Here is a 144,179-nt window from a genome sequence, read left to right on the forward strand (position 1 = left end):
CCTGCGCTGTGCAGAAGCCTTTCCTAGTTGAAGGCATAGCAAAGCTGTGCAGGTGTTACTTTCAGCTTGAACACATCTGATACCTGGTGACCAATTTGAGGGCACTTGAGGACTTCCAATTTGAGTGTAAGAACCTCATTTTGCCACATGCAGATGTTGGTATGTCATGTGACACTTCAGGGGTTGTGTTGTGTGACTCAAATACTGTTTACATGTATGATCAGTGCAAACACTCGGAGCAATATTTTTGCTGGCTTTGTGCATGATCTTTGTTTTTTTGTTTTGTTCCCCCCCCCCCCCCCCCCAACATATGACCACATTGCTTGACTGTCTGTTCTCATTTCAGGAAGGAAAGTCTATATACGTTGTTATTCTTGATGTGAACCTTTCTTTTCCTTAAATTGTTCCTTGTGCTCTAGTTTTGGCATTCAGCGCAAGTCTGGCAAAGCAGGTTAGTAGCTGAATGTCATACAGCTCACTGAGCTACTCAAGCCAATGCTTTTTGTTTGTGCACACCGCATGCTTACAAGGTAGGAGAGAACACATTCATTGTTCCTGGTGTGCTGATGTCTGCTGCTTCCATTTGTGAAGATGTTTTGAGTTACATGGTGCAAGTGCAGTTAGGAAGACTGCACTCATTGAAATGTTTCCTCGTGGCTATGGCAGTCACTCACCCAGAGTTTCTGTCCCTTGTCATAGTTACTTGTGATAAGTAATGCATGTCTTGGGTGTGGATTGTACCAGCTGTTTGTGCACTAATGTATGTGTGTGTTCGTGCACTAAAGGCATATGTTTTGGCAAGGATCGTAACAGTGGGTACAGTTTGCCTGATACCCATATGGTACAGGCAGTGCCTCTTTTAGTTCAGTGCAAGCCACATTGGTCGCTTTGGATTGAGACTTGTTGCAATACGGCTTGACATTATGGAGCTTGATGAGTAGCCATGGCTTGTCATAGTGCAAGCTGCTGGCATGGGTGGTGAATGCTCCACTATAAAGTACCACCCCGTAAAGAAACAGAGAGGAAGTATTTGTTCTCCCATTGCTGGTGGTATTTCACTAGCAAACCTAACGGACAGCACTGGGAACGAGACGGAACACGAAGAACGAAAAAGAAACAGACACTGCACCTGTGTCTGTGTTTCTTCTTCGTTCTTCGTGTGTCGTCTCGTTCCAAGTGCTGTTCGTTAGGTATGCAATACCAACTAGCCCGACACCTCGCTCTCGTGAACTTCACTAGCAATTGGGTTCTCTCCCCTTGTGCTGAGCAGGCACAAAGGCTGGTGAACCAGAGAGCAGAAGAAAGAGTATCAGAAGAGGGGTTCGATTTGGCTAAACTGACAGATCTGGCTGACATCGAAACCAAGGAAATGGTACAACAAATAACTTAGCTGATAAGTTTTAATTTTCTGGTTTGAGTTTGAGATCTGCAGAAATCTGTCGCACGTGTAGGCACTATCAGGTGAAAAAGAGGTAGCAGTTAATATTTTTTAAAATTTATTATTAGTTATCAATACTTTGGTGGATGTTTGAACTAGGAAGATTATCTCTGTGGTATGTGTCTTAACTGCACAAGCAGTGTCAGAGCATTTCTGTGCGTTTAGCTCAGAAATGAACTAATTTGCGATTCATGTATGGAGATAGTGAACCTGTATGGAATGCAGCAACATTTGTAAGTAGAGCTGTGGCTGTGTTAGCTTTCATGCCTCATGTTTTTAAGGCTCTTCATAAGCTGCACAAAGTGACCTTACATGACACGTCTGCTGTCAGAAATGGTCAGCCCCAAGAACTGATCTTTCTTCCAAGATCCTTTAGCAAACTTCACACCTTGTGTGAATGTGTATATTTTTTTTTCTACATCTATAGCACAGAGGTGAAAAATTTTTTAAATGATTCAATTTTGTACGAGGTAACTTAACATGCAGCTGCCTTTGAGGGCAGTATTGAGCTGTGCGCTTTTGATAGTGCATGCTTTCCTTTTTTATGCTGTGAAAAATGAAACAACAAATTCATTTCTGTTCAATAAGCACCTAGGATGTAAATAAATTATTTGATGATGATTCCATTGTCTGTTTTCTCTCATGTTATTCAGCCTTGATCATATAAAGCTTGAGTGATTACTGAACTGCCATAGTGATTCTGAAATGTGTGATGCTGTAGCAGTGGCATTGTGCTGTTGAGCATACGTTGTGAGCGTAGGCCAGGGTAATATTACAAGACTATTCCAATTTGGTTCCTTCGGTTTTTGCCACTGGTAGGGCAAGTCTTCAGGCTGCATCATTTGCTTTTGAGCCCTGTGGTCTAATGACTGCCACATCCAGAATGCAGGCACAGATTTAGAACAGTACAGCATGATCTCCTTGCAACACTGCAGAAAAGCAAAGCATCTGTACCAAGCACTTTTATCTCCTTTGGTAATCGTAGCTTCCTATATTATCTATATCCGGTCATGGGCACCACAATCAAAAAATGCCGAATGTTGCATTCAGTGCCGCTGCAGAAAAAGGAATAGTACTGCATTGGTATACTTGCGCTGCAGCTAGGTAGCAGCCACTAGTGTGCACTGGAGAAACTACATGCACGCTGAAATTTCGTGACGTATGTCGGCAATACAACGCTGCAACACTCAAATATGCCCGCTTCGCTTAGTTCAATGCCTAATTGTAAGCTAATATGAGGTTTCTTGACGCACAGATATGCGTCGTCTGCTCGAGCAACGATGCAGACTGCACCGCTGGAGACTCTAGTGGTAGGTTGCCATGTTTGACAAAGAACCATCACCAAGAACGATCCCTGGTTGCTTAATTGGCTACTCAACTGACAGAGGTCTAATCATATGCAGGACCGACTCGCATTCTCTTCAACTGCAACCGCTGATTAGTTTGATCCGCTGTCTTGAATATTTTGTGCGTTTGGCTGCAGCAGGATGAGCATAATTATGCACTCACTGGAAAACAGTGCTTTAGACGTTGCTGCAAGGAGAAGGCATCACTGTGCAGCACTCCTGAAGCCAGAATTCAAAGCACAGGGCTATAAACATGCGTGCCTCAAACCTAAAAAAATTTATTCAAAACATTCAAACATGATATACGCATCAAGTGGTTGTGCCAAGTGCCACATAGAAGAAAATCCCTTCAATACTGGGGCTGCTCCTTGTGGTTGCGGCGCATAGATAGCTAACTAAATGAGCCTTGCGGCGCTTTTGGACAGGCTCTTCCAACAAGCGTTGGGTGGCCCTGAGTAGTTGGGTGGGAGGTCGGGTTGTGGTGCCATTTCACGTTGAGTGACAAAACTAGGTGCACGTTACTACGAATAAATGAGTGAGGCACTTCTCCACAATGAGGCGCGCGTCATAGGGCAATAATGACAAGTTCAGATTGCCACATAGGGAGAAGTGCGGTGCATGAAACGGGAGTCGTGCGATGCGAGCGCCTCATTGCTGAAAATTACTTCATTGTGGCAGAAACCTAATTTTTGGCGTACCTCTCAAAGTGGAGCTCGCAACCAGAAGTTTTAGGTAACAATATTGAATGGCCGTGCCCAAGTGAATGACTGGTTGTGGAAAATATAGGAGGCTGTGGGCAAATGATTCATTGGCAACCACGAAAGCCTTACCTTTTGATATAATATAGCCTACAGAATGAATACTGGAAGTGATCTAATGCATACCTGGCATTTTGGAAGCTTACTTTCAAGCTGAGTGTGACACTGAGTGTGACACTGAGTGTGACATTAACTTCGACTGCTGCCGGGATTGGAGAACCAATTTCATACTCTAGTGCAGAGGTGTAAGGCAGTCTAGTGCAGAATAAAAGTATTGTTAAATGGGGGCAATAAAGTATGCCTACAAGCTAGGGTGACTATGTTTAGTTTCACACTAAGCAAGTTGCACGGCTTCTGATGTGCTCTCTGTGAGAGACAGCATGTGAGTGCCCCAATCACTTTCTTGCTTCCAGAGTTCCCTTGCAGAGAGCTGTGTTTATCAGCCATATTACCGGCACACCTGCCTACATTGTGCAAATAGGTCAGATAATTTCATCCCTGTGAGTCGTTGCTGCCATATTAATTGATTCGACAGTAATTATATCCTTTGAGTAGTTTTGATAATTTGGCACCGATCCATGATGCATACAGAGTCCCGAGATTGCTTTTATGCTTTGTGAGAGTAGGCTACACATCTTGCTTGCTTCAAGAGGCATCATGGTATCATCATCTGAAAATTGTTATTGAAGGAAGTTAAGGAATATATGTTCTAAAGAGCGTGGCAGTGTTTTCGATTAATGCCCAGGTGACGTGCGGTAAGATGGCGGAGTTTTTATCACTAAAAAACAGTGCACTCTCGACGGGACACAGGGAGTAAGACAACACCCAGCGGTTCTGTGTCTTCTGGTCTTACTCCCTGTGTCCTGTTGAAAGTGCGCTCTTTTTTTAGTGATTACGTACCAACTGGCCCGGCTACTCTCCGTCATGGAGTTTTTATGCCATTGGTAACTACTTGCTGGAACTTTTTTGTTGTAAAACTACAGCCTTTTTGCACACATAATGAGAAGGTTTTGCTAGTTTTTGAGTTCACAAAACATTACTTTGAAAGGCAAAAGAGCATGCCTCATGAGAAAGGTTATGTTACTTTTTGAGTTCAAAAAACATTCATTCATTGCAAAACATGAAAATGAAGTGAGGGGGGCTGAGTTTTGAATGCTTCAAGCAGCTATGAGATTAGGGACGGGGGAGAGGAATAGTCAGTAATGACGGCTATATATTGTCTGACACATTTTTGGTTAGGGAGAAGGTCAGTTCGGTTTAGCCCTGTCCGACTCTTCGTGACCCTATGGACAATATGACACCACGCTTTCCGGTCTCTCACTATCTTCCTAACATCACATAACTTCATCTGCAGCGCCTCGAGGATGCCATCTAACCATCGCGTTCGCTGCCTACCCCTTCTCCGGTGACCCTCAACCTTTCCCAATATCAAATCTTTCTCTAGCGACTCCTCTCTTCTCATCAGATGACCAAAGTAGCTGAGCTTTAACTTTAGAATTTGACCCTCCAATGAGCAGTCAGAGTTTATGGTCGACAATATCGACTGATTTGATCTTCTGGCCGTCCAAGGAACTCTCAAGAGTCTCCGCCAGCACCGCATTTCAAACGCGTCAATTCTTCGGCGGTCAGCCTTCTTCACAGCCCAACTCTCGCATCCATACATCACAACTGGAAGGACCATAGCACGAGTTATACGGAAAGGGAGAAAGTACCTAAGCAGAAATTACAAGAATGGTTTGCATTTTCTGTGCAGGTCTGATCTACCTATTAGTCTGTTAAGAGTTAAGGTCGCTCTAAAAGAGGAACAGCAGTATAATTTCCTCTGATACGGACAGTTGCTATGGTTGTCGGTTAAAAGAACATCACACTCTGCTCAGTTTTGCATGGTGCATAAAGAATTTCTAATCATAATTAACTTGGTAGTTCTGCTGATTGACGACTCACCACCATACATTAGGCTTCACCATTAGCTCTATATATCCCCAGTGAAGGCTGCCCATTTATATACAGTAAATCTAGATGTATCTACTTGTGTTGTTGCAATGTTCCCAAAGCTGCAGTATCAAATGGAGACCTCTACCATGGTTATATATATGGCATTTCTACCTCCCTGGTAAAAAAATTATCAATGGGTCCAAATGGGACCACCAGTCAGATTGAATTGGTTTTCCAAATCCCAAATGGTTTGCCCAATGGGTATCTGTCAGCCCAAATGGTTTCTTCATCTCCAACGAATTGGGCGCCCAATTAGTTTCTGACATTCCAATTGCGGAAGTCCAACTTAGATCCCAGTTGGGAGTGAAGAAACCAATTGGCCTCCCTGATTTGGGGTGAAGAAAAGCTAGGAAGAAAATGGCCTATCAAATGTATCATTTTATGCGTTTCTTATTACGCAGTTTGTTACTACAGCAGAAACCCTCTACAAAATTATTTATTTATTTATTTGTGCATACTATCACTCCAACGTGGAGATAGGAGTGGACAACACATCAGCCTGTGACAAACACAGACCAGCAGGTACAAAGATGCAGTAAATACAGTAGAATCAACAAATCAGTGTCAGTAAAATGCAGTCATAAATTACAGGTAATAAAAAATTTACTTGTAATAAAAGATACCCTTTGTATAATAGATTGCTTTAAATATTTAGCAAGATGGATGGAAAATTGTTCTTGAGATTGTGCATTTACAACTTGGTTTTGGAGCCCATTCCATTCAAACGCTGCTACAGGAAAAAAGGAACATTTGAAGCAGTCGTTGCAACATCTCTGTATTTGGACATGTCTACTATTTTTATTATGGCATATGAGTGTTCCTGTTTATGAATTGTTTTTTCCTCACATGAACTAAACTATTAATAACACAATAAAAAATACTTGGTCTTTTTTCTTTTCACCTCTGGGAAAGGAAAGGCAAATCGGCTTTCATATAAAGGGGGGTCACGGAAACCAACCTTCGGTATCGAGAAAAAATTAAGCGTAAGGCCCACCTTTGCACCTGCTCAAGTTTAGATATCGGCTTTTTGTGGTATGGGGTCCCAATATTTCACATGCATACTCAAATTAGGGTCGCACGAGCATCAATATTGTACAATGTTGGTTTTATGTCTGTGGAAGCCTGTTTTTGGGATGCGTCTGATGTAACCTAGTCTTTTGTTCCCCTTCCTGATAACATTATCGATATGTTTTGTCCAGCTAAGGTTTGAAGTCGTGTCGAGGTATTTGTATTCACCTACACGAAAAGGGGAACTACCTTGCAAACTATATGCACAGTCAAGCAGGTCAGCCTTATTAGTAATTGTCATGCAGGCTATCTTTTGCAGGTTCAAGGTCATCTGCCATTCTGTACACCAGTTTTCTATGAAATAAAAAATCATTTAACTGAACTTTGTCACGGATTTGATTTCGCTATGAATGATACAGTTGTCTGCAAATAGCTTTACTTTTACTTGTGAATCTTGAATCGGGTCATTGCAATATATTAAAAATAAAAGGGGCCCAAGAACTGATTCCTGGGGCACGCTGGACTTAACTTCACAAAAACCTGACCTCTTGCCTCCAACGCGAACATACTGCTTGCAATCGCTGAGAAAGTCCTCCACCTTCTGAACAATGCATTTATTTCCATGAATAGCTTTTAACTTAAAATTTTTTTGTGACTAACCTTATCAAAAGCTTTTTTAAGTCTAAAAATAAGATATCTATCTGACCTCTGCCATCAAATACTATACAAAAATCATGCGCACATTCGATTAGTTGCGTCGGTATTTCATCCGGACCTGCAGCCTTTGACGTGTTCAGCTTCAGTAGTGAAGCCACTATTCCCTCATATATGTCAATTGCAGCTCGTCCAGTTCCAGTAAATTATTATGCGGCGTGAACTGTGTCGGCTTTCCACCATCCAAAGTAAAAACATTTGCAAAAAAGGTGTTAAAAGCCTTCAAAATTTAAATCTCTTTTTTAGTTACGCTCTGGGGTGTGTTTATTCTTTTTATTGTTGTCTTTTTTGCCGACAGGTGTCTCCAAAAGTTGTGGGCCGGGAGATTCACGAAGATATTTATTCATTGTATACATCTATGACCTTTTTGGGTCCCGATAATCATTCATTTCAGCTTTTTACTTAATGTCAACAAGTCATTTGGTAACATATGTGGTTCATTGAGCGCCGTTTCCTAGCTTTACGAGATTTGGATGCTTAATTTTCTCTTTAGCTGAAATCACTCAAACTGGCAAAAATCTACTGTCAAGGTTTCAGGTTTGTAAAACGAAAAGCACTCCAAGTTATATTCCATTCATACCTGATCCCCTCTTTATGCATTTTTGTTTTCAGTATTACTTATCAGATTTTATTTTATGTTTACATCTTGTGGGAGTATCACAGTTAGCATATTAGTGCAATAAATATGTGCACGAGTACAGCGAAAGTTTGATATCAGTGTCAATGCCAAAGCTTTATATGAACACTGCACTGTCTTCCGGTGTGTCTGTGCCATTTAAGAGGCAATAGTAATAAAATGCTCGCGACACAGTCAATTAAGCGCGGCCATACAAACGCGCGACGCCGCACCTCCAGTTCAACTGCTACCACTGCCTCGTGCTTCGCGCTGTGAACGTTTGGGCGTTTCTTCCCTGCTTCTCGCTGCACTTTTACTTTCTCAGCGGACCGCGCAGCCTCCTGTCTACGCTCGTAACCAGTCAGACGCGCGTCTTCTTGTTTCTCCCTTTCCTCGTCCCTTTCAAAATGCTCCCTTAATTGTCCGCACGAGGCAGCGCGCTGGTGGCTGGGCGTGCATTTTCTTTTCTTCTTTCGTACAGTCGCAACTAGACACCGTAGTCGCAACAACAACTATATTCCGTGGTAAATATATACGTCGCGGCGGCCCGACACACTTCCCTGCAACCGTTTTTTATGAAAAATACCTTCATTACATAGAAACAGTAAAAAATGCGGTATAGAGACTGTGAAAGACGAATTGGGAGTATGGGACTTCAGTTTCACTTTATACTATATCTGAGTTTACTATATTGTATTTGTCAACAACCAAACATGCTTTTAGTTCTGCTATTAGAATTTAAGCTAGTTTATAGGGTCCAGGACCGGTCGAAATAGCAAAAAATTAACCGTGCAGACTCACATAAGATAGCTGTAAGATTCGCTTTGAGAGGAGATATGTAGACACTATACCTGTTTTAAACAGCCCGCCATATTTTAGTGGTGGCGCTTCCGAATGCAGCTCTCGCAGCTTCACGAACACAGCGAGAGTGCACGAATTTTTTGCACTACAGGGTTTTATGCTTTTCGTTAACGCGCTCCGCGGCAGCGTTGCCGACTGAATTCGCCACAAAATCCCTGCTTTAGCCAAAAAGTACCTACAAGTCCCCACCTTTGTTTTAGCCTGTCCCTAAGTCGCGAGGCGTAAAGCTGACGGAGATATATATTTACCGAATAAAACTAAGTACATACGTTGTCGCTAACAGCGGTTATCTGCAGTATGTTGTTCAATATCGCGCCAGACTGCTTTTACCGCGTAACCACGCACAAAGATGTGTTTGTGCAGAAGACTTGCAACATAACTGGACAGGCCATAATTTAACATTTCATTTGTTTTCTGATTACATGGTTATACAGTTTCAGCGGTACAGAAAAGCTATTCGAAAACCCTCAAACCGAAATTACTGAGGGGTCCTGTCCAACACTGGAACCACTGGAACGTTGAAACCCATATTTTATGAAAATTTAGTCTTCCGACTCAAACCATATCACTCAAACAGCAAGCAAGCACTATACCAAGCAATGACCAAGCCGTCTGGACCAAGCAACCCCTACTGTAATCGCATGTTACGCAGGTGTGAAGTGTGTTAGCTGTTTGCCGCTGTCTGTTTTGCGACGCTGTGTTAAACGGCTGCTGCAGCGGTCAGTGTTTCTATAACCGCTTTGGAAGCGGTCACAGTAGCAAGCATGCAGGGACAAGGCACGGAAGGGATACTAGGGACCGCGTACTAGTCCGCGCATTCCCCAAAGAGTACCCACATGCATGCTCTAGTCTAGTCCAAGAAAAGTTCGCGCATGATGTGCTGTGATGTGTGTGTTTTCTTGCACACTACATCCGTTGTAATGCGAAGATGTGATAGAAGCCTGCCTTATGAAACCACCGAACCTAGACTACTACCTGCGTGCAGTGACCTAGCTAGGCTATCCTCCTTGACTGTAACCTGTTACTGCTGCTACTACCCAATGCGCCGCCTACGATTTTTTGAGGCAGTTCTCCAGCCGATCCCAGTTTCGTGCATGTTATGTGTTTTCACGCAAATCTTTTCTTGACTGCTTTATTTTTGTTTATTTTGTGAATGAAATTTCGAAACGGGAATTAGTAAATTGTGGGCAAACAGAACAGAGGAAATACCGCGTGTGGCGCTAGTAGCGTACCCGCGGTAAGGCCAAGGTAAGGGTAAGGCACCGGTAATAAAACTACAGTAATAAAACATCAGCTGGTCCGGCGGTCCTGCGTGCGCACGTGTGCGATCTCATTGCATTGGGTGACTGGATTTTGGCCGATCTACCAGCCGCTGAGTACCGTACCCGTGCTGTACTATATTTGTTATGCATAATTATGCATGTGTATGTTCTACGTTGATTGCTGACTTCAGGACGAAGGTATTACCAGGTATTACTACTCGCCAAAAGCAGCGATGGAAACGGGGATGGATGAACGCACAACCACTGTGAACGACTGTCTTGATTGCGAAGTTGGGTCTGTTATTGAGCCAAGTGCCATCGTGAACGGTGACGGTAGTGGTTCGTCTAAAAAAGAGTTTAACTCTATGACAATAGCTGAGCTCGAGGCTGTGTTAAACGACCCGCATTCCACGGTCTCGAAACGCTACCGGAAGCGAGTGTTGCGAAGAATTGAGTGGCTCAAGCGGAAACCGGAGAGAAGGTGAAGTGGCGCTGATGTTTCCATTGTTTGATCGTTCAGGATCGTCATGTGCACTTGCGGGTTATCTTGTGACATGTTCAGAATTTTAGCCGCTTTGACTCTGAGGTTGAGAACTGTCAAACACGCATGTTCTACCCAGGTCAGGCGCTGTCCAGTCTCATCAACTCTTTTATATATATATTTTTTTATGCGTCGGCAGTTTTTAAATTCGGAAGGAAAAGCAGGCAAGGTCGGCATTAAGGGATCTTTTGTAGTCTGCTTGCGTCCTGCCCCCCTCCCCCCCTTTTTACACACAATTTTTTTTTTATATATATCTGGTGCTTTGATTGTGTCAACTTTTAATCACCTTTGGAGAGGCAGGTACACAAGTGCTCCTGATTAAACTGCTGACCAGTCTCCTCTCAAATTTCATACAGTGGGACATTTGACAGTGAGCTTTGCTTGCTAACATTGTTTTTTTTTTTTTTTTTTTTTTTTTGAGGCATGCCTGTTTATTCAACACAAATTACAGTTGCTTGTGGTGGTGTTGAAACACTGAAATTAGTATTATAGAGAGTGATGGCACTATCTGCCATAATGCCTAGTGCAAGCAGAAACCGAATGGCACTGGGAAATTCACATTCCTAACCCAGTGATAAGTATCGCTGCTTTTTAAAATCTATTTTGGATGAAGGAAATGAGTACCAAACCAAAAATGGTGCTAAACAAAACAAACTACCAAATGTTTTTCTTGAAGGGAGCTGGAGTACTAAAAAGCAAGCAGTTCAATCCGAGTAGTTTAGACCTGCCTCTGGCAGTGGTGTTAGCTGCAGTATGAACAGGGCATCGGCAGTAAATCCAGTCCTGTAAAGTGGGCTGCACCTAGTTTGTTTCTACTGTACACTGTCACCTCAGAGGACAGTTGTTTACGACCATAGTGCTGGCACTGGTGATTTGAGTGCACTGGTCTGAGAGTTTTTGCAACAGATCATACAATCTGCCTTTTTCACACGGCCGGTCTGCGCATGCGGTACCCCTCCTCTGGTTGAAAAGCCCAACCACACATGCACAGTTCTTGGCCTCTGTGATCGGCATAGCTGGAGCTGATCGCGGAGGCCATGCAGAGATTTTTTACATGCGTATACAACAGATGGCGGCAGCATTCAAGTGCACACATCGCCATTTCACTACCTGCTGCGTTTCCCAAGGACGTTTTCAACCAATAGCAGACGGAATTTCAACCACTTCCCAGAGAGTGCCACATCTTGTGAAAAAGGTGGATTGATTTGGGAGCAAATGTGTGTAACTGACACCTCACACTTTCACTTAGTTTTCAAAAGTTGCTTGGCGCACTTTATTTCTGGTATGTTATCAAATCACCTTTATCAAAATGCCTAAGGGTTGCCGAGAAGATGGAAACCTTAAGGAAAGTGGCCACCTGTGGTGGCTCAGCGGTTAAGGTGCTTGACTGGTGAGCCGGGGGACCGGGTTTCGATGCCAGCAGTGGTGGCCATGCTTTGATGGAGGTGAAATGCAAGGCAGCCGTGTAGTGTGTGACATAGGCACACATTAAAGAACTTCATGTAGCCGAAATTATCCGGATCCCTCTACTACAGCGTCCCTCATTGAGTCACATTGGGGACTGTCAAATCCCATAAAGCCAAACCAAACTTCTAGAAACAACTAAACATAAATATTCATAAGATCAGTATGGATAAGTTTGGCATTAAGCATAGTGGACACCTACAAAATTTTGAAAAAAAAAAAAGAAAAGCAAAACAGCAATTAGTATTACTACAAAACATGTCATGCTATTGTCAGATATCTGGCAACATGTTAAGCCATAAACAGGCCACATGGCATACCTAAAGCGCACCTGAAATGCTACTTGCGGTAATATCTTAAAGGTATACTGAACAAATTTCCAAGAATATTGAGAAAGCACCACAATTGCATTCTTAAAACACGATTACACTAGTACAGACACATAATTCGGGTTAGTTTTGAGTGGATGGCTGTATTTTTGACGTTTTCTGAGTGCCCACCGGGTCGGAAACAATGCGCTCCTGACTGTGAGCCAGCGTATGTGACATCACATTTACCCTCAGCAACGTCACGGCTTTCGTGGGCCCGCCGCCACCGCCCCCACACCTGAGCTGGTTGGCTGGCTACACGCAGTGTCGGTTCCCCCGCGTCGCGCCGTGCACAATGCTGCGGAGGGTGGGATGCTATAGACAAGGGAGGTCGAGGGGGACGTGTAGGGAGGGCAATTGCTTGCACATTGGGAGGGAAGGATGAGCTGTGTCCAGCGTGGTTTAAAGCTGTGCACTGTGTCCGCTGTCCCGTTAGGGCATGTTGCATTTTTAAAAAAATAAAACACGTCCGTCCGCGCATTTCGTGAATCTTGAGTGCCACGGGGGAAGGGAAAAATCAGCTGGTGCGATCACTCATGATGGGGGCTTGAGGGAGGCAGGTAAAAGTGTCGTTATCCGGTTTTGTCAAAGCTTTCGCAGGAGGCCGCTAGGTGTGGCGATTTGAGAAATGTTCACTAAAATACTAACTTTCCGCTCATTTCTGTTCTTAAAGTGTGTTGTTTTGGTTACTCAATGCAATAGCTACCATCTGCGCTAGAAAACTCAGCGGCAATTTTTTTATTCAGTATACATTTAATGCAAGAAAGACATAGAGGTGGCCCTTATCAGTATTCGAGTCAGATTTAAAAGTTTTGCGTGGAGCGTATAATTTACAAAATTTTGAAAAGTGCTCCTGGTGGCTGCTCGTGACCGATTGGGGCGACAGCCCCACGCACACTGCGCGCAAAGCTCCTGTGTGACGTCACATCGGCTTGCTGGGCGCGCCCGCTCATCAAATTCTCCCAAGTTACGCTGGCAGGACAGGACATGATAAGACGCCGTCGACTTGTTTGCTTTTTTTTTTTCGTGCACCAGTGTGGGCAGAGTTGAAGGGGGAGAGGAGGAGCATCTTTTGATCACCCACACCTTCAATGCTAATGAAGGTAGTTGAAAAATTTTTATGTTGCGCTGACTATTGATTGAATACCTCTTTTTTTTGTGCACATTTTCTTGTTTTTGTATATAGCTTTTCATGGGCCCTTTAAACCTCCATTGTCTTATTGCCCTCTCTTTATAAGCTTATAAACTTGTCTTATTGTGTAACATATGAAACTTGCTTCCTGAATAGGAAAATGGCTGTTACAGGCAGAGCTTAGTTAAGGTGTACTAACAGGATCAATCAGCCTATTATCTGGTAGTCTGTTTTGGAAGCTAAATAACGTGTGAAAAGATGGTGATGTGCTACATTTATTGTGGAGCAATAATGCAATATTTAGAAGCATTCTGTCAGTGATTGCGAGAGTAACAGCTGAACTTACTTTGCAATTTTTAAAAAGTGCAATTTAATCTGGGACCAAATTAATTTGGTTCTTAGGTCTAATTAAAGCTCTTGATAAGTTATGCAAAAATGGGCAGCCTTAAGAGGCCAACAATATAAAGTTCTAATTGAATTGACATGAATATTGAAAGTCACTTAAAAAAAATTGTCACCTTAGTGTTTCTTTTGACACTTTTATGAGAACGATTGTGCTGTTTGGCAGATATGGCTGCTACCAACTGTCATGCACTGCTCAAGAGTTTCTAATCTGAAAGAGAATTTTTGCTTTGAACAGCTGGTATATGATCCTAACTTTTTCATGCAGAGCCCTGGAAAAAGAGAAGAAGAAGCGCAAACGTGAGGAATCCAAGGCTGCAAATGGAGAAGCTATATTATACAAGAGACCCAAGTTTACCAAGATGGAGGAATCCTCTTGTAGGATTAGGGTGGCCATTGACCTCTCTTTAGATGGTCACATGACTGACAAGGTGTGGTAGATCTTAAAATCACCACTAAAAGAGCTTTTAAGCAGTGCTTGGCCATTGAAGTTATATGACCCTCCTGAAATGTGGGCAGCTCTATACATTCTATTTTTTTTTTCTTACTCAACCATACATAGTATTTACCACAATTTAGCTTCTAGAATAAGTGTAGTTGCACGTCATATGGTCCTTGTTGATAGGTTGCGAACCAGAAGCCCATTCTACTTTGTCTTGAGCATATTTGCTGAACTTAATATTCTCTCTCTGTGGCAGTATTAACCCTCTAGCAGACTTGGACGAGCTAGGTGCATTATAAGCAGGCATTTTTAGGATCGTCGAGAGATGGCAGCACGAACACTGAGTGCTGATTGCTTTTGCTTGACCTGAACGGAGAAAGTGGCCACAGCACAAATGAACATAGCGGAGCACGAGTGCAATGAAGTGACTGATTTGAGTGATACTGAAGACTACAATTTGTTTTGTTCCTCAAATGAGGATGAAAATAGCAAGAAACTTGCTAGCTATGAAACCGAATATTAAAAAAAGAAAAAAAGCTGAAACTAACACTGCGCTGTGTAATATGCTGCTTGCACAATTTTTAACTCTGACTGTCGAATATTACAAAAAAAATTCACCTCCAGTGTCAAATTTTTTTTTATGCTGTGCATTTAGCCTAGTACCCGTACAGCAAAAATGCAAAAAAAAAAGGAAAAGAAAAGAAGCAAAAATCGTTGTGAGACATTCATGTGTTCACATTCTCAGCATATAAGCAGTCTGAAGTGCTCTCTCTAATTTCCTTTTACAATATGGTTTGGTTGTGAATTTAGATGCAGTCTAACCCTCCTCAGTGGGTAATGTATTGATATTGAGGCTTCTGTTTTATTGTGTTGAAAGCGACATGTAGTTGGTACTTCTTGTTTGGTCACTCTCAGAGTAGCAATAATTTGAGCTTGTTGGCTAGGCATGATACCAATGGAAAAAGCACAGACACATGGGCAATGAAACTGGCAGAGTGAGTGTGCATCCTGTCAGTTTATTTGCCTCTGTCCTCGAGTCTTGTGCTGTTTTCATTGCTACCATGACTGCTCACTTCTTAGGCATATTCGGAGTGCACAACTACTGCTGACATCACAGCAGACACTATGGTGGCAAATCAGCATCTCTGTAAGAAGTTGCGTGTTTCGGTAATTCGCTAAATAAAATTGTTCTGGCTTGCATTGCCAAAGCTGTCCAGGGTTCACCATCCCACATGATGCGAGATGCAAGCCATCCGTAAAAGCAAGAGCACTATTTACCTTGCCACAAGAACAAGTAGTCGGCTGAAGGAGGCTTCATGCAATTTGAAAGTGGAGCTGAAAAAAAAAAATGCTTTGAGCTTAACTTACAGAAGCCTAATTGGTAACTACCCTGTCTTCGTGGTGCACTTGTAAAGGCGCTTCATTACTGTGCCCAAGGATGCAAGATCAAATCCTAGCCACGGCAGCTGCTTTTCGATGGAGATGAAAAGCTAGGCGCCCGTGTACTGTGCAATTTCAGTGCACGTTAGAGAATCCCAAGTGGCCACAATTCCAGAGCTTTCCACTATGGCGTCTCTCATAGCCTAGTTGCTTTGGGATGTTAAACCTTACAAACCAAACCGAACCTAATTGGAAACTTTGCTCTGCCTGCAGGAGAAGGTGAAGTGCCGCAAGCAGATCCAGCGTTGCTACTCACTTAACCGCAGGTCTCCAGCCCCCATCCAGGTGAGCAGTTTGAGTTTATTGTAGTTTCAATTTGCCATGCTTTAAAGGTGCTGTGAAGCTTCTTTCCATGGGATGCAAAAAGTGCCATGGAAGGAGTACGGCATCTTATAAGGCTGCTATTTCTCTGCAGTTCTGTGAAAAATAATGGATCTGAGCAATTTGGGGGAATGGTGCGTTAGCAGCCACTTTTAGAGCGTAGCTCTCACGCGCCTGTTCGGCAGTTGAGCCGCGTTGTCATTGGTGCTGTTCCCGGTGTAACTGATAGCATCCTCGATCGCCCGCACCAGTGCACACCGGGGCGCCTGGTGCGCACCATATATCCTCGATCACTGGAAGTGCCCCTTGCCGGGGCAGTTTTTCGTTGCCCCGTCACGCACCCAGAAAATCGGTGGTTCGCAGGGGTGTAATCCCGGCAAGCACTGCGGGATGCGCGCTGCAGGGAAGCCGCTTTGCCCTGCTCGATGTGCTCGTGTCTGCACGCTGACTGACGCGATGGAGAAAAATAGTACGGATGATTGCCGCAATCGATAAACTGCTGTCAAGATCATATCTGGTTACGAAGACGGTATGACAATCGACCTCACACAGCGTAAACACTGTTCTTGAAAGTCGACCAGTTTTCTTGTCGGGCCGATCATCTAGCACCTCAACGATAGCGAGCGGCTGTTTACGATTCCCTGCTTAACATTGCAGTGTGCAGAGCCATTGACACGTCAAGCTTGTAACGTACGACATGTGCCTTTGAGATGTGAATTATGTTATTGATATGCAGTTCCGAAAGCATTTCTGGGTGAGCAGGAACGTCTGCTACAAGGTGATCGGCACGGCTATGAAAAGTCGTGCTTTTAAGCTCAGCGGGGCCCTTACCCACAGAAGACGGCTAAAGAACACGCCCTTTTATTTCTTGTTTTTGAGTAATCAGGACTGCATGTGTAATGACTGAATTTAACCCACTTGTGGTATGCGGGGAACAAAAAGTAGCGAACAAGCCGTCACCGTAATATTTACCATATCAGAAAGTACACACTATATCATAATGGACCTTGTAGCCGCTTCCATGACAGCATTCAGTCTCTTACAGACATTGGCGAATGATACCTCGTGCCGTTGATGTTGTTGCTTTCTACAACGGTATGTGTGGAGCACACGGAGTTTGGTGAGATTGCAGCAGACAATCAAATTTGCGCTCCAGAAGAAAGGTGTCGCTGCATGCATGCACCCGCGGGGTGCATTTTGTCCTCGATGCTGATACTTCTCAGGGTGCCACCGCGCCGGTTTTGGGGCACACCCGGTGCGCGGTGATCGAGAATGCTATGAGCAAAAGAGAGTCACGAGCGAGAGAATTTCTCAGAAGAGAACGAAAAGCCACGAGCTCTGCACCGCGCGCTTGCGGCCTTTCTTTCTGTTATTCTGAGAAATTCTTCATGGCTCATGAGAAAATTAGAGTGCTTTGTAACTGCACATACATACACACAAGTATCTCTCAAATTCTTTTCCTCAGTATATCGCAAAAATGCCTAAAAGCTGGGCTCAAATTTTGCATTCGAGGGTATCATAATCGTTCTTAGAATTTTTTTTTTTTTTTTTTTTTTCTGGACACTGGTAGGAATGATAAGTCAAATGATAGAAATGTGTTTGTGGTAATCCTGTGAGCTTTCGTAAATGGTAGAATGTGGTAGTGAATGAAGTTCTGCTGATGACTTGCCATCCATCCTCATCCCCACGAACAAGCTAGTGCATCAAGTGCTGAAGCTCTGACATCAGTGTGCTAACATGCTTTGTGGGAAGGGCCGAAATAACGGCACCCATGAAAAGGTGTATCATGATCGATGCACGAGAATAGCAATAGTTTGTTTTTAAATTGCCTGCTTCAGAATACACCTCACTCACCAGGCTTGTGAGCTGCGAGGAAATGCCAGCTTCTCAGTTGCGGTCATTGAGCCAAAGCATGTAGTGTGCACTGGCAAGAGAGTGTCTGCCAACATTGGAAGAAGGCAGCTCGTGCTGTTGAGAAAGAAGAAAAGGCAGTGAAATAGCTGTGAGGAGTTTGAAAAGAAAACAAGGGTGAACTGTACAGCATGAAACGCAAGGGCAACTCAAGAAGCGGCTGCATAGCAGCCATTGGTAATGAGGCCTTCTGCAGAACATCTTGCATATTTTTTGTGCTAAATTACACGGTAAATTTTTTTTATTGCAAGAAATTAGGTGTCGTAATGATTTTGTCCTAGAAGAAATTTTTCTTCTAAAATTCAGCTGGCAAAAGCATGCCAGCCATCCTATGTACAGCCTTTATCAAAAGTTTACAGCCCAGGAGGTTTACTTCTGAGCGATACTATGTGGCTCGTAATGCATTCCCAGGTTTCCATACTTGCTGAAGGCAAGAAAATTTTTCGTCCTACCCTCTGCAATGGCTAGGACTTCCACGATTATTACGGAAGTCATATTATGCGGCTTACAAGCAAACCCTCTGGGCTGTAAACTTTTGATAAAGGCTGTACTTAGGAACATAGACATCTGTGTTGCATGGCTGATGTCCTGTGATAGCATGAATCAGATGGAAAAACAACTACAAGAAACTAATGCCTATGCCTACTGTGTGCTTTTTTTCTGAGCATTTCACACTGTGTAGAGCCATGTAATTCAGCTTTAATGCCAATAGTGATATACTTCTCCCCCCAGAGCCTGCTATCTCACTGTGCTCAAATAGTAATTTAGTGCTCTTTTATGAGTTATGACACTGTTGTGACATGTGCTCTGCACCTCTGGCTACCCTGTCACAACTGCTGTACTTCTTCAGCTTGTTCTGTGAGAACGGTGTGCTGCTATTAACTACTGAGAGCCCATACCAATATGTGCGAGGACATCTTTAAGTTTTAGTTGCAAGAACAGGGCCAGACTTAGGAGGGGTGAGGGAGGAGTGACCTTACCAAAAGTTGGAGCCCCAGTACTTGTAAAGCCAGGTGGATTTTGCGAAGCAGGTTTTAACCTGGATAGAAGAAGACCCAAATTTTGTTGGAAATGTATAATGGACTGACAGTGTAGTTAAATCTCGTTACAAGAGACACTCGGTTATAAGAGACATTTGAAAATGGTTTGGTTGGTTTTCCTATGTCTGCCATGTTAACAACATTGCATACAAGAGACATGGTTACAAGAGACACTTGGTTACTAAGGGCAACTTTTTCAACTCCCTGCCCCCTATTTAGAAGAGACACAACCCAGGTGTGCTCATGCAATGCAGCTGAAACATGCCAACTTGTACATTATGCACTTCAGATTTCCTTAGCTAAATTCTGTTCCATATCAGCATCCTTTATGTTGCAATATGTCAAGAACTGAGAAGGAGTGCTTTCCCATGATTGGAAAGTTAAAACGACCCCCATTATTTCAGCCACTGGCATCGCATTACTGTCACCTATGAAGCAAATCAAAATGCATGAATGACATCTAGCATTTTTAACTGCTTGCTGTTAAAATTTGATTGCAAGATGAAAGTTCGGAATCCTGATGTCTTTCTTTTTGTGGACAATGCTTCTTGCAGCACCAAAGTTCTCGTGTTCAAAGCCACCAAAGTTATGTTTAACCTCCAAACTCCACACCCTACCTTCAACAAACAGACAAAGGCATTATGCACTCTGTCAAGTTGCTGTACAAAACAAGGTTGGTAGAATGCCTGTTGCTCAACAGGCAGCAAGATTGTACAATAGTAATGCGAACTTTGCTGTTCAGGTGATTGCAGATGTCTGGAATAGCCTAAGAAGTGAAGCTGTGAAAAACTGTTTCAGACAAGCAGGCTTTAAATGTGGTGACATGATGTAAGAGGGTTCATATATGAATACGGGGGAAGCTTCCTTGATGATGAAGCTTGGGCGAGCATCAAAGAGACTGCTGAGGTACCAGAATCTTTTCAGAAAATCGTATCTGCAGATGTGGATCTTGTGTGCTCCCGAAGAGCTTACAGACTGTGCATTCTCGCGCAAGTAAATGGCACATGTGCCATAGAGGATGACTACGAGGACATTTCAGAGGAAAAGTGTCAGCACCTGAGGGTGACGAGCATGTAAGAGTGCTTCAAAGGTATTAGAGCAACAGGAAGGCTTGTAAAGTGAAGTGCTTAACGTCCAGAATTTGGGCAGGAATGCACTCTGCACTCACAAAAATACATACTAGTATGGATAACTTCTTTAAGCTTTCCTGAACAATTTCCTGTTAATGCGTGTGAATGCATTTTATATGCTGATGTGCAGTAAACTGATCAACACAATGCTTTTAGAATTTTTGGTTACAAGAGACCTTGCTTACAAGAGACATCGTTTTTGGGTCCCTTGAGTGTCTCTTGTAACAAGGTTTTAATGGAAATCAAGAAGAAGAAATGGGCATGGGCAGGACATGTAGCGCGAAGAAAGGATAACCGATGGTCGCTTAGGGCAACAAACTGGATTCCAAGGGAAGGAAAGCGTAGCAGGGGGCGGCAGAAAATTAGGTGGGTGGATTAGGTTAAAGAGCAGCTGCATCACTTTTTGAGAATTTCACGATATTCAAGGATTCAAATCTATATAGGCTGTGGGTAATGCACGCAAAGTGTTTTTGCGCTAACATTCAAACCGATGGCGTAATCTACGGTTAAAACTGTAACTTCTCCTCACAGCACTAAAGTTTTGCGGTGAAGCTCGGTGATAACGTCTCGGACGGTAATATTTCTTATGGTCGTTGCCTTCGTCCACATTCTGTTGTACATTTTCTGATGGTGCTAATCGACATTTCTAAGGCATTGCTTTCAGGAGTTTTGTTTTTACTTCTTAAACCAACGTGTCTGTGCAGAAAACGCACCGGCACCGTCAGTGACGTTGTCATGCACCCCCCACCCGTCGCAGTGCAATGCGGATAAGCCTGACAGCCATCGCAGTTTTAATCGTCAATTGCGCCATTGTTTCAACTGCTAGCATCAATATATTTTGCGTGCTTAAACTGCAAGCTGCAATCATTCAACCGTTGGAAACTCATCGAAATCTAAAACTGGTGCAGCTTTCCTTTAAGAAGTTCACAGGGGTCAAGTAGATGCAGCTCGCACAAGACCGGTTTAATTGGAGGAATATGGGAGAGGCCTTCGCCTTGCAGTGCATATAGTCAGTTTGCTGCTGCTGCTGATGATGAATGGACTGACAATACTAATATCATATTCTATGCCACATGTCACGTGATCTCTGTCCTGCTCATGCTGTGGTGCTCAATGTTGCTCTGGTCCAAACCACCCACACACAATCCACGCACGGAGTGGTATGTATGGGTGGGCATTGCTTTACATTTACCAAAGGCTTGTTCTATTCAAAAAGGGTGTGAGATAATCAAAATTCATTGAGCCACAACGCTGACTGTAATCGCTTTTTTGAAATTTTGAAATTCTGGTAACTGACACGGCTGTTGCGTTGCTAATTGCCAGCCACAAATCTCTAACAGGAACCAAGGACTCAACTGCAATAGTTTAAAAACTTAGCAATCGTAATTAGTTAATTAGCTTGGTAGATAACATGATTCACTCGTTTTATAATGTTGCCAGCACTTGTATTATTATGACACCTAAAAAAGCCTATTTTTAAATGTTGGTGTCCTTTTCTTGAATCATCGTGCAGCTATTCGCCTGCAAGTCTTGGAAAAATTCAGAACCCTCCAAGTAAAGTTTGGTGCAAAAGCAAAACAAGGCAGCCATAAAAGTATGACAGTGTTGATTAAATGATCCTGGTTGATACGAATTTTGGTGAAATACAAATTCATAAATTTCCTGGACATAATGCATTGTGCACAGTGTGCAGAACATTGGATGTTCCGTACACACCTTTGTTCCACCGCAGATGATACAAGCGCATGAGTTGCAGCTACAACCTTGAGCACTACGCATTGCCCATACATTGTCAACGTTGGGATTACCAGATGCACAGTACGCTCACGGTACTGTTTGACCAACACAATGTCATCGTTGAGAGGCGATAAACGCACTTTGTGTGCTTATGTATAGGCGTGCGCAGAGGTGGAGCTGGGGGAGTGGCCGCCCATCCTAATCCTCAAAGGGAGTGCCAAGTTTGCCCCCATAGCTTCATTCTGTCGGACCATTGCCGTCGTTTCTAAATGTGCATGGTTATGTTCGTGCAGATTTTTTTTTTTTTTTGCTATACTAGCGGCTGAGGACTCGTGCTGTTGCGTTCAAAGTCACCTTTTCTCAAAGGAATCGTGTTGAGAAACGCGTAATATTTTGTATGTGTTGCTACTCCATCACATCAATATAAATGTTTTATAGCCAGTTCTCTTCTTTGTGTTGTGTTTTGGCTGCAGAGGCCTTGAAAAAAAGGGGGGGGGGGGGGCTGCAGTGAAACTTCGCTCCCCCTAATGCAGAGCCCTGTGCACGCCTATGTGCTTATGCATGCGGATTTTGTTTATTTTGAATGGCACAAATATATTTTTATGCTATCCTCTGTGATTCGTATAGATTGTACTGTATTATTACTGCCACACTCCTCTTAAGTGCAGTCGTACAGCTGCTACAAAAGGCTATACTCATGTAATTGGGTTTGTTGCGCCGCATTTCTGGGTACTATGCAGCACCAACTCGCCCCTCAAGTTTTTTTGGCTATACTACAGACTTCTCACAATCCTTGCATTTGAAAACTTTGTCCTGGTCCTGGGCCTCAGACCAGGGCAGGTTTTTCAGTTATATATGGAGGTTTGAGAAAGCTGTAGACTTTTTCTTGGAAGGCGTATGGTCATATTCAGATGGATTTCAGTAGTCGTTACTTCCTTGTTCTTAAACTGCAGCTTACAGGACTCTCCCAAACACTCTTGTGAGCCTGTGGGCCTTGCATTCATGCAAAACTTTAATTTGGAAGACTTGTCAAGCATTTTCTATGCTGGCAGGTGACCAAACATGGTCACTGATTGTTTTAGGGCTGCAGCTGTCACTTTAAGTTCTAGTTTTTGCTAGATAAGGAGACTGAAGGAAAAGGACTTGCACAAATGGCTTGACCATGATGATATGAACATCATATTAGATTGCGTTACATTTTTTTCTATATTACATTGGTGCGAATTAAACCAGATACCTAGTAGTTTTTAGGTTGATACTGCATGTGAATGATGATACATGGGGTTGTCTACTTTCAGATTGCACACAGCTTTATGCTGCCGATGCTCTGCGGAGGGTTCCTCATATGTGCCTGGGGAACTATTGTGCATTCAGTGTGAGAGTCATAGGAGATTGCTCCTTCTTTGTTGTCTGCTACTGCACGTGCCTGCACTTGCCTCGGCCTGTAGCAAATGACTAAATCAGATTACCTGCCTGCAGCTCTCTTTGTGCCTGCACAGTAGTTCCTGAGGTGCCTCTGAGAGGTGCTGTGTACAACGCAGGTGGCTCGAAGCTGTGTTTAAGCTGGATGGTGATGACCCTGTGGAAGTTGTGCCCTTGCATCAAAAAGTTCTAAAGCATGAACATATCATATAGAACAACATTAGAGCAGGTAGGTGCGCATGGAAAAATTTTTCAGTGCTTTGAACAAAGTATGTGAAACCCTTGGATGTCTAAAAGGCTGCTTATGCACACACACACTGATAGCATCCTGTAACTGCACTATAGAGCTGATTCACATGCTGCAGACATGTTCAGTGATTTTCATGGGCTGCTGGAGAGGGCAGAGGAAATGTGTGCGGAATTTAGGCATGGAGTTCTTTCTGATACTATGTCACTAACAAAATGGAACTTCTTGAATTCCGTGAGCGTTTGGAACAGAAGTTGGTTTGTCCAGTCTTTTTGGTAGGTGAAGCTTGTTTCTAGTTATGTAGAATATGCTGTATGTAGATATAGTAAAGAAACTGGGAGTTTTAGGAAATTCTTGTAAGAATAATTTTTTTTTTTTTCAGAACAAATTTATAAATTCATACCTGCCAGGTCTTCCGAATTATCCAGCAGACTCCCGAATTTTGATGCTTTTGCATGGTTGTACCACCAAAACAAATATCCCAGAAACGTTCCCATGCTTGGTCAAGTTTGGCCAAATGCTTTTTCTAGTCTGGCCACATAGCTCTGAAACTACCTACCTTGTGACGCCGATTGACATTGTGATCAGTGAAATGTCTAAAAAGCATAGTCGGCCAAGTGCAGTCGTTAAACCTTCCATTACCACTTTCATTTTGCTGTTTATATGACTGCAGTGCTGCCGCTGCCTGGGGTGGCTCAAGGCATGACGCTAAGGTTGAGCTCTGCCTGAAGTACCAGTGATTTTAGTTCTGCCTGTAGTGTTTCTCAACTTATACCGGTTTTTACTTCAGGCAGCCTCCATGGGCTCACCCAGGAGTTTTCGTCTGTTCTTTGTTAACTTTTGCAGCTCAGGTACATGGTCCAGTGCAGTTTTTAAGAGGCGTTATGCATTGTCTAGTGCCGCCTTAATATATTTGTCGGCTCTTCCTTTTGGCTGTATTGTGGCGTTGCGGAAAGACGAGCGTTATGCATTTTGCACAGTTTGCAGTTGCGACATCAGCATCTCGAACGGTGGCCAAATGGAAACAACCCAATCCCCGCTCTTTTGAACTGTATAAAAACAACTCAGTCATTATAAATGCCTGGTAACTCCCCCTTTACCACCTTCCCCCTTGGTCAGGTCAGATCTTCCTTATGCCTTTTCTGTGAATCTGGCAGGTCTGTGAATTGTTTACATTAGAGATCAATTGATCAGGTTGAAAAAAAGAGGTACTGTTAAACCTCTCTGTAATGAACCTTCGTGTAGCGAATGCCTCAATATTATGAAGTTTTTCAATTTCTCAACACTGTCCCCATTGAAGTCCATGTATTTGAAAACTCTGTGTAACAAACATGTTGCAGCCGTTGACCTTAATAAAAGAAACTCGTGGCACCCTGCAAGTTTCATGACGATAAAACATGAACTGACGTGAGAGGAATGTCTGTATAATAGCAACAAGTGACCACAGTTGATATAACACACTGTGTTTCAGCAGTGCTGACGGCGTGTATCTACGTGGCATACACAACGGTCTCCACTACTTTCACTTTTGGAATGTGGAATTGGAATAGTTCATGCTCAGAAGCAGCAAAAAGTAACAGTACAAACAAACAAACAAACAAACAAACAAAAAAAAGATGTAGGATGAGCAGTGTTTATTTATCAGCGCTACATGGTTTTTGAGCGTCGGTAGTGGAAACAGCAGAGAGCACCGGCAACGCGAGCCGCAGTCGGCAGTCAGTTTCCTGGAACAACTGTGGCAGGCGAGTGGGAATGTGCGTGTAGACGCAGGCATCTCCCACCCAGCAGTTGCGCGAACACGTGCATTCTTCCCCACGCTCTGATTCCTATGCCACGCTTCCTTTGCTGCTTCTTTGTAGACACGTCGAGTGAGCCACGGAGAAGGAGGCTGCTGCTGCCATTGCGCCGTGCCCTCAGCGCGATCGTGAAGTGTTTCGCCACTTCTATAACTGCGAGTAATCTTTACTGTTAAAACTTTCAAGGTGGTTTCCCTTACATTAAACTCTTAATCTGGTTTTTATTCTGCATTGTCCTTTTGAGTCTTCATGTCAAAACTGCATGTAACGAAAACCTGTATTTAACGGAAAATCACGGACATTTTACAATTCCATTATAACCAGGCTTAATCTGTATGTTCCACTGATGGAGGCTGACCCTGTCGTCAACTGGTCAGAGTCACCTCTGGTCTGTGTAGTAGTATCTCTGGTCTGATTGCACAAACTGCATCCATTACGAGACTCTACGGTGGCTTCAAGTTAATTGTTTTACTAACAGTTTTTTCCCTTAACCTCATTCTCATTCTTTTAGTTAGTTTTAGTGTTATAACTCAGCTGGCCAGTTTCTTCATTGTCACTATTGGAACTGTTGGAACTCATCAAAAGCTCGTAAGTTTCTTCCCTGGTCAGAGCACACAAGTCTACTATGTTGGTTGTCATTGGCTGTGCTACTGGGGAGAAATAAGAGAACATGGAGAACTCATCAGACATGTACAGCACATGCAGAAGCTTCAAATTTCAAAATAATTGTGTCTTATATACCATTTTCAGAGGTTTATGTATAGATTCCTCAGAAACTATAAGGTATAAGCATACAAAACTTTCCACAGATTTTAATCTATTCCTTTTACATGACTACAATCGGGTTGACTAAATCAGTTTGTACTTCATAACAGTGGCAACAATTTTATAGCACTGAGAAAGAACAGAAACCATAACCTTTCCTTTTTGCTTAAGCATCTATTTCTAGCCATGGTTGTGTTATCAACCATTTGTGCGCTCATGCAAAGTTTCATAGCCCTGCATTCAGCAAATTTTAGTAAAAAGTGGATAAATGGAGAAGTGAAAACTTGAATGAACAATACTCGACAAAATTTGAATGTGGGTTTTAGCTTTAATGCGAGCTATATCCATTTATAAGATAGCTAGCAAATTTCTTGGCCAAAGCTTATGCAACTACTACTCCTATACAAAACAATATTTGAAAACGATTTTCAAAAGTCTCAGCCCATCTTGAAAGGTAACAGCATTTGACTAAATTCTGCAATTTTATGTTGCTTTATTTTAGTTTCAAAGACTTGGCTGATTTAGCATGTTTAAGTAATGAACGATTGTCTCATATGTTTGCATAACATACTTATGGGCTCTTTGAAAGCTCTTTATTTTTTTCCTTTTGGGGCAGTGTGTGTGTGATATTTTTGCTGGGAGGTTTTCGCAGGATGTGGTGCCTACTAAAGAGTAAAAATTTCATCTGCTAGTGGTTTGAAACAAATGCGTGTGGGAGGTGCAACTCCGATCCGGTTCCACAAGCTAGCGCCACTGTGCCTTCGAAGTGGCAAGTGTATGCTTGACAGCTGCTGCACCTTGCACATGTGCCTGTCACTAACAACACAATGTGCACAGTAGAAGCTGGCGGGTCATTTTTATGCATTAAGTGGGTATGTTTTCAAGGTCGTGTCACCAGAAGTTTCTCGGCAGAATTACATTTGAATGAAACACATGATAAGAAAATGCATGGTTTCACTAGATAGAGGGTGAAAAACTCTCGCTGGCAAAATTTGGTATGTGCAGAATAATTAGTTAATTAATTAGAGCCATTTCAGTCAATCAGATGTCGAAATAGACAAGGGGGGTAATGTCGACGTCCAAGGGGAGTCACGTGGTACCCAACTTTCATAGTGTGTTACGCACAAACCGGAAGTCTCTTCTCCTCCCATGTCTTTTCCTTTTTCCTCCACAAAGAATACATACGCATTCTCACAATGAGGGCACTGCAGTGATCTCAAGCGTTTTTTAACCAGTGGAGCCAGAGAAGGAAAGGCATGCACATGTTCAGAGTGGCCATGTGAAAAGAGTGAATCACTATTATGTGTTGTGTCGAAAGCAGGCTCTCTTTAGGTGATCTAGCAGGGGCCATGAAAATGTGTTAAGTTGTTCTTAAAAGGAGTAGCCCAAAAAAATTTGTTCAGGCGCTAGGTGGGTCCAAATATAGTAGTAGTCGTAGTAGTAGTAAATTACTTAATTTCAGAGCAGAAATCAATTGCTTGAATGAGCTTTGCCTGCCACACCAGGCCGACCTCATCTTTGTGAGAAGAAGCCAGCCAGGCATGCCAGGAGAGGACTGCGGATCAGGGAAGAGGATAGAAAGGATATTGAACAGCGACAGGCTAGTAGAAGAGGCAATGTGCAAGATCCGCATAAAGTGCAGAGGAGTTGGGGCACGATGAATCAGAGCAGAAATGGTAGAGGTACAGTCTTGTAGACATAATGAGTTTGCTGGTCTGAATTTTACACTGGGTATGAGCCTGGGAAACAGAGATGGAGGTGTGAGACAGAGAATGGTGAGCTCCTGCCTGTATTCTAGGTGGGACTGCAATATCAGAAGGCCTTCGCCACACTACTATGGGCTGGACAAGCCCGGTTAATAGTTTCGTGAGCGATCTGATTACACAGTTCATTTCCAGCAATGCTTGAATGCCCAGGTATCGACATTAATGTGACTATACTAGGCTGCAGATCCTAAAGCACCATATCTAGGTCCAAGTGCATATTTTGGACTATGGTTCGCTTATGAAAAGTGCTGAGGGCAGCTTGGCAGTCGGCATTGTGTCCAGGGAAGATGTGCGAATTTCGGGACAGCTTGCACAATCGAGATAATCTCCAAGGTAGTACTGTCTGACAGGTCTAGGTAGGGACCACTGATAGAATAGAGAGGGTTAGGGGAAAATGGGGAATGTATGAGCTGGGAGAGATCCGAGAAATCCGCGTATGAAGGTGTTGTATGCTACAGTGTGACTGTGCAGAGGCGACGTGTGACGGGCAGCTTGGGCCTCCTTGCATTCGGAGTGAAGGATCCAAATATATGTTACTTAAAAATGTCTAAAGCGTCCTCTGTGGTCGCCATTGCTCGCAGTTGCCGTGAAATTAGTCTTATGTTTTGTTTGTTTACATTGAATCCTATGGGAAACTAACCCAATGGTCTCACATTGTCCACCTTATCTCAGAATTCATCTTAAGTGGAGTCTGCTGTACATTCTGATTAATTCAAAAATTTAGTTTCAGGGACTTTTTTGATGTTGTTCAGCCGTTTGTATATTTTTACCTTACCTCAGCTGTTGTCACTGAAACCTCTGGACTAGACATTCAAGGTTGATCTGATAGGTTTACTTGTTCATGTTCGAGGCTCTATAAATGTTATTGGTGGCACCGGGGATTTAGAGGGTTTGGAAAAAATGTGCAGGCTGCCAATTTTGTTTCTGGGCAATGCAGTGTGGCTAGCTGTATGTTGACAGTGCTCCAAATCTCTCAAGGATGAGAGGAATCCCCAAACTCACACTTTTACTGTCTATGGAGTTCCAGGGGCTGAGTGGCCCAGTAGCAAACCCAGTAGTTTGTTACATTTCTTGTTACAAAGCATATATGCTTTGCTCACTTGGTGCAGAAGGGGAGACGAGCAAAAATGATGCGCAAGATTGAAATAATGAGCTGTGTGATATTAGAAAACTGTGTGTTAATTTTGAAAGTATGCCCAACTGGCTTTGTTCGGGCAGTACTGAGGGTAGGGCACATGCCTTTCCTTTTTCAAGCTTGGTATTGATCCTTAATTACAAGAGTGCTTTAATACTAAAGAGTACTGTGCTAGACCAAAAGCCTTCCGTTTTGTCTTTGCTCTACAAAGTGTCACACGTGTCTTCAACATTGCCTTTGTCAGCATAACATTTATGACATTCTTTTTATTTTCTCTGCTCCTCTCTCATTGTTGTTTGGTGGCACAAGGACTGTGTGTAAAAGTTTGTTTCCTCTTCTTTTTCCTTCAAGCTCTATCTGACTGGCATGGCTGGCTCATTCAGAAGTGGTTCCTCCAACATGCATGGCTTTGAAAAATGGGATGTAAGTTGCCAAAGTGCCCTCACATTTTTGCACAATGATATTTGATAGTATTGCTGTTTTAGTTCGTAGTTTGAGTGGCCAGCAACTTGCCGTGACTACCTCTGTGCTTTCACACATTTAACTTGGGTTAGCCCTAGCTAAGTGATGCTCAACTTTTTTTTTTTTTTTTTCATCTTTTGCTATCATCTGCCCAACACAAGTTTTTATCTGTCAGCGATGCCACCTGTCCGTGAGTTCCCTAAACTTCTATATGCTAGCACTGCTCGCACCTTGAAAGCTTGCTGGCCAGCAGTTTGCATTGTCCAAAGAGCCATAAAAGTCAAATATTGTTTGGCCGCCTTCGTCGGTGATGCTTCATGGAGACATTGTTTTGAGTTTGACGCTTCATTGTGCAGTTGGAAGCGGAGATGCTAATGAAAATACATTCCTGTTAGAAGTATTAAAGGTGGAGCAAGGAATGCATGCATGGGGTTAAACAACGAAATGGCTTTTGCTTGGATTAAATAAACGTATGACATTTAACTGGTATCATTTTTCCACCACCCCCCTCCCCTTGCACCCTGATCCCAGTCCAACTTTGAGGTACATAGAATGTGTGACATTACGCTACATGCATCATGTGACCAGAATTCATTATCTTGAAATAAAAAGTGAATAGAGAAGTGTCTGAGGCAAGCACAGAAAACAGTGGCCCATGAGCTTCCTCCACTGCCACACCCATGTTCTAAAAAAAGCAGATGCATATGAAGGAATAGCATGCAAACACTGCAGCTAGACTTCATAGAAAAGGAAAACAGAAGAAATGACAAAAATGTGGTACCCACAGCCATACAGCAATTTCTACCCTCTTTGGGAAGGGACGCCGATGACAGCCATGGACCTCCTGGTAGCCGAGAACTCAGAAGAGACGCAGGGATTGACAGCAAGCGTCCTGCTTTTGAAGTAACTACCGCAATGCAGCTACAAGTGGGAAATATGCTGACAACCTTGGACCATCTGCAAAAGTGCAGTCCATGTGGCCAGACTCCTGCACAGGGGCTTTGGGAGTTAGGAGGGTACAATATAGAAAGAATGCATTCGCAACCTATCCAGAACATACAAGTTTATAGCTATTGCCCTGCTGTCTTCAGTTTCTGCTCAGTGGTATCTGCAGAATTCGGATGCACCCAGAATAAGAAATCATACTCCATTTCACAAGGTGTTTGCAGCACTACAAAAATCAATGGCACGCACAATATCATTATGTTCCTACCACATTCCTACATTATGGTTAACAGGCACGTAGGAACACAATCTTACAGCATGTGCCATCCTCACTGGTCCAGGTCACCCTTACCTTGCTGCGAACACCGTGTGAGATGGAATGCTGAAGGACGTCTGAAACAGTTGCATTTCTCAAGTCGCTTCTTGGATAATGAGGCAGTGATTATTACCACTGACAATGATTGAGTGATATCTGTGATGGATCAGTTAGATTGAAACATGATTGTGCCATTACAAGTAGTAGTTATCTGCATTACTACACATATAATTGCCATGGATATTTTTTGTATAAACTCATTCGGAGCAGAAAAATATTCTTTAATTTATATTTTTTAATCTTTCTCTCCTAGATATCTCTTTTAGGTAGAGGTTCCTTACACATTTTTTTTTCTTAGCTGTTTTAGGGACTTGAGAGAATCAATGATAATACTGGCTTGGTTCCCTTGTGAAGCGCGCTAGTTGAGACATGCTGTTGGGCACTCATATCGCTGAGTGTGTGTTCATATGCTTGATGTGATATTTGTTGTCGATCGATAGTTAGTGCATTAAAAAATTGAATCACCCGCAATTGAGATTTCACCATGCATGAAGCATTGTTTGGAGCACTGTGAAACTTATCTTGAGTACTGTGTGCTTTTAGAAAAAGATAAAGGAAGAAGAAGGCTTCAACATTTTCTGAAGGCTGTCCTGTGCACGTTTTGTGCAACCTTTTGCCACATAGTATACACCGCATAGTATTCATTGCTTAGGTGGGAATAAAAGGAAAAATTGTAAATTAGGTACGGAAAAAGAAATTACAATTACAATTGCATTGCTTCTTTGTGTCAGACTGCTTGCTTCATTTTTGCTGGTTATGTCCATTTTTGCAGGTGCATACATCAGATGCTGATCACCTAAGCTGCTTTCGCAAGGAGGATGTAGTCTACCTGTCCAGTGAGTCTGAAAATGAACTTCAGGAACTGGAGGAAGACAAGGCATACATCATTGGGGGCCTCGTCGACCACAACCGCAACAAGGTTTATAACCTTCTACTGTGTTTTTACTTCACTGTTGTGTCTTTTTCAAATCTGCAGAGTTTCTGGGGCCAGCCAGCTTTATTGTCGATGGGAGCTTTTCAGTGAGGTTTAGTGTGGAGAACAGAAGCAGTAAACCTGGATGAAATAAGTGTGGTGCCTCAGTGGAGAAAATCAGTGTTTCTACTGCACATACTGAGCCTTTGAACTCTGTGTATTGTGCGAAGGTTGCGCGTTAGGCACTCATGTTCTGCTTAATATCCGCTGCAGTGTGCAGGCTAGTATATGAAATGACCAAGAATCCTCAACAGACCAGTGTTGGATCCACTAAAAGCCTTAATTTTGGTTCGTTGACTTTTCTATTTGTCTCGTATTCATACCTTGAGTTGCAAAGCTTTTACTTGCTCAAAACGTGGTCTCCTCCCGTTGCCTGAGGATTTGTATGATTAGAAATTTCTGTGATCAAAGTGCTCTCAAAGATGAGAGATCTCCCCTTCCCTAGAAGTTGTGTCCCATTTACTGCAGCTAAAATGGCAAAACAAAAGTTGTGTGTCCTCATCATTTAGGGCTTGTGCCACAGACTGGCCGAGGAACAGGGTGTGAAGCATGCTCGGTTGCCCATAGGAAACTGTCTTGTCATGAAGACCCGCCAGGTGCTCACAATTGACCAGGGTAAGTTGTGTGCAATCACTTGTCAAGGCCAGCCATTGAGTACCAGGGAAGCCATGCCGATGCTGGCCTTTGTAGTGTGAACCTTGTGCATCAGGAAACTCCTGTTGTAGTGTTGCAGTGAATGGCCTGTTTTCCTGCTGTCATGCTCATACAGTAAAAGCTCGTTAGTTCAACACAAAAGGAACCATGAAAAATGGTTGAATTATCTCATTATTGAAGTATCGAATGAGCAAAAAAGAAAAAAGAAAACGAAATATGCCCCAGCAGCATCATCATCATCAGTCTAACTATACCCACTGCAGGGCAAAGACCTGTCCCATATGTCTCCAATTAATCCGGTTTTGTGCTAGCTGCATCCACTTGACCCCTGCGAACTTCTTAAACTCATCCTCCTACTTAACTTTCTGCCACCCCCTGCTATGCTTTCTTTCCTTGGAGTCCAGCATGTTACCATAAGAGACCATCGGTTATCCTCTCTTCGCAGTACATGTCCTGTCCAGGCCTATTTCTTCTTCTTGATTTCCACTAGAATGTCAGTAACTTGAGTTACCCAGCATGACATACCTGTATTTACGAAAGAAGTTAGTAATCATCAGCAGTTTTTTCGGGCAAATTTAAGCGACGACAAAAGCTCTACTGTCGCTGCCAGATGCTCTGTGGCGCGCGCACCATCGGGAATCTGTTCTTAGAAGTCCTCCAGCATGGACAGTGCTTCTGCGGCTTCTTTTATCGTGCGCCGGTGGTTCGGGCAGCTGTTCACTATCATCTTCCGATGAATCGTCGTTGCCGGTACTTGTGATTTCCTGAATTATTTCGTCCTCATTCAGCTCTCCAGTGACTGCGACATCATCATTAATGGTCATGTAATCGGCAAGCTGCACGGAAGAAGGTAATGCATTGTCAAAACAGCTGTCGTCCTCTGCGGTTGGGTCAGCTGTCTCAGATGGCAGTGTCGCTGCACAGCAATCTGGTGGTACAAAACCACTGTGCCTGAAGCAGTTTTCTATTACTTCTGGAGGCGTGTTGGTCCATTCATGTGCCAAAATGTTGAAAGCGCTGAGAAGCGTAAGCTCAAACTTTTTCCCCGCTTCCATATACATAAGCATGCGCTGCAACATGTGCTTTCTGTATTTACATTTGACGAACTGAATTATGCCCTGATCTGTGGGTTGTTGAGCTGCAGTTGTATTTGGTGGGAGAAACGCCAGGTTGATCCATTCAAGGTCCAACACCTTGCACTGAGCACTGCAGTTATTCACAACCCTAAGGACCTTGCGCTTCTTCATTTCAAAACGCCGATCAAGCTGATGCAGCCAGGTCTGAAAAATGCCCAATGTCATCGAAACCTTCCTGTTAACTTGATACTCAACAGGAAGGTGCCTCATATTCTTGAAGCATCTCGGCTTCTGCACCTTCCCGATCACTAAGAGCAGCAATCGCTCTGTTCCCATCATGTTGGCGGCAAATATAATGGTTACCCTTTCTTTGCTGCGTTTTCCTGCTGTGCACAGGCTACCTTTGAAAGTGATTGCCTTGTCCGGAAGAGCTTTAAAGAACAGCTCTCTTTCGTGAGTGCTGAATATGTTCTTCGCATCATACCCAGCCAATTTGGTCCGCCATTCCTTGATCGCTTCTTCACTCATGGAGGCTTTTTCGCCGCATACAATGTTGAATGTCAGACTGTACCAACTTTTGAAATGATCCAGCTGACCTTCGAAAGCTTTAAAATCTTCATTGTTCATTTTTGTGGTAAATCTTTCAGTCTGGGCACAAATTAGCGGCCCATCCACAGGGAGATAGGTCTCTTGTGTGTTTGCGATTCGTCGCAATATTGCTTCAAGCTCAGGTGGGCCGCTGTCCACAGTCTTTTTCTTTTAGCATTGAAGCTTTCACTGTTGAGCGCCTCCAAGACACTCTTTTCATTTTTGACATACTTGGCCAAAGTTGTCGTTTGCACTCCATGCTTGTTCATCACGCCTTGGCGTGAAACACCATCCTTGCGTGCCTTCAATATTTGCACTTTTGTCGGTCGGGATCGCAGCAGCACACAGTGGCAAGACGCACAGGCACAGCATGCTGTACACTGAAAGGCAGCACAGTAAACACGCAGGCAAAGCGGAATCGTAGATGCAGAAAGCACGTGGCGACGACACACGCTAAAGCGAGACTCGAGTGCATGAAGGTACAGCTAGGAAAGACAACGAAGCATTCGGCCGCCGCTGACCTCGCCAAGGTACACTGGTAGCGAAGGCTCCAAGACGCCCATACGTTCAAAACATGTTGGCTCATGGGCACTCCAGCGCCCCCTGGAAATTGGGGGGCCAACTTGAGTTAGTGATGTTGAATCACGTCAGGACTACGTATAACGAGTCATTTTTTCTGGATGCACCTGCCATATTTTCGAGGCCATCCTTTTGAAGGGCGCCTTTCAGCGCTAGCCAACCTATGTCATTCTACTGGGCACGAAACGTGCTGTTTGAGTGCAGTTTGTGATCAAACCCAGCAATTAGAAGAAGGCACAGGAAGGGAGCAAACCAGCACCTCTTCCAAACGGGCAGGACCATTCTTGTACAGCATGACCTGCAAAGCGCTGGCTAACCACGAAATTCGCAGTAGAGTTTCGAACAAGTAGAGTTAGAAAATATTTGTGCTTTATTATATCAAGCCCACAAATACAGTGATGGAGCATAAAACAAAGCTAGCACTGACCAACACATGTAAGTTACCAATGTGCACACGTTAGACAGACTACACATGCAGACAGGAGCTTACACGTGAAAGTCCTGCGGAAAACAACATAGTGTGACACTGACGGTATAGACTCCTCGCTGTTGCACAGTGTGTCAGTCCTTCACATGCCGTGAGCTCAGTTTTATAAGCGCCATGTGCTTTGAAAGAAATGAAAAGCGTCCCACAACGGCACAACAAGACGTAGCGCTGGCTGCACGTAGAACGAGAAAGTGAAAGACTAACAAAACTAGGATGCATCCTACCTAATAGCAATGACTGAAAAGAAACTTCCATGCAAGACAAAAATGGCACCTTTTCAGACAAGCGAGCTAAATTCGCACCATTCCCGGGAGCATCATCGCAGGCAGCGCGACAGCAGCGATAAGAAACTGCTTCGTTGCCTCCTTTGCAAGCACCCAGCAAGGCCTGCAGTCTCACCAATGCAGATACAACATTAAAAGGGCACACAGCTAGAGGGTTGCAAAATTGAAAAGAAAACGAAATGCTTTATTAAAATAGCTTACTTCTTTCATAAAATAAGGTAAAACTTGTTTTGTATTCTTGTATTGGTGCATAGCTTTTTAATTTGTACGTAGTTTTATAATTTCTGTTTTTTTGAGTGTTTGGCTCCCTGTCCTGTGGCTGTGATGCAGTCGTACTAAACCGCTTTTGGGCCCAACCTTCGCCACCAGTTTACTTCTACCATGATCTCGCTTCCCTCACCATTGCCCTCACACTGCTGATGGCAGTGATCGTACGGATGGCCTACGCTGCGTTTCTTTTTTTTCTTTTTTTCATCTTTACTCTAGCGCCACTCTTGGCCGTCTTTTCTTTTTTTTCTCCTGTTCCCGCCACAGCGAAATGCAAAATGGCGGGCTCCGGAGCTGCGTCAAATTAACCGATTCGTGCTGAAATTTGTCTGAATAATTCAGAGTTTTGCCTCATAGACTCTGGTATATTTTTACAGGGACCAAGCTCACATGTCGAATTATTAGACTTTCTGAATTAACGGAGGTCAAATTAACGAGCTTTCACTGTATGACCTTTGTTCTTGGTTTGCTAAGTAACATCTCAAGGATGCAGCAGTGAATGCGGTAAAGTGAGTGATGCTTGTTTAGCAGCTCATAACGAGTGGCTAGTTAAGGCTATTTTTTTTTTTAAGATAACAGTGCTCCTCATGCCATTGTGTATACTTGGTCATTGATGCAAGCATTCCAACCAAGCTGCACCAAGCAAATAGGGTGATTGAAAAGATTGGCTGTGATGTGCAACTTCATAACCCTTCCTTGGGGTTAATCTGCATCCACTAGCTCAGCTACTGAGCCAGAGGGTTCCATGCCGGCTGTGGTAGCAGTCACATTTTGATGGAGAGGAAACGCAAAAAGCACCCTTATGCTGTGCAATTTCAGCGCACCTTAGGGTCTGTATTAATCTGGAGCCCTCCACTGCGGCATCCCCCAATGCCCATGTGTTGCTTTGGGATGTTAAATTCCAATAATCACAAATTGAAATTCATCCTGAAAAGCAATATAGTATTAAACTTTGTCATCCCACTGAATGTGGGCAACTTCACTCAGACTCCTTGCACATATTAGTATTAAATTCCATTTTCTCTGGCTCCAGCTACTGGATTTCTTGGTAAACTTTATTGACATATTGAGTCTGAAGGCTGGATTCATTCATCTTACTCTGTACACTGCTGTTTCTGCTGAGTTTGTGCAAAATTACTACACCATGGCTTGCTGTGAGATTCTGACACTTTTTTTTGCTTAGTGTTCCAAGAGGGTGTGTTATGTGCATGTGGTATGCCGAATGTTTCACATAATTCAAGCCAAGGATTTTTTTTTTTAAATTTCGAAAGTGGAGCTTGGTGAAATCAGTGGCGTTTTGTTTACTGCCATGTGGAACTCCTCATAGTATGCTTTATGATCTGCTAAATTATTTGCTAAAATGTAATCGCATATGAATTTTTAAATCTTCAGTTTAGGACCAGGTGCATTTCATTAACTTGTAGAATGAGTTCAGAATCAACATGTCCAATATTTTTCTACCAATTTACTTCAAGAGTGGCTTTTTTTTTTTTGTATTTAAAGAAAGCCCACAAAGTATGCAAATACTGTGTCAAGTCAAGTTCTACCATATTGCTAAATTCCCAACCACTTACTCAGTAATGAAACGTGTGGGCTGAATGTACCCAAGCGAGCTCGTGCCACTCAGTTTAATGGACTGCACAGTAATACATATTGTTACGGAGCAGCAGCCTAATGAAGGCAGGAGAACAGAGAGAAGATGTTTGATGACTGTGAGATGACATTTAATGAAATGTTGGCGGGCCTAGCACGAGCGTTCCTGCCCGTGCCACTGCCCGCTTCTTCCTCCTTCCTTGTCCATGACATTACCCGGGGCCACCGAGCAATCGTCCCAATCATGGACGAGGAAGTTTGCCAAAGTTGATGAGTCCGTGGAATGACGATGGGCTTGTCTGGATGGCTGAAGAAGAGGAAGAAGGAAGACAAGAACGGCTTGCCAGCAGGATGATTCCCGATGAACCTTGGCCAAGGACGCTTTCGGGCCACAGGTCGCTAAGACCCGATGGTGGAGGCCAAGGCACGCACGGCATGGCATGGGCAGGGGAAGATGTCTTCAAGTGTAGCGGCGTCTTGGGTCGTGGAGTCTTTGGTCGGCACATCTGATCAATAGGGTCACATATGGTCGTTCGGTTCTCTGTGTCTTTCGGTCATGTGTGGCGTCTCGTCATGTCTTGTGGTCGGGGCGGGGGGACGGGGCGGAGGAATGCTTGATCCAAGATCTTGCTGGGTCTGGCAGGCTGATGACCAGCCATGCGATGCGTCCTAACCTTCTTCTGACGGTGCAAGAAGTCGCAGGGCGCCGAAGCTCCGGGCTAAGATGAGGGGTGATGATGACATGCCCGGCACCTCCAACTAAATGTTACTGAGCGACAAGCCGATGAAAACAGGATAACAGAGAGAAGATATTCGATTACCGTGAGATGACATTTAATGAAATGCTGGCGGGCCTAGTGCGAGTGTTTCTGCCCCCACCACTGCCCGCTTCTTCCTCCTTCCTTGTCCGTAGCAATATAAAGGAAACCGAGGCTATACTTTGTACTTACTACAGTCGAACCCGGATATATCGAACTCGAAGGGGATCGCGAAATAGTTCGATATATCGATAATTTGATATACAGAAATCGGCTTGTGACGGCACTTAGGATGCGAAAAAACGATACCGTATTTGTCGCGTAATCAACCCACTCGCATAATGAACTCACCCTCCACTTTTGCACCTGAGAATTTGAAAAAAAAATAAGCTTTTATTGCGTAGCTGAAAGTCCTCACCTGGTTTAACCAGGTGAGGACTTGAAGAAAATTTGAAAAAAAAAAAAAAATGCGTTAAGGCCAGCTCGCTCACATGCAAGCGACTGAGCGATCTCAGCGACGAGGGGCAGCGATAGAGCGAAAATTTTCAAACTTGTTGGAACTGCGTCCCCCTCGCCGCTCGAGCACCGCGGCAGCTCAAAACAAGGTTTCTGTGTCGCCGCGGCGGCAGAAATCGCGAGCATTTTCGCTTGCATGTCGATGGCGCGTCAGTCCGTTTCGGTCGTCTCATCCACAGCTCATTGGCAGCGTGCCAAGATGCTGCGCGGCGATAACGTCGGGGCACGCGTTTATCTTTTGATAGCTCCTGCGGTGGCGGGGAGCGAACTTGGCAAAGTGCCCGTGATGGCTTGATTGCACAAGCCTGGTTCGATTTATCACGCCGCGCTTGGGGCGGGCGTTATGATCGCAGCAGCTGACCGCGTGCTTTCACTGATTCATACATGCAAGGATAAACGTTAAAAAAAAATAATAATAAACATCCCCGCAAAAAAAAAAAAAGCTTCTAAACATCCGCAGCCGCCATATCTTACGCTACGCCGCGCGTACAGCACAACGATAAGAAAGGATGACTCTCGCAAAAAAAAAAAAAAAAAAAAGAAAGCTGCCGCTTCTTATTATCCGCAGGCGCCGTAGCCATGGTAGAAGAACAAATGGTAGCGTAACTCCCATAGAAGCCTGCGTGTCGACTCTGAGCGAGGCTTTAGTTTCCCAGCGCCCCCTGCGAACTGTGAGGCACAACAAACACGTGACGTTGCTTGTGACGTCACAGTGACGTACTTTTGGCGGGGAACTTGATTGTCTTTTTACTTATGAACGAAAAACAAGGCCAACAACGACGGAGGCAGAACGATGCTCGGATAAGGCAGAAAAATGGACACCGTAACTGTTTGCCAACTTTACTTGACATGGATTTCTACTGTCAAGTTTTACGTTAACTGAAATGTTACGGAATCTTTAACCACCTTATCATAGCATCGTTCTGCCTCCGTCGTCGTTAGCCTAGTCTTTTGTCGCACGTCATGTAAACGCATTCTGGGGCTTATTTCTTCGGGCACGTTTGTGAACAAGGGCCTTCAAGTGAATTCGGCAAGCACATGGATAGAACCACATGGCTTGAGGCTTTTCACTAAGGGCATAAATGAGTGAAGCTGCGCTGCACAGAAAGCCAGGCTTTATTAATTCACGATTACTTACATAGACGCTTCACGACAATGAAATCTAAGTGTAGGAGAGCGACCACCGCTCATTCGTCACGGTCTTCATGAAATCCTCGTGATAACAAAATGACCTGAGCGTAGGTCTCCAAACGAGACGCGGTGAGATTATAAAAGGGTAAAAGATCTTGCTAACAAACAAAGTATACATATCAGCGTCAAAGAACAACAAAAACGAACGGAATAACTAACGCTAGCGCTAGAACGCCAACCTATAAGAGCTTAGGTAAGCAATTCAAATTGGGATTGCTAGTATTTAGAAGTTAATGCGTCTGAGAAGTGAAAATATCTACGATATAGCTTCGCTCCAATAAATCTTGCCCTGTTCATGATTCCCATATTTTACTCGCGCTTCATTTGCCACTGAAAGGAGTCAATGTGAGGTTACAAATTTACAACTTAAGCATTTAACATGTTCATGAGAAAGATCCCATTGACAATAGGAACATCACTGTAATAACAGCTAAAGCACGTTCAGCGAACGTTGGTGCGGTAATACGACGCAGTAAGCGAAACACGCAGCAAGGGGAGCGGAACGGAAGGCTTTGAGCAATGCGACACGCTTCCTGGGGGCAATAAAATCTCACCTTCACCGCTCAATTAAAACATGCAGCGATACGCCGCTCATGCAGACGTGTATCCGTAAAACAAGCCACCACTTTTGCGACGTGCCTGGGAGGCCGAGCCGAGCCGCCGAGCTGTGACGCAGCATTGTCCCATCGTCCGGAAATGCGCACATGCAGCGGCAATCAGTTTCTCATCGAGCACAGACAGTCTTCGCCTTGCAGTAAAGCTCTACCAAAACCAGCATAATAAAATACTGACTGTTTGTTACAGATAACCCACTCTGTACGCAGCGCGCAACGATGAACGTTGAACCGGGGCCGATGACGCACCCATCCCGCGCATGAAAAAAACTTTGGTCTGAGCCATATCTGAGCTTTGGGCAACTACGCAGCGGATAATAAGTGGCCGAGAGAGGCCGTTAGAAACAAGTTAAAATATTATTAAAAACGTGACACGTTTTTTCTTACACAAGAAACAAAAACTGCATTCATTCCTGAGCGCGAATATTATGTTTACTTTCTAGTTCTTTGGAGTTCTGGCAGATCTTATTTTCTGTGCGTTAGTAATTTGCCTCACAGTTCGCAGGAGCCCTCATCATCGAGTTGATGCCGCTGGCAGTAGGCAGCTGCACGCGTTTTCTTCCGAGTTGCGCGACCAGTTGTACATTGACCTTGCCGTAGCCACGTCAGCCGCCGCGCCGCCGCATGCAGAGGGTTCGCAACACACGCTGGAGAAAGCGTCCGATGTCTGTCTGAAAATGGGCTGAGCTGGCTTGGCGCATGCATTGCGCGTGCTGAAGGTGAGAGATAGCTCGGCAAAAGAATGGGCACACCCACGCATATGGCTTGCAAACGTCATGTGCTGGCGCGCGGGAAACGACAACTGCAGATGCGCGCGCCTTTGGGGAATGGGCGCGGCGCTGCCCAGACCAGCCGTCGCCGAACTCTCCCCTCTCATTCCTTCCGCGCGTGGCTTGAAAACGTCACGCGGCAAACGGCCAAGGGTGATGGGATAGTCTTTAGGGAAGGCACACTTTCCAGTGCGTGGCGCGAAGTTCGATATATCGAACGACCGGTGAAATTGAGTTTGATATATGACGCGGCTTTCCTATACTTTTACATGGGATTTTCAAGGGGATATTTCGTGAGTTCGATATAACCAAAATTCGATATATCCGGGTTCGATATAACCTGGTTCGACTGTATACGATTTCACTGCATTCACTTCCTTTCTTGCTGTGCCTGCGCGACAGTTCAACGAATACTCCATTTCAACTGGCTAATAGTGGCCTGGCTATCATCTGTCATAGATTACAGTACACTTTTGATTATTCCAGCAGAATGTGCTGATGCGTTTTCGAGACTCTGCTTGGCCACTCACTTTGAGATTATGAGCATGCACACTTCATTCAAAGTGCTTTAGGCAGCGTTACAATACAATAGCACAAAAGTGCCATCACACATTTTATTTTTTATATTTCACGGACTTCCTTTAAATGCTAGAAAAAAAGGACCAAGCTTTAGGTGCATTGGTAGAGAAAATCTAATCAGAATTCCGAATTCAATCAGTGGTAGAGGGGGTTTGTTTAACCACCTCTGCTACTTAACCAAATGCTCTTGACTCTGAAATTAATATAAGAAATTTGTGTAATCAATTTTAAATAACTAATCAATTGGAATTTTTAAAAATTAGGGGGACGCTGAAACTGGCTTAAGAGTAGAATGCGAAAGCATCTTTAACACCACCCTTTCATTCCGAAAATGCTTTCTTATATTTTTTGTTTAAGTTAGTTTTTGGAGAGAGGAAGGCACAGCATCTATCTCACTTTTCGGTACGCACCTACATTTATCGGAGGTACATATGTCTTCAATTCAAATCCCTATCACAAACTAGCCTCCAACTTGACAAGCAGGTGGATGCTAACTGGGGAGCGAAATAGCATGACACCGCTCAGAACGTTGCACAAAAAGCAGTTGCATCACAATTGGGATACAAAACCATGTGCATGTTTTCCCCGGCACCGTTTTCTCAATTCTGGGTTACAGTGATGACAATTCCTTTTTGACTGAGCGAGCTGTATACGCTTCGTGCGAAGTACCTCAAGGAGAACCACACAGCGGGAAATATGGTGTATTTGGTTTCATCCAGCTGCGTTGCGCCACTTTATGTAAAGCCTTGGTTCTAGGTACATGAAATGCCCTGTTGGCAACACGTTTGGGCATTTAGACTTTATTAAGTTCTTGCTGTGGAAGTTCGTGTGTTTTGATCTACAGTCGAGAGAACTAGCAGAAACTGCCAGTCTAATTTGTATTTAAAAAATGCAAATTCTATAAGGTTTGAATGTGCGCAAGCCAGGAATTTATGTAGGGAATGTGCGCCTGCCTGAAATCTGAGGTGTGCCTTTAGTGCAAGTGGCTCTTAGCTGCTATGGTCTTGACACTATGCAAAGCAAGTATAAAAAGTTCACTATTTCCTGTTGATGGCTCTGCTATCAATGGCTGCTATTTAAGCTGGTTTGACAGGTCCCACCAACATGCTTGCATGGGATTCACCCACTGTACCACACTTGCCAGTGGCATCACTACGGGGTGTGGACCACACACCCCTAGTGATGCCACTGGGAAGTGTGATACAGTGGGTGAATCCCATGCAAGCATGTTGGACCACACTGGTGCTGCATTGGATTGGGGGGGGGGGGGGGGGTGCAGATGGGGAGTGGTGGTGTGGGGGGGGGGGGGGGGGTTGTGGGAAGAAATAGCAACTATGCAGTTACTCTGCGAAGAGGTGAAGATGCGCGAAATGCCTGTCGCTAAGATGAAGAGTAGCAACCCTCGCGATCGCTACGGTTTGATTACAGAAAAATGGAGAGCACAAAGAGAAATGAGTAGGCGGGAACTTTTACCCAAAGCCGAGGTGCCTTAGGAAGAGCAGTGAAGAGCAAATATACGCAAGACGATTCATGCGCTGCATTATGTGGGTCTTGACTTTTTCTCTCAACATGAAGAGGTTACAGTTAAAGTGAGGAATGCAACTCAGTTCGACATAAAATTGAGTGCGACAACGCCCGCCTTCACTAGCTCCAAAAATGTCCATTTCGTAGCTGAATATGTACTTCTGATATGGCATCAGTACGCACGGGCAACTTTTCTGTCTTGATGCGGGACACTGTAGCTTGCAGCATATTGGCAGATCGGAGATGTCGGAAGTGAGATGTAGAGAATGTGAATGCAAAGTAAAACGATTTCACCTGTGTATATCTGTCACAGTTTTGTGGCTGGCAAAAGGTTCTGCTTGGTACTAATCGATTCACTGAAAGCACTTGAACAGGCTGATGGACTGAGTCGGTTGAAGGCGTATCACTCTGTTAACTCCCATTATGAGATTACGCTTACATGGTTAAGCGCGATCTGATAATTGGAGTTGACAGAGAGCACATGCAGCCCAATGCCCCAAGCTGCAGCATGATGAGGACTTCTGGTCGTGACATGTCAGAGGCGCTTTCTTTCTTGAAGATACGCCCCAGAAACAGTCAGCAGTGTTCAGCAAGGGACTGATTGGGTGGCAGGGGGACAGCTGTTGCCAGGACTGATCTCAACGCTTGCTTATTATCTCGTATTGACCATGAAGTATGATGACCAACTGTCATGGCAGCATAAGCGAGTTACTTCACATAGGGGGTGCGAACGATGCGTCTCGCAGCACACATGAAGGCGCTGGGAAACCTGAGATGTGCACTGGGCGCGGTGTGCCTGGCTCGCCTGTAGCCCTCAGACAGAAGGCGAGGAGAAACAAAAATTTCCGCAGATGCACCTGCATGACGTTCGACGAAAGTACTGTAGAAATGCTTCATCTCGAGTAGAAGCACTGTTCTGGGGCCATTAGTGCCAAGAAATTTGGCAATATTGATGCATTATCCTGGACCTGAAATCCTGCCTATCATTTCTGGCTCATCTTTATTTTGCTGTCCTTTTAAAATTCCCTGTTTTTAATCTCCTCCTCATAAACTCACTTCGACAATGGGAATATGCAATCCTGCGACAGTAGAATCTCGATGATACGAATTCTAAGGGAGCACGCAAAATATTCGTATCATCCCAAATTCGTATGATCCAAAACAAGTCAACTTCCACATGGAAATGAATTCAAAATGAATCAACTTTATTATGGCGAACTACTTGCGGCCAAAAAAGTCCGTAATGCTTGTGTGCACTTTTTTGCTTTTGATGTCGCGGACAAGCTCCGCCTGAAAGGCATAAAACCGTGCCGCAGTTTCGTCGCTCACGCTGCCGGCACTTACGGTGCGGCGCAAACGTCCAAAGCGTGAAGAGTATCTGCTATTGACGGTGGCTGATCACACTCATCGTCAGTGTCACCATCGCTGTCAGGCTCACTTTCGCAATCATTCGCTTCGTTGACCAAGTCTTCAATAGACCTCAGTCCACAGGTCGCGACGTTGTCGTCCGCGGTAACGAAGTTCCGAGCCTAAGCTTCAGTTTCCAGATTGTCTCAGCCATCAATCGTGAGGTCTTCATCTGGCTCTTGACAATCTCCTGCCGAAGCCGCAGCAAGTCCGTTGGCAAATCCGCACTTTCTAAAACAGTTCGAGATTGTGTCTGAAGTTACACTATCCCACAACATGGCTAGAAAGTGCAAAGCATCTAAGAGACTGATCCGCAAGTTTGCTTCTTTACGGTCAATGTTCGCCAGCAGACGCCTCACTAGAAGTCCTTTGAAATGATGTTTCACATTTCTAATTATCCCAGCGTCCAGTGGCTGAAGATGCCTGGTAGTGTTCGCCGGCAGGAACCTGACTTTCACGTTATTGAATGTCATTTCCTTTGGGTGGGCAGAGCACTGGTCCACGAAAAGCAAAATTTTTCGGTTTCTTGACGCCATTTTCCGATCAAGGCTTGTCGAGAACTCGCGGAAAAAATATCCAGTCATCCACGCTTTTCGGTTACCTTTGTAAAAGACAGGCAAACGCTCCGCCGATCGGAAACACCTCGGTTTCTTCGACTTACCGATGACGGTAAGCTGGAGTTTCTCGGATCCATCCGAGTTGCAGCAAAAGAGTACTGTTACTCCTTCCTTGCTTTTCTGGCCGCCCTGGCATGCCTGGCTTTTTACGCACAAACTTCTTTCCGGTTGAAGGTTGAAAACGAGGCCCGCCTCGTCGGCATTAAATATGTCGCGTGGCGCATACTCTGAAATCAGCGCCGGCAGCGTGTTCAGCCACTCATCTACAGCTGACTGATCCACTTTCTTGCCTTCACCTGAGACGACCCGGTAGACAAGTCCGTGCTGCTCCTTAAACAGGTGCAGCCATCCCCCAGACGCTTGGAAATTTTCAATTCCAAGCGAAAGCGCGACGGTGTCGGCTTTTTCACGTAGCACCTTGCCATCCACGTTGACGCCGGCCGCTGTCACTTCGCGGAACCAAGTCAGCAAAACCTCTTCCAGCTTGACATGGGTCGCTGTTTTAGCCTGCTTCACGTTCGCACCGAAGTGCTGCACATTCTTCAAGATGACATCTCGCTGCCCAACAATGGTGCAGAGCGTCGATGGTGCCAACCCTAGCTCTTTTGCTAAGTCGACACGCTTCTTAGGGTTTTCGTCTACCCTCTTCAGCACTTCAAGCTTTTCATTAAAAGAAAGGGCTTTACGCTTTTGTGACATTTCGGCAGCAGCGAACACTTGCGTCTTTCTAACGTTTGGGCAGTTCACGTCACAGCGAACGACAGAAAGAAGCGGCGAATGGAGAACCGGAGAACTACTGCAGCGGCAGCCAGCGTCACAGGCCTCCTGGGAACAGCCGGCGAGACAACTTTTCGATAGACCAATGAGCTGCCAGCGAATGAGTGACGTACACGACTGGGCACGTGCCTCGCCTTGGCCGTCCTTGTCTAGAGCTCGTCGGTTTGCTACGAAAGGGAGGTGAGGGTAGGGTGGCTAGTGGGGTGAGGGACGTTGGAGAGGAGAGGCAGCGGCCGCGGTGGGTACCCTCTCCCCTTGTGAGCACTTGCGCTGAGCTGCTCGGTGGCTTTGTGCGTTTGTACAACGTTTGTTCGTATCATTCGCGGCAGGGGGGGTGGGGGTGGAGAGGAGTTAGCGGCGGCTGCGTCGGTTATGTTACCCTCTTGAGGCCAGCCACGCCGGCCCGCTTGCATGCGCGACTGGTTTGCACGTTCGTATCACCCGCGGCGGGTTCAGAAACTCTTTGTATCACCCCGAACCTTAATGTAGTCTATACAATGTAGTCCGTTCAAAGCAATCTTAAAATTCGTATCATCCCGAAATTCGTACCAGTCGTAATCGTATCATCGAGATTCTACTGTAAATACATTGCCACAACCCATGAAATATCATGCACACTTAAAAATATGCATATAGCTAAGTATGGTTATTGTTATCCATGTGTACTGTGCGCAGACAGATCTGTCACGCAAGCCCAAGAATGAAATTAAGCACAAAAAAAAAATGCATAAAACTTGGGGTGTTCACCGCCGTATTCGACGCTCGGGAATCCGGCTGTCAGATGGTTCTGGTTCGGGACCCTGAGAAGTTATCCGAAATGAAATGACGTAAGAGTTCATACACCGAGCCGGCACAACACATTTCATAGTTGACCCATCGCTTTCTCATCATCACAATGATCCAAGCATTCTACAGACGACATGAAGCAGCTTGCTGCTCCTAATGCAACGCAAGAGCTGTAGGCAAGGTTCCTCAGCGGCAAACGCCAGCTACACGAATTGATGAAGAAAGGCAGAAAGTGGGACTTGTGTTGTGGAGCATCATTTTTGTGGGAGACTGGGCGGAAAAGAACATGATTAGAAAACATGAGAGCCAAAAGTTCAAATATGACCAAATTTCCGCAGCTTGAAATGACTGAACCAAGAAAATGAATGCGTTTCGCAGTTTTCGGCGTTTTTTATGCATAATTCGTCCGTTATGCTGCACAGTGGCAGCGGTGGCGTAGCGGTAGAACATCCGCCTCGCATGCAAGAGGACCGGGGTTCAAATCCCGGTGCCGCGCAATTCTCCACCGGATGGGAAAAAAAAAAAAATCCCCGTGTCGATGGAATTGCGTAAACAGGTTTGGGGTGCGACCTGATGCCGGTGAACACCTCCGGCAACGCACTCCCTCACCAGAACAGGAGTTGGCCACCCTGGTGCAGTAATTGGCCACAACCTCCTATGACAAGCTCCATAAAACCCCGGCCCTCAGTCACCAGCGGCTGCGGAACAACTGACCACGGTGGCGGTCAGACCTGTGACGCAGCAGGGGGTGCTAAGAAAGCCTGGCTCCGCTGGACAGGCCGCCATCGGAAACTGACCCTGGCAACGTTTAATGCTAGAACCCTAGCTAGTGAAGCTAGCTTAGCAGTGCTGTTAGAGGAACTAGAGGTCATGAAATGGGATGTCATAGCGCTTAGTGAGGTTAGGAGGCCGAATGAGGCATATACTGTACTGAAGGATGGACATGTACTGTGTTATCGAGGTTTACCAGAGAGGCGACAACTAGGAGTAGGTTTCCTTGTCAATAAGTATATAGCGGGTAATATAGATGAATTCTATAGTATTAATGAGAGGGTTGCAGGCATCGTAATTAGGCTTAATAAGCGGTATAAACTGAAGGTTGTACAGGCCTATGCACCTACATGTAGTTATGATGACCAGGCAGTTGAAAGCTTCTATGAAGATGTAGAATCGGCAATGCGAAAAGTAAAGACGCAGTATACTGTACTAATGGGGGACTTCAATGCCAAGGTAGGGAAAAAACAGGCAGGAGACCAGGCAGTAAGTGACTATGGCATTGGTTCTAGGAATAGCAGGGGGGAGTTGTTAGTTGAGCATGCAGAGCGTAATAAGTTAAGAATCATGAATACCTTCTTCAGCAAACGGAAGAACCGGAAATGGACATGGAAAAGTCCTAACGGGGAGACTAAAAATGAAATTCACTTCATACTGTGTTGAATCCCCCCCCCCCCCCCCCCATTATGCAAGATGTAGAGGTAATCGGGAAAGTGCGATGCAGTGACCACAGGATGGTGAGGTCCCGAATTAGCCTGAATCTGAAGAAGGAACGCAACAGATTAGTAAGAAAGAAGTCCATCAATGAATTAGCGGTGAGGGGGAGGGCAGAAGAGTTCAGGATCTCGCTACAGAATAGGTATTCAGCTCTAACTGAGGATGGCAACATTACCCTAGAGGCAAGGAACAATACTTTCAGAGATATCATTACTGAGTGCGCGGTAGAAGTAGGCGGTAGGATAGTTAGAGAGGATACCGGTAAGCTGTCTAAGGAGACGAAAGATTTGATTAAGAAACGCCAGAGTATGAAAGCTTCCAATCCAACAGACCAGATCGAATTGGCCGAGATATCAAAGCTAATCAATAAGCGCAAGGTGGCCGATATAAGGAAGAATAACATGGAGAAAATTGAGCATGCTGTAAAGAACGGGGGAAGCCTTACAGCGGTAAAGAAGAAATTGGGCATAGGCAAAAACCAGATGAATGCGATAAGAGACAAGGTGGGCAACGTCAGTACGAATATGGACAAGATAGTCAAAGTAGCCGAGGAGTTCTATACAGATCTCTACAGTAGCCAAAGTAGTCAGGACCGTAATGAGATTGGCGCTAGGGAAAAACAGTCAGACGTTCCCCCAGTGACGAAGGACGAGGTCAAGAAAGCACTAGAAACTATGAAAAGGGGGAAATCAGCTGGAGAGGATCAGATAACTACAGATTTGCTGAAGGACGGGGGGGATATCGTGCTAGAAAAACTGGCCACCCTGTATACGCAGTGCCTGGTGTCATCGACGGTACCGGAACCATGGAAGAATGCAAACATTATCCTCATTCACAAGAAAGGGGACTCTAAGGACCTTAAAAATTACAGACCAATCAGCTTACTGTCTGTTACGTATAAGGTATTTACTAAGGTAATCGCTAATAGAATCAGGACAACCTTAGACTGCAATCAAGCAAAGGATCAAGCAGGGCTTCGGAAACGATACTCTACTATCGATCATATCCATACCATCAATCAGGTGATAGAAAAATGCTCGGAATATAACCAGCCCTTATACATAGCATTCATTGATTACGAAAAAGCATTTGACTCAGTTGAAACCTCGGCGGTGATGCAGGCATTGCGAAATCAGGGGGTAGACGAGCCGTACGTGAAAATGCTGGAAGATATATATAGTGGCTGCACAGCAACCATAGTTCTGCATAAAGAAAGTAACAAAATTCCCATAAACAAAGGTGTTCGGCAAGGAGACACAATCTCCCCAGTACTATTTACAGCTTGTTTAGAGGAAGTATTCAGAGACTTGGAATGGGAGCAGTTAGGGATAAGGGTAGATGGAGAATACCTCAGTAATCTGCGATTTGCTGATGACATTGCCTTGCTAAGCAACTCGAGGGATGAACTGCAAATAATGATTGATGACCTAGACAGAAAAAGTAGAAATGTAGGCTTGAAAATCAATATGCAGAAGACTAAGGTAATGTTCAACAGTCTCGGGAAGGAACAGCAGTTTACATTAGGTAGCGAAATACTGGAAGTAGTAGGCGAATATGTCTACTTAGGACAGGTAGTAACCGCAGATCCGTACCATGAAAAGGAAATAACAAGAATAAGATTGGGATGGAGCGCATTTGGCAAGCACTCGCAGATTATGACTAGCAGCTTACCGGTATCGTATCGCTCAAGAGGAAAGTATACAACAGTTGCATCTTGCCTGTACTCACCTATGGGGCTGAAACGTGGAGGCTAACTAAGAGAGTTCTGCTTAAGTTGAGGACAACCCAGAGGGCTATGGAACGAAAAATGGTAGGGGTAACATTAAGAGATAGAAAGCGTGCAGAGTGGGTCAGAGAAATAACTCAAGTTACCGACATTCCAGTGGAAATTAAGAAGAAGAAATGGACATGGGCAGGACATGTAGTGCGAAGAGAGGATAACCGATGGTCGCTGAGGGTAACAAACTGGATTCCAAGGGAAGGAAAGCGTAGCAGGGGGCGGCAGAAAGTTAGGTGGGCGGATGAGATTAAGAAGTTCGCAGGGGTCAAGTGGATGCAGCTAGCACAGAACCGGGTTAAGTGGAGAAATATGGGAGAGGCCTTCGCCCTGCAGTGGGTATAATCAGGCTGATGATGATGATGATGATGCTGCACAGGAAGGTACACATTTTGAATCTGTCCTCGAGTCATGCTCAGTCATGCTGCAGTGGGGACGAGTGCATAAACAAAAAAGGATAGGGATTGAACAACAGAAGGCACGATAGACAAAATGAAATGCAACCGAAAAACAGGCTCGCACTACACTTCATTGTGAGAAAGAGGGAGATATTAGTTATTCGTATGCTAAGCATGGGGTCGGGAGGTTGGGGGGTGGGCGTGGGAGGTGGTTCGCGCCGCTCCTCTGGACTGGCGTAGTGACGCCACTGACACTTCCCCTGCAGTCTGCTGAAGGTAATAGGCAGGCTCGCATCACACATAAACAAGATTTGTTTGTGATGCATAAAAATGATGGCTACAAAGGTAATAGACTAAACACGTTTGCTGTGCAATGACATACAGAGCCATGGCAGCATGAGCTCTTGAAATACATGCAGCATGTGCTGTTATGAAGTGAATGTTATGAGTGTTTCATTGAACACTTTCCAAGATTATAAAAATAGGGAGTTCAAAATGGAAGAAAAAATATTTTCAATAATAAACTTTCGGCTGCGGCAGACATAATTTACCGTAAAACTTTAATTCTAATTACTTAATGTTATAATTGACACACATAGTTGGTGTCTATGAGAAATTCGAAGCGAAAAAAAAAACGATTTTCTTAAAATCTGGCACTTTTTTCTGCATAAAGTCAAAACTGTGTGCATTAGATGCACAGGAGGCTAGGTAGAAACACTGGGTTTGCTGGTGAGGTGTTACAGTAACTGTGGTGCCCAGTTCAAACTGCATGCACTATTGTGCCGCTTCACACACATTCTTTTGCTGTGCCGCTTGGTGAAAAGAAAGAGCGGCTATTTCCAACTGCATTTTAGAGCATTGGAGCAAAAGAAAGTGAAAGACAATGCACAGTAGAGCTAGGCAGTTCAAATTTAACAGTGTAGTCACTGCAACGTGTCATCAACAGATATACTGTTTCTACCGAACTTCGTGTACTTCTAATGCACTCAGTTTTAAGATTCCCTTGCACTGTAGCACTTCAGAAAATGAGTTTTTCTTCATTTCAGAACTGATATGGCATTATCCAGGGGTGCAACAGCTGCACCAATTGGGCTGATTTGATACAGCTGCATATTTCTGCGCCATAAAGTGAAATTTGATAAATTTGTACCAGGCTACGCTAAAATGCCCTGACTAGCTGCAAACATTTGCCATACTCGAGGACAGCTTTCTGCAGCCGTGGTATGGCCAGTTACGTTTTAGACACTGCAGTGCGCATCACTGGTCCTTTAGTTTTATTTCAGGATTGCGTGATGCTGTTCCAATGCCTACTCATATTTTCTCATTTTTGTTTACGTGCCAGATCTGTTCCTCGAATATGCTGAACCATTGCGTTTTGAAGATGCTTCACCGCATGGGTCACTGTCTATGCAGTATCTCCATAACGCAAAGGGGCCGTTTGTAACAAGGCACCACTGCTACGGCATCGTACTGCAAAAAGGGCCAGGGTGGTACTTGTGTACTTTGGAGCAATACTTCAACGTGGTGTTTAAGCTTTGCATGCTTTTAACGGATTTACCTCTAGTTTTCTTATGCGGCTCTTGGAAGTTTTCGATATTTTGTTCGACCATTTCAGTACAGCAAGGTTGTTTTTATGCTGTCTCGTCGATACTTACTTTCCTGTCATCAGGTAGTGTAGGAGGTGCTTCAGTTATGGCTTGTGCTAATATAACTTGAGGTGGTACATGTGATATTTCCGGTGTCATGAGGTCGGGAAACGTGCAAGCAGCCTTAGATTTTGAATTTCGTAATGCCGCAGTGGAGTCCTAGACTGCCAAAATTAACATTTACGGATCCTGGAAAATTGAAATACTATAAAGTCTGTGCATAAAATATATAACCTAATATCTAGAGTCATCACCAACTTTTTAATTACAATATCGGGTCAAAACTACCAAGTCATTGCCAGCCCCTAGAAAGCGTAAATCATGAACCGAAGGCGTGCTCGCTCGTCAGTATTTTTTGCTCACGGCTTGCTATTTCATCTGCTTTCGGCATTTGTCCTTTTGACTGCTGCTCTTATTTTCTTTTTGTCTTTTTTTTTTTTACCTGTGTTTGCTTTTCAATAAACATTTTGTTTTTTGTTTTATTTCTGCTTTGCGCTCGCTTTTGGGCACAGGCTGATTGTAGTCACTGGTTTGAATTAGGCTCCTCTGGAGCTGGCCTCGCACAACGCAAGCTGTGTATTTCGCAGACAGTAAAACATTGTTTTATGATTCCTGCGAGCAAGATAAAATCTCGTGATTAAAACTGTCTAGCTGGACTAGATGCAAAAAAAAAAAAAAAAAAAAGGATATTCTCTAGCTTCTTTAATTTTTATTTGGTCCCTGAAGTTTTAAAAATTAGCCTCCTCAGTTTTATGGCTCACATTCCTTTTTAGTGTGATAGCATGCCTTGCACTACAAAACTCTTATATACAAAAATAGGTACACGCTGGATTCCTAAAGGAAGTATTGGGTGCGAGCGCCAACACTGGAGCGAACGGGGCTAGTGTCAACCTTGGGGAGCAAGTGGGATTACGTGACTCCTCTTACTGCCTTTGAAGCAGTCGCTCGATTGAATTTGGGCATTTTAAAAGCCAATAGTCACGTTTCTTTCTATAGTTTTAGTTGATAAAGATTTCCAGCCTTGAACTTTTTTATCTTGCATCGTTACTGAGGCTGCTGAAGTTTATTTAAGCTGTTGCTACAATCTGTTGCTGCTCTGTACCCAGACGTAAGCGAGGGAACCCGGCACAGCTTCCACTGCTACCCGTAACATATATATAAGCTCACAGAATCTTCCTTAATCAAAATTTGAATGGACAAAGAAGAGAGTGATCATTCTCATGATGTGCGCAGTAAACATTTCAGTGGGCAAGATTTCGCCTGGAGTTGGCGCTAAACAGTTCGGTGAGCAGCACAAGAAATGGTGCGCTCGTTTTAATTTGCGCTTATCACTTGTGAAGCGGACAATACTATTGCTGGAAGGATGGAAAAGATGCTGGCTTCTTCATGGAGCAGTAGGCTTCCAAAGAAAGAAAGGATCGTGCGAAAGCCAGGGTCTCAAATTATTCTAAATGAACGCGTTGACATGGAAATTTTACTGCAGTGGACTAGAAGATTCTGCCGCCACGGGCAGCGGTATGCATGGTGAAAAGTGACAGTCTGTGAATAAACCAAAGATTAAGCATTACATGCATGTTGTGATGTGCTGATTGAGGTACGTGTAAAAGAAAAAAAATATACTGTGCGCAGGGAACAAATATTCACTATACAGAGTGCCAATGCCGGTAGTCACTGCGCAAGAATTCGCTGCGTGGAATGCATGTATTTACACTTGCTATAAAAATGAATCCACGCCATTCTCATAGCCAAACTTGTCTGCTCTACTACGTTCAAGGGAGCAGGCGAATGGTGCCGGCGCTGTGCGAAGGCGCTCAGCATCTGTCGATCAGGCACCTTCCGACAGTCCCCTGCCCTTTCAGAGGAATCCTATTACCTGTTCAGTGACTGCTTACATCTGACTGGCAGCTTCAGATGATATTTTTTCATAACAACAGCAATGCTGCAGCCGTTGCGCGTCTTCGTAGTACTAAAGCTCGCCAACTTCGATAACTCTGACTCAGTGAAGTGCTTTCTTGCCAAATGAGTGGGTCTAATACTTGAAGTTAAGTTTATACAGGCCCAGACCGAGATGCATATTAAATAAATAAATGAATTTAATGCTACCGCGCAACTGAACTGCCTAGGAAAGCATCCTACAGCAGCAGTTCAAAGCGGGTTATCCCACTTAGTTCGTCACGCGGGCGCTTCCGAGAGATGGTGCCACGGTACGTCCCCGCGCCCAATACTAAGCGCCGGTGAAAGGTGACTCTTGCTGGATTTCCATGGATCACATTCATATGGTCCGACATTCACATCTTCGTTTTTTATGCTGCAAGTAAGGTTTCCTCCTTGTTTAATGGCTCCAAAATTTGAAATTGTGCTGCAACGTGCAATATTTTTTCTTGCCAGCTACTCTAAATATGGATTTTACTGCTCCAAAGCTAAGTTTTTGCTTCTCCAAAAATTGCTACAAATCCTATTTTAGCTGTTGCAGCTCTGCATTGTCTTGACTCTCTGCATTGACTTCAAACTTTTTGTTGCCACTAACCACCTAATTGTGCCAAGTCAGGCATGTATTTAGAAATGTTTTACAGTAAATTACGTCTGCCACAGCTGAGAGTTTATTGAAATATATATACATATATTTCTATTCTGAACTCCCTATCTTTATGAATTATTGGAGTACCTGGTTACCTATTTAAGTTGTGCTTAAGACTCCTAACTTTCTGTGGCTGAAGATTTTAAATCCCATCATTTTTAAAACACAGAATCCGGGGGAGACATCAAAGGATGCTTCAGAATACACCTCATGCTGTATTTGAAACCAAGGTGTACTAGTATGATGGTGGTGTTTTTTTGTTTGTGTGTGTGTGCGCGCATGAAAGCATACAAGTTAACCCCTGACCTGAGGCTCTGAGTCTCCAGGGTGAAATATCTGGAAAATGGGTCTCTGATCCCACCCTGAGTAGTGAAAAATACCTTGTGCCTTGGAAGTGTTTAGCCAAGTTGTCTTGTGCCGTAAATGTTCATGATAATGAACATTTACGGCATAACGTTCCCTTTTCTCTGAGCGCCCCAATATAGTGAGAGCGATTTTTGCCATGACGCTTGTAAGATACTATGAGAAGCCAGCCTTATAATTTCCTTGCAGCAAAGTGTGTGGCATGTATTTCCAAAGGAGAAGGTTGCTATGGATATGAAAAGAGTAATGGGCCATTGGTGAAGAGAAGGCACAGAAAGAATTGAGTAGAGTAGGGAAAGCAAAGAAGTGATAACGTGAAGTGGCGCGGTGGGGATGGCTGCTGCCTCTGTGTGGGGGACTGCGTATTTTAAAATATTAATAATAGTGGTTCTTAAATTTTAGCTGTGGAACTGGTGGCTCTAGGGGAAGGGGAAAGGGGGATTGCTCAGAATTGTAATTTTCTTTATTTAGAGCCTTCGTAATGCCTCTGTAACGTCGATGTATCCGTTGCTTCTGCATTTTCGTCTGCAGTTTATGGGGGCCTTCGACTGTTGTTGACCTGAATAGTTGGAAATTCAGTTATATTCATTATGTTGTAGCGCAGCCTAGCACGTACCCCATGCAGGAATCTGAAGAAGAGGAAGAGGACATTTGTTCCTAGTGCGCGAGGCCTGACTTCTAGACCGCTGCTCTCTCTCTCTCGACGTCCTCCAGTTGCGCACCTCACTCACTATGCGGAAAGTTCGGCATTACCATCTACCTCTGCAATTGATGTTGCACTGTTCATCCTCCCTCCATCACCTCAACCTTCGACATGGGGCTCTCAAAGAACTTATTGACTGTGGGCACATCTTTCTTTCTGACGTCGTCGAGGCAGTGCTCAAAGAGTGCAACGTGATTCATCTTACAGCCTCGGTTTACCACCCTCAGACAAGCAGCTTAGTTGAGAATTTTAATCATGTCCTGTCTCATATGCTCGCTATGTGGACCGCCACCATTCTAATCGGGACAAAATTGTTCCATTTGTGACCTCCGCCTATAATACTGCTGCTGAAGTAACCATGGGGTTCTCCCCCTTCTTTCTTCTCTATGAGTGGGACCCTACCTGCACCATAGACACAATCCTCTCCTACCACTCGGACATTTCCAAATCGACGGCACTTTCTTAGGCTGTTAAGTATGCCGAAGAATGGCACCAGTTGTCTTTGACTTCAGAGTAACATCGACTACAGAGGCGTGACGACAACAGCAAGTCAGCAGCGAAAGCTCTATTAGAGCTCCTTCCTACCCATCAGACTCCCTAGTTTGGCTTTGGGTCCTATCCTCCGTCCCCAGCCAGTCAAGGAAACTTCTTTCCCAGTATAACGGTCCCTACGGCGTCACTCAGCAGACTTCATCTGCCAGTTACCTCATCGAACCACTTGCGTCCTCGTTGGATCTGCGTCGCCGTGGCAGCGAAATTGTCCACGTCGACCGCCTGAAGGCATATTACGACCCGCACGTTATGTGTTTGCAAAGGTGAAATGTTGTGTAGAGGGGAAAGGAGGAAAGGTGCTTAGCGGCGCCGCTTGCAGTAGAGGCCACATTTTCAAGGATTTATGTTAAGTTTGACGTGGTGGTACTTGGCTATAATCACATTTGTGACATCAGTTAGCAGAATTGTATAATGTACTGTACAACTGTATATAATGTATATTTACCCACTATAGATTATAGAAGAAAAGCACAATAAGTGAATGCAGTCATACCTTGTTATAGCGAACAAGTGAAAAATCTTGAAATAGTTTGATGTAGTTGGAATTGGCAATATAGATTTTCGTGAGGAACTCACACAAAAGCAGCGCAATTTAGATGTGGTAACTTGGGTGATCCTTGCTAAGGAAATGAGGCGACTTTTTCCCTAGCTTTACATTGGCAGTTTGGAAGATGCTCGGGGCGATTCCAGAGACTGCAAAAACCAAGCGCCATATAGGCTGAACTCTTGTTTGAGCTACTTGGTACGTGAGCATAGGCACTGGTCTTATTGTTCTTGCGCCTTCTTTGTCCTCGTTCATCACATCGTATTCTTTGAGATAGGCTGCCTTCCTGGCATAACACCGCCAGTGCAATAATGGGAGACCAAGTGCCACCTAGGGTGGCTTTTCCATATCACAATATTATGGTGTGGGAAACTGCAGTCAGGGCAAAAGCTATTGCAGTTTTCACCACATCAGTGATGCTGCTACTTCCGGGGTGCTGTCTGTGGGGTAAAGAGGCGTGGAATTGTGCTGACTGCTGGGTTAACAACACTCCATGCCGCTTTATGTTCCACGGTGCTGTTGGTGAATGCAAGATATGAACACTGTAAAGCGTGAACCTTGCATGTGCCGCACCGCCATCAATCACTTGTGTACTGCGGTGAATCCTTCCAACTACAATCCGAGCATGTTCCGTTTGGTGTTGCGTAATTCGATATAACAGTTTTGATATAGAAAGTAGAAATTCAGGTGTTTGTTGAAAATATTTAAGAGGAGTTTGATATAACCAATAATATGTAATATTCATGTTTGTTATGCAAGGTTTAACTATATACAAAGCCTGTTAGAAAATACATATATGAAGACTGCACAATAACCATAGTTATTTCTCTGACCCACTCTGCACGTTTCTTATCTCTTAACGTTATCCCTACCATTTTTCTTTCCATAGCCCTCTGTGTTGTTTTCAGCTTAAGTAGAACCCTCTTTGTTAGCTTCCATGTTTCAGCCCCATAGGTAATAACAGGTAAGATGCAACCGTTGTATACTTTCCTCTTGAGCGATACCGGTAAGCTGCTAGTCATGATCTGGGAGTGCTTGCCGAATGCGCTCCATCCCAGTCTTATTCTCCTTGTTATTTCCCTTTCATTGTCCGGATCTGCGGTTACTACCTGTCCTAAATAGATATATTCGCCTACTACTTCCAGTGCTTTGCTACCTAACGTAAACTTCTGTTCCTTCCCTAGGGACAAAACATTACCTTAGTCTTCTGCATATTGATTTTCAAGCCTACTTTTTTACTTTTCCTGTCAATCAATCATTCTTTGCAATTCATCCCCTGATTTACTTAGCAAGGCAATGTCATCATCAAATCGCAGATTACTGTGGTATTCTCCATCTACTCTTATCCATAACTGCTCCCATTCTAAGTCTCTGAATACTTCTTCTAAGCAAGCTGTGAATAGTACTGAGAAGATCATGTCTCCTTGCTTAACACATTTCTTTATAGGAATTTTGTTACTTTCTTTATGCAAAATATGGTTGCTGTGCAGCCACTATATATATCTTCCAGCACTTTCACGCACGGCTCGTCTACACCGATTTCGCAATGCCTGTATGACCGCCGAGGTTTCTACTGAGTCAAATGCTTTTTCGTAATCAATGAATGCTATGTGTAAGGGCTGGTTATATTCAGAGTATTTTTCTATCATCTGGTTGATGGTATGGTGGATATGATCGATAGTAGAATATCCTTTCCGAAAGCCTGCTTGATCTTTTGCTTGCTTGCAGTCTAAAGTTGCCCTGACTCTATTAGTGATTACTTTGGTAAATACCTTATACGTAACAGACAGTAAGCTAATTGGTCTGTAACTTTTCAAGTCCTTAGCATCCCCTTTCTTATGAGTTAAGATAACGTTTGCATTCTTCCATGGTTCCGGTGTCGTCGATGACATCAGATATTGTGCATACTGGGTGGCCAGTTTTTCCAGCACAATATCTCCCCCCCCCCCCCCCCGTCTTTCAGCAAATCTATAGTTACCTGATCCCCTCCAGCTGCTTTTCCCCTTTTCGTAGTTTCTAATGCTTTCTTAACTTCGTCCTTCGTCACTGGCAGAACGTCTGACTGCATTTTCCTACCTCCAATCTTATTATTGTCGTGACTTCGTCGGCTGCTGTAGAGATCAGTATAGAATGCCTCGGCTACTTTGATTACCTTGTCCATATTCGTGATGACATTGCCCGCCTTGTCCCTTAGCACATATATCTGATTTTTCGCTGTGCCTAATTTCTTCTTAATCGCTTTAAGGCTTCCCCCGTTCTTTACAGCATGCTCAATTTTCTCCATGTTATACTTCCTTGTATCGGCCACGAGCAAGAAAATACCAGTCAGGAAGGCTGTTGCATGTAGGGAGCGTAATTTTTCTCTGCATATCTTAAGGAAATAATTAGAGCACCAGATTTTGAATAATTGGGTGAGAGAGTTGACCAAGGATCCCTCAGCATCCTTCAGCTTAGTGATGACAGTGTTCGGCTAAGTAACTCAGGGGACAAATTTCAGCTGTCAATTATAGCATTTACAGCAACTAAACAGCCAAAATGCAATGGTAGGCCTAAAAGTTATTGAGAAGATTAATTTTAGCAGTCTAACAAAAGAGCAATGGTATGTGAAAGTGATATACAGAAAGCGGTGAGGGCATACAGTTGTCTAGGCCTATTGGTCACTGCGGATGCAGGCCAGAAGGAGTTTGGTAGTGTAATAGCTTACTAGCACTTTCATATTGTTGCAACAGCGGGTCTCTACTATTTTGAGGCATGTAGATACAGAGTCTGTCAAAATTTCCCAAGCCAGAGGGCCTATTTTTCAGCTATATTTGAGCAACCAAAGTTCTCAGGCGTGAGAATGATACTTCTTTTACCCTGTGCAGGTATTTCAGGACTTTGAGATGATGTAAATACCCCACTAATGTGACTAAAAAGGTGGCGCTGCAGTCTGTGAGCTTGTGACTCCCCCTGTATATGATTAGTTTACCAGAATTCACTTGTGCAATCGAAACACACCAACAAAGTGCTTGAAAGGGTGCACAAAACATTTCAACAAGCAGTGGAAAGGAAAATTGTAAGTGTAACATTAAGGGCCCAAAAGAGTTGATTAAAAAACAGATACAGTTGATGGCAAACTAGTTTTTCATTATTTTTTTACACTGTATGCTGTATGATTCTCGTTTGTAACCTTGGGCTAATGTGTTGTCTCATTTGTAGTGTTTGCGATCCTGCTCAAGGTGACTGAGGGAAAGTCCTGGACCGAGGCTCTGCTCACTGTGATCCCCCAGCGAAAGGGTGCCAAGGCGTTGGTCCACGAATCGGAATCTTCATCTTCTAATAACAGTGACTGTGATGAACCGGAAGACACATGAAACAGTTTGGTGATGACGTTCACGTGAAGACAGCAGTGCAGAGCTACTCTCTGTTGAGAGAGGAAGTAACTTGTGGAATGGTGTTCATTAAATGTCACCGAGCAGCAAGGGCTGCACAGAAGTGCACAGCAGTCTGCATTTGCATCACAAATGCAAGATGTTGATTTACTTCTTTCTTTTGATCGCAAAATAAGGTGAGGCTTCTTGCACAAACATGTATGCTGCCTGTGGCTGTTGTGACAGTTCAGTATAGGGGGTATTCACTGACGCGCTGTGCGCGGTGAATTGTGGGTAAGTGAGGCGCAGTCAACCATTTTTGTGTCCACGGAACGAACAGGGCGAACGTACGTATCAAGTGCTGTCGTGCGGTTCCACAAGCCGTGGCACCCGCAGCTATATGTTGTTTATTGAGCTATCGTAGACTGTAATAGACGCGTGCACAGTGTAAACAAACAACGGAAACTGAAGAGCTGCGTGAAAGACCTCGGCATTTTAAGGTTCCGGAAGTACACACGAACAACTCCACCCGAACGAGACACTTCACCGAGATGCGACGCCACGTATAGCTGGCACGGCACAACCGCATAATTATCATGGAATATGAGATATGTATGTCAACATGGGCTGGAATGGAATCTTCCGGATGTGCCCTAGCAGCCAGCTCTTGTCACTTTCTGTGCACGACTGTTCTTCACGCACTAAGACACATTCCCAGTAAAAGAGCAGCGCGGCAATGTGTCGCTTGCAGTCATGCGCATGCATTCAGCGCGCCGCCAACACCTCCTCGTCGTGTTTTGTTGCAATAAAATCCTTCGAAGAGGACTCGCTAAACATTGTGTTGCCGTACTTGCCTCATTCGATCAGAAGAAGTCGGATGTTCGCATCGTCTATGTCGGCTGCTAATCAAAGCAGACCGCATGCAGATTCGGCGAAGGAACGTATGCGGGCAGAGTTGTTTTGCAGAAGGTTAACTTTATAAACAAATTTATCTCTAATAACAAATAAAGTTTAGCTTGGCCAAAACTGCGCTGTATTTCAAGAGTTTCGCTGCAAAAAGTTATTTCGAGCCCGCAAGGCAACGAGGTGGCGCTACCGGTGTCATCGCTGTGGCGTGTGGCAGCGGTTTCTTTTGCTTCCTTACCGCCACAGATGATGCAAACATCCGACTTCTTCTGATCGATTGAGGCAAGTACACCAAACAAGTTTTGTATAAAAGCTGCTGACTACTAAACGCCATTTCTATGCAGAATATCAGCTACAAAAACTCAGCGGTTTAGTTGGTAAAAACGATAGACGGCACGCACGTAATTGCATAAAGAGAGAGTTCGTCTGCTTCAACCGCGGCTCTTAACCCAGTCGCTTGTAACGTAGTTCCTTTCTTCGAGTGGTTAGCGATTGGTTCCTTGTGATGAAGCTCGTCTGTAGGACAAGTATTCATGAATGTCGCACATATTTATGCGTGGGCACAGGCCGACGCTTACCGTGCAGTTGCGCATATCGACTGCACACGGGTTGGTACCAAAGTTTTGTTTCGTACAGGTCTCCGTCCGCATCGCGCCCACTTCGCTGATAAATCGAACTGTCACTCATGATACCGATTGAGTTTTCATAACAACGGTGCTGGCATGAGGCAGAGTGACAGAGCAAACGGACGCGCACGAAGAGCTAACCTAACCACCGCCCCGTACTAGTACTAGTCAAAACAGCACGCAAAGATGGCGTCGGCTGCATACTGACGTCAGCTGTGACGTCATGTGAATACCCCCTATATGTGGCACATTTTAAAATACACTGTATGGGAACAAGGATTACCTGTTTAATTATTTCTTGGTCTTTATTATTACATAGCGTTGTTATTCCAATAAGAATTGCATATTTTTAATACAGAGATTTCGGTTCGAACAAAGTCACGCGCGAGACAGCCAGTTGGCCTACGGGGGAAAAAAAATTAACAAATCGTGATCCGCGGGGCCGCCTTTACAAGGCTCAGCACCTAGTGGGTAGAGATTTAAAGGCTAGAAGATTTGACCAAATTTTCTAGAAAGAGGATTTAGTCTTCAAAGCCGAAAATGAGTTTTTGGTGTGCCCAATGCCGCCGCCGCAACCTCCGCCCGTTAGCAAGTCGGTTACCGTAACTTAGCTACCGTAGCCGTACCGTAGCCGTAGGTTACCGTAGCCAGTGACTACGTGAAGCCGTTTGACAGGCCATCTGCACTCCCTTGGTAGCTATAGGTTGGTGTTAGCCCAGCAGCCCCAGACAGCATTGTAAAGGGCAAGCACTACATCACAAAGCCGGTAGCTGAGGTGGCGGAGCTGGGGATACCGGGGGTTTTCTGGGGTAGCAGTGTGCCAGATGTTTCCCTAGTTTTGTTCCCTTAATAGCCCTAGTCTTACGTGCTCCCCTAGCTGTTGCGCTACCATCCCCATCGGCTCCCTATCTCGAACACGGCGGAGTTTGTTGCACAACGTACACAATAGGCTCTCTCAGCGTGGGTTATGCCGATTTTTTTAGTGCATGCCGCTCGCACATGCAACACTGTACCAATTAAGTTTAGAAAACATTCAGTCGTGAAGCAGGTGTGAATGCATCCATGCGCCGTACCAAGCTTCGTAAAGCGAAGCTAACCGGGACGTTATGGTGTTTGGTAGTCCCGATCAGCCTTCGTTTAGCTCCGGCTCGGCCTAGCGGTGACATCGCTTGGCCTATTGTGTATTCTGTTGTGTGGCGAAGGGTTTTCGGAAAAATGTCTATATAACTACTACCCAGTCGAGGCAGGGCGAACGTCGCTGTAGGCTGTGGGATTCGGGCTTGCTGCGGCTGCCCTTTGCGCGGCCGCCGCCCGCTTCCCAGTTGTTCTCCTCGTTCCCTTTCTCCCGCCTGAGGCGGCGGAGAGGGGCTCGAGCGACTTGTCACTGTCGTTCGGGCCACAGCTCCGCCCTGGCGTCCCAGTGGCTGTTCTCATTGGCGCCTTTTGGCGGGAACACGGCACCGCTTCGAGGGCCGCGCTCGCGCGACCCTCCGAGCGGGGCCCAGGGAGACTCCTCCGAGACATCGTAAGGTGCGTACGCTACTGTTCTGTTGGTGCGCGTGCCCGGGAGCGGAGGCGACGACGTTGCGGCGTGTGTGTTTGCCGGCGTGTGCTGAGCGCGGTGGAAAGAAAGCCCGCGTGTGTTGAGCGAAAAAAAAAAACGTCCCGCGCGGTCACCACATGTGCGTCCTGGATGGCCGCCGAGAAGTTTCCGGGGCCCCCCTTCCGCGTGTTCACTGTTCCCGCACCGACTGCGATCGGAGATCGTCTGCAGCCAGCAGCTGCCAACTGGCCACCCAGAAGTCGACGAGCGGTGAGTCACCGGTTACCGCCGGCACTATACCGCCGGCTCTCTGTGCTGCACCGACGAACTGTGTCGAACTTTGGAACTTTGCCGCTGACACTTTCGTATTTACTTCGTATTCGGAACTTTACATATTATTCTTCAGGTCATCTTATCCTTTTTTTTTGTTTTGCTTTTTGTGTGTGCCTTGTTGGTGTTTGTCTTTCTTGAGTGTCTGTGTTTCGAGATCTTTTTGGCTGGAGCTGAATCGTAGTTGACTTGTTGCGTGAGGATAGCATTCTTTTCTTCATGCTGGGGACCTGCCGCTTGCTTTCGCTTATGGGTAGGAGGGCAATTAAGGAGAGGAGGATGTGGGATTCGGGCTTGCTGCGGCTGCCCTTTGCGCGGCCGCCGCCCGCTTCCCAGTTGTTCTCCTCGTTCCCTTTCTCCCGCCTGAGGCGGCGGAGAGGGGCTCGGACGACTTGTCACTGTCGTTCGGGCCACAGCTCCGCCCTGGCGTCCCAGTGGCTGTTCTCATTGGCGCCTTTTGGCGGGAACACGGCACCGCTTCGAGGGCCGCGCTCGCGCGACCCTCCGAGCGGGGCCCAGGGAGACTCCTCCGAGACATCGTAAGGTGCATACGCTACTGTTCTTGTCTGCCGGCCTTTGTCCGCGCAGACCAGTGTGTACTCGAGTTCGTCTGCTCCGGGTCGTACCTGAGAGCGCAACTCGAGCCTGTCGATCGTGGTCCAACGATCCGCGACAGGCGTACCTTGCGGTGGTTGCCCACTTTCTCTCAAAGGAACCCTCTGGTCACTGCGAGAGAGAGATCACAGCACGCCCTTGCGTGCTTGCGGCGCACTCCGTGTCACTTGTGCGTTTTGTATATTTTGTATGTGTGTGCGTGTGTGTGTGTGTATGTGCCGCTGGAGGATGGCGTTTCAATAAACGTCTCCTTCGTGAACTTGGAGGTTTGTGTCCTTGCAGCGCAGTGCTCTCCTTCCTTTGGAGGTTGAGTGCGCGCTGCAGTGTTTCAGTGTGCGCGTGGTGACGGCTGATCGGGGCTTCGGCTCGCGCGACGCTCGAACCCGCGGTGGTTGGTGGCCTATGACCACGTAGAAACCACAAGGCCCATTGTCAAAGTGCCTGCTACGCCTGCATGGAGCTTAGTGGCTCCTTTCGAATCATAGGGGTGCAAGGTTCATCGTTAGGGGGAGCCAAATTTCACCGCAGCTCTCGCCCTCTACCTCTTGCATCAAGGCCTCAACGACCAAACGCAACCAAAAGATAAGGAATGGCTATAAAACGTTTATAAAATAACGCGGCGGTAAAAAAAAAAATGAGAGCACTGTGGAATCTACACTGCAGAAATGCGAAAGCTGGAGTTTTGGTGCTGCATACGGTGCATTACGTTTGCTCTTATCATTCATCATCATCATCAGCCGGACTATATCTACTGCAGGGCGAAGGCCTCTCCCATATTTTTCCACTTAACCCGGTTCTGTGCTAGCTGCATCCACTTGACCCCTGCGAACTTCTTAATCTCATCCGCCCACCTAACTTTCTGCCGCCCCCTGCTACGCTTTCCTTCCCTTGGAATCCAGTTTGTTACCCTCAGCGACCATCGGTTATCCTCTCTTCGCACTACATGTCCTGCCCATGTCCATTTCTTCTTAATTTCCACTAGAATGTCGGTAACTTGAGTTATTTCTCTGACCCACTCTGCACGCTTTCTATCTCTTAATGTTACCCCTACCATTTTTCGTTCCATAGCCCTCTGGGTTGTCCTCAACTTAAGCAGAACTCTCTTAGTTAGCCTCCACGTTTCAGCGCCATAGGTGAGTACAGGTAAGATGCAACCGTTATATACTTTCCTCTTTAGCGATACCGGTAAGCTGCTAGACATAATCTGCGAGTGCTTGCCAAATGCGCTCCATCCCAATTATCATTATTATCATTATTATCAACTAAATGCACAGCCATTATCAATGCTACTGTCGTACAGCTGTATAACGTCACAACACCTGTGGCGCTCCTGGCGGAGAGAGCGGGAGTTAGGCCGCCGTTCATGCGCACCGCCGTCTCTCAAGGACGGCGCGAGTTGGTCGCGCAGCTTTGAGGCGTGACATCACACAAAGGTCATGCGAAAGGTTGTTTCATGTGCACCGCCGTCGCACCGCAAATGCTTAAAAGTGAAAGGAGTATTGCTTTCGCAATAAAAGAGGGACACTTAAAGGGGTCATGCAATGCCTAAAACGGGGTAAAACAAATCGCTCGAGAGATAGGTACTCCCTCACAGGTCAATTCACCGCAAGAATTTTTTAGCTAGCTTCATTAACACACGAGATATCGGCGATTAAAAATGGCGCTCCTCCTCGCTCCCCTCAACTCAACACTCCGAGACACCAGAAAAAAACGAAGAAAACAGCTCGGGAACTCCGCCCCGCTAGCCCCGCCCACGAAGCGCCATCGGGTGACGCTCGGTTCTCAGACTTCCGGTCGTCGCGCCTGTTTTCCCCCGAGCGTCGCCTATGCATTCACGGTCTGCCTTTGCCGTCCCGTCTGCGTTTGCATAGCTTTCAACCTTGCCTGCTGTCTTCCTCGGCCGCCGGTGTCTTCAGTTTCTTGATCTCTCGGAATTGTGTGCGACAGCAGCCCGAACGACTCGGGTCGTTCGCGAGCGCATACCTGCAGGTGGGAGTTCACACATACCGGCGGCCGCCGCGGAGGGAGCACTTCCCTTCATATCCCTGTCCCATTCAGCGCAAATTAGCGTGCACTCCTGCCGAGCACGGCTTTCTACAAGACCGCTTTCTTCTCTCGCGCTGCCTGGGTCAGTCTCTTTGGTACCGTCTTCTGCGGTTTGACCAACGGCGGCCGGTGACCCCTCGCGGAGTTGACGCGATAGCATCGACTCTGCATGGATGCTGGCAGACGATCGAGCGTGCGAGTTGCCCGCGTGCAAACATATGTCGTCGTCACTTTTAGTCCGGAGCTGCTTTCATTATGGTCGGCGAGAGGCATCTCTTGTGCATAACGAATGGAATGTATGCGCGTACGTATCACCGACGAGAGCACGGACTGATGGTCGCTACAGAGTTTGGATATCGGATATGACAGGTGAGCACGAATTATTCGTCCGCGAATCTTAAAATTGAGATTAACAAAAAAGATAGTGTAGTGTTTTTTTTTTTTTTTTTTTTTGACGTCCTTTCGCACATCGTTTAGGAAGTGCCAATGCGCAACGTGCACGCGTGTTTATGTCATGTGTACGCATCGTCCGAGCCAGAATCGACGGCGCAAAACATCAGCAAAGCAGCTCGGCACATTCAGTTCGGCAGCGCAGGTTGTCACTGATTTTCGCGCCGACACGCAAGAATCGCGAACATGAGCATGCGAGCGGCTACGCTAGAGACGCAGCGAAGCGGGTGATTCCAAAACGCCGTCCGCCGTGGCTTCGATGCAAATAAGGCCTAGCGACGACCAGGGAGCAGCGCACGATCGGAGTGCCGTCGGTCGCAGCGCCCGCGGACGGCATCGCTGCGGTAACCTGGCGACATCCGGTGCTACACATAAGCGGTGCGAATTTGTGTACTTTCGCGATGAAGCTGAGGAGAGACCTTTTTTGACGCACGTTTCATTTATACACGAAGGTTGATGCTGCCTTTTTAATCGGTACGGTGTTGAATCGGACCTGCGTGCTCTTTTCGCACTGCTGCACCGACGCGCATTTTCAGTCGGACGCACACAGTTTAGGAAGTGCCAGTGCGTAACGTGCACGCGTGTTTTATCTCATGTGTACGCATCGGCCGATCCAGAAACAACGGCGCAAAACATGAGCAATGCAGCTCGCCACATGCAGTTCGGCAGCGCAGGTTGTCACTGTTTTCCGAAGCTACACGCAAGAATCGTGCACAGGAGCACGCGAGCGACTACACTAGAGACGCAGCGAAGCGGACGATTCTAAAATGCCGTCCGCCGTGGCTGCGATGCAAAAGAAACAAGGCCTATCGACGAGCAGGGAGCGGCGCACGACCGGAGTGCCGTCGGCCGCAGCGCCCGCGCCTGGCGGCATCGGGTGCTGCACTTAAGCGGTGCGAATTTGTGTACTTTCGCGATGAAGCTGAGGGTACACCTTTTTTTTTGACGCACGTTCCATTTAATTATTAACACGCCGCACAAATGGTCGATGCGGCAAAGACGAGACGGGACTACAGTACAGTACGTTGCTGCGCCGTCGGTCGGTACATAAAGGTTGATGCTGCCTATTTAATCGGTACGGTGTTAAATCGGACCAGCTAGTGCTCTTTTCGCACTCCTGCACCGACGCGCACTTTCAGTCGGATGCCACCACCTTTTCGGTTAACATCGCGAACCGAAGCGCCAAGCTCGGGTTCACGCATGCATTGCAGCACTCGAGCAGACGACTTTCGCAGCTACCGGAAGTGTGTCAGTGACGTAGTGGGCGTCGCGGCTGCACCCAGTGGCAGCCTGTCGTGGCCTGTCACTCTGGGACTGGTGACGTAGGAAATCACGGCAGAATAGTCCCAAATTTCGCCGCCACGCGGAAATGGCGCAGCCCGCGAATTTCAAAAAACGCTGTTTTTAAAAATTAATAACAAATCGCTGGATTTTTTCCGATGAGTTTTACTTTGAACGAATGCTCGGAAGCATTTGTTCTGCGCATTGAAAACGTTTGTCAGTGACCTTTCTAGCCGTTTCATCCCCCCTTTAAGCTCCGCCGTATGACGCAATAGCTTTTCACACAGACACGCACACACGATGGGGTTTCCACCTTTCAATATTTTTAATTTGCTTATACATCGACACTTACCATCGGCGAAAACTGACTTTCCATCCCGAGCAGCTCGACACCATTGAACGTATTTTTTTTTTCAATACATTTTCTTAATTAGCGCCATCAAGCGTTGGCTTTTCATTCTGAGCTTCGTGACCCTTCGAAGACGTTTTTCTCATTTTTATTTTTTTATTGCATCAATTACAATGATTTCATTAACTCGTTATCATCAGTCATCAAACACTATAGAACCACAGATGATCGCGATAAGGCTTTTTCTTTTTTGCGCAGTCCCCGATTATTCAAGAGTCAAGACACGCAGTGCCGACTAGCCGACGGCTTTTCGACTGTACGAGCTGTATAAGCGATCGCTTACAAATTATTAGCAGCTTCCCCGGGACATTGAATTTCGCTCACTTCTGCATGTTTTAGCAACCGTATCGTGCAATAATATTTTTATTTAAAGAACAACAGGCGTTACTTCGTGCACTGACAGGACCAAAAACGAAGCGTGAAATTTCTGTGCTGGTTTGTCTTTATTTGTTTAGTCACACTGACAGTGGCCCACTGCGCGCTTGTGCAGTCTAGATCCCTGATTTCTGAAGTCATTTATGCAACAGGTAATATGACAAGAACGGGGCCTAGTTGGTGCTTCGTAGTGGAGATGTCATCGCACCGTCAGTCGCACTTTCAGAGAGCGAAAATGATTATTTGGGGGTCACTGTCTAGATTATGCAGGCTGTTTCAAATTAGGTCAAAGGTCATGCGAAAGGTTGTTTCATGTGCACCGCCGTCGCACCGCAAATGCTTAAAAGTGAAAGGAGTATTGCTTTCGCAATAAAAGAGGGACACTTAAGCTCCGCCGTATGACGCAATAGCTTTTCACACAGACACGCACACACGATGGGGTTTCCACCTTTCAATATTTTTAATTTGCTTATACATCGACACTTACCATCGGCGAAAACTGACTTTCCATCCCGAGCAGCTCGACACCATTGAACGTATTTTTTTTTTTCAATACATTTTCTTAATTAGCGCCATCAAGCGTTGGCTTTTCATTCTGAGCTTCGTGACCCTTCGAAGACGTTTTTCTCATTTTTATTTTTTTATTGCATCAATTACAATGATTTCATTAACTCGTTATCATCAGTCATCAAACACTATAGAACCACAGATGATCGCGATAAGGCTTTTTTCTTTTTTGCGCAGTCCCCGATTATTCAAGAGTCAAGACACGCAGTGCCGACTAGCCGACGGCTTTTCGACTGTACGAGCTGTATAAGCGATCGCTTACAAATTATTAGCAGCTTCCCCGGGACACTGAATTTCGCTCACTTCTGCATGTTTTAGCAACCGTATCGTGCAATAATATTTTTATTTAAAGAACAACAGGCGTTACTTCGTGCACTGACAGGACCAAAAACGAAGCGTGAAATTTCTGTGCTGGTTTGTCTTTATTTGTTTAGTCACACTGACAGTGGCCCACTGCGCGCTTGTGCAGTCTAGATCCCTGATTTCTGAAGACATTTATGCAACAGGTAATATGACAAGAACGGGGCCTAGTTGGTGCTTCGTAGTGGAGATGTCATCGCACCGTCAGTCGCACTTTCAGAGAGCGAAAATGATTATTTGGGGGTCACTGGCTAGATTATGCAGGCTGTTTCAAATTATTCGATGCAGATTTTGATCCCAAAAGCCGTGGAACGTATGCCGACGTGGTTTATTCAGGTTAAAACCAGTTAAATAGAATGATCTTACTGTATAATAGGTCATGCTGTCGTGGACAAAATGTGTCCCGCTTTTGCGGCGGCTCTGACTGGCCGAGGCGGGATGACGTCATAGAGGTCTTGACCAGTCACAGAGCACCACCACAGTATGCACGAATGCGTGCCTAATATGGCAATATGCTAATCAATGATAAATTACTAATTAACGATTAATTAATTACTAATAATGACTGATTATGCAATTACTGATTAATGACTAATTAAGTAAATCATTATTTCAGCAGTTATTGACTAATTAATTACTAATTAGCACTCGTTGCTTACCATAATGCGGCACTCGGCTTTCGCCTTTCACCACTTTAGTCGCTAAAGTCCCTCGTAATTTTTATTTTATTTGAGAGCACAGCCGTATATTGCGAAATTGAAGGCCTTCAACAATGAGAGTGAGTCCCTTTCACAAAATTTCTGAATCGGCATTCTGGTTCGAAACATTGAACGCGAAAAAAAATACGCTTGGGATAGCTCGCAAGTTGGCTATGCCGCAATGCACATTGCTAAAATGACATTTTTGCGCGTGGTAGCCTCACGGCAATCACGTAAAACAATTCGGCGTCATCAAGGCTGCGTTTGCATTTCGTTTAAGCGGTGCCATTTTATCAATGTGCAGCGCGGAAAAGTCAATCTGTAGAACTCCTAAAACCGTGCTGGCTTTTTTTTTAATAAAAAAAGTTCGATACCGCAAAAGTCGGGTCTGAAATTGAAAACAAAGGGGGGGGGGGGGGGGGGGTAACCTTTCATTTTGACAGCCTTCACCTTCACTTCGCAATTTAATGTGCCGGAAAGCCAAAGATCAGAAAGCTGATTAGATAATTTTAGCAATTAGTCGTCGTTCTGTTGTGCATTGTTACACCAATAATGTTCTCCCTATCGTACAGCAACCTGCACCGAATACACTCGTATATACACATAGTATGCCAGCCCTAGTGGAAATGTTGTTGTCGCTTTCGCACATAACACAAGCATCGGACAATTACGTCTTTAAAGTAGAAGTTCTGACATCAGACGCAATAACAAATATTCCTGTGAAGTGGTAGGTTTCGCCAATCTTCGAAGTCGCCGAAAGCGGACAGTGCGACAGGGTCAACCGGAAGGCCATTGTTTGCGCAGGGAAGAGCACTGCACGGGGTGCAGATGGCGCATAACAGTCCCCGATGTCTGGCATTGCTCTGTGTCTTCCATGATGCCTCTTACAGGGAGCATTACAAAACCGGTGTTCCCGATCCACATTCGAACAATAACCCATTCTTCATGCACGCACCACGGACACCGTACGCTTGGCCCCATGCGTAGACGAGGTGCGGAGCCTCCAGGTTCGCAGCGAAGAATGTGTCGATGATTTTGGCGCGTCCGGGGTTGCCAGTCTTTGAGGTGGTCGTGCGGAGGAGGTATGTGACGTAGCTCACCGTTGAGCGTCGGGCAGCCATTTGTGGACGACGCCTGCTGCTCCTAATGTAGTGCGTGGGAGCCCTCTTCCAGGTGGTGCTGTTAGTCCTCCATGACGCCCTTAGCAACGGCAGATCGAGTCCCGAAGTTCTTCGCGGGAGCCTTGGGTCCACTTTCGAACACTTGTGAAACCATAGCCCGGACGCACCAGGGAAGCACCAGTTGGCTGTGGTGGCTTGCGCTGCGCCACTGCACGGGTGACAGGTGGGGCACATTGTGGAGCGCCCGAAGCCAGGCATTACTGTAGGCGAGAGTCGAGACGGCTGACGTGTACGGCAAGCAGCGGGTGGGAACAAGGGAGCGTGCACCATGCACAAGCTGGAACGTTTTTTCTTCATCATGCCTCTGTGCATGCGCTTGTATTCCAGCCTCAAAGTAGCGCTACTTCTTCTTCTTGGCCGTCTCATGGGGGGATTGTCAGCCTTCCTTCTACTTCTTATCAGTAAAACACATTCTTTCTTTCCATGCTTGAGACGGTAAAAACTTGTAAATTCGCCTGTCATCGTGAGTACGAGTCTTGCACCAGGTTCGACATGCAAACAGTGTATTGTTTTTGGTTCTAGCAACCTTGGAAAAGAGGAATTACTTTAGCAGAAACGCTCCTTCGACGCGCTAAAGGGCAGATAACAGGACTGGGAGGCATTGCGACGAGTTGTGGCGTGTATTTGACAGAATGGCTATTTTTCATTGTCAAGATGGTATTCCGTTAACTCGAAGCCTGCCCGCCAGAAGCCGCCAAATGCAGGTGCCGCCAGGATCTAAGACTGTTTTCCTTATATGACATACTGCATCATTACCAGTATATACGTTTTTGGAAGATATTTTTTTTTTATGCTGTGGGGAACGAATTGTCTGATCTGCAACAAACAGAAAACAATAAACGATGCTTTTGCATTGTTGGAAAGGGGCTTATTATTGGGGTGGATTGCAACGAACAATGAAGAAGAATTTTCCATTAGACTCGCACCGCGTGTGATATTTAAGCACAGAAACGTTTTCGTCTTAAAATCACATGCCGTCGATGCGGTTGGTCGGTTCAGACACCACCCACAGGACGTGGTTGTTCTCGCTCTCTATTCAATTACGTCTACGCTTAATTATTACTTCACAAATATTAAAAAAAAATCATTCCTTATGCTTTTCTTTTTTGTCAGTGGCTATTGGCTTTCTTCTTATGCAGATCACAACGAAGCCCCTCTTTTTTCCTGCATTTTTTTGCCGCTTGCTTTGCAGAAATACGCGTACGTAAAGTGCTAGAATCTTCTTCTTCTTCATCATATCTTTATTTTCTTAATATTCGCGGCTGTTCAAGGTCATTCGTGACTGCGGTCACGAACTACGCGACGGGCCAAAACTTGGCGTGGTGTTGCTTTCACAATAATAATTCCCGACACTCTGCTTGCATGTCGAATCTGCTGCGAGACTCGTACTCATGCCGAAAGGCGAATTTCCAAGTTTTTAGCCTCTAAACATGCAAAGAAAGGAAGTTTTTTGCTGATAAGAAATAGAAGGAAGGCTGACAATCCCCCCATGAGGAGGCCAAGAAGAAGAAGTGCTGCTTTGACGTGCACTTTTCGGGTTTTTAAAATCACGGAAAAAGATTCCTGTCTCACAAAATTTACCCTCATGTGTTTCAACTTCTAAAGAAGCTCTCAAAACAGTACAAAACATTGCTAAAGGTTCAGAAAAGCGTCTTTTGTCAACACTTCTCAAATCTCCTATGTTTGCGGGCCCAGTAGATACGGTTAAGGATGTCCCTAAAATTACATTTTCTGAGCTTTCTTCGATTGTAATGACATTGCCAGCTGCCGCTCCTGGCCCTGATGGAGTAACGTCAAAAATGTTAAGGATCCTCTTTGAGGTGTCTCCAAATTCCTTGTTAGAGTTGGTAAATTACTCAATTCATTCTTCGATACCTGGTGACTGGACACTAGCCAAAGTGATTCCTTTACTGAAACATAATGGTGGTGGCTATACCTTGGACAATATCAGACCAATATCATCAGCATCAAACTTGGTAAAATTAACTGAAAGGGTCGTAATTCAACGGGTTACAGAGTTTGTGGAACAAAAACATATTCTTAGTCCCTGTCAAATCGGATTTCGCGCAAAATGTTCAATATGGAATGTGCATACTGACCTTGAGAGTCGAATTCTTCTTCCACGGAGCAAGAACATGCATGCTGCATTGGTGACTCTCGATATAGAGAAGGCTTATGATAGTGTAAAGCCCCGAATTTTATTGCAAAAATTAGAAACTCCATGTTTTCCGCAATATTTAATTGATTGTATATATATACATTCCTACAAAACAGACAATTTTACTGTTCATTGCATTGTGGCAGATATCAAAGAACCAGAGGTGTTCCTCAAGGGGCAGTTCTCTCGCCCGTTCTCTTTAACATTTTAATGAGTTCTATACCCACTTATCAAGACGTTCGCACGTATGTCTATGCGGATGACATCGCGTTCTTTACGGCTGCTGACATTCAATCCCTCAATAGACCTCCTTCATGTTTGTAAACAAACAAGGCGATCGAGGTGGCGCTGCTCTCGTCAGCGATCCCACGGTAGGCAAAAAGCACGACCGCGGCCGGTGTACAGTGGCTAGCCGGGGCACTGTGGCCGAGCTTGTCAAGGCAGTGTTATTGTGATTTGCAGGTGCCTTCTAGGCAGACGAAGTGACCATGTGCTAGTATTTCGTGAGCCTCAGCGATGAGAACAGAAGCGATACACTGAAAAACTCTACGTACACGGCGTGCAGCGTACGGACCCGTATGCCATACCGATGGCGATTGGGTTCAAGGCGCACAAGAGAAGCGTTGCTGCCAGCCGAGGAAAATGAGCGACGTTGGCATCTATTTTCTGTTTTCTCCCAGAAAATTATGCATGGAACGCATCGAGAATTACAAAGCTTCGGATGCTTACAACTACTTTGAGTCGAGTAAGCTGACGGCGATTTTTCTCGCTCATAAATAGCGCTCGTACCGCGTACGAATAGTCCGCTCGAAGCATCATAGCATAATCGGAGGATTCTTCACACCGAGCGGCAAATGAGCGTTCTTGGTAAGCACGAAGCACCTCGCTAGCGTCGAGCGGCTGTATGGTTAAGATGGTTTAGGTCAGCGTGGCAACGGTAGCCTTGACACCACACGGTTTGCGTATCATTGCGTTATTGGTTGAGATCAGAACGCTGCGCATCTGTTATATTTGCTTTGTTCGTGGGCGGCTGTCGTCGATAAAGGTAGCAATTTTATTACGGGTAGTCGCGCTGTTAGCTTGCATTACAATTACGAGCTGCAGCGGCCACTGTGGTTCCGTGGGTTCCGGTAAAAACGTCCCAGGAACAAATGGCCCCGGATAAAACCTCTCCAAACAGATGCAATGAAACGTTCTGCAAAGTCGAGCTTTCCCCTTGCCTGGTGCTTGGCTTATCAGCGATGAATTACGCTCATTGTAATCAACTTTCACTGTTTTTATATTGTGTTTATTGTTTTAGCGAACATTATGTATATTTTGAACCCCGCCATTTTATTATTTTTTTTTTTACGTTCTGTAGTTCTGTTTACTAAAAACGTAGACTGAGTTTCCTTGTGTCTAGCCGTCATAATGTATGCTACAGGGCTTTTTTCTACCCGTCCGCTTGAAATTTGCAAAACATGGCACTGATGCTGTGTTGGCAAAGAAAAAAAAAAACGTTATGGCGCCGAAATGTGTGCTGTCGAGGGCAAACACGTCTCTCGAATGTGTAATATTAGCCGGGTGATTAGACCTATATTAAAGAGCGATATTTCCCAGTTTGGAAACTGGGAACTATGCACTGTATAATACTCGCTGGATGTTATAGTGGTGGGGTTGTTTTTTTTTTAGTTTTTTTGCAATGCTTTCTCGCCAAGCCTTCTCCAGTTCCTGTAAACCTGTAAAGCACCCAGAGGGCATACTGCCCAAACAATAGTTGCATCTATTCTAAAAAAAAAAAAAGGCGTCCAATAAGATGTTCAATTTTTCGCGGAGTGAGTTCCGGGCAGATTTTCAGCCAATTTCTTCGGTGACATTTTTTCCTAGGGGCCGCTTCCTGATAGGACCTTTCTGGACGATTATTCCGGGGCTATATATTTCAGGGACCTTTTTTTCGGGACTGTATCTTCCGAGGAACTCTTTTCTGGGGCCGTTTTTACCTTCACCCGTGATTCCGTAGTTAGGGCGGCCCAGTTCGGTCTCGGCCACTGTGACCGCGTTTCAATGTAGGATAAACCCCACAACTCGCATTCACAATCAGCCGCTGTGAATACAAATAAAAGCGCTCGGCATAAATACAAAATGCAGCTCCAATCCAAATCAGTAGCTGTCAACGTGAAGTGGCAATCTTCATCAAGAAGTAGATTAAAATAATTTGGCGTGAACGCGGCGAAGTTTAGCCATGCAATATGGTACATCACGGATCGAGGAGTGCTACACAGATCACTTGCGTAGCAGCTCACTGCGCTTACATAAACAGCGAAAAAACGGGCTTGAGGAACAGTTTACAAAGGTAAAACATCTACGCATGCTCCAACAAAGAAACGCGCCGGTGCATATGTTACCTGCGCGCCCGCACCAGCACTAAAACAGTACCAAGATCCCATCACGCGTCGTAAAAAGGCCGAACTCGAGATATTCGCGACCTTTGATCCGGTAGACCGCTCTGGCGTAAAGGTGAATAAGTTTCAGCTTAGCCGTGACGAAGTATTTGCCACATATTCGATGAGCAGGCGTCGGTATCCAGCCTTGGCGCTTCACCGCGGCGGCCCACCACTGTTTACGGCGACCATTGTCGGCAAGAAACCTATGCAAGCTTACTAAACTTCCTCTTGTGTGTCTTTCAACACATGTCATAGCGACGCGATTAGTCGGCATGGTGCTCTGCCTTCCCCGGCAGCAGCAAGCCATCGCACAATCACGGTAGGCAAAGCGACTGAAGCGTGTTTTTGCCTACCACGCGGAAGTCACTAACGACGACAGCGCCACCGCATTTTCGTGACGTAGCCGGAGTGAAGGAGGTCTATAGGCGCCTGCAATCGTATCTAAGCTTCCTTCAAAATTGGTTATGCGACTTAAGATTACATTAAACGTAAAAAAAGTGCGCTTTCCTTGTTTTCCAAATTAAGGATCCGGTAAATATTTCTCTAACATTTAAGCAGGGAACGATTCCTCAAGTTAAGCTTTTGAAGTACCTAGGGGTAATTTATAATGACCATCTGGCATGGATGGATCACATTGAACATGTTAGAGCGAAAGGGGCTCGTGCTGTAGGTATGCTGCGTAGGTTAAGCAATCCAAGGTCTGGGATGCGGCGAGACGCTCTTTTAATGATTTATGTTATGTATGTCCGACCAATTATAGAATTTGGATCTGTGTTATTTTCTGGTTCACCTGCTTACAAAATTCGTCCGCTTGTGTTTTTAGAGCGGGAAGCGCTTAGGTTATGCCTCGGGCTTCCCAAATTCGTGGCTAATAATGTATTATACCTTGAAGCGAGAATACCACCGTTGTTAGCTAGATTACAATTCTTGACTGTCCAGACGTATCTAAAAACACATGAATCACAATTCCATCGCTCCCTATCAATTTTTTTTTTTTTTTGTTGCGAGCCAGCCTCCTTTTTTGGAGTCAGATGGCCTCGGTTTCACACCTCGCAGGTAATACTAGTGCAAAATCTGTTACGACCTTTGCACGTAGTCCTTTCTAACATCCTTCCAACAAAAGTAAGTGGATCTTCGGTTCAAATTGTTTATGATGACATTTTCCCAAACAACGCAAAACACTTTAGAAGACCATTTACAAAGTCTTCCCGTTAGCATAATGATAGCAACTGATGCTTCTCAATTTCATGAAATGGCCGGCGTTGGAATGTACTGTCCGCTTTTAGACGGCTTTTTCCGTCCGTCTTCTGGATTTTACCCCAATTTTCCAGGCGGAGTTGTTGGCGGTGGTGCTTGCTCTGCGCAAACTAGACCCACCATACTCAACAGCGGCTGTAATTACAAACTCTTATTCCTCGCGCTTGTCGCTTTCTTCGAATATAGATTCGCAAATATTAAACACATTTTTTTCATTGCTCCCCTCACATTTGAGCCTCATACATATGGTGTGGGTACCAGGCCACATTAATGTGGCAGCCAATGAGGTTGCTGATAGACTAGCTAAAGAGTCTCTGAATGGCCCTGTGTTGCCCATCCTCCCGGCAGCAGCGTACATAACAGCAGCACGATTTCGTAGGCGTTTCTTATTAAGCACGCAGTCTGGACCTATTTTATCATCGGACGACTACATGCATCTCAAGTAGGAAATCATGTCAATCAAGGCAGACTGAGGTCTCTCTAACCAGGCTGCGCTGTCGTCTTCCGCCCCTAAATTTATATATGCACAGGTCTGGTTTGGCGCTTTCTCCCGTCTGCTTTCTCCCGTCCGTCCAGCGGATCCCTGGACTAGGGGCACCGACCACCCAGCTCCTGCGAATTTTTACTGATTATTGTGCTCATTAAAAGGTTTCTCTCTCTCTCTCTCTCCCGTCTGCGCATTCTGCTGGGAACCAGAAACAATAGATAATTTCTTGCTATTTTGCCGCCGTTTTACCATGACGAGAAAACGGTATTTGGAGAAGCGCTTACAACAGCTGGGTCTTAATTTGAGCAGCCATATTTTATTATTGTTCGGTGCCACCATGCTTGGGTACAGCCATAGGTCTGTTTTTAACGCCATTCAAAATTTCTTAATAGAAACAAAACGTCTGCCTTGCTAATATGCTTTGAATTTTAATCTGTACATATAAATCTCAGTATTCTCCTACTGCGTGCGTTAGTAATTACCCTTTTTTATTTTGATTTTTCGTATTTAAATTTTCTTCTCTATTCCTTACAATTAATTTCTATTTTTTGCAATGTAATTATGCATCTCAAAATCTAATATGTCTGCACGCCAATTCTTGGCCGTTCCCCCTGTGTGGGCATGCGCCATCAAACTAGAGGAGAACAACAACAACAACAAGCGCATCACAGAGGCACAAAGAAGAAGAAACGTTCCAGCTTGTTCATGGTGCACGTTCCCTTGTTCCCACCCGCTGCTTGCCGTACACGTCAGCCGTCTCGACTCTCGCCTACAGTAATGCCTGGCTTCGGGCGCTCCACAATGTGCCCCACCTGTCACCCGTACAGTGGCGCAGCGCAGGCCACCTCCAGCTCTTCGGTGTCCCGGCTGCCCGCCACAGCCAACTGGTCCTTCCCTGGTGCGTCCGGGGTATGGTCTCACGAGTGTCCGAAAGTGGACCCAAGGCTCCCACGGAGAATTTCGGGGCTCGATCTGCCGTTGCTAAGGGCGTCATGGAGGACAAACAGAACCACCTGGAAGAGGGCTCCCTCGAACTACATTAGGAGCAGCAGGCGTCGTCCACAAATGGCTGCCCGACGCTCAACGGTGAGCTACGTCACATACATCCTCCGCACGACCACCTCGAAGACTGGCAACCCCGGACACGCCAAAATCATCGACACATTCCCCGCTGCGAACCTGGATGCTCCGCACCTCATCTACGCATGGGGCCAAGCGCACGGAGTCCGTGGTGCGTGCATGAAGAATAGGTTATTGTTGGAATGTGGATCGGGAACACCAGTTTTCTAATCGGCCCTGTAGGAGGCATCATGGAAGACACAGAGCAGTGCCAGACATCGGGGACTGTTATGCGCCATATACACCCCGTGCAGTGCTCTTCCCTGCGCAAAAAATGGCCTTCCGGTCGACCCTGTCGCACTGTCCACTTTCGGCGTCTTCGAAGATTGGCAAAACTTATACCTCTTCACAAGAATATTTGTTATTGCGTCTGATGTCATAGTTCCTTCAATAAAGACATGATTGTGCGATGCTTGTTTCACGTGCGAAAGCGACAACAACGTTGACACTAGAGCTGGCTTTCTCTCTGTGTATATGAACACCCGTACAAAGTTAAGATGCAACAAACTATTCGTGGCTGTTTCAGCGTTTAGAGACAAAGTAAGTTAGGCAGGTGAACGAAGTCGACGACAGGAGACCACGCTAGCTGCGCCAGTGTCGTCGTGTGCTTCATATCACGGTAGTGGTACATGTGCAAAGCTTAATTTACATTCCACAGCGCTGTTCGCTTCGTTTTCTAAAGGCAGAATACGCTAGGATGATGAACGAACACGTTTATTTCGCGGCTGAAATAACTGCAGCTCTCTCTCTGGGGACAGGAGGCCACGATAGCTACAAACAGACGCGCTATCGCCGCTTTTTCTCACGTGAACTGCATGGTCGAGCGCAGAAGCATTGCATTCAACATAAATGAGCAAGGAAAGTGTCGAGTCAAAATTCTGCACTCGTATATTCACTGTACTGCAGCGCCAGTGTCGCCGTGTGCTTCGCATAACGTCAGTGTACACTCTACCCACGTGTGCTGCGCCGCAAGATCGACTTAGAGGTGGCGCCACCGTCGCTCCCATTGCGGGGATCGGCAGCTTGCGGCGCTCGCAGAAACGCACACGGCGTATGTCTGCTTGCGAGTTTACGGGGGGTTTGTCGGTGATGAAAACCCGCCTGGGGCATTGCATTAGCGATTTACTGCTTAGGGGTTCCAATATCGCAGAAAACGTCCGTGGATTTTGCCAATGCAGCAAAAGAAATAAAAAATTAGAGGGTTTCTTTGATGTCTCTTAATAGGAGAATGGCGAAAGCCTACCCTTCCTATCCTATAGTTTGCATCCTATCGTTAGCCTCCTGTCGGCATTCGTTACAGCGCTACATATAATTATAATTGATTTACAGGATAGGCAAGGCGCATTATCTATCACACTTTCTCCGACAAGTGTGAGTTTGGTATACACCATCACTTCTGTAGCGTGGCGTTCCTTCTCGTGCGTTCAAGGGTGGCATTGCAGATAGCAGGGACGCATCCCGCCTCGGCCAATCAGAATGCCGCAAAAGCGGTACGCACTTTGTCCACGACTGTATGAGCCATTAAAGGCTTTCGCCTTAAAAAAAATAGATGCGCGGATTTTCGGAGAACAAGGCACGCAACAACCCGTCTTTTAAATTTACTGGCATCGCTTTGCTCGCTTTGTGCGTTGTACGGCCCAGTCGAAAAAAAACTACAGAACTTTGTCAAAAATACGACAAAATATCATGTAGTTCTGTCGTAACCATCAAATTTTTTTGTAGTTCTGTAGTTTTTCTGTAGTATATTTCTGTTGTCTATAGTTCTCTAGCACTTTTCTGTTCTAACTACAGAAATTTCTGATGTTACTACAGAATGTTCTGCTGTCACAACAGGTTTCCCGTCAAAAACCGCACAGAAATTCTGTCGTAACATCAGAAAATGCTCTGTAGTTTTTTCCGACTGGGGGTGCTCACAGGCCTGATACTTGGGCCTGAACATGACACACCTTATCACCTTTTCAACAGCGTGCGCATGTCTTATAGGAGTGAGACAGACAAATTTAGTGTGCAGCCCATGGAGATGCAAGGTTCGTGCTCTGACGCGCGGTACATTAGAATGAATCGAGGCAGCCTGGTTCATTATATCGTACTTGAGTACTCGAGGATTAGGTAGGTTAGATGTAGCACTGACAGCGCACTGTCCGGCGGGTTGCCGTGGACTGAGTGGACATCAACTATGGCGCGAGACAACCAGACACAAGTATTCCTACAAATTGAGATTATGCCGACATAGACAGGAAACCTCGCTGCACAGGAAAGCTGACTGCTCACGTGTAGAGCGGTAAGTAGATTGAGTTTGCTGAGCTCACAACAAGGCGGACGCTTCCTGTGGCATATAATTTGGCAGTGTTGCACTGTGAAATGACTGTAAGTGATTTCCTTGAACTGAGGGAAGTGCAAGGAATTTCTGATGTGTGTGATGTTTATAAGTGGTAAATTAGTAGTATAATATTTTTTTCAACGAGAATGAATTTCACCATGTAACGGAACTTATAAACACTTGGCAAAATTTAGGACTACCAGCGATTAATTTTCAGTAACGTTAAAGTGCAAGATATGAATCAGTTGCCGCGAAGACATCGTAAACACTGCGCTTGATCGCTGTCATGTTCTGGCAAGGAATTTTGAAAGCTTTCTTTCAAAATTTCTTTAAATTTCCTTTAAAATTCTTTAAAATTCCGATTATTGTTGAGCAGTGAATTTGGGCGGTTCTATTGTTTGCTTCCAAAGCAGGTGCCGGATATAAAACCTGAAAGAAATGGAGTTCATCTTATCATGCGACTATAAATATGTATTTATTTCCGAACTAAACTCCGATGGTTAGGCCCGTACGGAGCTAATTTACCACCCTTGTCAGAAAAAAATAAACCAGTTTGCTCGAAAGACAGCTCAGACGAAAAGGGCTTCTAAAGATTATATTGGCTACAAAGCGTGCATTGATGTATGTGTATTACGTAATAATTAGTGAAACAGGTGCTGGGAAGATTTGTTTCTCAAACGTTCGAACATTTCTCTAAAGCGAAATGTGGTCACTACCGCAAGCTGTTACATACGGATGCGCAGAAGCCTTCAACAACAAAAAAGAAATGCATATATGGGTTTAACGGGCCCTGCGACATCGGCTATATGACGCACCATGTAGGAGCGGGCCTCGGTGTCGATACGCACGTGGGATTGTTTAACGTACAGTCAGATTCCACAGCCGAGGAGCGCCTTTCGAAACGGCCGGTTCTCGAAATCACCTGTTGAGCGCCCTACCACTGAGACACCGTGACCGAAGTTCAAAAGCCACAAAAAAAAAATATGTAAATAAAAATAAAAATTACCGACTATTACGTTACTTCCTAATGCGAAATTTGAGCGCAGCAAATAAGCTGTTTCACCTTTTCGATAGATTGAGGCAAAGAAATCGAGCAACACATGTATGCGCTATCACAGATTTTTTTTTTATTTTGACACGTATTCCTTTAACAAAGACTCCCTTCTCGGCGGCGGCGATGAGCTTCTGCTTCAGCCTCGCTTACACCTGGTTGCTCTCGACGGTGGCGATGAGCCACCGCTTCGGCGGTGCGAACGGCAGGGTCTTCTCGACGGCGGCGATGAGCTTCTGCTTCAGCCTCGCTTACTGCTCTGGATTCTGGCGGCGACGGCGGCGGCGGCGGCGGCGGCGGCGGCGGCGGCGGCGGCGGCGGCCGCAGCAGCAGCAGCAGCAGCAGCAGCAGCAGCAGCAGCAGCAGCAGCAGCAGCAGCAGCAGCAGCAGCAGCAGCAGCAGCAGCAGCAGCAGCAGCGGCAGCGGCAGCGGCGGCGGCGGCGGCGGCGGCGGCGGCGGCGGCGGCAGCAGCGGCAGCGGCAGCGGCGGCGGCGGCGGCGGCGGCGGCGGCGGCGGCGGCGGCGGCGGCAGCAGCAGCAGCAGCAGCAGCAGCAGCTGCGGCGGCGGCGGCGGCGGCGGCGGCGGCGGCGGCGGCGGCAGCAGCAGCAGCAGCGGCAGCGGCAGCGGCAGCAGCAGCAGCAGCAGCAGCGGCAGCGGCAGCGGCAGCAGCAGCAGCAGCAGCAGCAGCAGCAGCAGCAGCAGCAGCAGCAGCAGCAGCAGCAGCAGCAGCAGCAGCAGCAGCAGCAGATAATTTCGCAGTGGCGAACGGCAGCGGCAATTTCGGCTCGGGCGGTGCACATATACAGATCCGCCGCCACCGATCTGGCTGTCTGATTGCCACCGCACAGGGGTTGCATTGGAGGAGGAGCGAAGAAAGGAATTAAGTTCGAGCCGGCGCTTTGACGACCGGAGACTCGCAGGAAGAGGGGGGAGGGGGGCGGCGTGTACACCCAGCGGCAAACGATGGGGGCAGAAGCGCGTGCAGCAAGCGGACAACGCGATAAAGGGAGGAGGGAAGAGATAGCAGCGACTGACTGATGCTGCTGACGCCGACAGTGAGTCAACCGCAGCTGCGGAGTTGGTTTCAGGAACAACGCCGCCGATGCCGACGCAAACAATATGATACCCTCGCTTCCGCAGCGCCAAGAACCAGGTCTAGCCGTGGGAAGGTGGTCACGTATTCGTCGACGTGCCGGGGCCTACGTGAAATAACCGGCGCGTCGGCAAGTGAAGAGCACGCTATCCGCCACACAGGAACAGGGGGGGGGGGGGGGGGAACCCTCCCTTCCTCTTTCTGCATGGCGGCGACGGTGTTCTATGCAGTCACGTTATCTTGACTCTCTAGCGGCGTCAGCGGCATCCAGCGGTATCAGTCGGTCGCTGCTAGCGCTGGGAGGATGAAAGGGGGGCGGAGCTGGGTACGAGGCCGACGCCGACGCGAAACCCAGGAACGGACGCCAAAGAGCTGCGCTCTAATAAATCCCCGAAGACAATTCTACAGTGGACACAGGAGGCACAAAGTGGCTTGTTTAAACTGGATTTTGCTATGCAGCAGTCTGCGGTCGCATGTTTCAGTAACTGCGGTATTCCAAACAGAAACGGGAATATACGATTTGTGAGCGTTTGTATCAAATTGTACTGACGGCAGCAACCTGTTTTCCTTTAACATGGCGCCTAACGACATCAACGCTTCATTTGAGACACCGCCTGTCAAATAATCTCAAGCGCCGACGACCGCGACTGATCATGTCCTTTCCAGCATGACATGCTCGATATGGATAAGTATTTTTTTTTTAACGGAGCGTGGGGTGATAGCCTGTTCATATTTATTTTGCAAGAGGCAGATAGGTAAGCAAAAGCGCACAGGAACCGCGAAACAAACAAAAAAGTACTCTTGTACACGCCGCACGCGCACACATAAATCACTTTGGGCTGGCGCGCGACGCTAACACGCATCCACGCTGGGTAGGTTTCGCCGCAATGCTGCCAAGTGGTGACTCTGCTCGATCTCGAGGCCAATCCCCTCAGAACACATGGGTAGAGTGTACACTGTTGTAATGTGAAGCACACGGTGACACTGGCGCTTCACTACAGCGAACATACCAGTGCACAATTCTGACTCCACACTTTCCTTGCTCATTTATGTTGAATGCAGTATTTATGGGCTCGACCATGGGGATCACGTGGGAAAAAGCGGCGATAGCGCGTGTGTGGAGCTATCGTGGCCTCCTGTGCCAGATAGAGAGCTGCAGTTATTTCAGCCGCGAAATAAACGTGTTCCTTCATCGTCCCATCGTCTTCTGCCTCTAGAAAACGAAGCGCAGCGCAGTGCATTGCAAATTTAGCTCCGCACACGTGTGCACCATTACCGTAATGTGAAGCACAGGGTGACATTGGCGCAGCTAGCGTGGTCTCCTGTCCTCGACTTCGTAGTCCTGCTCAGCCGACTTTGTCTCTAAACGCTGAAACACCCGAAAAAATTTTGTTGCACGTTAACTTTGTACGGGGGTTAATGTACACAAAGAGAAAGCCAGCCCTAGTGGAAACGTTGCTGTCGCTTTCGCACATCAGACAAGCATCGCACAATTATGTCTTTATTGAAGGAACTATGACATGAGACGCAATTATAAATATTCTTGTCAAGAGATAGGTTTTGCGAATCTTCGAAGTCGCCGCAACGGGACAGTGTGACAGGGTCAACCGGACGGCCATTTTTTGCGCAGGGATGAGCACTGCACGGGGTGCAAATGGCGCATAACAGTCCCCGATGTCTGGCACTGCTCTGTGTCTTCCATGATGCCTCCTGCAGTGTCGACAAGAAAACCGGTGTTCCCGATCCACATTCGAACAATAACCCGTTCTTCATGCACGACCCCGGGCGCTTGGCCAAGGCATCCACCCGATGCATAGACGAGGTACAGAGTCTCCAGCTTCGCAGCGGGGAATGTGTCGATGCTTTTGGTGCGTCCGGGGTTGCCAGTCTTTGAGATGGTCGTGCGGAGGAGGTATGTGTCGTACCTCATCGTTGAACGTCGGGCAGCCATTTGTGGACGACGCCTGCTGCTCTTAATGCAGTCCTTCGGAGGCCTCTTCCAGGTGGTGGTGTTTGTCCTGCATGACGCCCTTAGCAACGGCAGATCGAACCCCGAAGTTATTCGCGGGAGCCTTGGGTCACCTTTCGAACACTCGTGAAACCATACCTCGGAGGCATCAGGGAAGGAGCAGTTCGCTGTGGCGGTCAGAAGGGACACAGAACAGCTGGATGTGGCCTGCGCTGCGCAACTGCGCGGGTGACAGGCGGTGCAGATTGTGGAGCGCCAGAAGCTAGGCATTACTGTATGCGAGAGTCGAAACGGCAGACGTGTACGGCAAGCAGCGGGTGGGAACAAGGGAGCGTGCACCATGAACAAGCTGGAACGTTTCTTCTTCTTCGTGCCTCTGTGCATGCACGTGTATTCCTCCCTCAAGCACTTCTTCTTCTTCTTTGCCTCCTCATGGGGGGATTATCGGCCTTCCTTCTATTTCTTATCAGTAGAAAACATCTTTTCTTTGTATGATTAAGAGGCTAAAATCTTGGCAATTCGCCTTTCGTCGTGAGTACGAGTCTTTCAGCAGCTTTGACATGAAAACAGTGCATTATTAGTTTTTCGTTCTAGCAACCTTGAAAAGAGGCATTACCTTTAGCAGAAACGTTCCTTTGACGTGCTCAAGTGCAGATAAGAAGGCAGGATGGTATGGCGATGAGTTGCTGCCTGTATCCGACAGAATGGCCATTTTTCGTTGTCAAATTGGTATTCAGATAACTAGAACGTTATCCTCGTCAGGCAAAATCCGCCACGTGAAGACCTGTTGTGGGGCTCATGCGTGTTGGCGGGTAAATTGAACTGTAGAGTTCAGTGTGCGATTACGTTCTAGAGGCACGCCAGGCGGCCCCATATTTCGAAGCCCGATCGGGCGGCTTACCGCCTGTTGGAGACGTTCGCAGACAAGAGCTCTCTGTCGATCAGCCGTGAGTATATGTTGGGATGCGTCGACGTTGCTGCGCTAGCCGCTGCTACTCGCAACACGCCAACCAGATTCTGCTTTGTGGATATCATTCTTGTATTTTATGTGCGCGTATTTCTGAAACAAACGGCAAATAAATGCAGGACAAATGAGGGGCTTCGTCGTGACTTACATGAGAAGAAAGCCAACAGTAACTGACAGTAAGGAAAACATAAGGAATGTTTTTTTTTTATTTATTGTGAAGTAATAATTAAGCCTAAACGTAATTGATTAGACAGCGAAAGCAACCACGTCCGGTCGGTGGTATCCGAGCCAATGAACCGCATGTACGGCATGGGATTTTAAGACGAAAATATTTCTAAGCGATTGGTTACATTAGCTGAATGTGTCCGCCAGGGTTGTCCGCAGCGTGAAATTAAAAAATACATATATAAAAATAATCTAGGTGTTATCCCCGGGATTCGGACCACTATCCCTAATATCCTCAAGCGGATGCGCAAACAACTCACTATAGTCTACACCGGAATTTTTTCTTTATTACCTTGCCTTTTCACACAATATTCCACAGAATGACACAGTGAACATGAAGAGCACGTGGCTATGGACATACAAAGACATCACGATCAGCCAGCGTTACCCAGGCTTTGGGACATTAAAACTCCCTCAAGAGAACAAAGGCTCTATTCTTGAGAGCCGCTCGGGAAGCTCTGCAGCAGCTTTTGGTATGGCGATAAACCAATGCATACTCTCTCGAAAATAAATTCGAGCAGGTGTTGCATTACTGTCACAGTGTTAGCCTGTCATCCGGAGCTCCATAGACTGCGGAAGCGCATAAGCGTATTTACGCCAAATGAAACCCCATCCTCATTATATATGCTTAAATATCACACGCCGTACGAGTCTAATGAAAAATCCTTCTTTATTGGTTGTTGCAATCCACCCCAAAAATAAGACCCTTCCCAACAATATAAAAACATGGTTTATTGTTGTCGGTTTGTTGCAGATTAGACAAAGCGTTTTCCGCAGTATAAAAAAAATTTCTTCCTTCCAAAAACGTATATGCTAGTAACGTTCCGGTATGTCATTTAAGGAAAAAGGTCCTATATCCTGGCGGCACCTGCATACAAAAGAAGATACAGCGTAGAATTGAGACACTTGAGATTCAACGCTGGCAGACTTTTTGCGCAACACTGGATCCAATGAAGGCCTTGTCACAAATTTGGAAGGTGATTCGTGACCTCCGAACATGCCCTCAGCAGCGCTACACCTTTTATTCCCTCGCGCTGCACCAGCGACGCAGCGAGGTTAATATAGCCGAAGAATTTTGTGCAAAGATGACTGGCATCCCAAAGCCACCAGCAGCGGAGTATAGCTGTGATTTTCCACCATCGAGGGATTCCCGTATGGATCTGTTATTTTCTTTAGGAGAACTCTACGCCGCGCTAGCTTGTTGCAGATGGTCGTCATCTGCGGGGCCCGACGGTGTGACGTACGCCGCGCTTACCAATCTTGGCCAGGAATCTCGTCGGGCTCTTTTGGACCTTTACAAGTCATGGTGCGACGGCACAGTTCCCAGTGACTGGAAGACCAGCTGGCTCATTCCACTGCGGAAACCCGGGAAATCACCCCTCGAGCTTTCATCATATCGTCCGATAGCACTTGCCAGCTGTGTCGGCAAAGGTTTGGAGCGAATGCTGCTCACGCGCATTGAGTGGTACTTGGAGAGATACCAAGTGTATCCAGGCTTTATGACCGGTTTTCGACGTGGACGTTCGTCTATTGACAGCGTGGTTGACCTGGTCACATCCGGTCAGGTGAAAGAAAATTTGAAAAGATTGACTGCGGCATTGTTTTTGGACATTAAGGGCGGCTACGACAACATTACACATCAGACTATTATGGAACCATTGCAAACCGCTTAGATTGGAGGCCGTATGTTCAGCTGGATACGCAGCTATTTATTTATCAGCGTGGTCGCTTTTTATCCAGACTCAGGACGGACCAACCTCTTTACACCGGTGCTCACGCGGAGTCTCACAGGGTGGGGTGTTGATCCCAATCGTGTTCAACCTTGCTCTCATCGGCCTGGTCAATTGGCTGCCATAATCTTCTCAGATGTCCATCTATGCTGATGATATCTGCATGTGGGCATCAAGTGTGACTCGTCCCCAAATCCGTGCAAGAATTCAAAGGACAGCATCTATCGTGACAACTTAGCTACATTTGCAGGGACTTAGAGTTTCAAGTGAGATATGCTCTCTTGTGGCCTTCACACGAAAACCAATGTCACGCTATACCATATCTATAAACGGGAAAGCCATTCCCAATGAAAAAAGCCATAGTTTCCTGGAAGCTGTCATCGACAGGAATCTCTCGTGGAGCCCACATCTGAATGGCATGGAAACGAGACTACTTGCCATTGCCCATGTTCTCTCTTTCCTCGGGGGAAAGTCATGGGGCGCATCAGTGCACTCGATGCTACAACTTTATCGATCATTATTTATGGGGTACATGCGGTACAGCCTTCCGATATTCAACAACATCACGAAGACGATCATTCGGACTGTCCAAAGTGTGCAAGCGGAAGCTCTCCGCATCTGCCTCGGTTTGCCTAAATGTACCTCAGCGGCAGCAACTGTTCAAGCCGGAGAACATCCTTTCACAGCCTATGTTGCTGTCGAGACCCTGAGCACAAGCATTAGACACTTCGCACGAGTTCCCAATCACCACCTCGGCAAATCTCACAGTAACTAGACCATGTACGGCCTTTTCTGAAACCATTGAAGCTCACCGCACTTATCTTCCCTCGCAGTTCACTCCTGCTTCAAAACCGTGCGCATCCATATGGAGCTTACATGAGCCTCAGATTCAACTATCGATTCCTGGCATAAAGAAGAAAGCTGGGGTACCAATGCTTGCCTTGCTACAAATGACATTGGATCACCTCCACTCTAAGCACAATCGCCGAATACATGTGTACACGAAAGGCTCAATTACGTCAGCCAGCTCAGTGGGGTGAGCAGTAGTACCGACAAGGTCCGTCTTGATAAAGCTTAAAGACTACACATGTCACTTCTTCCACTGGCACAGAACTAGCTGCTCTACGGGCTGCACTCGAATACATCAACCAGGAACTCCCCCAAGAATGGTCAGTTTTCACTGACTCCAAAGCAGCGCTTCAAGGCATGCAAGCGGCACTACGCCACGGCTCAAATGAACAACTAATTGCAGAGATCCGCAAGCTGCACCACGCGGCAATATCCAAGGGCCACGACATCATCTACCAGTGGTTGCCAGGAACCTGTGGCATTGCAGAAAATAACCAGGAGGACGACGCCGCCAGTTCCGCCCAGAACGACGGACTTCTAGTCCCAATTCTGTTAACGAGAGCCAACGAAGCGAGGAAGCTTGGCTGTTTGGCTGTGGAGTTGACACATTCAGCGTGGAACACCGTAGAGTTCTCCAACCGTCGCCTCAAGGCATGGGACCCCGGACTGCGCCTGCGTATTCCCCACCACACACACGTCGTGAAACAACGTTACTGTGCCGCCTATGGCTTGGCGTTGCTTTCGCAAAGAACTATGCCTTCCTGATAGGGATGTCTAACAGCCCTGCTTATGAACGATGTGGCGTTGATTAAATGATTGAGCACCTAATTTGTCCTTGCCCTGTTTTTGCAACAGAACGCCATACGCTGCGTACTACATTGGATCGTTTGGACGCTCACCCCTTAACGGAAGGGAAGATCTTGGGACCATGGCCACAAACGCCATCTGCGCTCAAAGATTACAAGGCACTACTTTGCTTTTTAAGAGAGACTAGCCTGATTGATAGGCAGTGACTTTCGCACCACCTCTCTTCTTCTACCCTCCCCCTTTAACCCCCCATTCTCTTTCCACAGTGCAGGGTAGTCAACCGGAATTCATTCTTTCTGGTAACATCTCATGCCTTCCGCTTACCTTTTCTCCTCCTCTTCCTTTACAATGTCTCTTCTGGGGCACAATTTCGTCAGTGGTCCCAGGGACCATAGTGGCACCCATTCTGATTGCCAGTGTTGCTAGACTAAACAGCGCCTGTTGCCAGACTAGACACGGTGCAATCCGCTGTTGATATGTCTTGGCAGACAACCCCCCCCCCCCTCTCTCTGTCTCGGTTCTCCTCTCTTCTATCTTTGCCTCTTCTTCACTTGCCCCTACGAGGTCCGCCGCGTTTTCCGCTCTCGCCCGCGGGGATGCGCGTTGCACGAAGGGACTGTATTCTCTTACGAAGTACATGTCGCCAGCGTTCAAATGCGTTGTAGCAGTCAGCGCTCAGGTGTGTCTTTTTGGAGTTATTTCATCCGCGAAATAAACGCGTTACTTCATCGTCCCAGCGTATTCTGCCTCTAGGAAACGAAGCGAACAGTGCAATGCAACGTAAATAATCCCCACACACGTTGGTACCACGTACTGCCGTATGTGAAGAACACGGCGACACTGGTGCTGCACTACAGCGGACATACAAGTTCAGAATTTTGACTCGACACTTTTCTTGCTAAATTGTGTTGAATGCAGTGCTTATATACGCTCGACTATGCAGTTTACGTGAGAAAAAAACGGCGATAACGGCGATAGCGCGCCTGTTTGGAGCTATCGTGGCATACGAGTTCGGGTTGCTCACCGGGTCGTTGTAGTCGTCGGCCGGCAGGGAAGGTCAGATTCATGCGTTGAGGGTCTCCGTGTGCAGGCGAGACAAAAGGGTTTCCCTTGCGGGCACCGCGGTTTTATCCGCTAGGTATTGCATACCGAAAAGTAACTGGTTGCTTCTCGGGACCGTCAACGAGATGAAATTAGTTTCTCCTTGCGTTTGGAATGCACACTCTTACATTTCCTAAGTTGAGATGTAATTATGCACCTCAAAAACTGATATCTCTGCACCCCAATTTTTGGCCGTTCCCCCTGTGTGGGTATGTGCCATCAAATTAGAGGAGAACAACAATAACAAGTCCATGCACAGAGGCACGAAGAAGAAGAAACGTCCCAGCTTGTTCATGGTGCGCGTTCTCTTGTTCCCGCCTGCTGCTTGCCGTACACGTCAGCCGTCTCGACTCTCGCCTACAGTAATGCCTGGCATCGGGCGCTGCACAATGTGCCCCACATGTCACCCGTGCAGTGGCGCAGCGCAGGCCACCTCCAGCTCTTCGGTGTCCCGGCTGGCCGCCACAGCCAACTGGTCCTTCTCTGGTGCGTCCGGGGTATGGTTTCACGAGTGTCCGAAAGTGGACCCAAGGCTCCCACGGAGAACTTCGGGGCTCGATCTGCCGTTGCCAAGGGCGTCATGGAGGACAAACAGCACCACCTTGAAGAGGACTCCCACGAACTACATTCGGAGCAGCAGCCGTCGTCCACAAATGGCGGCCCAACGCTCAGCGGTGAGCTACGTCACATACCTCCTCCGCACGACCACCTCGAAGACTGGCAACCCCGGACGCGCTGAAATCATCGACTCATTCTCCGCTGCGAACCTGGAGACTCTGCACCTCGTCTACGCATGGGGCCAAGCGCACGGTGTCCGTGGTGCGTGCATGGAGAATGGGTTATTGTTCGAATGTGGATCGGGAACACCGGTTTTCTTATCGGCCCTGTAAGAGGGATCATGGAAGACACAGAGCAGTGCCAGACATCGGGGACTGTTATGCGCCATCTGCACCTCGTGGCGTGCTCTTCCCTGCGCAAAAAATGGCCTTCCGGGTGACGCAGTCTCACTGTCCACTTTCGGCGTCTTCAAAGATTGGCAAAACCCATCTCTCCACAAGAATATTTGTTATTGCGTCTAATGTCATAGCTCTTTCAATAAAGACATAATTGTGCGATGCTTGTTATACGTGCGAAAGCTACAGCAACTTTCCCACTAGGGCTGGCTTTCTCTGTGTGTATATGAACACCCGTACAGAGTTAAGGTGCAATACACTATTCATGGCTGTTTCAGCGTTTAGAGACAAAGTAAGCTAGGCAGGTCAACGAAGTCGATGACAGGAGACCACGCTAGCTGCGCCAATGTCGCCGTGTGCTTTACATTACGGTAGTGTGTGCGAAGCTTAATTTACCCTGCACTGCGATGTTCGCTTGGTTTCCTAGAGGCAGAAGACGCTGGGTTGATGAACGAACACGTTTATGAATAAAAATAAATAAATTTCGCGGCTGAAATAACTGCAGCTGTCTCTCTCTAGAGACAGGAGGCCACGACAGCTTCAAACAGACGCGCTCTCGCCGCTTTTTCTCACGTGAACTGCATGGTCGAGCGCAGAAGCATTGCATTCAACATAAATGAGCAAGGAAAGTGCCGAGTCAAAATTCTGCACTTGTATATTCACTGTAGTGCAGCTCCAGTGTCGCCGTGTGCTTCGCATAACGTCAGTGTACACTCTACCCACGTGTGCTGCGCCGCGAGATCGACTTAGAGGTGGCGCCACCGTCGCTCCCATTGCGGGGATCGGCAGCTTGCGGCGCTCGCAGAAACGCACGCGGCGTAAGTCTGCTTCCGAGTCTACGGGGAGTTTGTTGGCGATGAAAACGCGCCTGGGGCATTGCATTAACGATTTACTGCTTAGGGGTTCCAATATTGCACAAAATGTCCGTGAATTTTGCCAATGCAGCAAAATAAAAAAAAAATTGAGGGTCTCTTTGATGTCACTTAATAGGAGAATGGCGAAAGCCTACCCTTCCTATCCTATAGTTTTCATCTCATCGTTAGTCTCCTGTCGGCATTCGTTAAAGCGCTACATTAAGTTATAATTGGTTTACAGGAAAGGCAAGGCGCAGCATCTATCACACTTTCTCCGACAAGTGTGAGTTTGGTATACACCATCACTTCTGTAGCGTGGCGTTCCTTCTCGTGCGTTCAAGGGTGGCATTGCAGATAGCAGGGACGCATGCCGCCTCGGTCAATCAGAATGCCGCAAAAGCAGTACGCACTTTGTCCACGACAGTATGAGCCATTAAAGGCTTTCGCCTAAAAAAAATAGATGTGCGGATTTTCGGAGAACAGGGTACGCAACCACCCGTCTTTTAGATTTAATGGTATCGCTTTGCGCGCTTTTTGCGTTGTACAGTCGTCACAAGCCTGATACTTGGGCGGGAACATGACATACCTTATCGCCTTTTCAACAGCATGCGCGTGTCTTATAGGAGTGAGACAGACAAATTTAGTGTGCAGCCCACGGAGATGCAAGGTTCGTGCTCTGACGCGCGGTACATTATAATGAATCGAGGCAGCCTGGTTGATTATATCGTGCTTGAGTACTCGAGGATTAGGTAGGTTAGATGTAGCACTGACAGCGTACAGTCCGGCGAGTTGCCGTGGACTGAGTGGACATCAACTATGGCGCGAGACAAACAGACACCAGTGTTCCTCAAAATTGAGATTATGCCGACAAGTACAGGAAACCTCGCTGCACAGGAAAGCTGACTGCTCACGTGTAGAGCGGTAAGGAGATTGAGTTTGCTGAGCTCCCAACAAGGTAAATGCTTCTTGTGGTATATAATTTGGCAGTGTTGCACTGTGAAATGACTCTAAATGATTTCCTGGAACTGAGGGAAGTATAAGGAATTTCTGATGTGTGTGATGTTTATAAGTGATAAATGAGTAGTATAATTCTTTTTTTCAATGAGAATGAATTTAACCATGTAGCGGAACTTATACACACTTAACAAAATTTAGGAGTGCGAGCAATTAATTTTCAGTAATGTTAAAGTGCAAGATACGAATCAGTTGCTGCGAAGACATCGTAAAAACTGCGCTTGGTTGCTGTCGTGTTCTGGTAAAGAATTTTGAAAGCTGAAGATTTCTTTAAGATTCTGATTATTGTTGAGCAATGAATTTGGGCGGTTCTATCGTTTGCTTCCAAAGCAGGTGCCGGATATAAAACCTGAAAGAAATGGAGTTCATTTTATCATGCGACTATAAATATGTATTTATTCCCGAGCTAAACACCAATGGTTAAGCCCGTACGAAGCTATTTTACTACCTTTGTCAGAAAAAAACCCAGTTTGCTCGAAAGACAGCACAGACGAAAAGGGCTTCTAAAGATTATATTGGCTCAAAATAACAGCTTGAAGGGCTAGTTGGTGCTGCATAATAACAAGAAATGCGGCGCGTGTGTTTGTGTTTGTTGCGCCACATTTCTGGGTATTATATTGGCTACAAGTGTACATTGATCTATGTATATTATGTAATTATTAGTGAAACAGGTGCTGGGAAGATTTGTTTCTCAAACGTTCGAACATTTCTCTAAAGCGAAATGTGGTCACTACCACAAGCTGTTACATACGGATGCGCAGTAGCCTTCAACAGAAAGAAAAAAAAAAAAAGAAATGCATATATGGGTTTAACGCGCCCTGCGAAATCGGCTATATGACGCACGATGTAGGAGCGGGGCTCGGGGTTGATAACCACGTGGAATATTTTAACGTGCAGTCAGATCCCACAGCCGAGGAGCGCCTTTCGAAACGGCCGGATCGAAACGGCCGGTTCTGGAAGTCATAAGTTGAGCGCCCTACCACTGAGACACCAAGATAGAAGTTCAACAGCAAAAGAAAAAGAAAGAAAAATCCCGCAGACAACTCTATTGTGGACACAGGAGGCACAAAGTGGCTTGTTTAAACTGGAATTTTCTATGGATGCAGTGAGCGGTCGCATGTTTCAGAAACTGCGGTATTCCGAACAGAAACGGGAATATACGATTTGTGAGCGTTTGTATCAACTTGTATTGACGGCAGCAACCTGTTTTCCTTTGACATGGCGCCTAACGACAGCAACGCTTCATTTGAGACACCGCCTGTCAAAGAATCTCAAGCGCCGAAGTCCGCGACTGCTCATGTCCTTTCCAGCATGACATGCTCGATATGGATAAGTATTTTTTTATTTAATGGAGCGTTGGGTGATAGCTTGTTCATATTTATTTTGCAAGAGGCAGATAGGTAAGCAAAAGCGCACAGGAACCGCGAAACAAACAAAAAGTGCTCTTGTACACGCCGCACGCGCACACATAAATCACTCCGGGCTGGCGCGGAACACTAACACGCATCCACACTGGGTAGGTTTCGCCGCAATGCTGCCAAGTGGTGACTCTGCTCGATCTCGAGGCCAATCCCCACAGCACACGTGGGTAGAGTGTACACTGTTGTAATGTGAAGCACACGGTGACACTGGCGCTTCACTACAGCGAACATACCAGTGCACAATTTTGACTCTATACTTTCCTTGCTCATTTATGTTGAATGCAGTATTTATGCGCTCGACCATAGAGTTCACGTGGGAAAAAGCGGCGATAGCGCGCCTGTTTGGAGTTATAGTGGCCTCCTGTCCCTAGATATAGATTTCAGCCGTGAAATAAGCGTGTTCCTTCATCGTCCCAGCGTGTTCTGCCTCTAGGAAACGAAGAGAACAGCGCATTACAGTGTAAATTAAGCTCCGCACACGTGTGTACCACTACCGTAATGTGAAGTACACGGCGACATTGGCGCAGCTAGCATGGTCTGCTGTCCTCGACTTCATTGTCCTGCCTAGCCGACTTTGTCTCTAAACGCTGAAATACCCAAGGATAGTTTGTTGCACCTTAACTTTGTACGGGTCTTCATGAACAAAGAGAGAAAGCCAGTCATAGTGGAAACGTTACTGTGGCTTGCGTACATCAGACAAGCATCGCACAATTATGTCTTTATTAAAGGAGCAATGACATGAGATGCAATAATAAATATTCTTGTGAAGAGATAGCTTTTGAGAATCTTCGAAATCGCCGACAGTGGACAGTGCGACAGGGTCAACCGGAAATACATTTTTTGCGCAGGGAAGAGCACTGCACGGGGTGATGATGGCGCATAACTGTCCCCGATGTCTGGCATTGCTCTGTGTCTTCCACAATACCTCCTACATGGTTGATAAGAAAACCGGTGTTCCCGATCCACATTCGAACAATAACCCATTCTTCATGCACGACACCGGGCGCTTGGCCGAGGCATCCACCCGATGCAGAGACGAGGTACAGAGTCTCCAGTTTCGCAGCGTGGAATGTGCCAATGCTGTTGGCGCGTCCGGGGTTGCCAGTCTTTGAGATGGTCGTGCGGAGGAGGTATGTGACGTACATCACCGTTGAACGTCGGGCAGCCATTTGTGGACGACGCCTGCTGCTCCTAATGTAGCTTATCGCAGCCCTCTTTCAGGCGCGGCTGTTTGTCCTCCATGACGCCCTTAGTAACGGCAAATCGAGCCCCGACGTTCTTCGCGGGAGCCTTGTGTTCACTTTCGAACACTCGTGAAACCATACCCCGGAGGCATTAGGGAAAGACCAGTTGGTTGTGGCGGCTAGGCGGGACACAGAACAGTTGGAGGTGGCCTGCGCTGCGCCACTGCACGGGAGACAGATGTGGCACATTGTGGAGCGCCACAAGCCAGGCATTACTGTAGGCGAGAGTCGAGACGGCTGACTTGTACGGCAAGCAGCGGGTGGGAACAAGGGAGCGTGCACCATGCACAAGCTGGAACGTTTCTTCTTGTTCGGTCCTCTGTGCATGCACTTGTATTCCTTCCTCAAAGCAGCACTTCTTCTTGGCCTCCTCATGGGGGGATTGTCGGCCTTCCTTCTATATCTTACCAGTAAAAAACATCCTTTCTTTGCATACTTGAGGCATTGAAAATTTGGAAATTCGCTTTTCGTCGCGAGTACGAGTGTCGCAGCAGGTTCGACATGCAAGCAGTGTATCGTGAATTTTTATTGCGAAAGTAACACTATGCCAGGTTTTGGCCCGTCGCGTAGTCCGTGACCGCATTCAGGAATGACCTTGAACAGCCGCGAAGATGAAGAAAATAAAGATGAAAAAGAAGAAGAACGCTCGGTCACCCGCAGCTAATGCTTTCGCTGCATATTCGGTGCAGCAGCGTTGAATCCTACTTATTTTTTGGCTCTAGCAACCTCGGTGGAGTGCATATTAAACAGGTTCCGCTGCGGCTTCCACCGTGCTAGCGACAAGCGCAAAATGCAGTCCAGCGAGAAATATAGCGGCGCCCAGTGACCACTTGTTGAAAAGCTGTATAGCAGGAACGCTCCATCGACGCGCCCAAGTGCAGATAACAGGGCAGTAAGGTATGGCGACCAGTTGCTGCCTGTATTTGTTAGAATTACTATTTTTCCTTGTCAAGATGGTATTCAGTTAATTCGAAGGTTATGCCTGCCCGGCAAAATCCGCCACGTGAAGGCCTGTTGTGTGGCTCCTGCGTGTTGCCGGGTAAAATTCAATTGTAGAGTTCAGTTTGCGATTACGTTCTAGAGGCACGCCAGACGACCCCACATTTCGAAGCCTGATCGGGCGGTTTGCGGCCTGTTGGAGACTGTCGCAGACAAGCGCTCTCTGTTGATCAACCGTGAGTACAGCAAGTGTTGGTGATGCGTCAACGTTGCTGCGCTAGCCGCTGGTAATCGCAACACGCAAACCAGATTCGCTTTTGTGGATATCATTCTTGTATTTTACGTGCGCGTATTTCAGGAAAGCAAGCGGAAAAAATGTAGGAAAAAGGAGGGGTTTTTTGGTGACTGACATGAGAAGAAAGCGAATAGGCACTGACAAAAAGGAAAGCATAATTAATGTGCTTTTTCTAATTTTTGTGAAGTAATAATTAACCCTAGACATAATTTATTAGAGAGCAAACACAACGACGTTCGGTCGTTGCTGTCCGAACTGAATAATCGCATCAACGGCATGTGATTTTGAGACTGAAACATTTCTAGGCTATTGGTCACATTAGCGGGATGTGACCGCCGGTATTGTCAGCAGCGTGAAATTAAAAAATAAAAAATAAAAGTAATCTTGCTGTTTTTTCCGGGAATCGGACCACTATCCCTCCGATCCTCAGCCCAGCACGCAAACCACTCACTATAGTCTACACCGGACTTTTGTCTTCATTACCTGGCCTTTTCAATCAATATTCCACAAAAAGAAACCCCAGTCAGAATCAACATGAAGAGCACGTGGCTATGGACATACAATGACATCACGATCAGCCAGCGTTAGCCAGGCTTTGGGACATTAAAACACTCTCAAGAGAACATAGGCTCTACCCTTGAAAGCCGCTCGGGAAGTTCGGCAGCAGCTTTTGGTATGGCGATAAAACAGTGCATACTCTCTCGAAAATAAATTCGAATAGGTCGCCTGTCATCCGGAGTGCCATATACAGCGAAGGCTCATAAGCATGTTTACGCCAAATGGAGCCCCATCCTCAATATATGGGCTTAAATATCACACGCCGTGCGAGTCTAATGGAAAATCCTTCTTTATTGTTCATTGCAAACCACCCCAAAAATAAGCCCCTTCCCAACAATGCAAAAGCATGGTTTATCGTTTTCTGTTTGTTGCAGATCAGACAATTCGTTCCCCACAGTATAAAACAAAAAATCTCTTCCAAAAGCCTATATTCTGGTAACGATGCGGTATGTCATATAAGGAAACATGTCTTAGATCCTGCCGTCACCTCCATTGTCTTAACATTCTTTACGACGTCTCTTCCTGGGAACGATTTCGTCTGTATTACACTCTCTGTTATTGCCAGTGTTGCTTTTTTTAAGGAATAACAGCGCGGAGACAAAGGACAAGGAAGAGGACAACACCAGCGCAGGTGTTGTCCTCTTCCTTGTCCTTTGTCTCCGCGCTGTTATTCCTTAAAAATATGTACCAACTAGCTCAACTTTCCGTGCCAGTGTTGCTTGACGAAACCACCTGTTGCTAGACTAGACATAGTACAATCCGCTGCAGTTGAGTGTACTATGTCTTTCGTTTCTCCTCTCTTCTATCGTCGCCGCTTTCTTCTCCTGTTGCCACTGCGAAGTCCGCCGCGCCGCTCTCGCTCGCGGGGATGCGCGTTGCTCGGAGCGACTGTATCCTCTTACGGGGTACATCTCGGCAGCGTTCAAATGCGCTGTAGCAATCAGCGTTCGGGTGTTTTGTCCTGGAGTTATTTAATCCGCGAAATAAACGTGCTCCTTCATCGTCCCAGCGTCTTCTGCCTCTAGGAAACGAAGCGAACAGCGCAGTGCAGTGTAAATTAAGCTGCGCACTCGTTGGTACCACGTACTGCCGTAATGTGAACCACACGGCGACATTGGCGATGCACTACAGAAAACATATGAGTGCAGAATTTTGACCCGACACTTTTCTTGCTCATTTATGTTGAATGCAGTGCTTATAGGCGCTCGAACATACAGTTCACGTGAGAAAAAGAACGGCGATAATGGCGATAGCCCGTCTATTTGGAGTTGTCGCGGGATGCGATTTCGGGAGGCTCACCAGGTCGTCGTAGTCATAGGCTGACAGGGAAGGTCAGGTTAATACGTTTAGGGCCTCCGGGTGCGGGTGAGGCAGAACAGTTTCCTCTTGCGGGCACTGCGGTTTTATCCCGCTCGGTACTGCATACCGAGAAGTAATCGGTTGCTTCTCGGGACCGACAACGAGAAGCAGTTAGTTCCTCCTCGCGTTTGGATTGTACTGAGTTACCAGCACAATGCTTTCGCGTCGCAGCATTGTATGGGCAGCCAGGGAAACGCTAAGTGTCTCCTACCTCACCCTCTCCCGGCTAGCGCGTCGTCTCGAGACTCGGCCGTGCTCGTCGCTGTTAGGAAGGACAGTGGATATACGTGTAACCCCAGAGCACGTGTGGGTAGAGTGTACACTGCTGCAATGCGGAGCACACGGCGACACTGGCGCTGCACTACGGCGAACATACAAGTACAGAATTTTGACTGAACACTTTTTTTTGCTCATTTTTGTTGAATTCAGTGCTTATGCGCTCGACCATGCAGTTCACGTGAAAAAAAAAAAAAAAAAAAAGACGGCGATAGCGCCCTCTCATACAGCAGGATCTTTCCGGAACAGATAGCCCCCATGTGTAAACACTGCCCAACTCCGGCCACTCTCGTACACATGGCGTGGACTTGTACACACTACAACACAGACAACTCAAAAACCCTAGAGAGGTGGGAGTCTCGCCTGCGTACTTCCGAGCCATGAGACCAACGTTGGCTTATCCAGCGCACGTAGGAGGCCGCGACATCCTAAGGGATCCCCGCTGACCCCCTTTAAGCCAGCGCAAACGCTCATTTGACTGGTCCCCTGTTTTGGGGCGCAATGAAAGAGTTCATCACCACTAGCGGTGATAACGCGTCTGTTTGGAGCTATCGTGGTCTCCTGCCCTCAGATACAGAGCTGCAGTTATTTCATCCGCGAAATAAACGTGTTCTTTCATCGTCCCAGCGTCTTCTGCCTCTAGGAAACGAAGCGAACAGCCCAGTGCAGTGTAAATTAAGCTCTCCACACGCGTGTACCACTACCTTATTGTGAACCACACGGCGACGTTGGCGCAGCTAGCACGGTCTCCTGTCCTCGACTTCGTTGTTCTGCCTAGCCGGCTTTGTTTCTAAACGCTGAAACACCAAATAATAGTTTGTTGCACCTCAACTTTGTACGGGTGTTCATACACACAGAGAGAAAGCAGCCCTAATGGAAACGTTGTTGTCGCTTTCGCACTTCAAACAAGCATCGCACAATTATGTCTTTATTGAAGGAACTATGACATCAGACGCAATAACAAATATTCTTGTGAAGTGATACGTTTTGCCAATATTCGAAGTCGCCGAAAGTGGACAGTGCGACAGGGTCAACTGGAAGGCCATTTTTTTGCGCAGGGAAGAGCACTACACGGGGTGCAGATGACCCATAACAGTCCCCGATGTCTGGCAATGCTCTGTGTCTTCCATGATGCCTCCTCCAGGGCTGATCAGGAAATCAATGTTCCCGATCCACATTCGCACAAATAACTTATTGATGCAGGCACCACGGACACCGTGCGCTTGGCCAAGGCATCCACCCGATACGTAGACAAGGTACAGAGCCTCCAGGTTCGCAGCAGGGAGTGTGTCGATGCTTTTGGCGCGCCCAGAGTTGCCAGTCTTCGAGGTGGTCGTGCGGAGAAGGTATGTGACATAGCTCACCGTTGAGCGTCGGGCAGCCATTCGTGGACGACGCCTGCTGCTCCTAATGTAGTCCGTGGGAGCCTTCTTCCGGGTGGTGCTGTTTGTCCTCCACGACGCCCTTAGCAACGGCAGATCGAGCCCCGAAGTTCTTCGTGGGAGCCTTGGGTCCACTTTCGAATACTCCTGAAAGCATACCCCGGAGGCACCAGGGAAGGACCAGTTGGCTGTGGCGCCCAGCCGGGACACAGAACAGCTGGAGATGGCCTGCGCTGCGCTACTACATGGGTGACAGGTGGGGCTCATTGTGGAGCGCCAAAAGCCAGGCATTACTGTATTCGAGAGTCGGGACAAGTGACGTATGCGACTAGCAGCGTGCACCATGAACAAGCTGGAATGTTTCTTCTTCTTCATGCCTATGTGCATGCACTTGTATTCCTCCCTCAAAGCAGCACTTCTTCTTCTTGGTATCCTGATGGGGGATTGTCAGCCTTCCTTCTATTTCTTATCAGTAGAAAACATCCTTTCTTCCCTTTATTTGCATGCTGGAGACGGTAAAAACTTAGAAATTCGCCTTTCGTAATGAATACGAGTTTTGCAGCAGGTTCGACATGCAAACAGTGTATTGTTAGTTTTTGGTTCTAGCTACCTTGGAAAAGAGGCATTACCTTTAACAGAAACGCTCCTTTGACGTACTCAAGTGCAGATAACAAGGCAGGAAAGTGTTGCGATGAGTTGCTTCCTGTATTCTACAGAATGGCCATTTTTTGCTGCGAACATTGGTATTCTGTTAACTCGAACGTTAACCCCCGGCAAAAAGCCACCACATGGAGGCCAGTTGTGTGGCGCATCCGTGTTGCCGGGTCAATTTCAACTATAGATTTCAATGCACGATAACGTTCCGGAGGCGTGCCAGACGACCCCACATTTCGCAGCCCGATCAAGCGGTTTACCTCCAGAGGGAGACTGTCGCAGAAAAGCGCACTCTGTTGCTCCGCCGTGAGTGTAGCATGTGTTTGGGATTCGTCTATGTTGCGGCGGTAGCCGCTGGTACTCGCAACACGCAAAGCATATTCAGATTTTGTGGGCATCATTCATGCGTTTTACGTACGCGTATTTCTGCAAAGCAGACAGCAGAGAAATGCAGGGAAAATGAGAGGCTTCGTTGTGACATACATGAGACGAAAGCCAACAGCCACTGACACAAAGGAAAGCATAAGGAATGTTTTGTTTAATTATTGTGAAGTATTAATTAGGCCTAGACGTAATTGATAAGTCCTGTTGGTGGTATCCGAACCGACGAACCGCATCTACGGCATGTGATTTTAAGACGAAAACCTTTAGGATATTGGTCACATTAGCTGGATGTATCCGTCGGGATTGTCCACCGCATGAAATTACAAAAAACATAATCTAGCTGTTTCCCCCGGGAATCGGATTACTATCCCCCCTATCCCCAGCCGAGCGGGCAAACCACTCACTATAGTCTAGACCGGACGTTTTTTTTTTTTTTTTTTTTTTTTTTTTTTTTTTTTTTTATTACCTGGCCTCTTCATACACTATTTCACAAAAAGAAACCCCGATCACAGGCAACATGAGGAGCATGTGGCTATGAACATATAAGGGTATTTCGATCAGCCAGCGTTATAGCTAAGCCTCGGGCATTAAAACTCCCTCAAGAGAACACAGCCTCTACTTTTGAGAGCTGCTCGGGAAGTTCTGCGGCCGCTGTTTGCATGGCGATAAACCAATGCATACTCTCTCGAAAATAAATCCCTGTCACAGCGATAGCCTGCCATCCGGAGCGCCATATAAAGCGGAGGATCACAAGCATATTTGCGCCTAATGGCACCCCATCCTCATTATATATGCTTAAATATCACACTGCGTACGAGTCTAATGAAAAATCCTTCTTTATTGTTCGTTGCAATCCACCCGAAAATAAGCCCCTTCTCAACATTATAAAAACATGGTTTATTGTTTTAGGTTTTTTGCAGAATAGACAATTCGTTCCCCACAGTATAAAAAAAATTTCTTACTTCCAAATACTTATATACTGGTAATGTTCCGGTATGCCATTTAAGAAAAAGAGGTCTTAGATCCTGGCGGCATCTGCATTTGCTTCTCTCCTTACGATGTCTCTTCTTGGGCACAATTTCGTTAGTGGTACCCACTCTCTGATTGCCGGTGTAGCTAGATTAAACAGCACCGTTTGCCAGACTAGACAGGGTACAATCCGCTGCCGATCAGTGTTGCCAGACAACCTCTCCCTCTCTCTTTCTTTTCTCCTTTCTTCTATCGTCGCCCCTCTTCTCTACTCTTTCCCCTGCGAGGTCCGCCGCGCCGCTCTCGCCCGCGGGGATGCGCGTTGCTCGGAGCGACTGTAAGGGGCACATGTCGCCAGCGTTCAAAAGCGCTGTAGCAATCAGCGCTCGGGTGTGTCGTCCTGGAGTTATTCCTTCCGCGAAATAAACGCGTTCTTTCATCGTCCCAGCGTCTTCTGCCTCTAAGAAACGAAGCGAGGAGAGCAGTGCAGTGTAACGTAAGTTCCCCATACGTTGGTACCACGCACTGCCGTAATGTGAGGCACATGGCGACACTGTCGCTGCACTACAGCAAACATACCAGTGCAGAATTTTGACTCGATATTTTTCTTGCTCAATTATGTTGAATGCAGTGTTTATATGCGCTCGACAATGCAGTTCACGTCATAATAAAACGGCGCGAACGGCGCTAGCACACCTGTTTGGAGTTATCGTGGCATACGAGTTCGGGTGGCTCACCGGGCCACCGTAGTCGGCGGTCGGCAGGAAAGGTCAGGTTCATGCGTTGAGGGTCTCGGGGTGCAGGCGAGGGAAGAGTTTCCCTTTGCGGGAACCGCGGTTTTATCCCGCTCAGTATTGCATAGCGAGAAGTAATCGGTTGCTTCTCGGGACCGACAACGAGAAGCAATTGCTCCTCCTCGCGTTTGGAATGTACCCTTCCCTAAGTTACCAGCGCGATGCTGTGGCGTCGCAGAATTGTATGGGGAGCGAGGGAAACACTAAGTGCCTCCTCCCTCACCCTCTCCCGGCTATCACGTCGTCTCGAGACTCGGCCACGCTCGTCGCTGGTTAGGAAGGACAGTGGGATATAAGTGTAACCCCACAGCACACGTGGGTAGAGTGTACACTGCTGTAATGTGAAGCACACGGCGACACTGGCGCTGCACTACAACGAACATACGAGTGCAGAATTTTCACTTGACACTTTCCTTGCCCATTTATGTTGAATGCAGTGCTTCTGCGCTCGACCATGCAGTTCAGGTGGGAAAAAGTTGTGATAGCGCGACTGTTTGGTGCTATTGTGGCCTCTTGTCCCCAGATAGAGAGCTGCAATTATTTAATCCGCGAAATAAACGTGTTCCTTCGTCGTCCCATCGTCTTCTGCCTCTAGGAAACGAAGAGAACAGTGCATTGCAGTGTAAATTAAGCTCCGCACACGTGTGTACCACTACCGTAATATGAAGCACACGGCGACATTGGCGCAGCTAGAGTGGTCTCCTGTCCTAGACTTCGTTGTTCTGTCTAGCTTACTTTGTCTCTAAACGCTGAAACAGCCACGAATAGTTTGCTGCACCTTAACTTTGTACAGGTGTTCACATACAAAGAGAGAAAGCCAGCCCTAGTGGAAACGTTGCTGTCGCTTTCCCACGTCAGACAAGCATCGCACAATTATGTCTTTATTAAAGGAACTATGACATCAGATGCAATAACAAATATTCTGTGAAGTGATAGGTTTCGTAAATCTTCAAAGTCGCCGAAAGTGGACAGTGCGACAGGGTCAACCGGAAGGCCAGGTTTTGCGCAGGGAAGAGCACTGCATGGGGTGCAGCTGGCGCATAACAGTCCCCGATGTCTGGCATTGCTCTGTGTCTTCCATGATGCCTCCTACAGGGCCGATTAGAAAACCGGTGTTACCGATCCACATCCGAACAATAACGTATTCTTCCATGCACCACGAACACCGTGCGCGTGTCCAAGGCATCCACCTGATGCGTAGACGAGGTACAGAGCCTCCAGCTTCGCAGTAGGAAATGTGTTGATGCTTTTGGCGCGTCCGCGGTTGCCAGTCTTCGAGGTGGTCGTGCGGAGAAGGTATGTGGCATAGCTCACCGTTGAGCGTCGGGCAGCCAATTGTGGACGACGCCTGCAGCTCCTAATGTAGTCCGTGGGAGCCTTCTTCCAGGTGGTGCTGTTTGTCCTCCACGACGCCCTTGGCAACGGCAGATCGAGCCCCGAAGTTCTCCGTGGGAGCCTTGGGTCACCTTTCGAACAATCGTGAAACCATACCCCGGAGGCACCAGGGAAGGACCAGTTGGCTGTGGCGGCCAGCCGGGACACAGAACAGCTGGAGGTGGCCTGTGCTGCGCCACTGCAAGGGTGACAGGTGGGGCACGTTGGGGAGCACACGAAGCCAGGCATTACTGTAGGCGAGAGTCGAGACAGCTGACGTGTGCGGCAAGCAGCGGGTGGAAACAAGAGAGCTTGTACCATGAACAAGCTTGCTGGAATGTTTCTTCTTCGTGCCACTCTGCATGCGCTTGTATTCCTCCCTCAAAGCGGCACTTCTTCTTCTTCTTGGCTTCCTCATGGGGGGATTGTCAGCCTTCCTTCTATTTCTTATCAGTAAAAAACTTCCTTTCCTGGCATGCTGGAATCGGTAAAAACTTGGAAATTCGCTTTTGGTCGTGGGCACGAGTCGTGCAGTAGGTTCGACATGCAAAAAGTGTATTGTTCGTTTTTTGTTCTGGCAACAATGAAAAATTGGCAGAAACGCTCCTTTGAAGTGCCCAAGTGGAGACAAAAGGGCAGGAAGCTATTGGGAGGAGTTGCTGCCTGTGTTTAACAGAATGGCTATTTTTCATTGTCAAGATGGTATTAAGGTAGCTCGAAAGTTATCCCCGCCCGGCATATGCCGCCACATGGAGGCCGGATGTGCGGCTCAGGCTTGTTGCCGGGTAAAATTCAATTGTAGAGTTCAGTGCGCGATTACGTTTTAGAGGCACGCCAGGCGACCCCATATTTCGAAGCCCGATCGAGCGGTTTTCCGCCTGGGCTGCGGGACCATACTTACAGAGATTCATATTTATAAACATGGTTGTGTAAAAGCGCCTTTTCGATGCAATAAGAATCAGTTGAAAGTATGCACTTCGTCTACAGTTCATATACATGCCGTGCATTTTCTGCATCCGTTACGTCACCACTATTATACTACGTGTCTCGGCTAAACATTGCCAAGATTCCAAAGATGACTGGGGTCATAGTTGGGTGAGGCTGAGTGCTAATAAGAGTCATGATGCCTAGTCAGGAGTAACTCTTTGTTTTGAAACGTTACTAGGGTTCAGTATAATTTGCCTCCAGCTTTGTATCAGATAACTACAGATTTGTTAAAGGACGGGGGGATATCGTGCTAGAAAAAATTTCCACCCTTTATACGCAGTGCCTGGTGTCATCGACGGTACCTGAACCATGTAAGAATGCAAAAATTATCGTCATTCATAAGAAAGGGGACGCCAAGGACCTCAAAAATTACAGACGAATCAGCTTACTGTCTGTTACGTATAATGTATTTACTAAGGTAATCTCTAATAGAATTAGGACAAGCTTAGACAGCGATCAAGCAAAGGACCAAGCACGTTTTCGCAAACGGTACTCTATTATCGATCATATCCATACCATCAACCAGGTGATAGAAAATGCTCGGAATAAGTCCAGCCCTTATACATAGCATTCATTGATTACGAAAAAGCATTTGACTCAGTAGAAACCTCGGCGGTGATGCAGGCATTGCGAAATCAGGGGGTAGACGAGCCGTACGTGAAAGTGCTGGAAAAAGCATATAGTGGCTGCACAGCAACCATAGTTCTGCATAAAGAAAGTAACAAAATTCCCATAAAGAAAGGTGTTAGGCAAGGAGACACGATCTCCCCAGTACTATTCACAACTTGCTTAGAGGAAGTTGGTTTTTTGGTTTGTGGGGTTTAACGTCCCAAAGCGACTAAGGCTATGAGAGACGCCGTACTGCAGAACTCCAGAAATTTCGACCACCTGGGGTCTTTAACGTGCACTGACATCGCACAGCACACGGACGCCTTGGTTTTGGCCTAGATGGAAAAGCGGCCGCCGAGGCCGGGATTCGATCCCGCATCCTTGGAAACAGTAGTCAAGCGCCGTAACCACTTCGCCACTCCGGCGGGGCGCTTAGAGGAAGTATTCAGAGACTTGGAATGGAAGCAGTTAGGAATAAGGGTGGATGGAGAATATCTCAGTAATCTGCGATTTGGTAATCACATTTGCCTTGCTAAGTAACTCGGGGGATTAACTGCAAATAATGATTGATGACCTAGACAGGAAAAGTAGAAAGGTAGGCGTGAAAATCAATATGCAGAAGACTAAGGTAGTGTCTAAGGATGGTCGCTTAGGGTAACAAACTGGATTCGAAGGGAAGGAAATCGTACAGGGGGCGACAGAAAGTTAGGTGGGCGGATGAGGTTAAGAAGTTCGCAGGGGTCATGTGGATGCAGCTAGTACAGAACCGGGTTAATTGGAGAAATATGGGAGAGGCCTTCGCCCTGCAGTGGGTATAGTCAGGTTGATGATGATGATTAAGGTAATGTTCAACAGCCTCCGGAAAGAACAGCAGTTTACGTTAGGTAGCGATGCACTGGAAATAGTAGGCGAATGTGTGTACTTAGGACAGGTAGTAACCGCAGATCCGGACCATGAAAAGGAAATAACAAGAAGAATAAGATTGGGATGGAGCGCATTTGGTAAGCACTCGCAGGTTATGACTAGCAGCTTACCGGTATCGCTCAAGAGGAAAGTGTACAACGGTTGCATCTTACCTGTACTCACCTATGGGCCTGAAACGTGGAGTCCAACCAAGAAGGTTCTACTTATGTTGAGGAGAACGCAGAGGGCTATGGAACGAAAAAGGTAGGGGAAACTTTAAAGGGACACTAAAGAGAAAACTGAAGTGGACTTGCATCGATAGAATGCCAATTCCTGAATACAAAAATCCACTCTTACTGAAAACAGAGCTTTTATAAGGTAGTAAAGAGCAAGAACAAAAATAGAGGTATCGCTGCCTCAGCCGAAACTCGCAACTACAAATCACGTGACACGCTAGGGATCCCGGAGGCTGACAAATGCGAATTACGTTGCCCGTTTGAATGCTGTCGTAGGTTTTGTCTCGAATACGATAACACGCTTTTATCTTACGTAAACGACGGCGAAAAGAGAACGTAAACGTTGCAAGACAAATACAAAAATATACTTAGAGGCGCCACAGGCGCCCACTGCAGTTTCGGCTATGTTCCGGCTCAGGCACTTCGTGCACACTCGGATAGTTTCAAGTTTGGAGCTGCAGCGCCTGAATTACGAGTTTGGAGCAGCATATGCGCCTGTCTCGTTCCCATTTGAGCATTCGGAGGCGCCTAGCGAGCGAAATCCGCTGCCGCCGACACGCTCCTTCGTTCACACTTCTGCGCCAACATATCGCCGTCGTCGCCGCTTCGACTGCGAGCTCTCGTTAACCCTGACTGCAGCTACGTGCACTACGAAAAGCATACATATGCTAAGTACCGAAGGAAAAACGCATTATCATTAAATTGTTCACTAAATCATGGCCCCACAGCCGAAAACCTAATAGCCTTAGGCGTGCAAAGGCAAATGGCAGGCGTATTCGACGCATCTCCAAGCGAGAAAGCTGGTCATCATTCCTTTCTTCTGTGAACTCTTATTCTGATGCACACAAAGTACACAACAGGATAAGAGCACTCAAAGGATATAGCACAATCCCAACGCCCCTTGTCAGCACCAGTGGTGACTCTCTTGAACATCAAGCAGACACACTAGGGCAACGCTTTGAATACATATTCAGCTCAGCACACAGATTCCTTTTTGCGGCACAAGGCAAGAGAGGAGAGGAAGCACATACATGATAAAAGACCATCCTCAGGAGGATACAATTGGCCATTCACCATGCAGGAGCTGAAGATTGCACTAGACACATGTGGTAACACAGCACCAGGTCCTGACAGGATCATGTACGGAATGCTCAGGCATCTGCATGTGAACACTCTTGAAACCCTACTCTGCCTGTATAATAAAGTATGGGCCACAGGACGCTTTCCTAAAGCATGGAAGGAAGCGATCATCATGCCAATATTGAAACCCGGAAAAGAACCCACACTTGCTGCTAGTTATCGGCCTATCGCACTAACCAGCTGTCTATGCGAGCTTTTTGAGAAAATGGTAAATCGTCGCCTTCTCCATTTCCTTGAATACAATGGTCTTCTTCATCAAAACCAAGCTGGTTTTAGAGCTGGGCAATCAACAGCTGATCAGCTAATTGCCTTTGAGTCTTATGCAAGGGATGCTTTTGTACATAAACAACATTGTTTATCTGTCTTTTTCGATCTTGAAAAAGCATATGATACCACTTGGCGCTATGGTATCATCCGCGACCTCTTCTCTCTTGGCATCACAGGGAACATGTTGAATACAATACGAAGTTACTTGTCTGAACGGACCTTCAAAGTTCGTGTTGGCAATGCATGTTCAAAGCAGTACATTGAGGAAAATGGTGTCCTTCAAGGTGGTGTTTTCAGTTGCACACTTTTCGTAGTCAAAATGAACTCTTTAAAAAGCGTGCTGCCAAAAACTATTTCTTGTTCTGTGTATGTTGATGACGTCCAGATAAGCTTCAAATCTTGTAACGTGGCCATCTGTGAACGACAGATTCAGCTAGGTGTAAACAAATTGTCCAAGTGGGCTGATGACAATGGGTTTAAATTTAACTCTGAAAAGAGTGTTTGTGTACTTTTCTCTAAGCAGCTTGGCATCGGGCCTGACCCCAACATTACACTGAATGGTCAGAGCCTTGCCTTTAGAAAAGAACATAAATTTCTTGGCGTAGCTGTTGACGAAAAACTTTCCTTCATTCCCCACATAAAACAGTTGCGACTGAAGTGTCTCAAAGCAATGAATTTGCAAAAAATTCTCTCTCACCGGTCATGGGGCACAGACCGCGACTGCCTTCTGAACCTTCTGAGTAGTGTAGTTCTATCACGCATTGACTATTGCTCAATGGTCTATGGGTCAGCATCATCCTCTGCGCTAAAATTGCTCGATCCCGTGCACCACCTCGGCCTTCGCCTCGCTACGGGCACTTTTCGAACTTGCCCAATTGCTAACCTCTATGTCGAGGCGAACCGATGGTCACTGCAACGAAGGAGACAATTTACTTCTCTAACTTATGCTATGAAGGTACTATGCCAACTGGATCATCCATGTCGCCGGCTCCTGCTTGACAAAACTGGCACAGCACTTTTCTAAAAAAAAAAAAAAACATCTCTAACACCACCATATCCAATCAGAGTTGCCACGCATATTGAATATCTGGATGTTCCGGTTACCAATCTTCATACAACTTCCATAAAAGATCTAATTGCTCCTTGGGAAATGCACGTTGTTAATTGTGACCTGTCGTTTCTTGAAGCGGGGAAGCACGCATCCCCTATTGCCATACAGCAGCACTTCATGTCACTTCAGGCGAAGTACACTTGCGATGAATATTACAGCGATGCTTTAAAGTCTACTCAAGTGTCCTGTGCAGCACATGGACCGCACTTTTCACTTTCAAAAACACTGAACAGACACACAAGTATATTTACAGCTGAATGCCATGGAATCCTACTAGCTGTGAGACATATTATAGAAAATAAAATACAGACGTCGATCATCTATACAGACTCCCTCAGTGTTTTAACGTCCCTATCCTTTTGGAAGTGGCACAATACGAACTCAGTTCTGAATTCTCTCTATAACACCCTTATGTCTGCCCATAAACTAGAACTTAAAGTTACACTGTGTTGGGTGCCAGGCCACCGCTGTATATCAGGTAACAAGGCAGCTGATAGGCTTGCTGCATCAGCTGCCCTTCGAAATGACACAGACATTGATAAGATAACTTATAATGACCTCAAACCACACATCAAAAACATGATTCGAAAACAATGGCAAGAGGAATGGGACGCAGCAGCAGAAAATAAACTACACACAATAAAGCCAAGGATAGGAAGGTACACCACAGAAAAACAAGACAGATTTAAAGAAGTAGCCCTGTGCAGGCTGAGAATTGGTCCCACATACACAACGCATACATATCTTTTAACCAACTCTCCTGCACCACACTGCTCGAGATGTGGTGGTCGGCTTACTGTCATTCATGTTTTAATCATATGTGCACAACTGGAACAAGAAAGGAGACGTAATTTTCCCTCCTTGTTCACTCATCAAATACCTGCACACCCATCCATTTTTATTGGCGACAAACCAATGTTTCCTTTAAAACAGGTGCTGAAATTTTTATCACATGTAGGCTTTTTACATAGAATTTCTTATCGACGTGGGTCTCAGCCCGCTCCTTCTGAGAGGACGGGTGAGATCTTTTAAAGCATCTACATATACATCGCACATTCATTATATATCGCAAATGAACTTTAGGCGCTATACGCCATTGTTTTTAGCGATATTACAGAGCGAATACATTTTTAGGCCCTATACACCACTGTTTTTTATCCCTTCATGAAACATCACAACTATCTCATTACATAAACTTGAGTACACCGCTACCCTTGAGTTTGGCGCTCTTTGGCCTGAGTCGCCCTTGCGCCATTAAAATCCATCATCATCATCATCAAATCATGGCACATCTGACCAACATACTTCGGCAAGAAGACCTTGAACGTGCTATTTGCAGGCATCAAAACAAAAGGGGCATACTCGCCCGGCGAAAAAAAGGGCCTCGGATAAAAAAGTAAAAACTAAAAATAACGAAGCACCACAAATACATTACAAAAGGTAGAAAAAAAATGCATTTGTCGAAAAAAAAAAAACCGCCAGCAGCGGTGGGAATCGAACACACCACTGCTCGCTCCGAAACGTTCGGCGCTAACCGCTCGGCTACGCCGGATTTTTTTTTTTTTTTACTGCCTGACTTTTGCAAGAAAAAACAAACACACACAAGACATTGAAAAGCCAGCCTGCCAGGAGCTGGCTTTTCTAAAATTCCTTAAGATCCATCAAAGGTTCTACATTTCCCAACCACTCAGGATTATCATCGACAAACTTCACAATCTCGATAAACCAATGGAGAGCCTCGCAGAAAAAAATTCGTGCAGGACGCGCGTCAGGATCACAGTGATATCCTGCCATGCATGAACGCCATATACTGTGGAGGCCCATTAGCATGATTGAATCATATGGAACCCCCTCATCATTTTGCGTGGGTAAGTACCGTATTCCGTAAGGATTAATAGGTAAATCTTTCTTTATGATTCTTTGAAGTACGTCCCAAAAATAAACCCCTTCCCAACAGTGAAGAAATACATGATCTATCGTTTCTGGCTGTTTACAAATTAAGCAATGTGCACCTCACGGAAGAAATAACCCTTTTTCTTGCAAAAACACTTTTACTGGCAAAGTTCCAGTGTGCAACTTAAAAAAGAACGTTTTAGCCGCTGCCGGCACTTTCATTCTCGTTACCAGCGCGATGCTTTGGCGTCGCAGCATTGTATGGGGAGCGAGGGAAACACTAAGGTTCTCCCCTCTCACTCTCTCCTGGCGAGCGCGCGTCGACTGGTGACTCGGCCACGTTCGATGGTCGCTGGTTAGGAAGGACGGTGGGATATACGTGTATTCCCAGAGCACATGTGGGTAGAATGCACCCTGCAGTAATGTGAAGCATACGGCGACACTGGCGCTGCACTACAGCGAACATACGAGTACAGAATTTTGTCTCGACACTTTCCTTGCTGATTTATGTTCAGTGCAGTGGTTATGCGCTCGACTATGCAGTTCACGTGGGAAAAGCGGCTATAGCGCGCCTGTTTGCAGCTATCGTGGCCTCCTGTCCCCTGATAGAGAGCTGCAGTTATTTCATCAGCGAAACAAATGTGTTCCTTCATTGTCCCAGCGTCGTCTGCCTCTAGGAAACGAAGCGAATAACGCAATGCGGCGTAAATTAAGCTCTCCACACGTGTGTACCACTACCGTAATAAGAAGCACACGGCGACACTGGCGCAGCTAACGTGTTCTCCTGTCCTAGACTTGGTTATCCTGCCTAGCCGACTTTGTCTCTAAACGCTGAAACACCCAGGAATAGTTTGTTGCACCTTAGCTTTGTACGGGTGTTCATATACACAGAGAGAAGGCCAGCCCTAGTGGAAACATTGCTGTCGCCTTCGCACGTCAGACAAACATCGCACAATTATGTCTTTATTGAAAGAGCTATGACATCAGATGCAACAACAAATATTCTTCTGAAGAGATACGTTCAGCCAATCTTCGAAGCCGTCGAAAGTGGACAGTGCGACAGGGTCAACCGGAAAGACATTTTTTGCGCAGGGAAGTAAACTGCACGGAGTGAAGATGGCGCATAACTGTCCCCGATGTCTGGCATTGCTCTGTGTCTTCCATGATGCGTCCTACAGGGCCGATTAGAAAACCGGTGTTCCCGATCCACATTCGAACATTAACCCATTCTTCATGCACGCACCACGGACACAGTGCGCTCGGCCAAGGCATCCACCCGATGCGTAGACGAGGTGCAGAGCCTCCAGGTTCGCAGCGAGGAATGTGTCAATGAGTTTGGCGCGTCCGGGGTTGCCAGTCTTCGAGGTGGTCGTGCGGAGGAGGTATGTGACGTAGCTCATCGTTGAGCGTCGGGCAGCCAGTTGTGGACGACGCCTGCTGCTCTTAATGCAGTCCTTGGGAGTCCTCTTCAAGGTGGTGGTGTTTGTCCTGCATGACGCCCTTAGCAACGGCAGATCGAACCCCGAAGATTCTCGCGGGAGCCTTAGGTCACCTTTCGAACACTCGTGAAACCATACCTCGGAGGCACCAGGGAAGGAGCAGTTCGCTGTGGCGGCCAGAAGGGACACAAAACAGGTGTAGGTGGCCTGCGCTGCGCCACTGCGCGGATGACAGGCGGGACAGATTGTGGAGCTCCAGAAGCCAGGCATTACTGTATGCGAGAGTCGACACAGCTGACGAGTATGGCAAGCAGCGGGTGGGGACAAGGGAGCGTGCACCAAAAGCAAGCTGGAACGTTTCTTCTTCTTCGTGCCTCTGTGCATGCACGTGTATTCCTCCCTCAAGCACTTCTTCTTCTTCTTGGCCTCCTCTTGGGTAGATTATCGGCCTTCCTTCTATTTCTTATCAGTAGAAAACATCTTTTCTTTGTATGATTGAGAGGCTAAAATCTTGGCAATTCGCCTTTCGTCGTGAGTACGAGTCTTTCAGCAGCTTTGACATGAAAACAGTGCATTGTTAGTTTTTCGTTCTAGCAACCTTTGAAAAGAGGCATTACCTTTCGCAGAAACGTTCCTTTGACGTGCTCAAGTGCAGATAAGAAGGCAGGATGGTATGGCGATGAGTTGCTGCCTGTATCCGACAGAATGACCTTTTTTCGTTGTCAACATTAGTATTCAGTTAACTCGAACGTTATCCTCGTCAGGCAAAATTCGCTACGTGAAGACCTGTTGTGTGGCTCATGCGTATGATGGGTTAAATTCTATTGCAGAGTTCAGTGCGCGATTACGTTCTAGAGGCACGCCAGGCGACCCCATATTTCGAAGCCTGATCGGGCGGTTTACGGCCTGTTGGAGACTGTCGCAGACAAGCGCTCTCTGTTGATCAGCCGTGAGTATAGCAAGTGTTGGTGATGCGTCGACGATGCTGCGCTAGCCGCTGGTAATCGCAACACGCAAACCAGATTCGCTTTTGTGGATATCATTCTTGTGTTTTACGTGCGCGTATTTCTGAAACAAACGGCAAAGAAATGCAGGACAAATGAGGGGCTTCGTTGTCACTTACAATCGATTAATCAGGGAAAACAAATTGATGCCATATTCATGGATTTTCGCAAAGCATTTGACAAGGTGTCGCATAACAAACTAATTCATAAACTAAGCTATTATATAAAAAACGACCAGATACTTACATGGATCACAGCCTACCTTTCAAACAGATGTCAATTTGTCACCCTAAACCATACTTCTTCCAACAGTGCCCAGGTTGTGTCCGGCGTCCCCCAGGGATCCGTTTTGGGACCACTTTTATTTTTGTTATTTATTAATGATATTGTGTCTGGCCTTTCTGTCCGCGTGAAGCTTTACGCAGATGATTGTATATTGTACAAAGAGGTTTCTTCAGTTGATGACCAGGTGTGTTTGAATAATGATCTAGAAAAGGTGATTGCGTGGCGCAACGATTGGCAGATGTGTATTAATTGTGAGAAAACCGTTTTCATGAGAATTACAAACAAGAAAAGTCCTCTTCATTTTGTGTACGGTACTAACAACACATCATTATTGGAGGTAACAGAATATAAATATTTGGGCTTATGGATTACTAGCAACCTTTCATGGACAAAACACATAGATGCGGTTGTAGCTAATTCACTGCGCAAACTTTTTTTCTTGAGGCGCTCACTGAAGTCATCTCCGCCCAGTGTCCGCCTATTAGCTTACAACTCCCTCATCCGTCCACTGTTAGAATATGCCGTAATTATATGGGACCCTTTCACCTTAACTAACATTCATAAACTTGAGCGCATACAGCATAAGGTCGTTAGGTTTGTATTTAATTCATATGGCCGTGCGTCTGTCAGCGAGCTTGTGAAGCGTAGTGGATTACCTTCTGTGACTGAGCGCAATCGTATCTGCCGATTAAAGTTTCTTTTCCAGCTCGTAAAAGGTCATTATAATATTAACACTTCCAATTATATTACTTACTCTTCAGGTTATAATACGAGACAAAGGCATGAACTAACAATAACCCCTGTGAACGCGCGAAATAACTGTTTTAAATATTCTTTCTTTCCGAGGACAATTACGGAATGGAATAAACATAATAGCGAGACTGTAACTCAAAGTTCTTTACTAATGTTTGAAAAGTGCCTGCAAATTTTATGAATTTGAGTGCGTTTATATGCTTGTATTTCTTTTTGTTTTTCCCACCCTGCTATGATCTGTACCAGATCGCAGTACCTATAAATTAAGAAAGCCAACAGCTACTGACAGTAAGGAAAACATAAGGAATGTTTTTTTTTTCAATTATTGAGAAGTAATAGTTGAGCCTGAACGTTATTGATTAGACAGCGAAAGCAACCACGTCGTGTCGATGGTATCCGAACCGACGAACCGCATCTATGGCGTGTGATTTTAAGATGAAAACGTTTCTAAGCGATGGGTCACATTACCTGACTTTGTCCACCGGGGTGTGCCCCGCCGGGGTGGTGCAGTGGTAAGACGCCCGACTACTGTGCCGGAGTTCCCGGGATCGAATCCCGGCCTCGGCGGCTGCGTTTCGATGGAGGCGAAACGAAGTGGCGTCCGTGTGCTGTGCGATGTCAGCGCACGTTAAAGATCCCCAGGTGGTCGAAATTACTCCGTAGCCCTCCACTACGGCCCCCCTTTCTCTCTATCCACTTTCACTCCCACCTTCCTCCCTTCCCTTACGGCGCGGTTCAGGTGTCCACAGAGCAAGTGTGACAGATACTGCGCCTTTCCCTTCCTATGAACCAACCAACCAACCAACCGCCGGGGTGCGTATATCTGATCCCAACAAACGGATACGACGCGAAGGGAAAAACGAAGATGGAGAGGGAGAAGAGGCCGTCGGCTGGCTGTTACGAGCTGCGGCCGGCCCCCCCCCCATTCCACGCTAGCGACCCGTGGGTATCCGTGGGCCTCGGCGCCCGTGTTGTGGTGGTAGTGTGCGATGCGCGTTGTTGCGTGGATGTGTGTGCGCGCTCTTGTGCTATACTTGTGCCGCGAGTCTTCTCCAAAGACCGCAAAGAGAGCGGTATGTAACAAACCTTCGTGGCTCAGACGCAGGCTTGTTACATACCGCTTACATGCAAATCGGCCCCGAAATGCGATCTATTTTATGAGGTAACCCAAGCCTTGTGTTTCGGCAAGATCCCCACTAAGGTACGACTCTATTACTTACGCCGTCCGGTGAAGAAAAGACCTGCATTTTAAAAAAAGCAAACCGTCCGCAGCTGTGCTTTCTGACCGCCTCTACTGCGTGCAGACACGTTCCGCCGTGCATGCAGTGAGAATTAATGATTTATGCATTTCGCAAGGCGACAATGAAATGAAAGTGCGGAGAATAAAAGCACTTGGCTGCTTTCGGGATGACGTGTTTTGTTCTACTGACAATAATGTGCGGCTTCTGCAAGCTTTCAAGCGAGTTCTGTTGTTGGAACTCTAAATGAAACAGCTGTGATTGAAGTTTGGTTATGTGTAAAGCACGAAGTTCGTTACTCGTCCGCTTTCATGAATGACATGCACACCCTTATTTGATCTTGGAAACCAATTCCAAAATTTGGAGATCGCCCGCACTATCATCAGAGGAAGTGACCTTCACAGTATGAAACATTGTTTTTGTATGCTACTTTTTCGATAAATGACAGCCATGTGGCACTTTTCAGAACAATCTTGTTTGCGTTATGCCCCGTCGCCATCTGCTGCCTCTGACTGAACTCGCGAGTTTTGTTTCGTTAATTTGGTTACTAAGCAGCGTTTTGTTGCTATTTTGGTGTGGTATAAGGGGTTCAACTTCTAAAAGCAAGTTTTTTTTTTTTTTGCAAACAAAGTAAGTGATAAAAGTTCAATGACAATTTGTTGCTACAATATATTAATCCATTTCTCTCCGCCACCAGCCCAAAGTGCCATATCTGGTGAAGGTATATGTTTATACTGATCAGTTAAGCGAGACAGAATGCATGAAACAAAGTCAGGGACTGTTTTCACATAGAGGAATAGAGAAGTAATTCATTTGTAGCCAATGTGCATGAAGCAAAAAAGGTACTATCATTGGCATGTTTTAACCTTTGCAGCAAACTTGCGTTCTTGCTGCCCATGCAGCCACTAGTTGCTACTGTTACGATATGGACAAACTGTCCCGATGAACTAGAATTCTGGCAGGGATTGTCCACAATCACTATAATATTTGGCTTCTGCTGTGCCTTGGTTGTATAGTCCTTCCCCCTTGCAATAGCAACACACTTTCACCACTAGTACATCAAGTGAAAGTTGCTGGTTTGCATCATGCACCTTGCAGCAGCAACCTTGTGCCACTCTTAGGATAAATTAAATTTGAAGGGAATAAACACTGCATGTGATGAATAAGACACCAGTGGAGTGCACATCAATAGAGTGCCCAGATGTACCATTCACAGTAGCATACTGCACCAGTGAAAACTGTCAAAAAGTATGAGAAGCTCATAGCCAACTTTATTATAAGCGGAACTTATTTCAGCTCCATCATGTAATGAGTTGCAAGACGAGAAGCGAAACTTTTCCATAGACATATTATCAATAGTGGTCTTTAGTTAGAAATGTTGCAGTAAGGTGTTCACTTGGCACAAATGGTCTGAGGCTAAGGTTGATGGAAACTGCATAGCCGGTGTCATCGTCCAGAAGAGCCAGACTTTTTCCATGGCCACAGTGGAAAATGTGAAGTGCTTCCGAGCTTTTCCTTTCCTACTTTTTTTACCCTCCGTCTTTGTTTATAACTTATTTTTCATTTTCAACTCAGTTTCATTGCTTTAAAATATGGACCTCTGTTAAGAACTTATTCCTGCTTCATTTATTCACATGCACCAAGCAAAAACCATTAAGCTCTGGTGTCGTAATTTCTGGATGCATAAACAATACTGCCCTACACTGTCACTATCTGCAAAAAAATCTGTTACTGTGTCCTGTAAAGCTGGAAAAAAGGTACAAAATTCTTGTGATGCTCAAGTTGGCAGACAATCTCTGCATATTGTCGATTTCAGTCGTACTCCATGTCTGTCATCTTAAAGTAGAAGGGTATGAAAAGTGAACCAGATACGATTAACGCAGCCTTTTTGATATATTTTGTTCTCAGTGACTTATGAATACACAGCTTTCTAAATATATTTTCTGTCACATATGGCCCCTATAGCCAACATGATTAAATGGTTTAGAATGTCAATTTCGGCTAAATAGTGCATACTGTTCGAGACTGAAAATAATAGTGCTAAGAAGTGGTGACACAAGAGAGAATGACGCAGGACGAGCGCTAAATTCATCTGACCTTTATTCACTGCCAAGGCAGCAAATATATAGAAATTTTAAGGCATGCGCATGAACAACACGACACATCAAACAAACCATTCAAGATATGTCGTCTCGGTCTTGAAAAGGTGAACCGATGTACCACTCACACGCTTTCCCTCTCTTATGTGAAATGCCTCCAAGACCTCGCGTGCCTTCAAATCTCTACTTCTGCCCAGGATCTTTATCTCATGAAGCCGTGGTTCACATATCTTTCAGTGCACGCATATTTTTTCCCCCGGCGCATGTTTTGCCACTCGGTTGCACACGAAGCAATTTGCACAATGCTGTGAAAGATGTGCACCTCCTGGTTCCTTTTGTGATAGTGCATGTTCAGCTGCACGGTCATTCACACAGCGTCTCGATTGGCCCACATAGGCTTTTCCGCAGGCCAGTGGTATCTCATATACTACTCCTATGCAGCACTTCACGTACTGCTTGCCATGTTTTTTGCTGCAAGCGCCCTCCTTTTCGTTGCTCGCAATGCGCGCGCATAATTGTGCAAGCTTTCGTGGAGCGAAAAATACGACAGGCACGCCATGTCGATTTGCAACCTTCTTCACATTGTGCAGAACCCTGTGAACATAGGGTACCACTTCTGGTTTCACGCTTGGCTTTCTTGTCTCGCACGACTTTTTGAACATTACAATTTTGGTTTTCCTTAGGAAGGCTTCAGCATCACCATTGATTACCGAGCTTGGGAACCCCACCATAGCAAATCAATCCACTTGCTTTTCAAAGCTCGCCTGCATAGTATGTTCACACGACTTCACAAGAGCAGACCCAAGGCAGAGGTTAGCAATAGCGCGTTTCACAGTCTTTGAATGAGCCGAGGAATAAGGCAGCAGCTCCTTCCGTGCTCGAGGTGAGTATTGCCAACACACATGATGCTTGCCCAAGGTAATTCAAAAACTGAAAATATCCTCGCAAAGGGAGTTCACAGGTAAAACACAATCCCTGCCCCTCTTCTTGAAAGTTGGCTAAAACTGGGCTTACAGCATCTGTGTAGGTCAACTCTTTCTGTTCTTTAATAACTATTAGAAAATCATCAACATACCTGAAAACGTTTAGTACTTCCTTCTCTGTCGAACTGAGTTCTAGGGTGCGGTCATTAAAGGCTAAAAAATGTTAGCACAGGGGCTACGCAGGATCTGATGCAAATCCTTTGTCTTTGTCGGTAAAAGCTGTTATCAAAAGATACAAACGTCACACTGAGGTGAAATTATAGCAGCTTCATAAAATTACTAATTGACACACCTGAGGAGTTCTGAAATCAACTGTGCTGCTACTCTCTATGGCATCGCTTACAGAAGTTAACAAGGAATCATGGGGCACAGAATAAAACAAGTTCTCGACATCGACTGAAAACACATATCCAATGGATGCATTCCCCTCGAGAAACCTAACATCTTTTGAACTTTTGGTATCAAATGGATAATGAACATTAAGAGAGCTGCTTCTGCAGTATTTGCTGAGAACATGCTGCCAAGTACCATTCTCACCGACTACTGTTCTAAAGAGAACCGAAGGTGAGAATGGTACTTGCCATGTTGCTGGAGTCTGAGGCTTTTTGGCATGTTTCTGATGGGTTTAGTCATGGCTGCAATCATCCTTTCATGAACAGAACACCTGCCCTGTTGGCTGATAGACAGGCGCCTTATAATCTGTGGCATGCAAGTATCAGCGCAGTTGCTTCTATTCACAGTTCCATTAAGGAGGCTATGACAGCTCATGTGAGTTAGGTCTTGACAAATGCACACTTGACGTTTGATGCAGGATTCATCATGCACTGCAAAGTTATCCTAAGTATATATGATATTCTCAAAGATCCAAACTGTATGAGTCTTCACAGCATCACCTTTTATTTCAATCGGCCAGAGTGCCGACAACCGAGTTTTAACCTTTACTGATGTGGACTTGTACTCCCGTCTTGCAGACTTTAAGAGCGATGGTGAAGGTAAGGAAAGTCTTCGGCTCCAAAGTAGTACACAAACCAAATTATCAAAGCAATCAAATTACATAATGAAAAAATCTCGCCACAATACATGGTAAAAACAGAAGATCATGACTGCTGTTTCTTTTTGTTGACAATGCAAATTCGGTTCTCATAAACTAAGAACCTAGTAGGGTGATAGAAATTTTGTACTTTATAAAAGCAGTACTCATAGTCATATCATAGGGCATACCCTCTTCCACTTTGTGCTAACCACCTGAACTTTTTAATATGATGCGTTATCCAATTAATTTATGTCCTATGAGACCTGCAGAAAGGGGAAATTTTTTGCCTGCAATGCACATACAAAGCCAATGTGAAAGCAATACCTTTGCAGAATGTGCAGATTTCTTGCAGCTTAAAAAGGTTAGACTTTTATCGAACACAATGGAAAACATAGGTCTAAGTTATTCAATTCCACTATAGTTTTATTATAAACACTATAAAAATTTTGTCATAATTTTATTGTATGGTGAAGGAACAGCGCAAGGGACGGGACACAGTGACACGAGGAAGCGCAAACACTCACACACCTCGTGTCACTGTGTCCCGTGCCTTGCGCTGTTCTTTCATCATGCAAAACCAACTAGCCTGCCAATTCGCTCTTATAGATTTTATTGTGTTGCTCACTGAAAATTTTGCAATGCAATTATTGTTAATCTGAGAAATGAAAGATTAAAATTAGAACAAAAGACAATCACATGCATTTGAAGGTATCTGAACTAGGAATGCTAAATATCCAGAAATTTTGTATGGCTTAAAAAAATTTTTTTTCCCCAAGTTCTTCTAACAAATTAAACATTTTGGAAAAAACATGACGAGAACAGCATGGAATTATTTGCTAAAAAGCATGACTTAATAATGAAAAGCTTTATCAGATCATTCATAAGCAAGTTTAGGCCATGAGACACATATTCAAAACATGTGATATGCGCTTGCAACAATACCACAGGCTGCTTTTATGCTGCTGGCGTTGCTGCGATTAATGCCACTACTATATTTTGAGCATTTCAGTCACTTAAAGCATCCCCCCAGCTAGATAAACCACTACATTTCAGTGTGATGATTGTTGCCTGTTTTGACTATCAGTTGATTAATGGTTTTGGTTTATGCATTCACAACCAAATTTATGAGTGCCTCACTGTGCATGTTAGTGAATCTGGCTTTCAAAACTATTTGAAATGAAGCATTTTTCAAGGTCTGCTCTATATGATTCTTCACTCACGTGTACTTCAGGTCAAGCAAATTTCCACTTAGTAGGTACTGAGAAGCTTGAGCTAACGTGGCGTCAATCTGTGGCACCAACCAGAATGAGGCTGGCGCAATGAAGGCAAACCTTTCAGCCAGTCAGAACTGAAAGGCAGGAGCTCAGTTCGACTGCACTTCAGTGCTATTGGCAGCTGGTGCCGCTTGTGCTGCAAGAGACCATTGCTGCTGGTACATCACACCCACAAAGTTGCACTCGGAAAGTATCGAGAAGCTTGAGCTAAGGAAGCATCCATCTGGCTTTGCTGCTCTGGAGTGATAAGGCCTAGAAAAAATGCAGCCACCTTGATTTTTGGGGGGCAATGGGTGCTGTTCTTTGACTCTACAATGTAACAAATCACTTCTTGGCAGCTGCGCTGATAAATAATATTGTTCACCCTTGTAATTTGTTAAACTGAAGTGAATGTCCTTCATGTCCAGCCAAAAACTCTTACACAACAGGTGCCTTGTGAAACTCGTCGCATCAGGAAATCCATGCTCAGCATTACTGTACTTGGATACTGTCCTCTTCCTTCCAACATTGGCTATGTCACACACAAAAAGTACTTCTTGATGTTAAAAGGGGCAAACCTTTCCCAGCATTGACAAGAATATACCACGCTAACCAACTCTCATGCCCTGTCAGCACTAACTTTCTTGTGTATGCTTTGTAAAAGTAAATAAGATGAAACTTTTGTCTAGTTCTGCTGATACAGTAGAACCTCTCCCTGGTAAAGTCACTCGAACTGGCAAAAATCCACTTTATTGGGGTCCTTACAATATTAGTTTTTGATGATATGGGCCTGAAGATGCTATCTGGTAATTAAATGGCTGCTTATTAACATGTCTTGTCGGTTTATAAAAAAAATGAAAGCTTAGCATGAACACAATGTTGTATTCTGCTTTTTCTCTCATTCAAGAGGCATTAGCTGAGAAATGCGCGTGACATAGTCAAGTGTGGCAAAACTGTACATGTCACGTCTCCACTTGCTACCGCTGCCTCGTGCTGCGAGCTTTCAGTTGTTCTGTCCCCTTCTTTACAGTGGTGTACGGAAGACAAGCTGAGATATTTCACTTCACTATATCGAGTTTTTACTACAGCAGAGTTTACTACTGTAGTTATTAGATGGCAGTGCGAAACTATCTTGCACAGCATTACTGTATAGCCTGCCGAAGAGAACTTTCCCAGAAAGAACTAATCTCGCCCGCCAAGAAGACTTGTATTTTTTCTCGTGTCGTGTGCATTGTACAGCAACATGTCCAGCAATTCTGTTTGACTTGCACCGTGAATAAAAGCATTAAATTTTACTTGTGCTCAGCCTGGCACATTCATGTGACCTGCCTTCAGCCCACGTCCTTACAGCACTAAAGTCTGAGAAATGCTGTCTTCAACATGCGATGACAACTCTGCAGCAGTGGCTCGGTGGTTAGGCATTCAAGTACCGAGTCAGGGGACATAGGTTTGATCCTGGTCGCAGCGGTTGCATTTCGATGGAGCGAGAAGCAAGCTGCCCATGCAATTTCGGATATCAGTGCAGGTTAGAGTCCCATGTTCTCAAAAAATATTGGGGCCCTCCACTACGGCATCGCTCACTCATAAAAAAATTCAGGGAATGGAAAGGCGGTACTAAAGGCACTATCACCTTTACTCTTAAGGTGAAGTTTGAGTGTCTCTCTACTTTTTCTAACATGTGTGATTTGTTATTCAAGGATCCCAGTGGGTTTAAGTAACTGCCCTCATCTTTAAAGGAGCTGCCCAATCAGTGCCTAGCCATGTCACCTGCCAACTACCATCAGGTTGTAATTTTTTGCTCACAACACAGTTGGAAAGATTTTCTACAGAAGAGGGCCTCTAAGGCTGTCACATGAATATGCATTCATGCACTTTGAACTCGGGTGACTACAGTTTCTGGACCAAACAGGTAGATATAACCTAGCAGCAACGAACAATTGTCAGTATCCTTCCTTTAACTGTGCTTTGTAGGCCATATCTGTTAGCAGCTTCCTAGCACCCTCTACAGACAAAAGCTTGCGGATGTGTGTTATCAAACAGCCTGGTAGGTACCATAGGTTTTGATGGAACCAATAAGCTTGAATTGATTGTGAAAATGTTATGAACTCTGGGGACTATGGTTTCTGGGCCAAAAAGGTACATTTAACCTAGCAGCAATGAACAATTCTCAGTATCCTTCCTTTAACTGTGCTTTGTAGGCCATATCTGTTAGCAGCTTCCTAGCACCCTCTACAGACAAAAGCTTGCGGATGTGTGTTATCAAACAGCCTGGTAGGTACCATAGGTTTTGATGGAACCAATAAGCTTGAATTGATTGTGAAAATGTTATGAACTCTGGGGACTATGGTTTCTGGGCCAAAAAGGTGCATTTAACCTAGCAGCAATGAACAATCGTCAGTATCCTTCCTTTAACTGTGCTTTGTAGGCCATATCTGTTAGCAGCTTCCTAGCACCCTCTACAGACAAAAGCTTGCGCGGATGTGTGTTATCAAACAGCCTGGTAGGTACCATAGGTTTTGATGGAACCAATAAGCTTGAATTGGTTGTGAAAATGTTATGAACTCTGGAACTATGGTTTCTGGGCCAAAAAGGTACATTTAACCTAGCAGCAATGAACAATTGTCAGTATCCTTCCTTGAACTGTGCTTTGTAGGCCATATCTGTTAGCAGCTTCCTAGCACCCTCTACAGACAAAAGCTTGCGGATGTGTGTTATCAAACAGCCTGGTAGGTACCATAGGTTTGGATGGAACCAATAAGCTTGAATTGATTTTGAAAATGTTATGAACTCTGGGGACTATGGTTTCTGTGCCAAAAAGGTACATTTAACCTAGCAGCAATGAACAATTGTCAGTATCCTTCCTTTAACTGTGCTTTGTAGGCCATATCTGTTAGCAGCTTCCTAGCACCCTCTACAGACAAAAGCTTGCGGATGTGTGTTATCAAACAGTCTGGTAGGTACCATAGGTTTTGATGGAACCAATAAGCTTGAATTGATTGTGAAAATGTTATGAACTCTGGGGACTATGGTTTCTGGGCCAAAAAGGTGCATTTAACCTAGCAGCAATGAACAATTGTCAGTATCCTTCCTTTAACTGTGCTTTGTAGGCCATATCTGTTAGCAGCTTCCTAGCACCCTCTACAGACAAAAGCTTGCGGATGTGTGTTATCAAACAGCCTGGTAGGTACCATAGGTTTGGATGGAACCAATAAGCTTGAATTGATTGTGAAAATGTTATGAACTCTGGGGACTATGGTTTCTGTGCCAAAAAGGTACATTTAACCTAGCAGCAATGAACAATTGTCAGTATCCTTCCTTTAACTGTGCTTTGTAGGCCATATCTGTTAGCAGCTTCCTAGCACCCTCTACAGACAAAAGCTTGCGGATGTGTGTTATCAAACAGTCTGGTAGGTACCATAGGTTTTGATGGAACCAATAAGCTTGAATTGATTGTGAAAATGTTATGAACTCTGGGGACTATGGTTTCTGGGCCAAAAAGGTGCATTTAACCTAGCAGCAATGAACAATCGTCAGTATCCTTCCTTTAACTGTGCTTTGTAGGCCATATCTGTTAGCAGCTTCCTAGCACCCTCTACAGACAAAAGCTTGCGGATGTGTGTTATCAAACAGCCTGGTAGGTACCATAGGTTTTGATGGAACCAATAAGCTTGAATTGATTGTGAAAATGTTATGAACTCTGGGGACTATGGTTTCTGGGCCAAAAAGGTGCATTTAACCTAGCAGCAATGAACAATCGTCAGTATCCTTCCTTTAACTGTGCTTTGTAGGCCATATCTGTTAGCAGCTTCCTAGCACCCTCTACAGACAAAAGCTTGCGCGGATGTGTGTTATCAAACAGCCTGGTAGGTACCATAGGTTTTGATGGAACCAATAAGCTTGAATTGGTTGTGAAAATGTTATGAACTCTGGGGACTATGGTTTCTGGGCCAAAAAGGTACATTTAACCTAGCAGCAATGAACAATTGTCAGTATCCTTCCTTGAACTGTGCTTTGTAGGCCATATCTGTTAGCAGCTTCCTAGCACCCTCTACAGACAAAAGCTTGCGGATGTGTGTTATCAAACAGCCTGGTAGGTACCATAGGTTTGGATGGAACCAATAAGCTTGAATTGATTGTGAAAATGTTATGAACTCTGGGGACTATGGTTTCTGTGCCAAAAAGGTACATTTAACCTAGCAGCAATGAACAATTGTCAGTATCCTTCCTTTAACTGTGCTTTGTAGGCCATATCTGTTAGCAGCTTCCTAGCACCCTCTACAGACAAAAGCTTGCGGATGTGTGTTATCAAACAGTCTGGTAGGTACCATAGGTTTTGATGGAACCAATAAGCTTGAATTGATTGTGAAAATGTTATGAACTCTGGGGACTATGGTTTCTGGGCCAAAAAGGTGCATTTAACCTAGCAGCAATGAACAATTGTCAGTATCCTTCCTTTAACTGTGCTTTGTAGGCCATATCTGTTAGCAGCTTCCTAGCACCCTCTACAGACAAAAGCTTGCGGATGTGTGTTATCAAACAGCCTGGTAGGTACCATAGGTTTTGATGGAACCAATAAGCTTGAATTGGTTGTGAAAATGTTATGAACTCTGGGGGCTATGGTTTCTGGGCCAAAAAGGTCCATTTAACCTAGCAGCAATGAACAATTGTCAGTATCCTTCCTTTAACTGTGCTTTGTAGGCCATATCTGTTAGCAGCTTCCTAGCACCCTCTACAGACAAAAGCTTGCGGATGTGTGTTATCAAACAGCCTGGTAGGTACCATAGGTTTTGATGGAACCAATAAGCTTGTATTGGTTGTGAAAATGTTATGAACTCTGGGGACTATGGTTTCTGGGCCAAAAAGGTACATTTAACCTAGCAGCAATGAACAATTGTCAGTATCCTTCCTTGAACTGTGCTTTGTAGGCCATATCTGTTAGCAGCTTCCTAGCACCCTCTACAGACAAAAGCTTGTGGATGTGTGTTATCAAACAGCCTGGTAGGTACCATAGGTTTTGATGGAACCAATAAGCTTGAAATGGTTGTGCAAATGTTATGAACTCTGGGGACTATGGTTTCTGGGCCAAAAAGGTACATTTAACCTAGCAGCAATGAACAATTGTCAGTATCCTTCCTTTAACTGTGCTTTGTAGGCCATATCTGTTAGCAGCTTCCTAGCACCCTCTATAGACAAAAGCTTGCGGATGTGTGTTATCAAACAGCCTGGTAGGTACCATGGGTTTTGATGGAACCAATAAGCTTGAAATGGTTGTGAAAATGTTATGAACTCTGGGCACTACGGTTTCTGGGCCAAAAAGGTACATTTAACCTAGCAGCAATGAACAAAAATTGGTGGCATTCTTCGTTGAACTGTGCTTTGTAGGCCATATCCTACCTGCAAGTCAAGTCTGAAGAGGTCTGTACCCACATTATGGCAGTTGTCCAGCTGTCCCCTTTCTTAGCAACCGAACTCTCGTCTTCATTCATGCTGCATATACATTTAGTATGTTTCCTTTTTGTTGTGGCATGAAAGGATTGGATAACCACAATATTTAAGATGACTACTGGCATGAGCACTCCAGTATTAAATTCAACAAGGACTTTATGACGTCTTAAATTACACAGCAGAAGTCAAACTGATTGAAGAACTATTGATTTGCTAATGTACCGGTGAAAAACACAAGAGCACACAATTTCAACAGACAGGAAATTTCCTTCAGTTTGTTTACTGCACGGCAATGACATCTGAACAACACGCACGAGCTGTTATAATCTGGTTAAAAAAAAAGTTGCATGCATCTGCTCAGGTGTATGTATGTAGGGTATGCTGTATAGCTATTTCTAAAGAAAAAAACACTTTGACCAAAATGTGGCTTCCCTGGCTTAGGGAGAGCGAACCACTTTACGGCTCTTCATCTATTTACAAACAAACACTCTATTACCATCAAGCAAAAAGCCAGGCTTGCTAACCAAGTGTACACATGTTTTACAAAACTAGAATTGGCATGTTTCGATTGTAGTTTGTACTGCCTTGCAGTGGATATCTAATGGGGGAGGCAGTAAGTTACACTGATGGAATCCACAACTCGTCGGCCCCACAGCTACAAATAAAAATAGCAACGACATACCAAACCCCGACAAAAATACTTATCATTGATGTGTGACCGCTTACAAAGTAAAGGATAAAAAATAATGATTTAGGCAACCAGCGCCGAGGCAACGACGAAATTGAGTTGTGTGTGTTGTCCATTTTGGCCTTGAAGTCGAACAAACTTGCCCAACAGCACAAGCCTCAATCGAACAATTTGAAGCATGAGCGCTCAAATCTCGAAGCAGTAGTACAAGTATAACAGTAGAAACTTCAATTAATGACGCACATTTCGTGGCACCACCAAAGAACTATATGGATCTAGCGCCAATGCAGTCAATCCAGACAGGCAGACGCTTTAAAACTCAGATCAACATTATGCTACTAGCCAGAGCCAAGTACTTGCGGGCAACACATGCGGCAACAGCCGTAGACACCCTATGGTAACAGCGGACCGCGTCCGTGAAAACCGCGTACATTCAGAACATAAATATCTGTAGTACATTTCCGTAAGCACAAGACAATTCGCGAAAGCCAATAGTTTAAAATCCTGCTTAATGTGGAAGCAGACGGTGCCTGAAGTGGTCACCAGAAAACCAACATCGCTTCAGCACTATTGCTGGGAAAAAATGTGAACTTGCAGCGCAACTGTTTCCTCACTCGTTTAAGGTTAATTTCAAAAGAAATGCTTTGAAAAGCGGGAGGAGCAAAACAAACCTCTGAGATATTCTGAGGAGATAGCGAGCTCGCTATACTGGGCGCAGCCATCTTGCAAAATAACACCAATGACACTAGGAGAAAAAACAAAATCTGTCAAATATAGCCACATTTAACTGTTCCAAAACATGCAAGCAAAGTAGTGAATTATATTGCATTTTGTGTTATGACGAGTAAACAAAATAATTTGTAATGTGTCTAAAGGCACATTATTGTATGCGAACAGTAGCAGTAGTCAAGGTAGCAGCGTAGCAGCGTAGCAACACAACGCAACCACAGCGACATTAGCAGCATGGCGCATTGTGGCGCAGCACCATGCGCAGCACGAAAAAAAAACTTGTACACGGTGGTTTTGAATTCGGAGATCATCAAAGTGGAGCCGTGGAGCTTCCATCATCAGGAACGTTGTAAGCTTCGGCAGTGGATCATGGTTCGGACCAGCGAACGGAGACCCGAGGACGACGAGCAGCGTAGGCGCGATGTGTTCCATGCAGTGAGAACTAAAAGATGACCCTTCGTTTAGGACTCCATACGGGTGTTGTAGCTAGAACGCAGCTCAGGGCTTATTCCGAAGCACACGTCTCTGGCAAAGCTGTAAACAACCTAATATTTCAGACGGGGCCTGCTGTCCTAAAAAGACTAGGGTACTGCAGCTTTTTCCAGATGCCTGCGGCTGTTTCGTTGGTGATACTCTGACGATGCGCGAGTGCTGCCATGGCTTTGTGCAAACTTTCAAAAGCTGCATTTCAAAATGCGCAAAATAAGAGAGCTAGATAATGCAACCATGGTACATGCTCTCTAGGTAAGTATGAACTTCATGCTGCAAACTGAATTATAGCTCAATTATTCAGCAATCTTGATTCAAAGGTAATTGCGTGAAATGTAGGGACAAGGAAGAAATAATTAAGCCACCATCTTCCACAACTGCACAAATGCAACGAGCGCTCATATTTTGCACAGTTTTGCATAAAGTTCACACAAGCAAGCTTCTTTCACTTCCCAGTTTTGAGCATGTATTGTGTGCCCGTTATTGCTTCCAAAGCATTTTATAACACCAGTACAATTAGTCATACCTTGCTAACAGGTACACATTGATTCTAGACTCAAACTGCCTCATAAAAAGTTTCCTGTTATAACAAATCTTGATGAAACAAAGATTAAATGCAGTGTCAAGCCAAGTTTGTAGCATTCAATTGTTCAGTTCTTTCATGTGCAATATCGTGGTTGACATTTCATGCAAACAATTTAACACCTTGACGTGCCTAGTGAGTTATGACAGAACATGGTATAGGCTACATTCTTATATCTTTACAGTGGAACTGTGTTAAATAAGTGTCTCGTCTCACACATAATTGCTGTAGAATTGTTACTGAAAGGGCCCACGAAAAGCTATTTATTAAAACTAGAAAACGCGTGCAAGCAATCAGTACCTCTGCAATGCAAACATTTTCAAGCTACCTGCATTAGCACTGATCGTATCTGTGCAAAAAATGACTCTTGTCCCCATCAACTCAGCGCATGCCACCATGCCTTGTCCCGCCTGCCTGCTTGCATCACCTGGGAGTGTCCAGTTATTGTGTGCACCCAGCAGACCCCAATAACATCATTGAAGAGTGAGCGCACGAGAGGCGTCACCTTAATTGATTGCGAGCAGTTGCCAGGAGCACTTTTTAAACATTATCTGCAAAGCTTTGAAATTTGACTTAAATGCTCACAAAGACCACCTCCGTGGACTTCTTGCATTATAATATTACCATAGGTACCATTTCAGAGACCATTGAAGCACTCATCAGCTCAGCATGTTTATCAGCTTCAAGCAGGTAGGACAACTTTATAGACTGTGACTGCACTAGCTTAATCAAGCAATTCTTGAAGCTTTGTGAGGGGTGCGACGATACCTCTGAGCATGTCTATCTGCTTCATTCTTTTGCTTGCCTGTGCCCGCAATGAACATGAATTCTTCCCTGCTGAATGATAGTCATAAAGGACCTATGAACATGCCTTTCTGGGCTGTGTTAAATGCTTCACAAATTTTCCTGATCGTCGTTGCGTTTGCCACATGTCAAAACCTACTTTCTCAAGCACTGACGCACATTTACCCCCATTTTTCAACGATATCCTAGGTCTCCTAGGGCACCACTCACATCACACTTGTTTGTGTTCAACAGCACCACTTCACAGTATTAACATTACAGCGGGCCTGACATAACGGAGACAATGTTTAGTTCGGGGTTATTTCCTTCTTGCATTAACTGGAATAGTCCTTTCCGCTTGCAAAGGTAACAATTTTTTTTCCAACGGATGCCAAGTGTTGCCCTTAAGTGGACTGATGAAGCTAAGACATTTGCAGGGGTCAAGTGGATTCAACTAGTGCAGGACCTGGTTAATTCGAGAAATATGGGAGAGACCTTTGTCCTACCTGGGCCTAGAAGCAGTGTGTCCTACTCAAGATCCAAGGGTCTTGGAGGGCTGGATTCCGATCTTACCCTCTTATCTCAAAGGTAAAGTCTGAGTTTGCAGCACTTGCCAAAGTGGCCATGCCGTTTAGTCTTCTGCCATCAGACAACCTGATACCCAGTAAGCGCCCGGCCATGTCAGCTGCCAACTACTTTCTGACAAAGTTAAAGTGGAAAGACGGGCTAGTTGGTATTGGTATGACGACTGCGAGTACAAAAAACACAGGATGAAGGAAGGAGACAGACGCAGGATGAACGCTTCGTCCTGCATCCTTTGAAGCATTTGCCCTGCGTCTGTCTCCTTTCTTCGCCCTGTGTTTTTTGCACTGAGATGCATATTTTTTTCTAGCAATGGCATGCCTGTGATTTTTCGCTCACCATGCTCACACATTGCATAATGTTGACAGCAGATTTTCTGCAAAACACTGCAAAAATTTTGTTGTGTTAAAAGTTTTACAGGCTTCCCGCGCAAATTTAGTTGAGTGGTACCTTCTCGTTAGTGCAGAATAAAGCTCTCTCGATGGCCGATTGGCTGCTGTTGCCTTTTCGTCCTACCAAAATGTTTGCTCACCTATGCCAATGTCAAAATGACATTGCGGCAAAGCGAGCCAGTTCCAAATCAAACAGTTTCATGGTGTAGCACCTTCCTCTGGCTGCGCAAAGACTGCGGCCAAAGCATGGCCGCTGGAAAAATGAAAAAGGACGCCGGCTGGCAGTGGCACGTGAAACCACAGTTGCCTGGTCTGTTCTAGTCTAGATCCTTATCAGCTGTCTCGTCCTTCGCTCTGAAGTCTTCAGCCTACAATGTATTCGGCACCTGTTCCTTTTTGCATAATGCCAGCCTTGCCTCGAGCCCAAGTAGCATTTAACTTCTGCGGCATTGTTTTGATATGATAGCTTAAAAACTTCGTTTTCTAGAAAATCCATCAACAGCAGCAATATTGATGTGAGCGAAAAATCTTGGGCATGCCTCCGGCAGGTAGCAGTTGGCAGGTGAGAAGACCGTGCACTGACTGGTCAGCAGGTTGTCTGTCGCCACGAAGCCACAAGACATGGCCGACTTGGAACTCCTGACTCCAACAGCTCCTTTGAGATGGAGGGGGAAATGAGAATCGGACCCACCAAAAGTCTTCTATACTGTAACAAGCAGCTCCCATTGATGGCGCAAGCTACAACGGCGATGCATCGTATCCTCATCGATCGGAGCAGCCAGCTGGGAGCCCCAACCGAGTGCCGTGTCCTCACACAGAGCAGACAACTGACGTTACATGGCATCTCTTCTCTAGCTGCAACACAGCAGGCCCACACCAGTGTAGCCTAGACTGATTGAACCTGTTATGCCCATTTAAAAACTGTTCGAGTAATTCATCCGTACTAAACAGGCATGAAACAGATAACGAGTCAAGCACATTACTCCTATGCCATGCAGGGACGTTCTTGGTTGAAGCAGGTCTTTTTAGCTATGGCTGTTGGTGTTTCACATAATGTGGTAGCTCACGAGTATAAGCTAATGAGTAGGTGTGGGATGATAGTGTCACGAATTCAGGAATTGGTGATTCAGCGAGTTGTAAAGTAATGATTTGCAAAGGAAGCCATTAAAACTATCGCATTAGGGCTGATGTCTTCCAGGTTATTTTCTCATTTCCTGCAGTTTTTTTAAGTTTTTTTTTATTTTTGAGGAAATAGGCTAAAAGGAACCTATAAAGGTAATTATTGTCATATTGTAGTGCAGTACATTTCTAGGATTTTCTTTGTTGGTATTCAAGTCAAATTTTAAATGTCTCTGCATACCCCCTTTAATTTACAAATTTCTCAAAATTGCTTTTCGCAGTCTATTTGGACATCATCTCACGGCCTACTCTTAGCTGCCCCCTACTGACATAAACTTGGCCATCTGGGACCAAATGATGCAGGCGAAATGGGCCACAGTGGGGAATGGTTGTGACATTTTCTTTACTTTTCTCATCGGCGTGTGTAGAGTTGAAAGGAAAGGAGGGGCATTATGTTTTACCTCCATCTGTGTTAGTAAAACCAGTTTAAAAATGTGTGTCGTGGAAATGAGTGATGAAATACTAATCGTTAGTGCACCTTTTCTAGCCACAGCAAATACTTTTTCATTGTTTTTTTAATCGAGCTGAACTAGTTCGTTCATTATCACAAAAATGTATGCAGCTTTGTCCTCATCTATTTGTTCCTTCTTTGTTGTGGTTTCCATGCAGCAGTTTTATAACAACTTCATTCCTTTCGTGCACAGACAAGGGTAGGAAAATGAATGGCTCGTGATGACATGCATATGAAAAAAGCCAAAAGTGATTGAAATCAAGTAAAGCACATGAAAGTTTTTATTATTGTTGCTGTTTCACAGGATATTCAATGGAAAATTATTACTTTTCTCGTTTTTTACCTGAAAGATTACGGTAGAAGTAGGAGAGACGGCAACTATATGTTAATAGAGAGATCCAAACCTACAGCAGTGGCTGTTAAACCTTGTTCTTCAGAGTATACTAATTCGGTTGTGCATAGCCGAATATTGAGATTGCTCACAATGGTCACCCCCAACCAAAGCGGCAATAGGTCTAATACCACAAGTGCCACTTGGAATGCGATTGAGTGGTGAGAGCAGCAGCTGTACCAGAACCCTTTAGTCCTTCTCTAGGAGCACCAAAGGGTTCTAGCCAGAGCCAATAAAAGTATACTGCAGGGAATTTGCAACTTTCTCTGAAATCGCTGAAATTGCATTCGGGAGATGCAGTTATCAAAAGCTGCTTTTTTGCACTGCTTTGAGATTATTGTACTGACAAGTTATATTTTGTAGTAGATGGCTGTAAAAGTGTGAACTTTCCTTAGAACTAGTGCTAGGTAGTTTATAATGATGAATTATATACAACTCTGAAAAGTTTTGTTAAGCAAAAGGTGTAAAGAACTGTATTAACACGATAAGTACAAACCATCTTCTCTTGGTCATGCGTCAGTATATGTTGTGCCTCCGAGGCTCCTGTATTGTGCTCTTTCTGTGATGGGTTCCTTGCGACATAGACAAGTGGCTTTGCCTTATGAGTGACCTTAAAGCAACTCGCACTTCCTTTAGTTTTGCACTTGCACAATCAAGCACAAGAGACGAATTATAGGGTCATTCAGCACTACACATCTTGCATCTACTGCACACCTAATATGGAAAGCCTGGGAGTGCTGCCAGCAATCTCTCTGTTATGCTTTTCTCACTCCGAAATTTTTTTTATACCGTCCTCAACAATTAAAAACGCAGCTGAGTTGATGTAGAGAATTTTCGGATAATGATTGGGTTTGTCTGCACATTCACGAAGCATGCTTGGGTAGAAATACAGGAAAATACTGAGTTTTCACTATACACTATCTTAAACGCAGTTGCGAACTGATTGTAATCTTCATTTATCGGAATTTGTTTTTGGCAGAATCACAAAGTGGCTGAAATATGTGTAGGTGGTTTCTTCACATTCACATTCAAGAGACTAACAGACCAAAATGTGTCATAAATTATGATGGAAATGGCAAGCTCTTGCCTTGTAATTGAGGACAGCAGTATAGGAAGCAAAAGGGTTTATTTATCACTGAAAATCTTATCAAATGAGCTAGAGTGTTACATTGCTGTGAAACCTTGCCGTTACCGGTGCATCCCACCATATGGCCACATCTCGGTGAAATATTAGAGTGCACATGATTTTTTCTTTTTCTTTCACGAGTGTTCATGTTCTATTTTAGTTTATGCCCTCTCTGGCCAGCACTCTGCTGATTATAAATGCTCCCTTCACTTCGCCAGTGAAGTGCGTCTAGCTTCAGTCACTCAGTGGAACCACAATGTTTTGCATTTCTTGGCTGCAATGGCGACCACGGTCATTTAATGCTTGCAGAGACTTAGGCGTTTGTCAAAGTGCCATAATGGCTGGGTGCGGGCGCTCATATATATATTATGCTCTTCTGTAAAAAAAATGAATGTCTGGCAGCAGAGCTTTCTTTTTATATTAGCTTTCAATACATCCTTTTTGCCGGCCTGTGATTGACATTGTGCTCATTTATCATGGTCTCCAACTTCTTCATACAAACAAAAGAACAACAGTAACATCTACTGATGAAAATATTCTTGGTAAAAACTTTTCTACAGCATTTCTGACAAAAATTTCATGGAATGATTACCTTAGAAGTATGTTTTTCGTTGTGCCGAAAAGATTAGGTGTTTAAAGTTTTGTAAGGTGTGAGAAATGTACTCATTTTGCAAAGCCATTGTTTTTGCACGTTGCAGCCACAAAAAGTTTGCAATCTGCAGTTCTCATAGGACGTAAATTCACTAAGGTGTAAACAAAAAAAAATGAGAGATATAATTAGCTGAGGAGGAAAAACTCGAAAGCCCATCATATTCTCCCCTGTAGCCATAGAAAAAAGTCTAGCTCTTCCGCACGATGACACAGCTAGGCAGCTCCCAATGGCTTTATTAACCACTGGCTGTTTGTGTCAAAGGAACACTTTTGTTCCTGATACAGTGTGCATTAAAAACGTTTTGCTTTTTGTCCTGTAACTCATTACATGATGGAACTTAAAGAATTTACATTTAAAATAACGCTTAGAAATGAGCTCAGTCCTACTTCACACATTTTGATTCAGTTTTCACTGGTGGCAGCATGCTAACTGTGACTTGTGCATCTGTTGACTAAACTATCAGTGAACAGCAGTTGATGATTTAATTTATTCTAGGAAGCAGCTAGAAGTTCAATGGCACAAGGTTGGTACTGTGGGGGGCACGAGGTAAACCAGCAACTTTTGATGTACAGACTGATGTACAGACGTCAGCAAGTCTGCCCGGAGTGCTCGAACACCAACCTGTCGCACAAAGAAAATTAAATGTTTGAGCAGGGGCCCAATTCTAGGAACAATGATGGCGCTATACTGAAGGTGCATAGGCATAGTACTTGCACTGACAACTACACTTTACCACTAATAGAGCAGTCCAGATAAAATTTCACTTTGTTTGCTCCGCAGCACACCTCTCCAGCGTTGTAGACGTGCCGACGACTGCACTAGCGGTGAAAGTGTGCTGCTATTGCTAGGGGGAAGGACTATACAACCAAGGCACAGCAGAAGCCAAATATTATAGTGATTGTGTTCAGCCATTTCGCTGCTATTATGTTATTATTATGCTATTATGAATCAAATCATACACGAATACCCAGGTACAGATGCAGATCTGCTAAGCGAACTCCGAAGCAGATATCTCAATACCGGTAGCAACCCCAATGCCACCTACGAGTACAAAGGGGTTCCTAATGAAGACTTAGACAGAGAGATCGCGGAAGCGGAAATTTGGGCCGCGATTGGCCATTTACATATTACCTCGGCACCAGGGCCAGATGGCGTAACCAATAAAATGTTAAGAAACTTACACCTAAAGTCAATCTCAGCAATTAACGACTTAATGAATGAATATTGAAACAAAGGTGAACTTCCGCAGATGTGGAAACATGTGAAGGTTGTCTTTATTCCTAAACACAAAAAGAAACTAAGCATAGAGAACTTAAGGCCCATCTCTCTTACGTCGTGCTTAGGTAAACTTATGGAACATGTTATTCTAAATAGGCTTTAGAACTACACAGAAGAGAATGACCTTCTGCCCAGCTCAATGATTGGCTTCAAAACTCAACTCTCTACTCAGGACGTAATGCTTCAGTTGCATGCAGAAGTGATAGATCATCCTAACAAAACCGGAACCAAAGCGATTCTTGCCTTGGACCTAGAAAAGCCTTCGACAATGTCTCTCACGGAGCCATACTCCAAACCCTCTCCCACATAAACGTGGGGAACAAAACCTTTTAATTACATTCGTTCCTTTCTCTCGGGAAGGACTGCGGAGCTAAGTATCTCAGGACTTGGATCGGACAAAATAGCAATAGGAGACAGAGGAACCCCGCAAGGATCAGTCCTCTCCCCCTTCTTGTTCAACCTGGCAATGATATAGGTCTGCCTCCCAAACATGAAGAAATCCAAGATCGTCAACACTCCTTATATACTGACGCTGTCACCTTGTGGGTAGCAAAAGGTTCGGACTCTCACATAGAGGAAACGCTTCAAGAAGCAGTGAATGTAGTCCAGTCATACGCTAACCAGATTGGGCTGAAATGCTCACAACATAAGTCTGAACTACTAGCAGTCAGAAGGAAAACGTAAAACAAAGTAGAGATAAAAGTCTGCCTGCATGGACTACCCATACCAACAGTCGATACTATTAGAGTACTCGGGCTCTACATCTATAACAATAGGAAGAGCAATGTTACTATCAACAGGCTGGACATGACTGTGCGATAAATCACTAGACTGATACACAGAGTAACAGCAATAAAGACGCTGACATTTGTCGTCTTATCCATGCCTCTGTACTAAGTCGATTCACATACTCTGTCCCTTATCTCCGCCTCATTCAATCTGACAAGGAGAAATTAGACACTCATTAGAAGCACCTACAAGGCTGGGCTAGGTCTACCCAGAAACACCTCAACCGAAAAACTTCTCTCACTTGGGATACACAACAATGTAGAGGAGCTGATTGCAGCTACAAAGACTAACAAACTCTAAAGCAGGCAGACAAATTCTCAACTTCCCATCCGCTAGCCAACCACCAGGACCACTACCAAGAGGAGCTGGTCGACAAAATTATCTCCAAACCTTTGCCCAAAAACATGCCTTCCATCAAGGCAGGAGGAAAGCTAGAGCTAGGGCGCTAAACAGAAAATACCGAAATCGCGATGTGGTGGTGTATACGACGCCTTGGACTACTATATGGCTGAAGGTGCCGTTGCTATCTTTGTAATTAAGCAGTACAGTAAGTAAACGCGTATCAGCCGCTTCGTTCAAAGTCCGCTACTCGGACCAGGAGGAAGAAGGCGCAATCGCTTTAGCCATCGCTACAACAGATGCGGACATAATTGTCACTGATTCAAAAATTGCCATCGTAACTTCTCGCGTAGCAGAATATCAAATACTGCCAGAAACAACCTTGCGGATATCAGACTCGACAGAGAGATAGAACTCGTATGGACACCTCCCCACTCAGGGAACCGAGGCAATGAGGCTGCTCATCAACACGCTCGAGGTTTTGTCGGCCGAGCAGTGAGACCTAATGCCGAGGAACTTGAAATGGAAGGATTGCTCACATACAGCGACTTACAGCGACAACCAGCATTGTAGTTCATCAGGACAGTTTGCCCATATGATAACAGTAGCAACTAGTGCAGCTCCCTTATGGCTGCATGGGCAGCAAGAGCGCAAGTATGCTGCAAGGGAATACATTATCAAGGTTAAAACAAGCCAAAGTTAATACCTTTCTTGCTTCGTGCACTCTGGCTACAAATGAATTACTTCTCCTCTGTGTGAAAACAGTAATAGACTTTGTTTCATGCATTTTGCCTCGCTTAACTGATCAGTATTAGACACATACCTTCACCAGACATTGCACTTCGGGCTGGTGGCAGAAATAAGTGGATTAATATATTGTACCAATAAATTATTATTAAACTTTTACCACTTTGTTTGCAAGAAAAAAAAAGACATTTTTACTAATGTGTGTAACATGCAAGGCTGATTTTGTTGATGCCCACATCACATTGACACAGATAGAGTAACATAGTGTGTACCAGTGAAAAAAGTAGTCTGTGAAAAAAGTAAAATTTCTAGTCTGTGTTTGTGCTAGGCTTTGTTTCTGCTGCTGTCTGCAATCAACAAACTACATTTCTAAGGATTGCATTTGCAAAAGAAAATAGCCCTCATATTAAGACATGCTAGGCCGAGGACCTGGGTTCAGTTCCAGCCATAGTGGTCGTTGCATATCAATGAAGGTGAAATGCAAGACACACTTGCAATGTCAGTGCACACGAAGAACCTCAAATCAATGGCATTAATGCAGAGCTGTCCGCTATGACGTCTCTTATAGGCAGTTTTTCTATATCACCACACCGAAGGAGGAACAAAACTTTCTTTACTGACCAAATAAACGAAAAAGAAACGAAACTCGCGATTGCCCTGGCCCTGATGTGTAAGGAAAGAAAGTGTATTCAGAGGCAGCAGCTGGTGATGGCAATTTTCACCTGGGCATGGATATTCAATGAATGCTTGTTTTAATCTGAAAGTAAATCTCTAGAAGTAAAATTGTTGATGAAGGGCGACATCTGCAGGTTTTGTTGATGCTATATTGCCATTTATGACATTGTGAGCACCCTTTCACTCTTATCTACTACCCTGTAAAACTAAGAAGCAAACAAGATAGCTTTGAAAAGTGCCACATTGCTGCAATACCTAAGCAACAGCTGCAAGAGCTGTTTAAAGCCACTTACTTGCAAAATACACGAACCATTTTCACTACATGCACGACGGAAGGTGTCTGCACGCAGTAGAGGCACTCAGAAGAGATAGATAGATGGATTTATTGAAAGGAAAAGGCAGAAAGGTTGGCCCGAATAATTCAAATCTGGCCTGCTACTCTGCACAGGCTACTCTGATGCAGGCCTTTGCTTCACCGGACGGTTTATTTAGGTGGGGTTCTCACCGAAATACAAGGCGTGCGATAGCATTTCGGAGCCGATTTGCATGTTAACGATATGTAACACAAACCTGCGTCTGAGAGCCACGGCGGGTTTCATGACGCGGCCGTGCGCCAGCGATCGAAAACATGCACAAATAAACCGCATTTAATTGATTCGTGACAAGACTAGCCACTAGAGCACTAGCCTCATGCAGTCTTTGGGGTAGTCTTGCGGCACATCACGCACGCACATCCAACGGCTAGCAGCAACGTTACCAGAACAAACTCTAGCAGTCAGCGCAATGGATCTTGCCGAAATACAAGGCTTGCGTTCCCTCATAAAATAGATCGCATTTCGGGGCCGATTTGCATGTAAGCGGTATGTAACAAACCTGCGTCTGAGCCACGAAGGGCTTCGTGGAGCGGCCGTGCGCCACTGATTGAAACAATGCACAAATCGCATTTAGTTCATCCGGGCCAAGACAAGATGACTAGCCTCATGCGGTCTTTGGAGAAGACTCGCGGCACAAGTATAGCACAAGAGCGCGCACACACATCCACGCAACAACGCGCGCATCGCACGCTGCCACAACAACACGGTCGCCGATTCCTCGGCCCATGCTACCGTGCCCATGCCTTGCGTCGCTAGCGTGGAATGGCGGTGCCGGCCGCAGCTCGTAACAGCCAGCCGACGGCCTCTTCTCCCTCTCCATCTTCGTTTTCCCCCTCGCGTCGCATCCGTTTGTTGGGATCAGATATACGCCGCCGGGGTTGTCCGCAGCATGAAATAAAAAAACAAAAAAAAACATAATCTAGCTGTTTTCCCCAGGAATCGGACCACTATCCCTCCTATCCCCAACCGGGTGCTCAAACTACTCTACACCGGACTTTTTTCTTTATTACCTTGCCTTTTCACACAATATTCCACAAAAAGTAACTCCAGTCACAGTCAACACGAACAGCACGTGGCTATGGACATGCAAGGACATTACGATCAGCCAGCGTTTGCCAGTCTTCGGGGCATTAAAACTCCCTCAAGAGAACAAAGGCTCTATTCTTGAGAGCTGCTCGGGAAGCTCTGCAGCAGCTTTTGGTATGGCGATAAACCAATGCATACTCTCTCTAAAATGAATTCGAGCAGGTCTTGCATCCCTGTCACAGTGATAGCCTGTCATCCGGAGCGCCATATACTGCGGAGGTGCGTAAGCATATTTACGCCAAATGGAACCGCACCCTAAATATATATGCTTAAATATCACACGCTGTGCGAGTCTAATGGAAAATCCTTGTTTATTGTTGGTTGCAATCCACCCCAAAAATAAACCTCTTCCCAACAATATAAAAACATGGTTTACTGTTTTCGGTTTGCTGCAGATTAGACAAAACGTTCCCCACAGTGTAAAAAAAATTTCTTCCTTCCAAAAACGTATATGCTAGTAACGTTCCGGTTTGTCATTTAAGGAAAAAGGTCCTAGATCCTGGCGGCACCTGCATACAAAAGAAGATACAGCGCAGAATTGACACACTTGAGAGTCAACGCTGGCAGACTTTTGCGCAACACTGGATCCACGGAAGTCCTTGTCACAACTTTGGAAGGGGATTTGTGACCTCCGAACATCCCCTCAACAGCGCTACCCCTTTTATTCCCTCGCGTTACACCAACGACGCGGCGAGGTTAATGTAGCCGAAGAATTCTGTGCAAAGATGACTGGCCTCCCAAACCCACCAGCAGCGTAGAATTGCTTTGATGTTCCGACATCGAGGGTACCCGTATGGATCTGTTATTTTCTTCAGATGAACTCGACGCCGTCGTAGCTTGTTGCAAACGGGCGTCATCGCCGGGGCCCGACGGTGTGACGTACGCCACGCCCACCACCCTTGGCCAGGAGGCTCGGCCGGCTCTTTTGGACCTTTACAACAAATCATGGTGCGACGGCACAGTTCTCAATGACTGGAAGACTAGCCGGCTCATTCCACTGCTGAATCCCGGGAAATCACCCCTCGAGCTTTCATCATATCGTCCGATAGCACTTGCCAGCTGTGTCGGCAAAGTTATGGAACGAATGCTGCTCACGTGCATTGGGTGGTACTTGGAGAAATACCAAGTGTATCCAGGCTTTATGTCCGGTTTTCGACGTGGCCGTTAGTTTATCGACAACGTGGTTGACCTGGTCACATCCGTTCAGGTGCAAGAAAATTTGAAACGATTGACTGCGGCATTGTTTTTGGACATTAAGGGCGCCTACAACAACGTTACACATCAGACTAATATGGAAGCACTGCAAACCGCTTAGATTGAAGGTCGTATATTCAGCTGGATACGCAGCTATTTATCAGCGAGATCGCTTTTTATCCAGACTCAGGACGGACCAACCTCTTAACACCGGTGCTCACGCGGAGTCCCACAAGGTGGGGTGTTGATACCAATCGTGTTCAACCTTGCTCTCACCGGCCTGGTCAATTTGCTGCCACAATCAGCTCAGATGTCCATCTATGCTGATGATATCTGCATTTGGGCGTCAAGTGTGACTCGTCTCCAAGTCCGTGCGAGACTTCAAAGGGCATTCTCAATCGTGACGTCTTACCTACATTTGCAGGGCCTTAGCATTTCAAGTGAGATATGCTCTCTTCTGACCTTCACACGAAAACCAATGTCACGCTATACCATATCTATAAACGGGAAAGCCATTACCTATGAAAAAAGCCATGGCTTCCTGGGAGTTGTCATCGACAGGAATCTCTCCTGGAGCCCACATATGCACGACATGAAAAAGATACTACTTGCTATTGTCCATGTTCTTTCCGTCCTCGCGGGAATGTCATGATGCGCATCACTGCACTCGATGTTACAACTTCATCGATCATTATTTATGGGGAACATGCGGTACAGCCTTATGATATTCAACAACATCACGAAGACGAACATTCGGAGTCTCCAAAGTGTCAAGTGCAAGCTCTCCGCATCTGCCTCGGTTTGCCTAAATCCTTCTAAACGACAGCAACTGTTCTTCTAACCGGGGAAAATTCTGTCACTGTCTATGTTGCGGTCGAGACCCTGAGAACAGACATTAGACACCTCGCACGAGTTCCCAATCACTACTTGGCAAATCTCCCAGCAACTAGACCATGTACTGCCTTTTCCAAAACCATTGAAGGTCACCGCACTTATTTTCCGTCGCAGTTCATTCCTTCTTCAAAACCGTGCGCACCAATATGGAGCCTACATGAACCTCAGGTTCACCTATCGATTCCAGGTATAAAGAAGAAAGCTGGGGTACCAATGCTTGCCTTTGTACAAATGACGCCGATCACCTCCACTCTAAGCACAATCGCCGAATACATGTGTACACGAATGGCTCAGTTACGACAGCCAGCTCCGCGGAGCCAGTGGTAATTCCGGCAAGGTCCGTCTTGATAAAGCTAGACTACACATCTCACCTCTTCGACTGGAG

General features: G+C 45.6%; 1 protein-coding gene across 3 annotated transcripts; it reads left to right on the top strand.

Annotated features, from left to right (window-relative positions):
- Positions 1-9,976: 9,976 nt before the first annotated feature.
- LOC146184717 (tRNA methyltransferase 10 homolog A-like) lies at positions 9,977-60,436 on the top strand. Of its 3 annotated transcripts, none has more exons than XM_084609459.1 (7): positions 9,977-10,479; positions 14,174-14,336; positions 16,001-16,072; positions 29,409-29,480; positions 31,613-31,759; positions 32,323-32,428; positions 37,497-37,838. In XM_084609459.1, the coding sequence occupies exons 1-7, from the start codon at positions 10,232-10,234 to the stop codon at positions 37,610-37,612; spliced, it is 924 nt and encodes a 307-aa protein (XP_084465585.1). In that variant the 5' UTR covers positions 9,977-10,231; the 3' UTR covers positions 37,613-37,838. The 3 variants fall into 3 exon arrangements, with proteins under 3 accessions (XP_084465585.1, XP_084465584.1, XP_084465586.1); XM_084609458.1 differs by lacking the exon at positions 37,497-37,838 and adding an exon at positions 60,131-60,436 and having other exon boundaries at positions 9,984-10,479; XM_084609460.1 differs by lacking the exon at positions 37,497-37,838 and adding an exon at positions 60,131-60,436 and having other exon boundaries at positions 10,001-10,112.
- Positions 60,437-144,179: the final 83,743 nt, after the last annotated feature.

The sequence above is a fragment of the Amblyomma maculatum genome, chromosome 7, assembly GCF_055883805.1.
Source record: "Amblyomma maculatum isolate TAMU_Amacu chromosome 7, ASM5588380v1, whole genome shotgun sequence".
Classification (NCBI taxonomy): domain Eukaryota; kingdom Metazoa; phylum Arthropoda; class Arachnida; order Ixodida; family Ixodidae; genus Amblyomma; species Amblyomma maculatum.

Excerpts from the sequence above, each read along its gene's own strand:
- LOC146184717 (XM_084609458.1), top strand. The coding sequence starts at position 10,232 with ATGGAAACGGGGATGGATGAACGCACAACCACTGTGAACGACTGTCTT. Across the intron at positions 14,337-16,000 it reads ATGGTCACATGACTGACAAG|GAGAAGGTGAAGTGCCGCAA; the intron begins GTGTGGTAGATC and ends CTCTGCCTGCAG. Across the intron at positions 16,073-29,408 it reads GGTCTCCAGCCCCCATCCAG|CTCTATCTGACTGGCATGGC; the intron begins GTGAGCAGTTTG and ends TTTTCCTTCAAG.